The sequence below is a fragment of the Pyrus communis genome, chromosome 6, assembly GCF_963583255.1.
Source record: "Pyrus communis chromosome 6, drPyrComm1.1, whole genome shotgun sequence".
NCBI classification, from domain to species: Eukaryota; Viridiplantae; Streptophyta; class Magnoliopsida; order Rosales; family Rosaceae; genus Pyrus; species Pyrus communis.
In genome coordinates, this window is record NC_084808.1 from 13,753,082 (window position 1) to 13,891,938 (window position 138,857).

Genomic DNA, 138,857 nt, shown 5'->3' on the forward strand with positions numbered 1-138,857 from the left:
GGATTGCCTACACTATGTCATTTACATCGTTGGTAGTTCTAAGAGGGAGTTTTATCGAACTTAGGAGGAGTATTTTGTAGTATACTAACACACCCCGACCCGGAATGTTCACCTGGACTCCGAATCGAGCTATGATCGCCGACATCAGGCTAGTGATGAAGCCATAAGTGTAGTCATGTGGAAAATGTGAATAAATTTAAACCTAAAAGTGCCTAAATATAATAGTGCGCTAGTGAGCAGGAATTAACTCATTTCACACATAATGTTGGAGCATAAGTAAAGTAAAGTAAAGTAAAGTAGGATGAGAATTATACCATTGAAGCTAACCACATATACCAAGATTTGCTAAGAATCCTTGTCAACATAAAAGCTCAGCACTAAAACCTGGAGGGGCGAAAAACAAGGTTGAGTGGGCCTAAAAATAAAGTTTTATAAAAACCTTTTTGAAAACATTATAATCGCTCGTCGTAAAATAAGTATAGTTTTCAAAATATACATACTACATATAGTATGAAATACTAACTGTAGCTTGCAATATCTCAAGACTTCAATACGTCACAAATTCTTAAATAAGCATATAACTTCTAGTAATCACAATATCTTGCAGAAATAAATAAATCACATCGAGTATTCATCGACACATGCTGACACACGAGTTCATGCTGACATGAACATGACTAGGTGTAATAATGATTTACGCTCTAGTACTACAATCACTTGAAGACTGACGCTATGAGCATCACATACAAGTCCTAATTGCCTGTAGCAATCTAGGAAAGGATTGGCACCTACAATGGATCCAAAGTGAGCGTACGGTGTGATGTGAACATACACGTGAAAGACTGGCCTTGGTTCGGGCGAGTACTAACAACGGTGCAGCAATGATGAGCAAATAATGTAAATAAAATCATACCGTGGTAAATCAATAATTTATGTCAACATAATACTATTCAATAAATATTAATTATGGCCATAATTAAAATCCCACAAAAGTACACATACAGGTGCATCCCGTAGGATTTAGGATAATTTTGTAAATTCCGTCGTTTCGCTAGTTTTTATAAGCATTAGACTAATCTAGGCATACGTAAGAAATTATTTTTCAAATATATAAATGGAAACTAAATAAATATATGATATTAAAAAGCAAAGACCTATTCACAGATATTTGCGAGGTCACAGCTGTTCTAATTAGGAAAGTTGGAGTCATCGATAATAATCGCACCTAAGCATATCATTGGGGCCCGTTAGTAAAACTCAACTAAAATGACTAGATTTGGGAAAATAGAGTGCGAATTTGGAATTAGAGCATCGAAACATGCTAAGAGGGTCCTCGAAAATTTTTACACAAAGTCAACGGTCAACTCTAAAAGTCAACCAAGCAGTCCCGGCGGTTAACTACTTTAAAACTTTGAAATTTCACTAAATGGATGTTAAAAACGGACTCGGGGAGTTGAAATTAGCCTAGGAGGGTTTTCGAAAAAATTTCTAATCCGGGTCGCGGATCTGGGCTTCTTCTTTTTATTTTATTTTATTTATTTAATTGTTTATGTACTGGGTCAGGTTTGACTCGTTTGAACTTGTGGGTCGCTGGACCCAAAGAGAAGAAGACCAGAAGTCACCGGCTTCAATCAACCACAAAACTTACTAAACCTAGCCTTCCAATATATCAAATCAAAGCTCAGAGAACAAGGAATCATAATATACCTTTGGTTTCCTCGGCCAAGGCCGGAGTTGGCTGGAAAAAGGCTTGAAACCACCGGATATCCGCAAAAAAACTGGTGAATTCCCCCCCCCCCCGCACCGTTTCTGTACCAAAACCCCCACCAAAAACCTTAGAAAACTTAGAATTACATACCAACAATCCACTAAGTTTTTAGTTGTTTTCGAGACTCACTATCGTCGAAAAATTAACCCACCAAAACTAGGCTCAAGTGTATGGTGTGGGTTCGATATCGGAGCTTTGTTTTTTATTTTTTTTATTTAAATCGAGGAGGGGGACAAGGTGTGCAGGTTGGTGGTGTTGAGATCAAGTGGTGGTGGCGATCTCAACCTCACGGTCAATAAATGTTGCATTGGGAACAACGGATCTGAGAGAGAGAGTGCGGGAGAGGGAGAACTGGGAGAGATGAGAAGGATAGAGGTTTCCAAAAAGCCAGAGGAAGACACGCGGCAAGAGGGAAGTGGAAAGTTGTGAGATGTGGGCCCTGCGGCCAAAATAAATTATTAAAATATTAGAAATATCCTTCAAATAATATTATAATAATAACATAATAACAAAATATTATTAAAATAACAATGTAATAATTATGAAAAATATATAAAATATAAAATAGTAATTCTATACAAAAGTATTTTTCGAATTTGTAGTTCTGTAAAACCTCCGTCGTAGTTCCGATTTCAATTCTACTTACGCCTACGCATTCGTACTATCAAGTACTTCGAGAATACGGTAAAATAGTAGCTCGTACGCGTCACAAAATGATAGTCAACGAAAGTTAATATTCTTGCGACCAGGGTCATTTTTGTTAATTCACTCCTTTAAAAATTAATAAAATCGTAAAATTTGGGATAGGTTGTCACATATACTCACTTGACCTTAATGTAATCATTTTTTCCTTAGATCAAGAGCACTTTTCTTACTGGATTTTTGCTAACGTGACGAGGTTTTAATGAGGCCCCATATTGGGTTGGTTATACCTTGACATGTGCGTTTACCTCTGCTTGTTCATGTGACATCCCACATCGCCCAGGGGAGTGATCCTTAAATGTATATTCCCATCATTACCTAGCACGAGGCCTTTTGGGAGCTCACTGGCTTCGGGTTCCGTAGGAACTCCGAAGTTAAGCGAGAAGGGGGCTTGAGCAATCCCATAATGGGTGACCCACTGGGAAGTTGCTCGTGAGTTCCCAAAAACAAAACCGTGAGGGAATGGTAAGCCCAAAGCGGACAATATCGTGCTACGGTGGTAAGCCCAAAGCGGACAATATCGTGCTACGATGGTGGAGCGGGCCCGGGAAGTGATCCGTCCCGGGCGGGGATGTGACAATTTGGTATCAGAGCCTAACCCTGGTCGCGTGTGTGCCGACGAGGACGTCAGGCCCCTAAGGGGGGTGGATTGTGACATCCCACATCGCCCAGGGGAGTGATCCTTAAATGTATATTCCCATCATTACCTAGTACAAGGCCTTTTGGGAGCTCACTGGCTTCGGGTTCCGTAGGAACTCCGAAGTTAAGCGAGAAGGGGGCTTGAGCAATCCCATGATGGGTGACCCACTGGGAAGTTGCTCGTGAGTTCCCAAAAACAAAACCGTGAGGGAATGGTAAGCCCAAAGCGGACAATATCGTGCTACGGTGGTGGAGCAGGCTCGGGAAGTGATCCGCCCCAGGCCGGGATGTGACAATTCACCTCAACAATCAACATTACGTTAACTCACATTTTCTCCTTAGACTAGGGATTTGTCCATTGGGTTTACCGTAGCTAGGTTTTGGTAAGACTATACTTTTATATGCATCCCTACTTGTGAGACTGGTATATGCATTGCATGTGCCTGACGAAAAGACTTTATCAACTGCTTCCACATTTGCCTAAAGACCTAATACGAATACTTCTTTAGTTCTCCACATTCATGGGGGAGCATTACAAGTAGTATTATTATAGGAATGTGATTATGTAAACTAGAAATAGGAATCTTATAAGATCTAAAAGACCATTTTCAAGCATGATTGGTACTACTTGAGGACAAGTAAAGTCCATGTTGATTAGTATAAATAAAGGCACAAGACCAAGGAGAAATCAATCAAGCTAGATAGTTGAACCCCTTCTCCCATATCTTTGTCATCTTTCTCTCCTCTCTCTCTCTAAATATTATTTTACTACAATTTGACGGTCGAGATGGTGATTGTATTAAATACATGTAGTATTGTAGCAAAATTCTTATTTTGATATTAAAATCATAACAATAAGAGGATCTTTTGGATTTGTGGTGTTTCAAGGAGTAAGTATAGAATTCATTTCCTTTGAAATATTAATTTTAGAATGCTATTATGTAAAGAAACTCGCATTAAATGATGGAATAGTTGTTAAGAATTTGTAAATCAGATTTATTAGTTGTTGCTAATCTTCATACTTCTTTTTTTTTCACTTGCCCATTACTTTGTCTTTGATAATCTCCGTAGTATTCTTGGCCACTCCCCATGCGCTTGAGACGGTGCCCTTTGTTTTGTTGGTTAGGGTTTCCGCTGTTTCAGTTACCTTCTCTGTTGTCTCTTTTGCCATTTTGTTCATCTGATTTTCAAAACATACAAAAATTTGAGAAAAAATTGCTTCCTATAATCAAGTATCAACACATAAATTAACAAATCATGAAAAGATTAAACGAACAAATGAACAAATATACAAATAATAATATTGCTTTTAGACAAGGCCGGACAAAGGTAATCAACTAGGCCTACACTTCGGCCTCATATACAAAAGGTTAGCGATTTGCTTGACACCTCCACACTGATTGAGATGTAAGAATTATTTTTTGTTTTAGTTTTTCTTTAACCATGTGAGACGCTCAATTCCCACAAGTAAATTTTGCATTGAAAACTTTTTACAGTTAGAATCAATGATCCAATAATCTCTCCTTGAAATCATTGTGGTTGTACTAATTTAAGCATGATTGTGTAAATGGATATCGATTCTTACGGATTTGGCAGTCGTTTCCACTGTGTCTCTCATGAACTCACATGTTTGTCTCACTTCTTTGGCTCCATCTTTGACTGCATCTGCTGCTTCTTTCGTCTTTGCACATGCATCTGCCTCGTCATCTTCCTTCTTCGACTGTGATTTACCAAAATTTGTTAAGCAGTGGCATCTACTACTATAAATAACTATAATTTTCAAGACATGCTATGCATGTTTTGGAAGTAAGAAAAACATGTTTTAGATATACATTATTTTATTTATTTAAGGTTAAAAGGATAATATTAACATTTTCATTCATGTTCCAACCAAAAATGAAAAACATGTTTTAGATATACATTATTTTATTTATTTAAGGTTAAAAGGATAATATTAACATTTTCATTCATGTTCCAACCAAAAATTAGTTTCACATCGTTGAGGTCATACTAAACATGCCCTAAGCCCAAACACCATATCACCAATAAGTGGGTAACAAATCACAAGAATTTCTTAGATTTAATTAGCACAAAAATAAAATAAAATAAAATAATCATATTAATCTTTTAGGTGAAATGAGAAATATTTTGTTAGGTTTTTTTTTTCCCCTAAAAAAGGGGACAATTGGCCACAAGCCACGGTTATCCAACCTTTTTGGGGTTTGGAGAGGCTATGGAGGATTTTCACCATGCCTATGGCCACAGTCAAGCAAACTCACTAGCTAGGAACATCGAACATGGGACCTCCCACATTTTTTTTGTTTATTGGGGAGCTGCAGTCTAAATGTTCTATTAGGTTAAGTTATTATGTTATGTAAAGCGTTTCATTCCCTTCCATCCTCTGATCTGTGGCTTGATTTTGCTAATAGAAACTACGTGTACTGCATGCCTAGCACACATTATTATCAAAACACTAACTAAATTGTTATAAAGATAATGACTGAATGGTACTGCATATCAATCTATAGGTAGTTAATGTGTTGTCGATATTTGATCAAATGTTCATTTCAATATTACAAATATAGATCAAACAACATGAATCAAGGCGAAATATCGATTAGGTATAACAAAACTGCGTGTTTCAAATTGATATCCAGTTCCAAAAAGTCGTTTATTTCGTTATAAATAGAACACATACATATGCACACATACAAGGAATTAGAACTCACTTGCATAGGTCTTGTGGGAACAATGACAAAACCTCTAGTGCTTAGGCTGGTCATAACGCCATTATTGGTTATCGTTTTGCCCAGGAGGTATGTGGAGAGCTTTGTAATGAGCTTCATGGATGACATCGTTTGCATTGTAAAATTATTTGGTTAGGAGTTCTCATGTAGATACAATTAAAAGTTTGCTTGGTCTTGATCTGGATATTAGTTATATATTGCCACATTTGAAGTCCTAATGAACATGTTGTGTCACACAACGAGCATATTTCTCTATTTTGTGGTCCAATAATTGTCATTGTAAAAATGGACCTTCTATTCTAAACCCCCATGCAGATTTTTTAGGAGTATTGTGAGGGGAAATTACTTGAGGTGACTATTGCTCTCTATCTCTTGTTTGCATAAATATGATGCATATAAATTACATACTAGAGATATCATCTTCAAGTGCCAAGAGCGACTTTATCAAGAAGAGTCTTTTGAATAAAATTTAGATATACAGACAAAATTTTGCTCATTGAAAGAAGACAATCAAGTGATGGAATTAAATATGAACATTTCATGTTAGGATATCTAAATCGTAACATTAATTTAACGTTTTTCTTACAAGACAATATTGTAATAAAACAACTCTAATATATGAGAGAGTGATTTGAACTATGGTGCAAGAGGTGAGCACACTACTCCTAACTAACTGTCTAACTCATGTAATGCACAATAATATTATGTTTAATTATCATAAAATAGAATCATTCTTTAGTACAAAGTCACATCCACTGTCTCTTATTTTCTTATTGTTGCTTATGGTTTAGTAATCATCTCATCGGTAAACTCAAACATGATCATAAGGTGTAGACTTTGATAGATAAGCTAAAATAAGAAGATGTCAGAGTAGAATATTGGACTAGAATATATATATATATATATATAACTCCTCCCTTAAAGTAGAATTAATATGGTCATATCAAAGGAAAAGAAAAACTAAAATAAGAAGATGTTTGTTACTTTCTAAAATTTTTGTTACTTTTTATTCAAAGGAAGTTTATTTACAACAACAAAAATTATATAAGATGCCTTTTCTATGAAGATCAAATCTAGTGTACTTATTTTGTGTGTGGCCTTTCTGTGGTTTCTATCATTGATTGACATGTGTATGTTAAGTTTATGACAATAAAATTAAGGAGCTTAAACTTATTAACAAATGTCAATCAATGATAGAAGTTATAGAGAAAGACCACACACAAAATGAATGCAGAAAATTTTAACTTCTTTCCCCGTCCCTTCCAATCGCTCAATACACAAGGCAACTATTATGTTTCACAACAACAAAATTGATAAAGTGGTGGATAGCATTTTCCTCCCTTAAAATCAACTCTCGTGCAAAAGGCATTGCAATCAAGAAAATCTTCACATTTTTCCCGACACTATACTTCGGCGCTTATTGAAAAACAATTGAATTGTAATAATTAACAAGAATTTAATTTGGTGCTTAATTAAGAGAAGAAAATTGCAGGAAACTAAAGGTCAAACATATTGACTACGTGCATACGAAGTAAAAAAATAAGATGGCTATGGCTACTGCAATGATTAAGTTCTTTGTAATGAGGGAGAGATAACCACAAGCCATTTCTATTTACTTTCAATTTCAAATTTATAAAATGCTACATCCATAGCTCTGATCTGGTGATGGTATTTACAGGATTAGGGGTATATCTTAATCATGAAACATAATATTATGTTCATGCACACAATTATGCTTAATATTTTTGTATCCTCCAATTATACTAAGATTTTAATGTCAAAAGTTTCAAAACCTTAGGTGCGTCAAATCTCATCAATTTCCTTTCCATCCACAGTTTCAAAGTCAACCATGCAATTACTAAATTATAACCTTCTGGTCAGTAGATATACAAATAAACAATTACCACAACATTTTAGTGGTAGCATCTTCACTTATAACTAATGTCTAAGATTCAATTAACTTAAATAAGAAGTTTGATACCTAATTTTCATCGCTAAACACGTGAACATAATCATAAAACGAGACAACTCTGTATGTTGTTGGAAAGAAAGCATTTGGACTCACAACACAAGTGCAGAGGTTTGCAGAGAAGCAAAAGTAAACTAGAAAACTATGAACTGAGAAAGAAACGAATAGAAGAGGGAGAATGAAATGAAAGATTGTATATTGCTCAAGTGATTACAATGATTGATTTACACATGTTATATAGGCCTAGAGAACCTATCTTGCACTGTAAGAAAACAATTTTACCCATTCTAACAACTTTAACTAATTGTTACAATAGTTCTTAACTAACTACCACATCAGTAATAACTAATTGCTACATCAGCAATCTCTTAACCAACTTGTCTTGGTCAATATTCCCCCTCAATCACAGCTTGGGTTCCTCAGCTTAAGATTGTAGCAATGTTTAACAAACAAAGGTCCATGAAGTCTTTTAGTTAATATGTTAGCTGACTGATCTTAAGTGGGAATATAGTTGACCTCTAAATCACCTTGTTGAACTCTCTCTCGAACAAAGTGATAATTCGTATCAAGGTATTTAATTCAAGAATGAAAAATTGGATTAGCACTTAAGGCTATTGCGGGCATGTTATCACAATGAATAACTAGAGGAGTAGGAAGAAACAACTCCAAATCCTTAAATACATTTCTTATCTAGGCAACATTTGTTGTCGTATGAGTCAATGCCTTATAGTCAACCTTTGTAGAACTACGAGAGACATAGTTTTGCTTCTTCGATTGCCATGAAATGGTGTTGTTACCTAGAAACACAATGTATCCAATTACAAACCTCCTCGTGTTTAGGTCTGCAACCCAATCCGAGTCTAAAAAACTATTAAGAGTTGGTTATGCCACTGCAGAATAGACAATGCCATACTGTAATGTCCCTTAAAGATGTCTAAGGATTCTTTTTACTGCCCTAAATGAATATCAGTTGGTGAAGTCATAAACTGGCATACAAGTTAACCGTAAAGGCAATGTTTAGCCTAGTGAAGGTTAAATACTGCAAAGAACCAACTATGCTTCTGTAGAATGTGGGATCACTCAAAAGTATTCCTTCTATTATAAGTAAAGAGTCGTGAGGCTTGCAAGGGGTAGTAACAGGTTTACAAGACTCCATGCCTACCTTATGCATGAGATCCTTAATGTACTTTGATTGGTTCACAAAGATATCTCTATTTGACTGATACTTGATTTGAAGTCCCAAGAAATAAGTGAGCTTGCCAAGATTTTTTATGCCAAATACCTCAGATAATTCCTTAATAACCTGATGTATTTTTGTAGGATTTGAGTCTGTCAAGATGATATCATCTACATATAATAGTAGTATGATAATATCAGTGTCATCATTCTTTGTAAACAAGCTTGTATCAGACAAGGAAGTTTGAAATCCCATAGCACAAACATAGCTTGTAAACTTCGAACTCCAGGCCCTTGGTGTTTGTTTAAGTCCATAAAATGACTTAATGAGTTTGTAGACGTGATTAGGACATGTTGGATCAACAAAAACCCGTGGCTGCTTTATGTAAGCCTCTTCCTGTAAGACTCCATGTAGAAAGACATTTTTAATATCCAATTGCTTCAACTCCCAATGATTAATTGTAGCTACAACAAGGATAATTCTCACTGTTGTATGCCTTATCATTGGACTAAATGTCTCAAAGTAATCCACTCCATGTTCCTAAGAAAACCCTTGAGCTACTAACCTTGCTTTGTGCCTTGAAATGCTACCATATGGATTCTTCTTCACCTTATATACCCATTTACTTCCAACAACAGACCTATCACTAGGTTTTGGAACCAAAATCCAAGTGCCTTGTGCTCTAAGGGAATCATATTCCTTTTACATAGCATTTTGCCATTATGACATTCCTGCAGCTTTTCTAAAACTATATGGTTCTTTAGCATCAGTGGTCTCAATAACATATGAAAAACCTCCAAAAAATAGCCCATAATCATCAATCTCTAATGATAGTAATTCAGGAAATCTTGCTAGAAATGCTGCATAATTCTTCTTTTCAATTGCTCCACTTTTCAATCTTGTAATCATTGTATGCAGAGAAACTGAATGTTGCATAGGTACGTTAATCTTAGAATGTAAATGTGTTTGTGGTGATAGAGGAAGAATCACCTCTATTTATGAATTGTGGACATGCATCAAAAGTGATATGTTTGTTGTGAATTGGAGTGATGATGATGGGGGTTTGAAGTTGAAGATGAATTTTGTATATCTGATGAACTCAAACCATTATTAGTTATTAACTGTATTTCTGTATCTGGTATTGAACTTATCTTTGACTGATGCTGAGTTGCAGCACTTGATATTGCTTCTAAGTAAGTTTTATGATGCACAAAATTATTTGATAACTCCACAGAAGAAGTAACAATAGGAATCGGTAACTGTATAACAACTGGAACCTGCCTTGTATTTTGTAATACTGAGGATACTTTTGATTCTTGAATACCAGAGTTCATGTATGCAAAAATTTCTTCATCATATATAATGTGTCTAGATAATATCAGTCTTTTATTTTGTAAATCATAACAAATTGCTCATTTGTACCCTAATGCATAACCAAGAAATATGCATTGAGAAGATCTTGACTGCAATTTATTCACATTGTATAGCCTTGAAAAATGATGTATATCAATTACAAAAACTTTAAAGTTATACACCTCAAGAACTTTTCCTAAAACTAACTGATATGGAGATTTAAACTCAAATTCTTGCATGGCATTCTATTTATTAACAAGGCAACATGAGAACATGCATGATACCAAACATTTAAGGTAAATTGGCTTATGTCATCAATGCGATTGCAGTTTCCACTATACGTCTATGTTTCCTTTTAGCAATGCCATTTTGTTGGGAAGTATAGGGACAAGATTTCATATGTACAATTCCTTTATTTGCCAAAAAGATAGGAAAAGCATCTGATTTATTCAACATTGGAAATATCCACACAAATCTTAAATATTCATCAACAAATCTCATGTAAAACCCATACCATTCTATAGATTGTTTTGGAACTGGTCCTCATACGTCAGAGTGTATCTTTTCAAACAAAGAACCAGCACTACTTTGTATAATATGAAAAGACTGCCTACTCATTTTCCCTTCAATACATGAAGAACAAATAGACTGACAAGAATCTTTACTAACTAAGATGTTGGAATCCTTTAACATTGTAGCTAGCACCTCCTCAGATGGATGTCCCAGACTTTGATGCCAAACATTAGTCTTTATTTTCTTCCCCAAGAATGCAGCACACCTACTCAGCTTTGAAGCAAAAGTTTGCAAACACATTCAATGGAATGTTGAACAGCTCTCCACCATCACTCATTCCTTGATACAAAATCACCCTTGATGCTTTGTCTTGTATAAAGAAATCCATATCATTATAGATAAACCAACAATCATTGTCATTACATAATTTCTTGAAAAATAGTAAATTTCCAGTAATTTAAGGTACATATAAAATATTATTCAAAATCAAGGCATTATGAGGTGTAACAAGAGTAGTATAACCAATGTGTTTTACTTTCAGAACTTCACCATTGCCAACAATTATTTTCTCATCTCCATTGTAAGGATTAACATTGGATAGAGCATTAAGATTGACAGTCATATGATGTGTGGCCCTTGTGTCCACTATCCATGCTTCACCATTGGAGAATTCATGAACTGGAACATTCTGTGACTCAATATGAGCATGTGCAATCATTGTAGTGAGAGAGCTTGGTGGTGGATTACCTTGATATGATAAATTGTTTCTATGATAACACTCAAGTGTTATGTGGCCTCTTTTTCCACATATCTGACAAACAACAAAGCTTACTGTAAGAATAGAACCATTATCTGTCATGTGAAAACAATTGGGTGCAGTGTGTCATCTTCTTGAACAAATATGACATTCTGGTGAAACTGCAGACCTGTAGTTTGTATTCTCATTCCAATTATTTTCCTTATGAGAACCATTTCTAGAGAACTACTGAGTATTATTACCTGAGAAGCTATTGTCATAAGAAGTTTGAGAACTTTTTCCATTACCAGAGAAATTACCATTACTTCCATTGCTTGTCTTATTTCCAAATTACTAGAAAAGGATCTTGAGTTATTATAATTTCCCCCATTGTAATTGCCTCTGTGTTGTGATTGAAAAGATCTATTTCTATTCTCCATATAAACTGAACCACCTTGAAATCTAGTAAGATCCCCTTCATAGCCTCCTTGATTTCCTTGTGAATTCAAGTTCTCTCCATGCTCATACCCTTGATATCCTCCTTGAAATCTTTGGGAATTAGACCCTTCTCCATTAACATATATTGCTGCCATTGAGGTATTAAGAGATGTCAATCTTGATTTAATGCTTGCTTCAACTCCAAGAAGTTGAGCCCTGAAATCTTTTAAAGACATAGATGAGTCTTTTGCAAGAATAACAATGTGAATCACCTCAAACTCAGTAGGTAAACCAGATAAGGTAACAATAATGAAATCATTATCTGTAACTTTTTCACCAACAGATACAAGTTGATCTTTTATGCCATTAAGTCTCAAAAGAAATTTATCCACTGATTCCCCACCTTTCTGTGCAGTATGGAATTCTGTTTTCAATTGATTAATCCTTACCCTAGATATTGAAGCAAATATGTCTTGTAAGCAACTCCAGGCCTCTTAAGATGTTTTGCAACCAACCACAAGATCTATGGCATCATATGACAAAGTAGCTGTAAGAAGACTAAGGAAGGCCAAATCTTTCTTCACCCAATCTTTATAAACACCAGTGTCTGTATTGATAACAAACTTAGGAGGACAAGGAGATTCACCATTGAAGAAATCAAAAAGATCATAGCCCCTAAGCACTGATTGAAATTGGTAACTCTACTTGACAAAATTATCTTTCTGTAAGCATTTCTAGCAAACCCTCGATTCTAACAGAAGATTCGGCCATTGTAATAATATCCTAGATGCAAAATTTGATCAAGAAACTACTTATCCCAATGAACAATCTTGTGAAATCAAGAATAGCTTATCCCACCGAAAGATTAATAAATCACTAAATGGCTATCAGTCTTTCTAACAAGAAAATCAAATTACTCAATGGTAATCGGCCTATCTGAGTATACTATCAAATTTCTTCAACGAAGGAATGGCTATTGTCCTTAAAACCATCACAAACCATGGTTATCAGCCTCAAACTTTGACATATTACTACCCATTTCCTTACAGACACATTCAATCAAACAGTTTATGTGCACTTATGGAAAGTTAAGATCAAGAACCTGAAGCAACAGCAAATCTTGCCCAAACTAAGAAAAACTAGCAATTATCATACCATCAGTAAGCAATTACACAACGAAATTGGCATCGAGGATCGATCGGCTTAGATACCTTCATAACATAAGTGCAGAGGTTTGTAGAGAAGCAAAAGTAAACCAAAAAACTATGAATTGAGAAAGAAACGAAGAGAGAGAATGAAATGAAAGATTATATATTGCTCAAGTGATTACAATGAATGATTTACACTTGTTGCATAGGCCAAGAGAACCTATCTTGCACTGGAAGAAAATAGTTTTATCCATTCTAACAACTTTTAACAATTCTAACTAACTGTTGCAACAGTTCTTAACTAACTGCCACATCAGTATTAACTAATTGCCAGGTCAGCAATCTCTCAACCAGCTTGTCTTGGTCAATATGGACCTAGTATAGTTTCATATATTCCAAAGCATCCTAGTATACCAGCTCAGAGAAAAGGAATTCGTGTAGGAGCACACGAGTCATAAAACACAACCAGATTTGGTAGTACGTAACAAGAATGCCATGATATTAACTCACTTCCTTAAATTTTCTCTTCTTTTCATTCCACCTAACTATCCATTCTTCTTATCCGAAAATTTCAAGCCTCCATTCAATTTTGTTTTTTGGTTTCCTTTTTCTTTCTTGGGACCATTAACGATCCAAGAGGTCTAAACTCTTCCCCCAATTCATCATTTACTACAAACCCTAACCTTTCATTATTACCCTCAACAGCCCCCCACCTTCACACCTCTTCACCACTCGGCGGACTCCCCTATATAAACCATGCACAACCCATTCAAGGTTTTGTTCACAGAAAGCAAAACCACCAAGAGAGAGAGAGAGAGAGAGTTGCAAAAGATAGAGATGTGGCGTGTCATTTTGGTGCTTGCTTTTTCATCAGCGCTACTACATGCAACTAGTGCACGCAAGGTGCCTGGTGATGATGGTCATGGAATCACAACCGATCAGCATACAATGGTTGTGCATGCAAGTGTACCAATGGCGGAGTTACCTACTAGTCTTCGTGACAAGAAGTGCATCTTTGGCGGCGTTTGTAGGTTTGCAGGGATGAGAGGTTTTGTTGGAGTTGGCGGGGTGATGCCGGTTCTCGGTGGAATTGGTGGAGGGATTGGGAAAGTTGGTGGAATAGGAGTAGGAGGTATTGGTGGTAGTGCTGGTGGTCTCAGTGGAGTTGGCGGATTAGGCGGTGCTGATGGCGGTGGTGTTGGTGGTGCTGGCGGTGACGTTGGTGGTGGAGTTGGTGGTGCTGGCGGTGGTCTTGGTGGTGCTGGCGGTGGCGTTGGTGGTGCTACTGGCGGTGGCGTTGGTGGTGGAGTTGGTGGCCTTCTTCCACGTCCTTGATCATTTTTGGTTTAGGGTTTCATGACTTTGCATGCATGCATACATGCATGGCTAGTAGCTATCCAATTAGTAGAATGGTCTTTTTTTTTTCTAAATTAGTGGTTGGTCCTTGTTTCAAGTTTCGACTTTTTGTTATATTATCGATTTCTAGCTAGTAGTGGTGATTGTTGGTTTGTCTCTATGACATGCACCAATCTTATGGTTGTATCTGCTTTTCATTCTAGTGTTTTCTAGTTATGGTTAATGAAATTAATCTTTTTCCTTGAAATTATATATTATCTAGAATCTAGTCCATTAATTTTAAAAGGAAATCATGGTACCAACTCCAATATAATACTTCAAAATGGTTTATTTATTTATTTTTGTTATGAGCTAAATGCCAGGCAAGTGATCATTATTCTCAAAATATCAAAGAGTAATGCTATTCATACCATGTTTTTGTACCACATTTTCATACCATCTTAGTGGCATTTGAGTTGAACAAGGTACATCATTTAATTTCAATCTTTTTATTAATTAAAACACTTCAATAATCTTAGGTGAAAGAATGAGATTCCTCGTATACCATAATCATCATTTAATTAATAATATTTTTATTAACTATTGATTAACATTTTGATTAAATGCTAATTGTATACTACAATCATCATTTAATTAACAATCTTTTTATTAATTATTGATTAACATTTTGATTAAATGCTAATTAATTTAGATGATGTGGCTGTCCAACTCATCTGCCACTTAAGATGGTAAAGAAATGTGGTATAAAATTGTGGTAAGAATAACATTATTGAATATGAGTCAAAATATTGAAGTTAAGCAGTTGTACACTTCAATGTCATCTCATGTCTTGTTGGCTTTACATTAATTAATTAATTTGTGGAGGAAATTCTGATTTGAAACAAATTTAATTGATCTGGATTACTGAAGAAGGATGATAGAGATTTTTCTAGGTTCGAGTTCTAGGTCCAAAGACTCACATTTGAACTATGATTTTCCTGCGTTCGTGTTTTAGGTTCAAAGACTTGCATCTTCTCGTAGTTTAGATAAATTTAATGTAAATTATTTATTATTTTTTCGGATTTAAATTTTCCCACCTCTCCATACTTTAGAGGAATTTAGGATATATTAATATCATTTGTGAAAAAGAAAATCTGAAATTAATTGATCTCAACTCATTTGTCTAGGTCTCTTCATCTTGGCAGTGCTGCTGCCATTAATATTTATGGATCTATACTGATTTACCACCTGTACGGCTTGTTCATGCCATGCAGCAGTCTGTGTGTCTGTGTTACTGTAAACTAATGAGATCAGACCACTTTACATTAGAGTAAGATTCTCTCCTTTTTTTTTTTTTTTTCCCTTTTCTTTCCTCTCCTCTTATTTGAACGGTCACGATTAAGTCACGTCAACATTTTATATTAATTTTTTATAAAAAAAAAGGACAAAATTTGAGAATGTAAGAGGTGAGGATGGAAAGAAGAGGGAAAATAATTCTAATCCCTTTACATTTCTCTATCAAATAGTTTAAACATTGATAACTAATGATTGATGGTACTTTTCCCTTTAAAAACGTTTAAACAATAATTTAAAGTACGATAGAGAAAAATACCTAAAAAAGTACAAAGTAATTCAAATATGTAGAATTATAATAGAGAAAAAACATTTGAAGAAAATTTTAGATTCGATTCTCATTAAAGACGAATTTGAACTACATTATTGGTAACTCATTGTGAGACTTAGCCCATCTATTTAGTATAGATAATATTATTTGTTAAAAAAAATTGTGTTTTCTTTTAAAAAATGCTAGGGGAGTCACTTTGTACCACTTATTCAAAATGAAATCGGACCATTTTTGGACCTTAACTCTAATAAAACAAAAGTACAATGTAGTCTCTCAAAATATAGTCTAGCGTTATTTTTTTCGTTTTTTAAAATAAGCTCAAGGCAACTCTATGTATAACTGTAGTTAGGTTGTTATTTACATTGAATAATTTCCAAGTGAGGGTGTCTTAATTAGTTAAAAATAATGTAAACAGTCTTCCTAAACTATATTATAGATCATTCTTCAAGTGTCATTCATGAAAAAGAAAAAAAAATCAACTATGTATGAATGTTTGGTGATCATTAGAAAGGAACTGATAATTTAATCATGTGAAAGAAAGTTACAATTTGATTGATTTTTCGCTTGGCTGCTTATTAAAACCTGAAAAATGGAAAATGTTGGATACCATTTTTGGGATAGGATGTTCGGATTTTTCTATATGCGAACATCTCACTCAAAGCCAATTACCTTGATCGGGTGGTAAAAACTTCAATTACTAACATCTTCTCTCAAAGTTTTTATTTTTATTTTTTTTAATACATTGATATTTTTACACTAAGGGGAATGAGAGTTCGGCTAAGCCATACAATGGGCATCCTAATTTGATATCAAATTCTTCATCCATGAAATTCCAATCTAAGACCTCTCACTTTCAAGTGAAGAGGAATACCACTAAACCGTAGTACTAAGTAGCTTATCTCAAAGTTAATTACTTTGAATCGGGTGGTAGAAAGTTCAATTACTTCAAGTTCTACCTGATATTGTCATACATACATAGAATGGGGGAGTATGCGCTTTACGACAACCATACGAGTTCAGAAGATGCCATATGCCAGAGTGCCAAATTTCTTCCCCAACTATGTATCAGTTATTTAAACCAAATTTCATACATATCGCAAAATATGAAGAAATAGAATAGTGTTATTCACATATTTCTTTTTACTTTCCACACACTCCATATTAATTTTTGTCATTTGATCATCTTCAATTCATCTGATCGGACAGCCAAAAATTGAAATGTGTATGAAAAGTAAAAAAGAGAGTATAAATAGCACCACTCGTCTAATAAATATATGATACTTTTCTTAGAACCTTTCGGTTAACTAAGCTAATCAAAACCCCGTTTTCTGCTCTATTGTCAATATTCAAGTACGCACTTGCCTTGAATGTTCTTTTTCTAGGAAAAATGACAATGGTCCTGTAGGTTGTAACGTGCTATGAGCAGATTTCCTGCATATTGCATCGTATTAGCCATGCTAGCAGATCATGGTCATTGGTAGTGATTGACTGTAACGCCTGCCACCTCAAAAATTCAATAAACAGGGTGTCACAATTCTCAATGACCAGTTTCATTTTCTATATAAACAAACCTTCGACAGTCTATTTTTCTATATTTATATGATAATATAATTACACTAAGTCGTAGAGATAAATTAATATCGAATTTGTCATTTATAAGATTCGAACTTAAAAACTTTTACTTACAAGTAAAACGTAGTACTGCATGACAAACATACATACTATTTAAATATACAAAATCAACCATATCGCTAGCACTTTCTGAAACAAATGAGTTCGACATATAATGATAAAAACCAAAGTTAAAAAACTTGTGTTGGTAACGTGATCAATTTTGTATGTCTAAAGAATATTATGTTATTTTAAATTTGCCGCATATGGTGAGTCATGACTTCGGTTTCCATACTGCTTCCTCCTATATAGAGAGCTCATGCGTACCATGCAGGCAACGACCCAACTTTTAATTAGATCGGGTTGAGACTAATGGACATGGCTCATATACTAATGATCTATGTGACCTTTTTTTTTTTTCATAGGCTTGGCCTTCTCTGATGGCCCTCCACTGCCTCCTAATATACCAACTCCTACGCTGTCTCCTTCCATTGGCAGCGGTGGAGGACAGGGTGGTGGTGGTGGAAGCTGTGCCGGTCGAGGAAGTGAAGGCTCAGGTTATGGTTATGGCAGTGGGTATGGCCATGGAACCAATGGTGGTGGAGGAGGTGCTGGCGGAGGTGGTGGAGCTGGTAGAGCCGGTGGTACTGGCTCTGGCTTTGGAGGTGGAGCTGGTTTTGGTGGTGGCAGTCCTAGGAAATTAATTAGGCAGGAAGAGTTCACCAGGCTATTGAGATGTTATGTGTTTGGTTCTAAAGTTCTAGCTACTTGAAAGTATTGTGTGGGTGTACCGCTGTTTCTAGTTAGGCTTCTACATATGCCATAGTGAATAAAGTTATTCCAACTATATATGCAGCTTTTTCCATATATGTAATCACTCTATTTGTGTTACTACTTTTCCAAGTTGATTTCATGTGTGTACTATATTTATGAAGTTGTGTTTGTCGATTAGAGAATTCCTTTATTATAAACATCACTATTAAACATCTTTTTCTCTCTAAAAACAATCAATTTTGAACAATGACACGAAGAAATCGCGCTTCAGCATTGTTATATAAAACATATTCTAAAAAACACAAAAACAAGATATTAAGATCACAAATATATAATGAATGAAATCAATATAATACAGATGTAACTTATCTGTAGAATACAGAGAAAGGTTGGTGTTGGAGAACTCATAATTGTCTTCTACTCTCTACGATCTAAAATACCTTGTTAGTGAATAGGGGTTTAGCATTGGAATAGTGCGCGTATTGTGAAAGCATAGACAGTGCTTATATAGCTACTGTGATATCTCTCAAAAAAAACGTATTATTAAATGAGATATACTTATAATGACAATCATATATTTTATATCCTACCATTATGTGCGGGGATAAAATTGTCCAGCCCCACTCTTTCTTCTATTTACCTTCTTCTCTATTCGCCTCTCCTCACTCTCTAATTGTAGCTTCACCTTCTCTCCTCTCTCTTCAACCATTTTTCTAGGGAGAATATAAACAATCATAGCAATTGTGTCTAGCCCTTTTTTTGCAGCTACTGGGCTATACAAAACCCTTTAAAATTTAACTCCAATGGATGGTGAAAAGGACTTGCTGGTAGTAGAGGTGATGAGATTGATCCATTGGCCTCCATCTTCCAACTTCTTCAATCCTTTATCGAAGTATGCTGAGACCTAGCTAGATAATAAATAAAAAATACTGTAGAAATCAAACTCATCGGTTTGCCAAAGATGCCACCATGTGAAATGGAATTAGAGATTGCAGACAACGTAACTGAGGAATCGGCCTTGAGAGTGTGAGAGAAGGGTGGCTCGTTGGGAGAAAAGACATGCGAACGACCTTGAATGCTGGTTTGCTAACAGCGAGTTCGAGAAGAGAGAAAGTTGGCTTTAAGAATATATATAAGGAGGGAAATGTGCTGGACATTTTATCTTGACGTCTAACGGAAAGTTAACGAAAACCTCGCTTTTGAATTAAATTTACTAATAATTTTTACAACGAGGGTTTTGAATCTTAATTTGTTTACCATATGAACTATCTTCCAAACAAGACCGTTAATCCAATTTTACCCTAAACAATTAACAACAAACTCATTGATTATGAGTGGAATGAGCTGCCTCTTCTTCAACTCGGTCCCTTTAAGAATGGACCCATATACGATAAAGTCCATAAGCAAAGCCCAATTATTTAGCTTTAGTCCAACACCAAAAGGCCCATAGTCTCAATATTTTTTTATATTTAAAATAACTGATAAATACGGTCCTCCGCGCTAGCTGTTTGGCTTTTCTTTTCAAAAAGGCGGGAAACCAAAATTCAGTAGCGCAGAGAGAGAGAGAGAGAGAGAGAGAGAGAGAGATGGAAGGAGGGAGCTCAAGCAGCGAATTGCAGAGCATAGAAGACGCCATTAGATCCTCGGATGTAAGCAATTCCAGTTTTCCATTTCCCAATTTCACTGAATTCAATTTTAACCTTAGGGTTTCAATTTTCTAGTTCGTTCTCGTTTCTCTCACTCTCAGCTTTTGGTCCTGCACTGTTCATCTAGGGTTTTCATAGTAGCGTGACGAAAATTTGAACTCGATTTTTATAAAATCGTTAAATATTTTCAATTTCTTTGGGAAATATTGAATAGTTATTATTTTGTGTGCATTAATTTAAGAATTTGATGAGGTTACCTTTGTTTTTATGTTTTGAGTTCACGTTTTTACTATTTATTTAACGTGGATTGAAAATTGTGTTCTGCAGGTAGTGGAGAATCGTATTGAACTACTGGGGAAGCTTGGTGAGTTGAACATTACAGAGAAATCTGAATTGGCATCCCTTGCGAAATGTCTCACAGTATCCAATTCAATGCTCTTTACATTTTATTAATAATATGTTATTTATATCATATTTTGTTTGATGTTTAACAATTATGAAATGATTGCGATGGAGATGTAAATTTTCGTTTTAAAGGACCTTTACTTTTCAGGCACATTGCATACTCATTTGGTGACCCAAATTCAGAGAGAATCTGAGGAATGATTTTTATAATGTCCGCTGGAGGTTTTTGTTATCGATATTGCTGCATAAACATTGTTATGGGTTTATGACAAAAGCTTTGGCATGTGATCGATTACTCTTTCAATGCGTCTATGATGCCTGTATGTTTTGTTTCATGCAATGTTGTAGGACATGAAATTGCTAAGAGATACAAATGGTCATAGTTTGATTTGCAATCTTCTCATGACCAGTTCGCCATATTTTGTATTTGTTCATTGTTATTCTTAACAACAAGCTTGACATTTTGGGAGGAGTATACTTGCTTGGATGTAAGCCAGTGCATGTTAAACAAGGCTATATTACACGTGGCTATAAAACACCTAGAATCTGACATATCCAACGCTCTAGCACATTTCCTTGCCCTTGGGAGCAAGGTAATATGCCTTTTCATGCAGTGTGCTTGTATTAAAAGCAAGGGTGTACTATTCTTATTCCTCAATGGGACCAGGGTATCTAAAATACTAACTTTTTGAGGATTATTTATCTGTCAGGCTACCATATGGTGTGGTAAACACCTAAAAATGACTCTTATGTCGAGTGTGGAGTCTCAAGAGGAAGAGCACGACAATCTGTTCTTTGAGGTATAGAATAGTAGAGACTGTCAATTTTCTTTGTGCTTGCAGAAAGAAAAACATCCTTTGTCTTAACCTGAATACTAATTTGACAGATTTCTATTCTTGGAGACTTCTCCCTGGTTAAAAATGATTGGAAAATTTTGTCTTGGAATGTCTACAAGTAGCTTCCATTTTGCTCTTGAACCAAGCCATACCTTTTATTCGAGGCTGCATACGGTGTTTATTTCTTTAATGGGCTTAGTTCTGAAGTTCATTGACGCGTTGTCATGTGCAACTTTTCACTCTTTTTGTTGCTGGTATTTCCCATGACAGATGTTAGTATACACACAAGAAAATTAAGTAGCACATGCATGACCTGCTTACATCATCTGTCTGCTGCATGTCGCACCAACTGTCCTGTAAAAATTCAGTTTTCTTCTTCTTGTACTTATTTTGCAGCTGCTTCTGGATCTTCTGAGCTTCTCTGGTGTTAGTTTCTCAGCTTTGGCAAGATTTCCTGTTTCTACTGACAAGCTGTCAATGGATATTGTTGAGAAATTCTTAGTGGAACAGTTAAACTTGATTAAAGATTCAATAACAGAGATTAAGGTACTTATTAATTGCACTGTGTTTCCTGTGCTAATCTTTATGATAATTTATTCTAATATATGTACCTTAGTTTATCTACTAGAAATATGTTATGTACTAATTTGTTTTCAAAGAGGCCACGACTTCGTGACGCTACAAAACGATTAATGAAAAGGATGTCTTCAAATTTTTCTTTTTGACATTTTTGAATTGGGTATTACTTGATAAATATTTTCTTTGTGGAATGAATTTTCGTAATAGCCTAAGAAATGGTTTGCCAAATCCAATACTGCTAAGTACTTTGTGAGTCAGGAGTCAGGACTAGAGAATTTCTGATGTTTAATACAAGGAAAGAAGCTAAGATTAACATTAAGACAACAATGAAGTGCCTGGGAATTTTGACTGGGTATTAGAGTGTTGAATATATCTTATAGCTTGTGAGTTCGGCTCAAATATACCTAGGGATTCCATAAATAATTTTACATAGCTATTTTTTTTGTTTTAGAAATATCTTGTTCTTTTAGTTCCTAAACTACTTAAACTTACCTTGAATTATCCGCTCTCCATAACAGACAGAGAAACCTGTTATATTTATTCAAATGGACCCTGTGCTTTTAAAATGGGTCATACAGTATTTTGTTATCTTTGGATCTGTTTATAATTCATCCCCCACTCATATCTGACCCAGTCTTATGGTTTCTCACTAACTTGTGCAAATTGGAGGCACATTGAGCACTTGTGCACGACTGATGCATATCAAGTCTAGGGCACATTTTCAGTAACTGTTTAAATGGCAATTTGACAAATGTGGGACCAAAGTTTCATGACTAAACAATTCAAGCGCAAAAAAGTTGTGCTCGTATATTGTTATTTATGGAAAACTTGTACATATGTTGTGAGTGAGTTTGATGTTCGTCTTTGAACTTCTGATATGAGGGAGGAGAATCCTTCTTGGCTGCCTTAATTTCCTTCACTGACATGTGACTTACATGTTGGTGTAATATATATTTACGTTTTATTGAACCTAATTATTATATATTTTAGAACACTGCTCACGTCTCACATGAGCCTTTCTAACATCTAAATGCAGAGAATTGAGCAATTTGAATCTGTAGGAAAGGTCACGTTGGAGGTCATTGATGCTGTAATAAGACTATGTGGAACATATGCTCGAGTTGTAAATTGGGAGTCTTGGGAAGAAAAGCTTGAGAGGGACAAAAGTGGAACACACTTTGAAGGGGTCAGTAACATGAATCACGTTATTACTGTTATAAAGTATACAATAGAAAAATTGTGTGAGATAGGCGTTGCTGCTGCTAATAATGGAGGCAGTCTGGTAAAGGTTCTCAATTTTACATGGAAAGGTGTAGTCAGTCTACTTCAGCTTGGTAAGGGGGTATTCGCAACAAAGGTGAATGTAGCTGATATAGTTTCAAATCTAATCTCATTGGTCAATGAATCTTTAAAATGTGCAGCTGAGGCTTGGTCATCATCTTTGAATGACTCCATTTCAGTGACAGAAGCCAGGAAGACATTTCTTCCAATAAAGTTTTATCTGATTAATGCAATAAAAATATCTACCCTGTATCCGTGTCAAGCACATCTGGTACAAAGGGAGATAACAAATTGCATCCTGATGATCTCAACCTTCAAAATTTCATTGAGCAATGAAAAACTGTTAAAAACCGCTGCTGAAGTTTTCGTAGAACTCTTGGAGAAAGCATCGTTGGATTTACTATTTTCGTTACTGAATTCATCTCAAGTGAAGCAGGAGTTCAAGGTTGAGATTCTAGATTCTCTGTTCGGTAAAGGAAGCTACACAGATACTAGCTCTGGAGATATGAGTAAATTTAATAAGATAAGTTCGTTGGATGAAATCATTTCTTTATTTGGGGAAGCAATGCCTGGAGAAAGAGCCTTGTTGCTTGGTCGTGTTTCGTTATTTCTTAGTTTGTTGAAATTTTCTGTTGATCTTGAAGAAGATGTAAAACTTGGGATTACTAGAAAGCTTGGTTGGTTCTTGGATATATTAATTGATGAAGAGGTATATTCTTCCATTTTGCTTTTGCAAGTTCCCGTGTTATATGGTTCTGGAGAAACTTTGGTAGTTGCCTGGCAGCCTATGTTTTCTTCGCTTTTGAATGCATTGGAAATCTTCATGCTTGTGGTCTCTTCGACTCCTGTTTGGAGGGAGTTGGAGGCTTTCCTTCTTGAGAATATATTTCATCCTCACTTCCTTTGCTGGGAGGTTGTGATGGAACTTTGGTGCTTTATGCTGCGGTATGCTGAGCCAGGGACAGTGAGTGGCATTATTGGTAAACTCTGCTCATTACTGAAGTTAGTGGCATCTTCTGAATCAGTTCTTGTACCTGGTTCTGCTCTGCGAAAATTGGCAAGATCAATCAGCATGCTTCTTGCTTTTGGCTCACCGTCTATCGTAGACCAGGTTTACATGTCCATTGTTAGTGATGAGGGAACTCAGTCGTCACCAGTTATACGTCTAGCCTTATTCATGGAAGGATTTCCACTGAATTTACTCTCTGACAAGTTGAAAAGTATTGCAACTCAAAGAATCCTTACTGATTACTATGTCTTCATTGAAAATTTTGATGACAAATCCATGAGATCTTCTGGTTCTGGTGTTTTTGGTGCCCCTGTGTTTGCTTTGTCTGCTTCATTGGAGTCTCTGTAAGTAACAAGAAACCTTTTTACGCATTCTTGAATAACTCTACTCTTAGTTCAATAACTTTATTCTTTGGTGCATCCACTGCTTGAATAATTTCAGTGTGACAACATCACTATTCATAATTGCTTTCTTATATATTCTTTTGTGGGTGCTTTCCTTTTCTCTATCCATTTCCAAAACTGCGGCTAAATCTTTTTCTTCACTTTATTGTATACCTTTTGTATTTGCATTCATTAACCAGTATATTTAATGAAGCTTTTCCTTCTCCTGTAGCCGGATCAGTATATCCGATATCGATGTGAAGACTCTGAAGCTTTTAGTTTCCATCATTCAAAACTACATAGTGTCTTCAGACAAACTAATGAAGGACCGCTACCGTAAGCTTTTGAGTGAAACATTGGTAATCATGTCAAAAATGAAGCACCTATATGCATCTGACGAAATGGAGAAAGTAATCTTTGAGCTCGAAAACCTGTTTATTTCAGGATCTGCTGCAGCTTCTGATACACAATTGTATGAATGCAAACCAAATCTGGCTCTTTTCATGGCAGGCCTTGCTCATATGGAAATCAATGAAACTAATGAAAGTGCCAAGATCTCTACTCTCTGGGAGTTGTATCACATGTTGTTGAGTGAACGGCATTGGGCATTTATTCACTTGGCTATTACAGCATTTGGATACTTTTCTGCTCGGACTGGTTGCAATGAGCTTTGGAGATTTGTGCCGGAGACTGCAGCGCTTTCATATGATTTAGAATCTGGAAATGAGGCAACTGTGGAGAGATTCATGTCTGAGTTTAAGATATATCTCGAGAAGGAAACAGCTCTTCTTACAACGACACCTTGTTCTGACCAGCTTGGTCTGCTTGCAAGGGAGGGTCTAACTCTGAAAGAAATGTTTCAGAAGATTTCAGATACCATTGTGGATACTTCAGAACGTGACAACATGGAAATCGACTGTGAAAAGCAAACGGAGATCAATGGCGGGAAGCAAACCAATAAGAAAAGGAAACTTCCGGATGGAATTAGGAAGGGAATGGAATTGCTAGAGAGTGGTATGAAGGTTATAGTTGATGGTCTGTCCCAGTGGCAGCAAACACAATTTTGCTCCAATGAACTTCACGACAAGCTCTTGACGAGCTTTTCTCGCCTTGAAGATGAAATTTCTCAACTAGCTGGCCTGGCTGGTAGTGATTAGGTTGCATTTTCAATTTCGGGTTAATGGCCGGTTTCCGTGTGACTATTTTAATGATTTGGGTCGAATACGAACCCGAATGTGAATGTTCATTGTCAAGCAGCAGGTAAAGGAGTCGAACCTGGTGGTTTAACTCAAACCGTTGTGCATTGTGTTACAGCGGATGGAACTGAACGCTAAGGGATAGAATCTACACAAATTATAGTGCTACAAATTTCCGCATCCTCGATCTTTCCACTGTTTACCCTTCTTCGAAGCTAATATGTGTGAAGTTGAATCATTTAGTATCAAATACCGAGAGGCAAAACGAAAAATCATGAAGCTGGAGATACGTTTGATGATCATTTTTTTAAATGAAAATTTTGTTTGGTAAATACTTTTAGTTTTCAAAAAATGGAAAACTCGTTTGGTAATTACTGTTGCACCTTCCTATCCAAGGATACCCTAATTCAAACTATCAACCTATTTGTGCGAAGTGGTTTTATTTTGGTTGTTGAACGGTTATTTTATCTGATTCCAAACACTAAAAAAAATACCTTGCCAGACAAAAAAAATTTCTCGGGTCAAAATGGTTTTCGTCACCAAAGACTTTAGCCTACGGAAGTTTTTTGGAAAAGATTGGTTGCGCAAAACTCATCACTCGAAGCCTTTCCCAACGAAAACACAAATTCGTAGGGTGAAACAAGGTTTGCCCGACAAATAGATCCTTCAGGTAAACGTGCATGGGCTGACTTGACCCTACGAAATTCTCTTGCCCGACTACAAGGTTTCGTCAGCTCACACCAAATTAAATAATGTCAAACACCTTGATCCGACCAAATTAAGCTTATACGCAATTAACCGAATTGTACACCGAAAGAACAGATAAAAAGTAGCGTTAGTAGCTTTACAACTCACTTGGTGCTTCTCTGCTTCCTTTAGAGAGAGAGAGAGAGAGAGAGAGAGAGAGAGAGAGAGAGAGAGAGAGAGAGAGAGAGAGAGATGTGGTATTTCTATATTAATTTTTTTAGCTAGCTGTGGGATGTGTTTGGAGAAGAGGAGAGGAGGGTATATAAATAGAGCCTTCTCTATCAGGCTCTCTATGTTTAGAGAGAGAGGGAGAGTAACGAGACATGATTCTCATCCCCATCCGCTGACAAAATAGATAATAACTCAATGTGAGCTGGTCAGAAAGCAGCTTAATTACCAGAAAACCCGAAAGGAGAACGTCATGGGATACAAAACAAACTGGTTTCTTCAGATTACTCCTTGGGTTGGGCAACATCATATGAGATGCAACACTTGTGATCATAGTGCATGACAAACAACAATCGAGGAGGGTATTACGCGAAGGATAGTTACAACAAATCAGTAGAAATAAAGAATCAAATTGATCTATTCTTCTTACAAGGAGGTGTATTTATACAAGGAGTACAGGTAACAAAATCGGGGACAAAGTGGGAATAACAAATTACACTAATTATGCCTAGGATCCTAATTATATACAAAAGTAGGATATGCTTGTAATCTCTCAGTGGGTTTATTCAATTATGAGCTTAAAAGATTTTAAAATAGTTTACAAATTCAAGAATATTCAATTAAGATTTTAAATGAATCCATAAAAAGGCATGGGTATTCAATCAAAATTTTAAAGTAGTTCATAAAACTCCATAGAAAGCTAGATGTATTTAATCAAGATTTCAAAGTAGTTCATAAAATTTTGTGTGTGTTTAATTAGTAAATGATTTTAAAATATTTTAAAAAATTAAGGATTTTGATAGATTTAGAAGAATTTTAGAGTGTATTTTAGGCTTTAGAAAATCAGGCCTCTCCCCAAAACATTTTGAATTAACTCACAACGAGTTGGAAACTCCTCTAGAACTCCATTAAACTTTACGATTTAGAACTATTTTAAAAACCTGCAGGCGTCCTGTTTCACACGCCAAGCGCACCAGTTTCTAGCACATCTAGTTGCGTCTCCTTTTAGCATAATGTCGAAGTGCCCCTTTAGGCTACCCGAACTCATGTCACAAGATAACACAGGAGTAGTGTTAATGTTGACAGTCCAGATGAAGTCGTGCAGAAATAAGATCGAGTGAGTGCTCGGATCTACCCCTGCAACTTGACAATGAACATTCACGGTGGTGTTTTGAGCCAAGTCGTTAAAAACAGTCATCCGATAATCAGCCTTTGAGCTGCAGATGGATAGTGAGAGCAGAAGAAGGAAAAAGCCTGTCACAGGGTTCATCTTGGTTATACTATTTCAGAACCCTAGCTTGATGAAGATGCTTAATTAGATGGTTATTGGAATTATTCCATGCATTAGTCTTCTTCAAATAGAAAAGCTTTGTGAATGAAACCTATTAAGTGTTGGACGTACCTCATTAAGTGCAGGTCTTTGGACTTCCAAGGCTTCATTCATGCATTATTTATGATTATTTTCATAGTATGATTTGATGCTTGTAGCTATTGTATTGGCCATTGTATCCATGGATGGCATTTTTCTATGCATTGGTACATGCATGGTAGTGGTGAGTGAATGGTTTAGTTATCATTCTCGGGAGGTTTCTACAGGTGGCTATAAAAGGATAGGTTTTGGCCACGTTTTGGCTGAGCTCAGTTTGGATTTATGGCTAGTTTGGTATTGTTGTGCTCTTTAAAAAAAAAAACTGTGTTTTTGTTATGTTATGAGAATAAACAGTTGTACAATATAAAGTTGTTGAGTATTTGGTAAACTTTTTTTTTTTTTTCATTTTTGTTTGTGAAAGTGCTTTTAATAATAAAAAAAAATTGTATCTGAGGTATTTGGTAAACTTTTATATAAATTATTATGAATATGTTAAATGACTAAAAATAATATAGTATTTAATATGATATAATAATTGTCAAATAGAATATTGTAGGGGTATACTATAAATTTTGTAAAGCATGTGGGTATATACTTGTCATTTAAAAATTTCATTAAATGGACACTGATAATTATGCTTTGAAAAAAAAAAAACATTTTTTTTTAGAAGCATGGTAGACCCTGCTTTTGCTTTCTATGCTTTTCTATTGTCATTTTTTTAATACAAAAATCAATAAAATTATAAGGAATGTCCACGCGTACAACCAGTCTGCATACAATAAAAAAGAAGAGCTCTATAAGCACCACTAGGGATTGTTTTATCCCACACATGAAGGTTTTGAAATCTAAAATCCGCATCCGTGATCGTGTCCACCAAAAAATTTGCCTCTCTAAAGATATAGCTCCAAGAGATGTCCTCAAGAGTTTGCCAAGAGTTTAATGTCTTCTATAATGTTTTTTAATCTCCAAGGAATTGAGCACCATCCAAGTATAAAGTCAAGAGAAATTTTATTTAAACTCATGTAACATCTTTCTACACCCAATTTAAATTATAAATGTCAATTATTTTTGGTACCCTATTGCATAATTACAATCAAGTACAAAGTGAAATTAATAATAATACTAAAATTTATCAACAAACCTACACATTATAATTAAATCCTACCACCACTCCTTGTTTATCTTTCGTTCACTCGTGTTTCATCTTAACCCTTCTCTATCATCATTCACTCTCTCTCCTCAACTCCACAACCGCAACATCGTTCTTCATCACCCTCACTTTCCTTACCTCCAACACTATTCTTGCTTTCATGTTCACCACGACACAATCTTTTCGAATGCGACCGATTTACCATGACGAATTACCCGAAAACCTGAAAAATGGTTGTACAAGAATTGGATGTTCCTGCATTGGACATGTTCATATATATGCACTGCCGATCCGTACAAGGAGCCACCAATGAACGTGGTCAACACGGCTCGAGTCTCTTTGTCATGAAAACAATTGAAGAATTTGGAAACGGATTGGTGTGACCAGTTAGCTAAAGAGCTCACGGTGGGAAGGGGGGAACAAAGGACCTAGAATATGCTTTTTGACGAATATCTTTGAAGATAAAACTATTTAATTAAAGATTTTATTTTATAGATAGGTGTAAAGTTAACTTTACATTTTGAATTGGGTTTGGAAGGGTAACTTTAGACTTTTAGGTAAAATATTTGGGTCTAAAGAAATATTAATTCTTTAATTAAAAATAATTTGTATGTAGAGAATAAATTGGGTGTAGAAAGATGTTAGATGAGTTCAAATAAAATTTCCATAAAGTCAATCACAAGTTTCAAGTCTCCTTCAATCTGAATCCTCGTAAAACCCCGGCATCTAGCCGTCCAAAGAGCATCTCCCAGTGCAACACATTCTGCAACATTGGTAGAATTTTCTCCCAAGTTCCTTGCCCCAGCAAGAATAGGCCTGCCATTTTCACCCCTTACAACAAAACCAGCAGCAACATGGCTATTAATTACTGAACCATCAAAGTTTATTTTAAGGTTCCCCCTACTTGGAAGAATCCATCTGATAAATTGCTTCCCTTTACTGACTTTTGTACTATTCTTATTTGCATTCAAGTATTCTGCACCAAGTTTAGTGGCAAGAAAAATAATCCTACTTGGGTTAATAGTATTATTTTGAAACACAACACTACTCATTTCCCTCCAGATTTGCCAGCAAATAAGAAGGACAAGACTCAAGCATGAGATTTTATCATTCTTCTTAGAATCTAAGGAGTTCAACCACTCCAATGAAGTGTTGTTACTATTGTTCCTCTTAGGATTAATATAGCTAACATTGGACCAGACTTGTTGGCTACATTACAATGTATGAACAAGTGATTAATACTCTCAACATCTTCATTGCAAACAGGGCAGCAGGGATTGAGAGAGTGAATATATTTTGAGAGTCTGTTTCTAGCTTGCAATCTTCCCAGAATCAATAACCAACTAAATAACTTAACTTGTTTGGGATATTGAGTTTCCACATTTGTTTAAGTAATTTAGATTTAGTCCACAAGTAATATTATTATTGGTATCCACATTGCTGATTTAACACTGAACCTTACATTGGCATTGAAGCCCCATAACATAGAATCTTCCTACTGGGCTATAGGCAACGGTATACTACAAATTTCGTTAACAATATCTTGATCAGCGAGGTTTGAAAGTGCTATCTATGCAAGCAGTTAGTGTTAATGAAATTACTAACTTTCAGATTTTTATCTATGTTATTGATTTGTCTATCCTGCAGAAGATTAATTAGTAGGAAAGGAAAAACTAATAATATGCCTAGCATTTAAATTCCTCTTGAGAATGTTTTTGTCTGGTTTTACAATTTAGGAAAGCATCATTTCTTCTGTACTTTCTTTTGACAATATGAACCCACCAATTCTCCTCTAGGCAAGCGTTATTAAAATGATTACTCTTCCTAACACCTAAGCCTCCCATACTTTTAGGGAGACAAAACTTATCCCAAGTTATTGAATGGTTGACATGAATTTGGAGTCGAATCATGACGATGGTAATTGGGGCCGCAATTTAGGTTTTGATTAGTTGGAAAATTGGGATCTGACTTCATTTCTTTAGACGATTATCCTGAAATTCTTGAACCATTTCCATTTTGCGCGAGCAAGGCCTAAAGTTGTTCAAGAATAACATCTTGGGTTGCTTAGAAATCAGTTTGCGCGGCCTTGAATTTTTTCAGAAAATCTGTCAATCGCCAAATTGGAAACACGATACTCCATGGATCTTTAAGACGCTTGACGAGTCATACACTGAGAAAGGATTCGAGAGAATCGAAGTACTACTGGTAAAAAGGAATATCCTTAGACCAAAATACTAAGTGGCATAAGTAACTTTTTCATTGATTGAACAACTTTTACAAAAATATACCCTTCATCACTTAGAATTCCTATTTTATACAGAAAGTAACTGACTCACTAACTAAACAGCCACCCAAAATAGAATTTAATTACAATTTCTATTGATATGATGCTGACACGTGGCATCATATAAGTGACAATGACCTTGATGCACAAAGGTAGGGCTCCAATCACTCAATACCACGGTCTGGTGGTATTCCTTTTCGTTTAAAAATGAAAGATCTTAGGTTCGAATTAAATTGTCCATTGTATGACTTAACTGAACTCCCTCTTCACCTAGTGTAAAAATATTGATGTACTAAAAAAAAAGAAAACCCAATCCAAGAATTTAAACCCAAACCCAAGCCCCTATCCCATAAACACTCCCCTTATACACCTTCTCTCAATCATAAAGATCACTCTTACAAAAGAGAAGGAAACAACGCTTCTCTTAACATCCTGACTAATATACCGTCAGATTTGAGTTGTAGAACACCTCACTTGATTGATGCACAAGTGACCAAAGCCCTTCCTTTTTAATATAGGCCTCACAAGCGCTCTCTAGATACACGTTTGCCATTCCCGCATTTACTCCATTCGTTGACAAATGCATGAACAATGCGTGCATGCATTAACCGGTTTAGCTTGGAATTCTTTAGTACATACCACGCAAACCATGCAAAAATCACCATTCAAGATTCAGCCTTAACTGGATGTAGAAATTGGGACATAATTAAAAGACAACCCCAATCCTTCTCTTATTAGCATTGTATTTAGTCAATGTGTATTGACTAAGTACAATGCTAATCCTTGGAAATTTAAGGAGGGAAGTGACATCCAACATTTGCCTCTTGGGTCAAAATAATTATCATCTTGGTTTGTTTCACAAAAAAATTCTATTTAAAGGAAACTAAAGCATTTAAGCATTTCAGTAATCATCTGGTATTCAATCATCTCCATCGGTATTCAATCATCTCCATCAAGGTTCGGAAAGATTACCAACATGAACACCGTGACAGGATTTTTCCTTCTTCTGGTCTCACAATCCATCTGCAGCTCAATGGCTGACTATCGGGTGACTGTTTTTAACGACTTGGCTCAAAACATCAATCTGAATGTTCATTGTCAAGCTGCAGGCATAGATCCGAGCTCTCACTCGATCCCATTTTTGAATGACTTCATCTGGACCGTCAACATTAACACTACTCCTGGGTTATCTTGTGACATGAGTTGGTGTAGTCACTAGTAAAAAAAACACTTTGCGCGACGTAGGTACTTTCGTCGCGCAAAGTAAAAAATCGTTGCCTAAGGGTTTGCGCGACGCAACCTTCGTCGCGCATTAATCGTCGCGCAAAGTCTGAGACGCTAGGGTTTGCGCGACGGCCCACGGGGCGTGCGTCGCGCAAAGTGGGTTTGCGCGACGGCCACGGAGTGCGTCGCGCAAAGTGGGTTTGCGCGACCAACGGAGTGCGTCACGCAAACCAACTTTGCGTGACTAACGAGGTGCGTCGCGCAAACTCACTTTGCACGACGCACTTCGTTGGTCGTCGCGCAAACCCACTTTGCGTGCCTAACGGAGTACGTCGCGCAAACCCACTTTGCACTACCCACTTTGTGCGTCACGCAAACCTACTTTGCGTGACTCATGCGTACGTCGCGCAAAGTGGGTTTGCGCGACGAAGCCATACGTCGTGCAAAGTGATTGGTCGTGAAAAGTGGGGAGTAGTTTTGGTCAAACTTTTTTTTTTTTTTTTTTTTTTAATTCTTGATAAATATTGTAATTAAATTTGAAAGAATAATTAATTAACCAAGCAAAAGTATTTAATTATAAAATATATGAAAATGTACATACAAGATCCGAACAAAAAAGAAAAAACTAAAAGTGAACTAGGTTTAATACATCAAGCTATTAGGTATCAGCAGGGCGAGGTGGCTCTGAGGTCGAAGGTGGACCAAGATGAAGTGCTGGTAGTGAGATTTGAAGGCCGGACATCTGTATGGCTTGTACAAGGTCTCTCCACGCCCCGCCATATGACCTCATCTCCTCGCCCTGGGCCCTCAGCTGCTCCTTCATCTGCTCGCCCTGGGCCTTTAGGGTTGTCACTTCCTCCTTCAATGCATCTACCTCTGCGTTTGATCTGGAAGAAGAGGCACCCGTTTCACGAATCTGTGTTTTCCCCATACACCGAACAACCTTGCCACGACGACGACCTAAGTTCTGATCCAGGACATCAGTCATGATCTGAAAACCTACATCCTCAGGTATCGTGATGTCCTCGATCGGGGTCTCCGGGGGAAGCTGCGATGTTGCTTCTTGGAGAACAGAAGTGCTCTTTTCCACCATAGTAGCCTATAATAATAAAGAAAAAACATATAATATTTAATAACAAAATATAAATAATATTTGAATGATTCATACATATAAGAATAATAATAATTACATATACTTACATGAAACTGCTCAGTAATCTCCTGACCAGGTAGATATATATATATATATATATATATATATATATATAAGTGTCCCAATCTTGTCACAACTACATAAATACAGAACAACTAGATATATATATATATATATATATATATATATATATATATACATCATTACAAAACATTGGAGAAAATTTTGACCATGAGGCTTATTATGATATGGCTACGTTATTAGCCATATTTCCTTATAAATGTTATTGACTTTATATAACTGACCAAAACTTAATAAATTAGGTCACCCTGTGCATGTAGGTGGATACTCCATTTATATAGGAAAAGCCAGGGTATCACATGGCTGGTCTTAGTTGGATTTTAGAACATTGTTAGAAACTTTTCAGCCCTGAACCAAAAGTTTATACATTTTAGTTCTTAAAATTTTCCAAATAAATCATTAAAGGAATCAAAATGTTGTATGAGGTCGCCTCTAATTTTTCCAAATAATTAGTCTTTTTTCTGAAATTATGAAGATAAAAAGCAAGAAAGTAAGCAAAATCCTGATCGAAAACAGTGAGATTTCTATACCACAGACACAGAACACTTAATAAGGTAAAAACCATCAAGGAAAAATACCAGTGAAGTTGTTGCTGCTTATGCAGTCAAGGTATCGTCTGAAAAAGAAAAAGAAAACGGATGGCAAGCAATTCCAAAACCAAAGGGACACTCGTCAAAACCAAGCTATCTGTCAAAGTATCGTCTGAAAAAGTAGCGTGCTTCTCCAGTGCACAAAATTTAAATTTTCTTCCCATAATTTAAACTATAAACATCATCTTGATCTTTGGTTCTATGAAAGTGAAACAGAATATGATAAAACTATAAACATGTACCTAATGAAGCTATAAACAGAATATGATAAACATGTACCTAATGAAGCTAAAATCATCAGATCAGATACATTGCATTGACTTGACACAGGACTTAAATTGTAGAAATTACATCTGAAAATTATACATCACTGCCCAATTCTTTTTTCTTGGTGAATGCAGTATTACCCTCAATTAAACTTAAACCAAACAAACTAAACTGGAATATACCTGAAGAATATTGGATCACCAATAGCTTTTAGCATCTCTAGGCGTTCCTGAAACTCTGAAGCAGTAGCATCTTCACCATCGGTGTAAAGCCACTCTTGCACCTAAGAAAAAGACAACAGGTTAAATGGAAAACTTAGGACAGAGATATGATGAAGCTGAATTTTGGGTTGAATAAAGAAATGTCTACCTCATCTAGCTTTCCAATAAAGGATTGGCGTTCCTCGCTAGTTGAAATTTTTTCAAATTCCTCGGATGTTTCAAACTGGTATACGAAAGAATTCACGGCATAATATACAAAACAAACTACATTAATAACTTTATCAAACAACAATTGCAAGGCATAATATCACGGAAAAGCATCGTACCTAATAAAAGAGAAATGCAGACTTGCTTTAATGGGTGAAGACAAATTCCGTGATGCATAAAACTATAAACAGAATATGATAAAACTATAAACATGTACCTAATAAACATCATCTTGTACTTGTCATTGAAGGCATTTTAAGTTCATCAGCCGCCGGCCTGTTAAAAAGGTCCTTAATTAACACGGCATATGCATCCTTAATTAAAATCAGATTAATAAAAGCCAAATTCATGTTCATACACAAAACACACATACATCAACAAAATACTCAGAAATCAACTTGCAATTTGAGCCTAAACCCTAAATAACAAAAACCCATTGAAAATCAGAAACCCTTACCTTGATTTTGGGACTTGATTCGCGTCGGCTTCGAGATTTGCGTGAAGAGGAGAGAAAGAGATCTGGGGTCTACGGGAAAAGAAAGGGGACGGGATTTTGGGTTCAAGATTTGTGAAGAGGAAAGAGGGAGATAAAGAGGGATGGTTCAAGATTTCTGGGTTATGTTCGAATAGAAGGAGGAGGGTTCAGTTGGGAGGAGAGAAGGAGATCTGGGGTCTACGGGAAAAGAAAGGGGACAGGATTCTGGGTTCAAGATTTGTGAAGAGGAAAGAGGGAGATAAAGAGGGATGGTTCAAGATTTCTGGCTTATGTTCGAATAGAAGGAGGAGGGTTCAGTTGGGTTAGGTTTGAATAGAAGGAGGAGAGGGAGATAAAGAAGGGCTGTCATTTGGGTTCGAATTGAGGGAGATAAAGAGGGCAAAGTGGAAAATTTTGGAAAAATTGAAAAAAGCGCCTATTTTTCACTATTATACCGCCAAAATTATCACACCTTGCGCGACGTAGGTATTTAATTCGACGTCGCGCAAAGTTATTTTGCACGACGATCATACTAAGGCGTCACGCAAAGTATTTAATTGGAAAAAAAAAGTATTATGAAAATTACCGAAAATGTGACTTTCCTCCTTTCAAATTCAAATTTTTTTAAACATAAAGCCCACAATAATATATTTTTCTAACAAAAACCCACAATAATTTTTTTTTTCATATATATCAGTCAATCTCTTAAGTATTATAAGTACGAAATAAATAAATAAATTAAAATCTACTTAGTAAATATATATACGGTTGAACTTCATAAGAAAAGCATCGTATGAAACTAGTTTCAAAGATCCAACCGTCAAACTTGTTTCTATATGCTTCGAGATCGCATCAGCCAAAAATCGCAAAAAATAAACATGCAGAGATCAAGTAACGGGACAAAACTTTTTGACGATTATAAACGAAAAAGCACGATTTAACGGTTATTTTAACTCCAATTTTGATGATTTTTTACAGCTACACTCCTTGATCCTATATGAATACAATAAACAAATTTGATCGTCAATTTAAAATGTTTACACAAGTGGATACCACAAAATCTTATGTTATACTTGATGAAAGTATAAATAAACTCTAAATGTTAGTGAATCTAATGTTTTGATGTGATACGCATTGTACGAAACTAGTTTTAACGATCCAACCGTCAAAGTTGTTTGTATATGCTTCGAGATCGTGTACACCAAAAATTGCTAAAAACAAACATTCAGAGATCAAGTAACGAGACAAAACTTTTCGACGGTTATAAATGAAAAATCACGATTTAACGGTTATTTTAACTTTGATTTTGATGATTTTTTACAGCTACACTCATTGACCTTATATAAATACAATGAATGAATTCGATCTTCAATTTAAAATATTTACACTAGTGGATACCACAAAATCTTATGTTATACTTGATGAAAGTATAAATAAACTCTTAAGTGTTAGTGAATCTATCGTTTTGATGGGATATACAGCTTAGAAACTAATTTCAACGATCCAACCGTCAAACTTGTTTATATATGCTTCAAGATCGCATACGCCAAATATTGCAAAAAACAAACATTCTGAGATCAAGTAATAAGACAAAACTTTTCGACGGTTATAAACGAAAAATCACGATTTAACGGTTATTTTAACTCCGATTTTGATGATTTTTTACAGCTACACTCCTTGACCCTAAACAAATACAATGAATGAATTCGATCTTCTATTTAAAATATTTACACTAGTAGATACCACAAAATCTTATGTTATACTTGATGAAAGTGTAAATAAACTCTTAAGTGTTAGTGAATCTATCGTTTTGATGTGATACACATCCTACGAAACTAATTTCAACGATCCAACCGTCAAACTTGTTTATATATGCTTCGAGATCGCATACGCCAAAAATTGCAAAAAACAAACATTCAAAGATCAAGTAACGAGACAAATATATGAACGTATACATAAATTAACAAATTGGAAATGGAAGTTTAAAAGATGAGTTAGTGTTTATATGTATCTCAACTCTCAATCATGAGGAAGTAGAACTATGTGCCTTATGGTTTACAATTGAGTATTATATGATTAGTTTGAAAATTTTCTAATTTATTCAGTTTATAATTGGCCATAAATAAATAGGAGTTTATAATGTGCGTAGAAATCACTTTCCAAAAATATAACGTATGCATAAGATTCTTGTAGCGCCTTTGGTTGCTAGAGTTCAAACTTCTCCAGTCGTCATATGTATTTGTCCAATGTTCAATCCGGGTTAAGCAATTATATTTGCATTCAAATTTAAATTCGTTGGTTTTGTCCAATCAACTCTCATATCTTTTCCCACCACAACACTAACACTTGCAAATAGCAACATATATAGCAAAAATCAACAACAATGTTAGTTAGGTGATAATGTTTTAGCTCAACTTTCTGTATGTAAGCTAAAGAAGCTTCTAAGCCACACACGATTGATAATATATAATGTTACATGTTTCCTCCTTAAATTCATTTTTTCAGCATTTTTATTTAATATAAGAACACAATATTTGTATTAAGTTCATAGTTTTTATATGCATCAAATGAATGTCTATCTCATATACTATGACTACTTTCTGGTAGATAATTTCCTTAATTTTTGGTATTAACAGCATGGAAAGGATCCTAGAAATACTCATATGCTAAGAGCACTAGTAGAAACAAGGTTAGTAACACAATATTTTTCAAAGCACATTTACTAGTTAAAGTATTGTTGGAACTACCTGGTGTATAGAGAAAAAGAAAATCAACAAGATAGTTATCTCCCTTGATTTTACAATTTCAATTTCGTAAATGAATCACATGAAGGATCTACATATTATTAATTCAGTTTACATCATGTTTAAGAACAAGGGAAGGATTGCAATCGAAAAAACATAAAGAATTAATATCAATTCAAACCTGATCTGGTAGACGATTTTGAAGAGAGAGATGGAAGACGGAGGTAGCTGCTGCAACTGGGTTTGCAGTTTCTGCCTCCCAAACTAATCAAATGAAATAAAAAAAGTTGTTGACTTTGCGCGACGCAGGTGGGCATACGTCGCGCAAAGATGTTTTGCGCGACGCAGGTGGTCATACGTCGCGCAAAACATCTTTGCGCGACGTCTGCCCACTTGCGTCGCGCAAAGTCAACGAAAGAAGCGGTAAATCCTTTTTCGTTTGGCGCCAAAAGTTTGGCGACGAATGACGGCGTCGCGCAAAACTGCTTTGCGCGACGTATGTTCACCTATGTCGCGCAAAGGCGTTTTGAGCAACGCGTTCGTCGTCGCGCAAAGTGCCGTCGCGCAAAGTCTGTTTGCGCGACGTTTTGTGTTATACGTCGCGCAAACGGACTTTGCGCGACAAAATTTTCTCCGTCGCGCAAGATTCCGTCGCGCAAACATGTTTTTCTACTAGTGAGTGTAAACGGGCATTTCGACATCTTTGCTGCTAAAAGAGATGCAACTAGATGTGCTAGAAACTGGTGCGCTTGGCGTGTGAAACAGGACGGCTTGTTTCTCTTCATTGAAAGCCCATAAGAGGTTAGAGTTGCAGTTTACATGGCCACACTGAGAAAAAAATTAAGTTGAGAAATAAAGTGGATCTTCTGATTTTGTTATTTGGCTAAAATAAATCTTCCTACAAATAGATGAGTCGTTAGGCGTGTTACAAGATGTTAATGATTGATCAATACTTATTTTGAAAGGGTAATATTATACACACATCCGTTTTTACCTCCACACATACCTTGTTAATATATATTCTTTGTTTTTCTTTAATTTATTCAATAATGACTGAAAATTGAGAGGACTGCGATGTAAAAGGGGTGTATAGATAGCATCACCCATTTCGAAAAAAAAGAATCTATTTTTGACAAGGTCATCATATATGTCTTGAGATCTAGAAAATCATTAGGAAGAAACATTTTATGTTCCTTATTCAGTTATTCCTTACCTCTATGTTACATAGACTGTGTGCTTTCTACGTTGTGGCATCCATAGATATCCCTCTAAGGCTATTTCGTAATGCATTTCAATGATCAATCGAGAGTCATCTATACTTTAGAAGTTTGGGTATTTAGAAACCAATTTGCAACGACTGAAGACTAAAGAGGTCAAAATGACAGAAACGATCCCAGTTCAAATTGTTGAAATGATCAATTTTTATTATATCTTTGATTTCATCGATGTGTCTCTTATAGTTTAGAAGTTGGGATATTTAGAAACCAAATTTCAATGGCTGAAGACTAAAGAGGTCAAAATGTGGTTACATAAACGATCCAATTTCAAGTTGTTGAAATGATCAATTTTTAGTATGTCCTCGATTCATTGATGTGTCGCCTATACTTCATAAGGTGGGGTATATAGAAACCAATTTTAATTAATGAAGACTAAAGAGGTCAAAATGTGGTTACAGAAACGATTCAATTTCAAATTTTTGAAATGATCAATTTGTAGTGTGTTCTTGATATTTCACCGATGTGTCGTTAATATTTGATTGATATGTTGTTGTTATTTAATTGATATATGTCAATATTGGATCGACATGTCTTGTCTACTTGATTGATATGTTGTTGATATTTGATTTTGTGCCAAACTGAAATTTGATTTTAGATCGTTCAAACCAATTGCCCTCGCTTATATGCACGCCGGAAGTAACAAGAAAACATGACAACGGTCATTGACAGTTTAACATGTGGGTAAAAGGCCATTGACCAAAAACCCCAACTATTGTCTGTTTTTCTTGTCTTTGCGATGGAAGACTACAGTTTCACAATCCTAAGACTCATGGATGAATCTATAGAATTACTTCAGATTTAAACTATAATTCTTATATAATATGATGAGTGTAAGCACTGAAGAACAATATAAATGGGAACCATGTCGATAGACTGAACAAATTATTCAAATGTGAACTTGTCACTTATTCTAAACGTTTCATGAGCGAGCACTTAAACGTAATGAAAGTATCATAAACGTCCCCTTATACAATTCTCCCCGCATCACTGTCTGTTCCACTGATAGCAAATACCTTTAGGACCATACAAACAAGGGCCAGCTTGAAATATCGACCAAGTGCACTTGCTGCAATCATCCCTTTTGGCCTTAAAAATGTCGAACCAATGAAACTCGTTCGACCAACTAAAGCCGCAAAAGAATAATGTCGATCCCCAAACATTGGTTTTGAAATTAAACTCATAGATGACATTAGGCTTGAGTACCTGTTCACCGAGGTCATTGTCACCCGACTTACAGTGGACTGTCAGGTTCTCGTTGCTTTCCAGAACATTGGTGATCTTGAGGGATACTTCTTTTGGAGCATCAAATATTGCAGCCTTAATTGTATTTGTGTTGAGGAGAATAACCATTAACAACATATGCGGAACAAGAACCTTTCTCAGAAAATGGCTCATGTTTTTCAAGCAGGGTACGACAAGGTTTTTGTTTTGTTTGGGGGCCGGATTGCTAGGGTTGGAAGAGGGGATGCAATTCATGTGGTTACATGTCTCAACATTTTTATAGTTAATTTACGAGTACAGTTTTAGGCTGCGTAAACCATTTATAGAAATTGAAATTCAATGAGATTTAATTGATTTTCATAGGAACATTGTGAATACTGTAAATAATTAGAAATATTTTAACATTAGGAATATTGTGAATCTGGTGATTTGTGAAATATTAGGAATAAGAAGACTTTGGATTTGGTCCCTTAACGCTAATTAACATTCTTTGACTGAAACCTAAATAGTTTTGATTTTTTTATCAAAGTCCCTTAACTTTGTAAACCTCACCATATTCCTATTAATATGTATTTCCATGTATTTGACAACTTTTTGAAAATAAAAATTTTAATTTTATGGCACATAAATTAGAAACGGCTAGCCAGTAAAAGAAATAAAAATTTCAAATTTTTTCTATTGAATAAATGGATAAGAAGCAATGTAACAATATAAGTTTGTAACTATAAATGTCAAAGCAATTTATCCATAATGTTCAAAATAATTGTAAATAACATTTATGGTAATGTACCCAAAAATGAATATGGATTCATTCTATGACAACAAAAACGTGGGTACATAATATGAACAAAAAATATTGCACCCATTTATATACATGGGTAAAAAATACGAACAAATTCATAATATAAACAAAAATTATTACAATCACATAAAAATTTATCGGTACATAATGTAATAAAAAGATAGAAATGTTGTGAATTATTAGGAATATTGTGAATATTACAAGTATTGTTCTGTGGCCGGATAGCTAGGGGTTAGAAGAGGGGATGCAATTCATGTGGATACATGTCTCGTTATTTTTAAAATTAATTTACGGGTGATTTATTTTTCGGTTATAGTTTTAGGCGTATATCATTTATAGAAATTGAAATCCAATGAGATTTCAATTGATTTTGTGGAGTCCGATTTTTCTTACCCTCCACCCCTTGTATCGTTACACGTGTTTATTTAATTAATTACGGTTATATTATGAAAAAAAAAATTAAATGAACTAAAAAATAAAATTAAACATTTAACTGGTTTAGTAGAGGATATCAAAGCAATTTTGCGGTATATTCGTAGAAATGCTAATATTGTGTCTCATAGATTTGTCAAGTTGGCTTTATATTCAAATTTTTCTTTAATAAAGGATATTATCTACATTAGAGGGTGAAAGAGTGGGCTAAGTCTCACAATGACTAGCAATAATATGGTTCAAATTCCCCTTTAGCGAGAATCGAACCTAACATTAAAAGTGAAGATGAATACTACTAGACCGTAGTACTGAGTGACTTTGTATTCAGATTTTGATTCTTGTTGATCAAGGATACCCTCCTCAAAAATTATATGTTACATTTATTGGATAAGTATATAGGCTAAGTCATTATCACTACACGTGAGAAACATGTGCACGTATGGCTTACTAGATAAGATAGTATAAATAGCTTTTCCTTCTTTTATTTTCTGTGTTGTTGTAATATCAAAGACAGTGAGTGAAATATATTGTGAGATTCTTTTGACTTCTCCTTCAAGCTTCCTTCTTCAGTATATTTCTTGATTTCTATGGAATCCATCTCTACTGTTAAGATGGTATCAAGAGCCGTGTTTGCTTGCGCAATGGTACTGGTTCATTGTTTCCGCTGCTTCGACTGGTAAGAAGGTGATATTGCTTCTGGAAATTTGTTCTTTGTGTCAAAAACCCTAAAGAATTTAGTGTTCTTTTTCTGAAATTTAGTTTGAATTGAAGTGATTTGAGTTGATTGAAGGCCGATGCCGTAGTTTTCTGGTTAATCGAAGAGTTGTATGTTGATTTGATGAAAGGCCGATGCCAAATTTGTTGCGAATTTTAGTTTCTTGAAGTAATTGAAGTGATTCAAGGCCGATTGCCATTGTTGAAGTATATATGTGATTCTTGCTTTTCTGTGAGTGTATAGTGATTGTTCTTAGTAGTTGGAAATCAGATCTGCAATTCTTTTTTCATCTGGAGTTATCCACCGACTCAATTTGCATCTGGCTTTTTCTGGGTATTTTCACACAGACACAGTTTTGATTACTTCTCTCTGTTTTCATAATATGGCAAATCAAGTGAGGATTGAAAGTTTGATGGGTATGCTCACTATTAAACTGAATGATGATAATTTCATTAAATGGAGTTACCAATTTGGCTCGGTTCTTCGTGGCTATGATTTCTTTGATCATTTTACTGGTGATTCTGTGTGCCCTTCCAAGTTTGTTATCACTTCTAAATTAGGAGTTACCAATGAGATAAATGCAGCTTATAAAGAATGGGTTAAGATTGATATGGCGTTGTTAAGCCTGTTACTTGCTACACTCAGTGATGATGCTATAGAATATGTGGTAGGATGTAGGACCTCTCATGAGGCATGGACTGCTTTACAGGATAGATATATGTCCATGTCTAAAGCTAGTGTCAATCATCTCAAAGCGGAGTTACATACTATGCAGAAAGGGGGGGACACTATTGATAAATATCTGTTGAGGTTAAAGACTATTAGAGATCAATTACAGGCTGCTGGAGAGAAAGTATCAGACAATAATCTCATCATTGTTGCACTCACTGGTTTACCTTCTGATTACGATATGATTCGGATTGTTATTTTGGCTAAAGACTCACCGATTACACTTAAAGAGTTTCGGGCTCAATTAATTGGTGTAAAGAAGACACTTGAAACCAGAATGCAGTCTTTGGTTCAAAGTATGTCTGCCATGTATGTCAATGCTCAAGCTTCTAATGTTCATACTGGGGGTTCTTCCTCTCAGTTCCCTGCATCGTCCATTTCATCAGGCAGTGCTTCTAATGCACAAATTTCTCCGGTTGTTGGTTTTGGTTTTTCTGGAAGCTCACCATCTGATACAGGTTATCCTGGTAACCAATTTCAGTCCAGTGACTACTCAGGCAGTAATATGTCTGGCAGATCATTCAATGGAAACACTTTTCGACCAAGGGGAAATGGAGGATATAGGCAGAAATTTAATGGATCGAGATCTGGAAATACTTGGCAGCAGTGGTTAGGAAATACATCCAATCGGTTTGAGCCTATTCCTGAGTGCCAGATCTGCTCGAGAAAGGGTCATGTAGCAGTTACATGTCGTTTTAGGAATGATAATGGTTCAACTGTGCAAGAATGTCAAATATGTGGAAAACGGGGTTATATTGCCTTGAATTGTAGGCATAGGAGCAATTATGCCTATCAAGGAGCTCAACCATCTCCTTCCTTATCTGCCAATTTTGCTTATCAAGGTTTTTCTATGTCTCCTCGTGCTGTTGATATGGGAATGTTCACTACTCCGTCACAGTTTGTCAACCATAATCCATCTCCTCAGTTTGTGAATGTTAATCAACCTCCTTCATTCATTTCTCAATCTGTGCCATCCTCTTCTACTGGTTTTCCAGCTATGAATGCTCAAGCTTCTGCAGCTACTTCAAATGGAGAGTCTTGGATTCTTGATACCGAGGCCTCTCATCACATGACCCCATATTTAACAGTTCTTGCTCACTCTACACCATATGAAGGCACTGAGAAGATAATCGTTGGTAATGGTGAAGGTTTGGATGTACAAACTATTGGCCATGGCACTCTACAGTCTCCATCTCATATTTTACATCTTAAGAATGTCTTACATGTGCCAATGTTAAATGTTAATCTTTTATCTGTTAAGAAACTATGCAAAGACAATCATAGTTGGTTCATATGCGATGACACTCGATTTTTTGTACAGGACAAGGCAACAGGGGCAATCCTCCACCACGGCAAGAGTAGCACTAATGAATTGTTTAGAGTACCTGTGCATATTTTTCCAACACTGTTGAATAAAGGTGCCATTTCTTCTGCTTATTTGGGACATACAGTGCAATCTTCTTTGTGGCATCAGAGATGTGGTCACCCTTCAAATGCAATCTTAGCATTAACGTTGCGTAATAAAATTGCTACTGTTTCACCTCAAAAAAAAAAAAAAAAAAAAAAAATCTCATCAATTAAAGAAAGAATGGATTGAATTATCCTATTAATTTTCCTCTCTTCTCGGCTACAATGCAACCCCATTCTTAACAAGCACTTTGACTCTATTAATCAAATCTAATATGACTCAATATTTCTTTGATTGATAATTTTTAAAATTAAAATATATAAGTATTTGCTACTTAGTACTACGGTTTAGTGGTATTCTTATTCACTTGTAAATGAGATGTCTTAGGTTTGATTTTTGCCAAAAGAGAAATTGAACCACATTGTTGCTAGCCCATTGTGAGGCTAAACCCACCACCCTCTTAGTGTAGATAATATCGTTTGTTAAGTGTAGATATATGTGTGTGTGTGTAAACTTATACGTATTTATAAAAAAAGAATCCTCTAATTGATTCTTATGATTGAGACATTGATACAAAGGATAAATGGAGCATTTTTGCTCACCACCTAGATTTGAAACCCAAGACCTCTCACTTACAACCAGACTATAGTATTCAATGTCGAACAACCGATATTATCTACGCTAAGGGGTGAAGCAGTGGGCTAAGCCTTACAATGCGCTAGCCATATTGTGGCTCAAATTCGCCCATGGTGAGAATTCAATCTAAGCTATTTCACTTCCAAATGAAGAAAAATACAACTAGACCGTAGTACTAAATGACTATTAAATGCTATTTTAAATAAAAAGGATTAGAAAAACTATAATTAAATCATAAACATAAAGAAGTAAATTAAATACCAATAACCGTCTCGAGAGCTCCCTCTTCCACCCACCCAACACGAGAAATTTGGAAAACTAGCCAAATTTTGGCCCATAAACAGAATTTTAGCCAATTAATTTTTTTTAATAATTATAACCAAAATTTGACATAAAAATACTAAACATCCTAGTTGACTGAAAATTCGTAAAGATATACTCTGCAAACTCTGTTCTTTAGTCCTAAATCCTAAACGTCTTTTCCCCGATGTGCGCACAATATTTTTTCAGGAGAACAAGTATCAGTTTTGCATTTTTGGCAAAGAGAAAGACATCAAGTAGTCGTTTGATGTTTGTTGTGGATTCGAATATACAAAGTCGGGGTGTTCAAAAATGGGTAGAAGTTGTTTATTGCATGCTTGGTTGTGACAGTGAGGATTTGTATTACCATGAGGAAGCTGCAACTTGTGAAGATAGAGATAATCTCCCGGGAAACGAAATTGAAAATGAAAAAAGAATTGAAAAAAGATAAAACAAAGAAAATAAGGGAAAAAAGAGGAAGCAATTTATACCTCTTTCACACAATATGTACTATTAAATCTATAGAGTGAGAAAGAAGTTCCTAGCGTTAATTATCAATATTTTAAATAAAAACTCTATTCTTATTGGTCCGCAATTACTATGATTTTCTAAACTGGAGAGTATAATTGGAATATAATTTATTTAGGAGCTCTTAAAGTAATTTTTAGTCTTTTTAGCTAAAATTTAATTAAAAAATTGAGAGCATGACTAGAGATGCTCTAATCTAGCTAAATGCATAAGTACATATATGATATATCCAACAAATAAAAAAATTAAAGATGTCCAAACTGATATACATGTTGCTTAACTAAACGTAGTTTTCATTATTAAAAAATATAATATATATTCAGAACGGACCATCCTACTTTCTTAATAGCTCTATCAGTGACTTGGATTGTAACTTGCTGGAGGGAATTCTTTAATAGGTATATTTGGGTGAGGAACATTTCAATGGATTTAAACATAGTAATGAAAAAAAGGATCACAAAAAGTTAGGAGGAATCACAAAAAGTCTTGGTTAAAATGAGACAACTCAAATGTCAAGGTGTTAAAGTGACAATTTCAATTTCAAAAGTAGAAAACGAGTTTCATATTGAACTTGAGGGGCGTATATGTAATTAGATACAACTGTGAGACTGAGTTGTGACTTTGGAGGACCCTAAAACCCTGAAACCCTACGCTTGACAGGCTGATTCCAGACTCTTCCTCGCCCAAGTGATAAAAGTACGTACACTACACTACCCTCACAATCTCTTTCTAACAATCTCTCTAACTCTGCAACCTCGGACTTCTCAGTATGTACCGCTTTGCTTCAAGCCTGGCTTCCAAAGCTCGGTACTTTCCACCGTTTTCTGCAATCTCTGCCCTTTCTTTCTTCTGGGTTCTCTTCGTTTTCTCAATTGACCCGTTCGGTTCTACTTAAATATTAAAAGATATTTCACTCTCATTTTTTTAATGAAAAATTGCCCAAAATTTAAGTTTTACTATGCAATTTTTCTCTGTAAGAGTCATATTTTGTGCCCTTTTAATGCTAATGTTGATTTATTCTTTTTGTGTTTGCAGGGTTGCCAGGAACTGTACCAAGCAGGTGCGTTTTGGTTGCTTGCTTAAAAGGGTCTATTGGTTAAAGAAATGCGAAGCTTTCTCCCTCACAAAGAACTCTGTTTGATGTGTTCTTGTGTGTTTGGTTTGTGTTTCAGATTGGTGGTAGGCTGAGTTGGAGCAGAAACTATGCAGCCAAAGACATTAAATTCGGGGTGGAGGCCCGAGCCCTCATGCTCAGTGGTGTCGAAGAGCTTGCGGATGCTGTCAAAGTCACCATGGGACCTAAGGTTATCTACCTGATTCCACTACAACTCATTCTAGTCGGCCATTTACCTTTCACCTTATACAAAACTTTCACATTGACTTTGTATAAGTGTGCTCTATGTGCATTAGGTGTAATCCGATAATTTCATACATTTGCGTTATATTTGAATCAAAAGATTTATTTATTTATTTGTAGTTTCCTTCAACTTGACTATACAATTATATCTACTGGTGTGCTTTACTCAAATTTTGTTAAACTGAAACTGTAACTCCTTAGTATAATAAATATGGTTATGAAAGTAGGGGAATTTTCATTTTGTTCTGGTCTTTGTAAATGTGTGTGTCAATGTTAAGACTGCGATTGGAGGCTTTGACATTTTTATTGCTGTTATTAAGAAGCTATTTCACAGGACTCATGGAAAGAACTGTAATAGCCAGATGTTTGGATTAAATCTTGTTGGTAAACTACAATCAAATAATGGGAAATGGCACATTGAGAACCTAAGTGCTAAAAGGCTTTTCGATAGTTGCTTGTCTTTGTTTTCGTAGTCAGTAAGATATAGATTATACATTTGCTTCGTTTTAATTGTCTTGCTATTATTTATAGTGAAAATGAACTTGTATGTTGAGTTCTTGTATTTTCTCTTTTCTTTGAAAAAAACTGACATGGTTGCTATTTGCTGCTAAAGGGGCGTAATGTGGTTATTGAACAAAGCTTTGGGGCACCCAAAGTGACAAAAGATGGTGTAACAGTTGCAAAAAGTATAGAGTTCAAGGATAAAGTCAAGAATGTTGGTGCTAGCCTAGTGAAACAGGTTGCTAATGCTACCAATGATGTAGCGGGTGATGGTAAGTCATATGCTTGAATATGTCATTCAATCATCATTGTCTATCGATGTTTTTCTTTTGCATTTGGATTAGTTTCCATAACTGAAAATCAGGGTGGACGGTTCTTTTTTTTTTTTTTTTCTTTCTTTTGCTTGAATTAAATATTACTTAATGGATTGATATTGCCTAAATTTCTGTCTGGCTTCGTAATTACAATTTTTAATTATTCTTGCAGGTACAACTTGTGCTACAATCTTGACCAAGGCTATTTATACTGAAGGATGCAAGTCAGTTGCTGCCGGGATGAACGCAATGGACCTGCGACGTGGTATTACTTCGGCAGTTGATTCTGTGGTAACAAACTTGAAGAGCAGAGCACGAATGATCAGCACTTCTGAAGAGATAGCACAGGTATTTTGGACTTTCTTATACAGCCTTGTCTTCTCTTCCGTTAGTTCCTTTGGTTTTCGAGGATTTGAAGGTAATGTATTGTAACTTTGATAGGTTGGAACAATATCAGCGAATGGAGAGAGAGAAATTGGTGAGTTGATTGCAAAGGCCATGGAGAAGGTTGGAAAAGAGGGAGTAATCACAATCTCTGTAAGTTAACTTTAACTCTCGTGGTTATTCTCTGGCTGGTTTGTTGTCCCAGTTATATAGTCTAAGTCATGCTTAGATTGAGTCATAAGTAAAAGCCGATGATGCTGATATCTTATATTTTAGTCCCTAATGATCCCCAAGACATGTAAGCCTTAGGTTGTGTTAACGTTTGCAGGATGGGAAAACATTGTACAATGAGTTGGAAGTTGTCGAGGGGATGAAGCTAGACAGAGGCTACATATCCCCTTATTTCATCACCAACCAGAAAAATCAGAAATGCGTAAGTTTATGTTTGACTCAGCAATCACCGAGTCTTGAAATTGTCGGAGGCTGCTTGTTCAAGTTAATCCACACATCAAATCTCTTTTTTCTTGATGCTTATTAGCATCTAACTTATCATATCATGTGTATGTGCTTACAGGAATTGGAAGATCCTCTGATTCTAATCCATGAGAAGAAAATCTCAAATATTAATGCCGTGGTCAAAGTATTGGAGTTGGCTTTGAAGGTGAGCATTTCTCTGGTTTAGCTCACCAGTTTTCATTCATTTTTATTTGTTTTTTAAATATGAATGGGTTGAATAAATTTTGATGCTCCGTTCAGAAGCAAAGGCCTTTGCTGATTGTCGCAGAAGATGTAGAGAGCGATGCGCTGGCAACTCTTATTCTAAATAAGCTTCGTGCTGGTATCAAGGTTTGCTTTTAGTCCTTTTTCTCTCCTGTTTGTGCTTCTTTTTCCTTTCCTAGTTTGATTCTTCATGTAGTTATGGCAGCATTTGTTAATCTAATGTGATTTGCAACAGGTCTGTGCAATCAAAGCCCCTGGTTTTGGTGAAAATAGGAAAGCCGGTCTCCAGGATCTTGCCGTTCTCACTGGGGGTTCTGTAAGTTGCTTTTAATTGTTAGTTTTGTATCATTATGGCGTGACCCTATCAATTTCATCTCTTTTGTATTTTTATTGTGACCAGTTAATGAAAATCGCTTTTGTATTTTAGGTTATTACTGAAGAGCATGGTCTGAATCTTGACAAAGTGGAATTGGATATGCTCGGAAGTTGCAAAAAGGTCAACTTTGGTACACTTGTGCTTTATCTGCTTTGGCAGCCTAACCATGGCGTGTACTTCATTGAGAAGATGTTCTACATTTGGTTTATATCTATTTGAATTTGGATTAATGGAATTTCCTGATCAATTTTAAACTACTTTTCGTCGTGTCCAATTTTTCCTTCACTGTCCTAATATCTGGTAATATGTGGGCTAATGCTTCAGGTCACAGTTTCAAAAGATGACACTGTAATTCTTGATGGTGCTGGTGACAAGAAGGCCATTGACGAAAGATCTGAACAGGTTTGTGTTACTTCCTTGGGACTAGTTTTAGTCCAATTTTGGAACTGTTGACATAAATGGTTTGCATTTTAGTTTTGTAACAAAAGATGTAGATAATCCTTTTCGCCTTTTTAAATAGTCATCTACAACTATGCTTTCAGATATGTACTTAACCTTGATTCCCTTCTATTTCGGTGACAGATTAGGTCGGCAATTGAATTAAGCACTTCCGACTATGACAAGGAAAAGTTACAGGAGAGACTCGCAAAGCTTTCTGGTGGTGTTGCCGTTTTGAAGGTACGTGTTTAGTAAGCTTCGTAAACTCGTCTGTATTTCTTCATCCCTCTAGGGTTGTAGCCATCAATTTTTGGGTGTTCTTATAATTTCTTCCTCATTTTACCCCATTGTAAATTAATTATAGTTGTTGTTAACAATCATAATAACGATAAAAGTGAATCGACAAACGTCTATGGCCGAATTTCCTTGTATTAGTTGTAGTAAATGATACTGTAGATAAAATCGGTAGTAAACAGTAGTGAGATTTGCTTATATTGCAGATTGGAGGAGCTAGTGAAGCGGAAGTTAGTGAGAAGAAGGATAGGGTTACCGATGCCTTAAATGCCACTAAGGCTGCCGTTGAAGAGGGTATAGTACCAGGTAATTTATTTTGTCATTTTGGCCGCTTTTGTTTGATGTTGCCTATTTGTGTCGACATTCTTATAACTATCTTCCTTTTATAGGTGGTGGTGTTGCTCTTCTTTATGCATCTAAAGAGTTGGAAAAGCTCCAAACTGTTAATTTTGATCAGAAGGTTGGATTTCAAATTATTCAGAATGCTCTAAAGGTTTGTATATTCTGCTAGTTTTTAAAGTTTGGCCTTGATGATCACCATCTTATTGAGTAATGGAATTTAGTTTTTGAGTTCTACTTAAAACCCATTGCTGCATTTTGTTTGTTGTTCTAAGTCGTGTTGGTTGTGTAGGCACCTGTTCATACAATTGCTTCTAACGCGGGAGTTGAGGGAGCTGTTGTTGTTGGTAAGCTATTGGAGCAAGATAACGCTGATCTTGGCTATGATGCAGCCAAAGGTAAGAAATCCTTCGAGAATACTTTTCCGCCAATCAATTGCAGAAACTATTTTATCTTCACTGTTACTCATTTTGGTTGGTTTTGCTTTTTCCATTGCTTAACCAGGTGAATATGTTGATATGATTAAAGCTGGAATAATTGATCCATTGAAAGTAATTAGAACTGCTTTAGTGGATGCTGCAAGGTAAAGCCCTAGTAGACCTGTGTTTTAATCTTATTAGCTTAGCTACGATTCCTCATCCATTGATTTTTGTTGCCCTTTGTGCGCAGTGTGTCGTCTTTGCTCACGACTACTGAAGCTGTTGTAGTTGAGCTTCCCAGTGAAAAGGAGACCCCGGCAATGGGTGGCGGTATGGGTGGTGGCATGGGTGGAATGGATTACTGAGGGCCTCCCTTTCCCACTCATTTCACAACCCACCCTTTGACTTCACAAAATCCACTTGCAAGATGAGCAGCAGGGTGTTATAGCCATTTTAGATTTCATTAGGTTTGGTCATATGAGGCATTGCTTAGTTACTGAGAGATCAACAAGTTGAGGATACAGAGTTGGCGTTGGAACAAGAATCCCATTGTATCCAGCCATGTTTTCAAATAAAACTGTATTACTTTCCTATGCAATTTAGTATATTTTTTCTTACGATTAGGTTAGGTCAAGGGTTTGATTTCCTTCCCTCGGAACCAAAAAGAATGCTTCAGTCTGTCACAAGCCGGAATGGCGTTGGCAAACAGGAGGTTCTTGCGCGTCAATACAATAGTGACCACTGTAGTGGCTTCTCTTCATTGGAGCAAAGTTAGAATTCTGTCGTCAGCTGGCTCAGCTAAGAGGAAGGTAGAAGCACGAAATCAGAAACAAGATTGTTCATTTTGTCCTGGATATCTGTTCATATAGATAAGAAACGACATTTTACTCGGCAACCCCCACAAAGCAGATGGGTTTCTGCATGCATAACTTTTACAGGTTTTATGTTCTATGTTAATGCAAAGAGAGCTGATCTTGTAAACTTCGATCTAGAGTGCGCATCACCGAATAATTCCTAGCCAAAATATTAGGCAGAGATTCCAAATCTGTGAAAAGTTTCTCTCCTATCCGTACGGATAATTTGCACTCACTCGTATTTTCAGCATAGATTTCGGAAGGTTTGGAAAACAACGAATGTGACATTTTACAAAAGATGTGCAGTGAAACTGTGAAAGCATTGCTTTGAATTGTAAAAGAGAATCAGAGATTTGAAGTTCCTTGGATAACAGTCGTTTTATTCGATTCATTACTGCCGCCGGATTCCAAGTCAAAAAGCAAGCACACAAAAAGGCACAACAAGATTAAAAAAACTGAACCAAACTGTCCTGTGAAATGCCAAAATTATATTATATGTTGAATTCTTTGCAGATTCATTCGTTTAAGTAGGCCTAGCAAACGGATCATGTCTGTCGTGTTCATGTCATTTTCGTGTAATATCTGTTATCCTAACCGATCGTGTCGTGTCACACCCGTTATGAAAAATATATATATTTTTTTCCTTAAATTTGCACATACCACACATTGCCACATAAATATTACTTCAAAACATTAAAACATATTCGTCGTTTAAGTACTACATCTACACTCGAAAATAAGAACCTAATAAATGAACATCCATACATTACTAGTCTATTAAAAAAATATTAAATGTGCAAGGATATGCAAAATGAAAGAGTTTTTGTTTTCAAGGTTGTGAAGCCTTTCTTAAAAGTTTAAACCTTCCCAATGGAACTCAAAGCTTGCATGGTACTCCTTTTACAAAATCCTCAATTTTCATCGATCATCATGACATAAGATTTTGTGGTATCCACTAGTGTAAATATTTTAAATTGAAGATCGAATTCATTCATTGTATTCATATAGGGTCAAGAAGTGTAGCTGTAAAAAAATCATCAAAATCGGAGTTAAAATAACCGTTAAATCGTGTTTTTTCGTCGATAACCGTAAAAAAATTTTGTCTTGTTACTTGATCTCTGAATGTTTGTTTTTTGCAATTTTTTGCTGATGCGATCTGAAAGCATATACAAACAAGTTTGACGGTTGATCGTTGAAATTAGTTTCGTAGAATTCATATCCCATCAAGTTCAATGTTATATATATATATATATATATTTATTTATTTATTTATTTATTTATTTATTTATTAAGTAGATTTAAATTTATTTATTTTGTACGTATAACACTTAAGAAATTGAAAGGTATGTATATTTAAGCCGATCCAATGGTCACCAATTTTTAATATTTAATTTAATATATATATATATATATATAATTATTATAGTTTTACTTTTTAGGGGTATAAAATTGTTCAATTAATATATATAATTATTATAGTATTTTTTTAGGGTTATAAAATTATAAAATTAATATTTTGTTTATCGTTGTATCGTGTTATCCACATGTGCACCCGAACCAACCCGTTATCTTAACAGGTGCTTATCGGGTTACCCGATAACGACCCGATTCGATATTATCTCAACTTAAACACATGTTAATTTCGTATCTTGTCGTGTCGAATTATCAGATCGTGTCAGAAATTGTCAGGTCTACGTTTAAGGGTTGTTCTATAATGTTTGGAGAAAGCATCTTGACATCACATAAAAGGACATTAACAAGGGGGTTTACGGGATCAGCGGTTATGTGACTATGTCCTATCTAGCAAATTAATATGACACAGCTTTCTGCTTCTAGTGACCCCTTTTGAATTTCGATAAACCATAATCCCAAAAAATCTTGGGTCTAACTGTTTGTATATTTTATGACTATTTCTCCCGTCGTATGACATATCAGATGATAGAGATTGTTTACGCGATAGAATCTCACTATGTGCAAACTTAGACATTCACATATCTGATTTGACTAGAGCAATATACTCGTTTTTAGGTAAAGCAGTGTGCTACCCTCCTACCCGTATTTAGGTCGAATATCGCTCGAATAAAAAGAGAAAAATATTTATCTCTGCTAATTAATAAAACACTTATTGGCAACCAAAATCTTATGAAATTACGAGTTTAACCTTCTAATTAAAACAGAACATGACTAAGAAATATAGAGCAGAAATGTAATGTCACACAATCAATTTTTGTTGTTTCTTTTTCAAAGCATCACCTACATGTAATCCTAACATACCTCTAATTATAAAAATAAATAAATAAACTTCTCACTCCAACATTCTCTATCACTCTTTTCCTATTTCAAAAACAAAAATAAAAAAATTTCTCACACTTTGTGTGTGCCCAGATACTAGTATTATTTATGTGAATAGTACTTATTAGTCTTATTTCCCTGTGTAGGAGGGATGCGTGGCATGGCACACCATTCTTGTTGAGCACTGGACAGTGTCAACATTCAAAACCTCACACTGTCACACCAAATATATGGTAAAAGGTAGTTTTCTGCTCTCTACAAGTTAACTGTTGACGTTACATTATCATTAGCTAATCGAACCCTGTTGTTTACCATGAAGGAGTTGCTTCTTTTTATTGCTTGGCTTTCTTCCCATTGCCACTTTTCAGTCAATTCTTGGGTACATAATTTTATTTCCCTTCAAAACACAAGATTTTCTTTCAGAAATTGAAATGCCACATTCCCCAGCCAACTTTCAGGGTTATTTTTAAGGCAAGCGATCCCAGGCAAACATTCATGAACACTACAAACGGAATATAAGCGTGCAAAGGTAAATTTCCGTACTGGGACATCCAGAATAGTACCTTTCCTATAATAAGGGCCAGCCACAAGAGGATAGGATATGGTTTATCTGCAACCCAATTCATCAAAATATAGAAGGTTGATTCCATATCAACTCCGTCCACTAGGGGTGGGCATAAAAACCGCCAAACCGCAAAACCGCATCGAACCGTGAGAAAAAAAACCGAAAAAAACCGTGTTGACCGGAAAAGTCAACTTTGAGTGAAAAACCGAACCGAACCGTTCAAATCGGTTCCGGTTCTGGTTTCGAATGACCAAGAACCGGCCGAACCGAACCAAACCGTTTTATTAATAATAAATAAATAAATTATATATACACACACATGTCATGGTATAATAGGTTGAAAAATAGGTTGAAAAATTGTGTACAGGAGCTGCTGCTTCTTGCTTGCTCTCTGAAGTCTGAAAACTTGCAATTTGTTTCATCATTTTTTTGTTTGTTGACTGATTGACCAGTGCATATGTATTTTAGTTGTCTCTTTTTGTTGACTTGGTGCCACTACCAAAGACATTTGCATTAAAAAAGATGTGTTGTATGCAACTTTATGTAATCAGTTTTAGAAGATGTATTTGAATGCATAATGATTTGGTGTTCAAATAATTTATTATTAGGAACCGTAAACCGGCAAGAACCGAATCGGAACCGGTGTAGACCGAACCGTAATGTTCTAGTCATAAATTTAAGTAGAACCGCACCGAATCGAACCGTTAATATATTTCGGTTCCGGTTCCAATTTAGGGGTGGAACCACATCGAACCGCACCGTGCCCACCTCTACCGTCCACCACTACCATTTGAGCACTGCCTTGGTTTGGTGCCCGACATGAATCGCTTTCAGCTAACTCTATTCCATTTGCCGGCACCAGTCGTCCCTGCTCAGGTAATTTAATTCACTAATTCTTTCTTTCGTTTTTTTATTGCTGATAAAATTGGTGTATTGATGGTTAATCCTAGTTTTAATCGTCAAAAGTTTTAATCTTTTGTTTCTTTAAATTGATTATTGCATATGAGTGCTAGAGTCACTGTAGATCCCACATTTCTCCTATCTCTTATGGTTCTATATTTGGCCGTAAGCATTGATCCCGCCATTTTCACTATGGTTCTTGGATCAATGCTTACGGCCAAATACAAAGCCATGAGAGATAGGAGAAAGGTGGTATCTGCAATTACTTTGGCACTCATATGCAATAATCAATTTTGTTTCCAATTTAAGAAACAAAAGATTAAAACTTTTGAAGATTAAAACAAGGATTAACCATCAATACAACCCCAATTTTATCAACAATAAAAAACGAAAGAAAGAATTAGTGAATTAAATTACCAGAACAGGGACGACCAGTGCCGGCAAATGGAATGGAGTTGGCTAAAAGCGATTCAGGTCGGGCACCAACCAAGGCAGTGCTCAAATGGTTGTCAGCAGTGGCGGGCGGAGGTGTGTTCTGGTATTATGATTTCCATTGGAATGGAATCAACCTTCTATGTTTTGATGAATTGGGTTTCAGATAAACAATATCCTATCCTCTTGTGGCTATTCTGGATGTTCCAGTATGTAAATTTACCATTGCAAGCTTATATTCCATCTGTAGTGGGCAAAGCTATTCTGGATGTTCCAGTATGGAAATTTACCATTGCAAGCTTATATTCCATCTGGTCATGAATGTTTGGCGGTTGGGATCGCTTGCCTTAAAAATAACCTTGAAAGTCGGCTGGGGCATGTCATTTCAATTTCTGAAAGAAAATCTTGGGTGTTCTGGAAAATCCATGGACGATCCTCAGTAAGGAAAGAAAGAAAATGAGGAAGCAATCTTTTATGCCTCTTTCATACGATTTCTAATTTCGCACAACGCACGGACAAATTTTTTTTAGTACTTCTTAAGATAGGGATTCTTCTATGTACTCCTAAAACTATGGAGTCAGAAAGAAGTTCCTATCATTAATTATCAATACTGTAAATAAAAACTCCATTCTTATTGGTCCATAATTACTATGACTTCCTAAACTAGAGAGTGATTAGAAATGGTTTCCAAGACCAGTAATTTCAAATCAAAACAATTAGTACCACTGGGGCGCTAGACTTAAGATCACTGACTACAACAAGGTTCCTGTAACAAGTACTCGGCATCATCATTTGCCTTTCCGGCGAGGTTTCAATGCAGCACAATCTGTACAATACCACTTTCCTCTTGGTTTGTCCTTCAGACCAACACACCCAAAATGGAACCACTCTATCTTGCACTGTTGGTGGAAAAAAACTAAAATTAGGTAATAAAGTTGAAAAAGACTTTTAAACAAGAGAAAATATAGAAAAGGGGAAAATTGCATACATTGGGGTTCTCGCATGCAACCATCTCCCCGTAGCTAACTTGGTTGCATAAACAGTACGTGGGTTCATTTGGATCCACTGGTATATCTAAATCCATAGCAGTAGGATTGACAGATGCAGTTGCTGCTGCTGCTGCGGCTGTTGCTAGTCTTGTTCTGGAAGGAATAAAAAGCATCACTAGGTTCCAGAGAGAACAAAATGAGAACATATATACTTCACATTTCATGCCAACGAAACATTCCCAAAACATGAAGGCAGGAAAGTAGTTTCAAAACCCCGCAGTTAACAGTAAAAAGAGCTCTAGTGTCGAGCATCTATAACTCAAACATGGATGCTTTCTAGAAGTGCTTAATTTTAGCTAAGAGGAAGGTAGAAGCATGAAATCAGAAAATCAACTCAAAAGAATATAATAAATGAAACATTAAGAATAGGTAGATACTTCTTACGCCCTCCTCTACCGCCTTCACTACTCTTTCCAGATTTTGCACCACTATCGGGATTTGGAGCAGGCAAGGCACTTGCGGCAGCACTATCTCTTTCTGCCATAAACCAATTCACCAAACAAAATTAGGGAAAATAAATGCCTAAGGAAGAAATAATTATGTCCTCATATGGCAATCTTAACTGTAAAATAAAAGACGAACCGTATAGTATAAACTGCAAAATTCAAAGACTCGACAAGGTGGAAAAATAATAACAGTAGAGTACCACGCAGCTCTTCCTCAAAAGTTTTCAAGTACTGATCAAGTTGTTGTATGTGTGTATCCACCTGAATATTATTACAGAATTTCAAATAAATATTCAGAGAAATATAAAATAAAATAAAAAAAACTCTAAAATCTGGAAAACAACCAAGTGCAGTATGTATATGGCAAGATGCAGCTCCATGTACCAGATCATATGCCCGTACAGCCAAAAGAACCTTTTCGTCTGCAATCCCAACACTGTGCTTCTGCTCATCAAGAGCCTCATCTGAGAATCTAACAAGGGAAGTATCAGGTGTAATATTCCCAGACTTAATTTCACGCTTTATGTCCTCAATTTCTTGTTCGCAGCGTTGTTCATTTTGTCTCTGGATATCTGTTCATATACATAAGAAACAGCATTTTACTTGACAACCCCCACAAAGCATTTTACTTTGACAGGTTTCCATATTCTATATTAATGAAAAGAATACACCAATAAAAGTAAAATATGAAAAATTCGGGAGACAATTCTATTAGAAGTTATCGTCAACCAGAAAGTACGCCAGAGCATACCTTGTAAACTTTGATCTAGAGTGCGCATCACCGAATAATTCTTAGCCAAAATATTAGGCAGAGATTCCAAATCTGTGAAAGTGAAAACAGAAAATGAGGGAGAGATATCTATGAAAAGTTTCTCTCCTATCTGTACAGATAATTTGCACTCACTCATATTTTCAGCATAGATTTCAGAGGGTTTGGAAAACAACGAATGAGACATTTTATGAAGATGTGCAGTGAAAGCATTACTTTGAATTGTAAAAGAGAACCAGAGATTTGAAGTTCCTTGGATAACAGTCGTGTTATTCGATTCATTACTGCCTCCGGATTCCAAGTCTTTCGGAGGAAATTTCTTGATGCTGTATGTTTAGATAGAGGAAGAGTGCGGTTTAAGACTGTTATTCACGTTAATTTGATGTGTTGGTTTGTTTTCGTTAATTTGGGTTTCTGAACATTTTCTTCAACCTCCAAACCAAGTTTTTGTTTCCCACAAAAGATTAAAACCTTGAAATTAAACAAAAATAAACCATTTTATCTCACACAAAAATTGAAGCCCAATTCACTTAATTGATACAGAAAATAATTATCTGACAAAGTAATATAATTGATTGGTTCTCAATTGCATAAAATCAAATTGAAGCTGAAATTCAAAGAGAGTTATGTTGAGACAGTAAAATGAGAGAGAGAGAGAGAGAGATTACTGGCGTTGAATTCTTCAAGGAAAGACATGGTGATGAAATTGAGGCAAATGGGTACGAAAGTTCTGGTTATAGCTCCAAAACCCGAACCCTAATAGACTGATTGCAGTTGTTTTCCCCCTCTCTGTGAACCCTAATATTACGGAAGAAGATGGCGATGGCGCGTACCGAGAGCAAGTTTGCAAAGTTTCTAATACTATGATTTGACGAAAAAAAAATAATAATAATACAACCAATGATAATTGACCCACCAAAATAATAATAATAATAATAATAATAAGAAAGTGTTACTAGAACTGTAAAATTTTAATTTTGTACCTTGTTTTTTTTTTTTTAAATATAAAATATTTAAAGTGTAAAATGAAGATTTTAGAGTGTTAATAAAATTTTTCTAATAATAATAATGTTTTGTTAGGCTAAGTTCACATTCCTAGCTAAAAAAGATGAAGAAGGATTTTGAGCTAAAAAATAAGGATTGAGTTTGGTGTATAAATGAGGATAGACGTATGGTTTATATGGACAGAAAAAGAAAGGATGAGGTTCTGTAAAATGTCACGTGGTACTACGCGATTGGTTGAAAATTTTGGCTAAATTATTGTAAACAAATAGTGACACATAGCGTGTCGGGATTGGTTGAAAATCTTATTGAAATCTTGGCTAAATTATTGTAAACAGATAGTGACACGTGGCCTATCGGGATTGGTTGAAAATCTTATCGGAAATCTATCCACAAAATAATACTTTCGGATAAGAACACTTAGCGTGACAAGATTGGTTAAAAATCATATCCGAAATTAAAACTAATTTTTTTATTATTTTATTAAAAAAATAATAATATTTTAAATGGGTTGAGTGCCAGTGCATTTTGTAAGGGTGGAGATGCATTTGTGTCAGCTCATTTTTTTAGACTTTGTGCGAGCACATTTTTTAGGGGTGGAGATGCATTTGGCTAATTACTATTCATTGAGGTCAATCGCTGTTCATTAAGTAGATTAAATGGGCTGGGTGCCGGTGCATTTTTTAGAGGTGGAGTTGCTCTTAGTATAAATAATATCGTTTTTTTTTTTTTTTGAAAAAAGTACTTATCAAATACTTTTTACAGGAGCCCTAGAAAAAAATGTTACCAATAAAGATGCAAGCACAAGTGCTTTTCAGACCTATGCTAGTAAGAGGATTTGAGTTTTAAACACGAGGTATGTTATTTAGACGGAAAAACAGACATTCTTTGAATTTGTTTAGTTTTAATTACCTATAGACTCGAATTGGTTTTTCTTTTTACTAACGACTGGCATACATTTGCTTAGAATTTACAAAATCCTCAAAACTTGTAGTGTTTTTCCACAATGGAAAGTGATCAACCATGTTACAAATGGAAAGTAACTAGCTTTTGGACGACTTATAACAAAAAAGGTAACCGGTTCGACTACAAAAGTAGAATCTCTGTTCCAAAAAATAAAAAATAAAAACAATAAAAAGTAGTTCAAACATTCGGTAGAACAACCATCCTGTTTATACATTTTTCTTTCTCCCACCATTAACCTTATAAGGGTTATTTTCACACTACATAAATAAATGGAAAAGGGAGATGTCGAGAAAAGAATTCGAGTCGGGGCAACTGAAATACAGAAATACGCTTTGTATTTATTAACAGTAGTGTCTTCCTACGGACCTATCATAGCAAAACTCAGCTCTACTTGCTCTTCACGTATACATACTTTGCGGGATGATCCCCGAGTATGTGTGTATAGCAAGCGTCTAATTTTTCTTCTATCCGTTGAATCCATGTGTACTCTATCAACAAGCTGGCTCAAAACTCGTAATTCAAACCAAAGAAGCGTAAGCAGTTATGACGCCATTTTTATCTGTATTTGCCGATGGACGTGTACCAGAAACTCAACATAGGAGGGGCCATTCGGACTCTGGTCTTCGACCATATATGAGAAAAACAATGTTCCTACGGGGAAAGATAATTCAATACCTAATGAAAAACTATAAATAATATATAAACCATCTACTTCGTAAGAGACAAGTTGTAGGGATAGTAGTTGTCTCGTTCATTACCTGATGGATCTCCTTTCTTGCATAATTTTAAGCTGCACAAAAATAAGACAAATTAGAAATCATCACTATTTTAGATGAAAACATCAAAACCTGAATACAAACGCTGCAACTTATTTATTCATCACAAACAAGGAATCACTAATGAAAAATAATCAGTCGTACCGAAGGTAGGAACATCTCTGGCGCCGTATTTCATTTACCACATCATTCAGCTTCTTCGATAATGGATTATCATACCGCTGTAACACAAACTGCGCGAAAGAGTCCAAGAGAATGAAGTCAACTCATGCACCCTCATTTATCAAAATCTCAAAGATCATATACAATTTACATTTTAAATATGAAGACAATAAATAGTGATGAATAATGAATTAAGCCTCGTTATAAAAAGGTGAAATAAGCATCCAGCCCTCTCATTCTAGTGAACCAAAACAGGTCCCAAGAGAAAAAGTTGGCAATTGTAATTTACAATTATGTCGGGCAGAAGATAAGAAACCAAAAAGTAAGGCTACCTGAGTAGGAAGTTCATCAGCAGAGGCGATTCCAAACAGTTGTTGCAAAATTCTAGAATCTACCAAGTTCCCAATATATATTAAACAGTCCTCGCCATTCTCGAGAAGATAAATTCCCTCGTCACTCACATGTTCGCTAGAAAGCGGAATCACCAGAGGAATTAGAGACTCATCACCCTCCTGTTCATTGATGGAAGCTACCAGTGATTATGAAATGCATACCTCAAAGAGTTGAACAAGAAGCTAAATGACGCACCTTTTTTGATTCTAAGTCATGAATAGCCACCATTCTGGGGTACACCAATGGAACTGCCAAAGGAACAGAAAGGGAAGAAACATGATTGATCCAGAAGGACCGCTCATCTATTTTTCCATCAGTTCGTAGCCCCGTACTTTTGATTAATGCTGAAAAACAAACACGAGCATCAAATGTATCAATATATGTACAAAATCTCTAAGAAGCTAAGTGATGATTCTGTGCAATATATTTCCACAATGGAAGAGGCATGCCTTTCCCTTGGGATTTTATCAATCAGAACAGAGCCTTTATCATATCTATTAATAAATAAGCAGAAATAATATACCAAGGGTGTATAGAGGCAGGAGCTTCAGTGCCTCCGGAAGAATAAGCTGTCCAGAAGATGATACAGTAGCACAAAATTTACGATATGAAAGCAGACTACTGATGCACAGATTTGTCACTTGTTCCCGTACACGCAAGAGGGGACTTGAAGGGATTTCGTTTGCCGCTATAGACAATATTTAAACAGGACTTATTGTCAGAATTCATCCAAATTCAATTAGACAGAATGTACTAACAAACTGCAATCGTAATAAATAATATGTTGGCAGGATGCAGAAAGTGAAAAGGAACGCAAAGAAAGAGAATTATACATCTGCATTTCAAACTACCAGATGTGAATAATTAAAGAGAAGTTAAAGACAATGTTTTCATAATAAAATTCACAAATTTAAGTGCCTGGGCTTAATTGAGAAAACAATAATTACAACAGGGAAAATGAGCATAAAGAAAGAAAGCAACAAAGAAGAACAGCATATAATTTAATACCTTGCTTCATGAAACATGTAAACTGAGCGTCCAAATCAGCAGCACGGAACAGATTACTTAGCATACTTGTGCATGGCAGAGATAAAGTCGCAACTCGAATTCTCCGTTGGCCATACACAGATGTGTATAAAACGGCACACTGGATAACAAAAATACTATAATTAATTTATAATGAAGCATATAAAAGAAAAAAGAAAAATATATATATATATATATATATATATATGACTAAACAATGAAACATGCAGCTGCAGAGATAGGTGTCGTCATCAGATTAGTAGTAAAGATTCAAGAAAAAGATCAAAAGATATATTCACAGCTACTGCATTTGGTAGGGGAAAGCAGAAAAATTAAAATTTACCTGGAAACCACATTCTGAGCCATCCTGTAATTTATCATCATGTTTTAAGGTCACCATAATAGTTTTGTCACAGTCAATCTGCATGACAGAAGGGATTGGTCATGATTTATATAAGAGCCACTGTCACTCTTTTCAAGGCATAATGAAAAAGGCAAAGAAAGGAGATATGTAGAGAGAGGCTGAGGAAAATGAAAACCAGAAAACTGAAAACTAGACAAAGGAGCAATGATTGAGCATCAAGACTAATTTTCTTTCAGATTGAAAAAATCTTGATTTTACTACCATTGTCGGTCAACACAACCAGGGGTTAGGGGATTTTAACTTCCATGGAAAATATATGATAAGTAAGAAAAAAACACAGTCTGACGTGTTGGTAGTAAGGGATTTTGTAGAATATGTACAAACCCCAGGTAGGTCAACATCCGTAGGAATACGTTTGCAAAAGCTTCCATGGTACTCTTGAACTTGGATACCCTGAAAATGATGAAAACAAACTTATCCTGCTAGAATAATCTATTGAGAGAACGATAACCAGTCATCAGCTAAAACAGGAGAATGAGGCTGTTCAATGAAACTTACCTGGCTGCATCTTACACGCATCACCGCCTCAAAACCTTGAGGCCTTGTGACATTCCATCTAAGATCGTTGTAGAGCTTTGCAGGATCAGAGACAGCTGAGAAGGGATAATAATAGTAAACCTGAAATGATAACCCAAATAGTTAGACTACCATGTGTAAATGATCTATAGTTACAAGTGGCAGATGCTTCTCAAATCTGACAACACAGATTTATTTTAGATGGTGGATATGTAGATTAGAAATAAGAAAAAATGACAAAATTTCATAAGAGAAAACCCTCAACCAAAATGACAAGAAGTCGAAATTTCATGCCATATGTATGGGAAGTAACAGAAGCAAATTCATTAGTACCTGCCCTCCAGTTGTTCTTGGGATGACAGAGATAGAAGCAATGTCTATGTATGACTGGGTAGTGATAAATAAGTCGACACAAACCTGGAACATTTTTTGCAAAAAAAAAAAAAAAAAAAAAAAAAAAAAGTAATCACCCAAATAAATTATGCTTAACAACTTGTTAATTACCACTAATAATCTCAGTCAGTATAGAAGTGTCATCAATATGTTAACTGACCATTAAGGGGAAATAATTAGTAAAAGACTTACCTGATATTCAGCAAATTCAACTGCCATTGTCTTTAAAGTTTTGTCAGCTGGTTGGAGTAATTTATGGGGCTCCTGAAATGCAGTTAAAGTTTAAACAAACAAAACATAATACCAAGACTACCAAGACAATTAAAAGAATCGACTGCTCAATAGAGAGTATAATTCAATGGATGATAGTTATGGCCACATAGCATTATGCAAATCATCTTTAACAAAGTATACAAAGACCTGATATGTCAATTTCATTTGTAATAATTATCCAAGTGCATCTGCATGTCCACCTAATTTTCCAAATCTTGGGGTTCAAAAATTCGAGAAAAGCTGTATTTCATATTCATTGAATATCTGTCCTCAAAAAGTTCTTATAGGCGGGAACAAAATCCAATGAAAGTAAGACCTAGACATGAGGGCTTCCTGATTTAATATGTCAACATGAATTACAAAAATAATTTTTGTAAATAATCATTTAGTATTTTCTCATCTTTTGAGATACATAACTATGAATTATCTTTTCCTATTCAGATTAATGTAACATATATTTCGAATGAGAGATAATGGAGCAAGAATTGTGGTTTTCTTTGTCCTTTCTGTAGAGTGGGTTTTGCCTTATAGCTGTAAATGAGCATTTCAGATTTCACTAAAGAAATAACTGTGTCCTAAAAGAAAATACCAGCACGGACATTCATAAGGAAATAAGCATTTGGTTATTGGGCTTTTCATAACCATGAGTTCAATTCCTTAATAATTTCATTTTGTGACCTCAAGGATGTAATGAGCTTTTTTCTTAATAGTAACTGGGTCACAGGACCACTGATCTAAACCACCCAAATGGTGTACAATAACAAATCTAGAGGGTATTCGTACCTTATCAGCTGAAGATATATTAGCTCTTCCTTCAGCTTCTCTAGCAGAGAGCGCTCCAATTCCAGTTGATGCCAACACTGCAGACAACATAAACATTACTACACTCAGATGCCAATAAATCAGGTATATCCTGTAAAAGAAAAAGAAGATGCAAATGCGAAAATGGACATGCATACAAATTCTATAGTAGATTTCACACACAAAAAAAAGGTCTATAAAAGATATACAGGATGCCAACCAAAAAAAGGTATACAGGACAAATAATGATAATAGTAAATATCTTTGTCATTTAGCTGGAATTCAAGTTGACTGATAGCATGAAATGAACAAGTTATCCCAAAGAAAAAGCTTACATGATCACTAGGAACATCAACAACTTTGAAATATATGTTCTAGGTTAATTTTCTGATTCCTGACTAGATATGTTGTTTATCTTTACAAAATAAGAACAAGGTAATAATAGTGACTGAAACTACACGAAACAAAAATGCATTTTCCAAAATTTCTCTTGCGAAACTACTAATGTTTATGCGATTCTCCACTGTCTCTTAAGATCCTTTAACAGATCTCAGTCCTTTGTTTTGTCTATGATATGAAGCAACTGCAGCCTCAAGCATGTTGTTTTTCATTCTTTGCTTGCAATAATATATGAACGTGTTTATAAAGGAAAAGGAAACCACAAAGGATGCACCATAAGTAGATATATGGATATGAGCTTGCCTGACTGAAACACCAAAAGTTTCCCTCCAGTACTCTTAATTGCCAAGAAAGCAGCCTAGGCAAGGAAGAAAACAAAAATGAACAATGAGGCAATGAATTTAAACATCAATACGTATATAAAAAAATACGTGCAAATCATAGAGTATTAATTATTCTGTTGCTAGACTAGACCATCAAGATGAATGCAGCACGGCAGATTAATGTCTTAGGTCTAGTGTTCAATGACCAGCAGAAAAGAGAATTGTCATTTTTAACACTAATGGCAGGTTTAACAGCTCAAATAATGGGTTCACTGTGCGTGTTGGTCTGACAACTATTGAAATCCAAAGACTCCAATCTAAGTTTTGACTGATATCTATCTAAGGGTGTTTAGACAGGAAGTAAAGCAATTGATAGCCAAACCAGTCAGGATACCACATATGACACCAGCTCCAATAATCTCTCCTCAAAGCTCATCATGCATTATCACTTATAAATTGGCATGTTCACCACAAAATGAGGAACAATAAGAAAGTTGATCAGTATTTGGCAAGAACAAAACTTTGATCCAGTCAGCTAGGTCATGGAAGCATCTACGCCAAAAGTTTATTTGATTACTTGTATTTAATAAATATTATTCCAAAAATCTCTTAGACTTTGCATGCAAAAGAATGAGTATAGATTAATTATCTGGAATATTTTAGCCCATCATATTAATTCTTACAAGTATATTATTTGCCTTGGGTTATTCAACTATTAAAGCATCAAATATCTTCTTGCCTTTCTCATTATACTCAGCTTCAGACAAGGAACCTACAAAGAACTAGATGAACAAAAATGACATGTACAATCCACTCATAGTAGTTGGTATAGAGCTTCATAGTATCAACGTCAAGCATATTATGCATAGCACATCTATTCATCGCATGTTTCATGAATTCATATCCATTTGCACCTGAAGTTCTGTATTTAAAAATGAAATAGCAAACCGCAACCACCATAAAAGTTCAGTACACACAACAGTGTCACACGATACGACATACCTTGATTGCTGCACCAAAGGCTGATTCAGCAATTTTACTGTTTTGAAACATGGTTGGAATACTTTCCAACAATTGCTCCAAATGTTGGCGGCACTAAGAATCCACAACAAAAGAAAAACTAAATTTAATAAGAGGCATGTAGAAATTTAATAATTAAGATGCCAGACTGACATATGGCTGATTGTTGTTAAATCAGCAGTTCAAAGACTGCACAACTACTCAATACATTTCACAAAAGGGAAAAAATAACAGCTGCTGACCTCAGAAAGCTGGACAACTACATCAGTCTCCAGAGGAGTGTAAACATCTTGCACATCAGGAACAATAAGCATCAAAGGCTGCAAACATATATTGGACCACAGTGTGAGACCTTTTAAAAATAATTGTTTGGGAAAAAAATAGAAGCCAGGGCCATAAAAATTAATGGTTATTTAGCCAAATCTTGTAAAACAAAAGGAAAATAATTCATACAATTAAACTCAGATGGTTAGAAAAATAAAAATAAAAAAGGAAAACAATTTGGCTACAAATCATAAATGGAAAAATTAGAGTGACGATTGAAACTGGTACTAGTAGCAAAAATTATCCACCGTTTCATCTACTCACTGGAATTTTAAAAGGCATGTTCCCAGATCTGTATACCTAGAACTTGTCATCAACTTTCTATAGGTATAAGAAAAATTGATTCTAATAGAAAGAATTCTAACTCTGCAGAATATGAAAGGTGTAAAGCAACACATCATTTATTGTAAAGAAAGGCAAATCTATAGTTTTCTCATCAATCTTCTTCCACTCTGATTTCACTACCTGTAATTTCACCACGTTTCAATTTGCTCCTTGAGCACCTTTCATCCTACCAAATCTTTGGTTTTATAGTATGTGCTTCTGTTGATGCATGGTTCACTTTGATTAAAAATCTATTAGTTCGTAACTTTGTACACATCCTGGTCCTTTCACTATTATCACCTATAAATATCGGCACTCTGAGATGACACTGGCATTAAGCATAATATTCACTCAACAAAGAAGGAACACACACACACACACACACACACACAAATCCCCAAAATAATCAAATTCATTCACTGAAAAAAAACACCGTTTGGATCATTTCCTATAGTCTATTCATGAATGCAACAATCTCTTTTCACCCAACCTGTCTAAAAGAATAAAACCAACATCAAGGTCCTCCACCTCTTTGGTATAAATTTCTATTTCCAAGTATCACCTATAGTACATAGTATTTCCAAGTATCACCTATAGTACATAGCATATGTGGACATTCCAAGTTACAAAATCATTTACTCATCACAAAGGCAACATGTTGAAAACAAAGGCATCAAAAGTCACATTTAATTTTATACACAGAGAAGTAAGAAGCACGCAGATTTTTATGCAAATAATTTGTAGAATTCACAGTAGACTGCATATGTATCAGAGTTCATTCTATGCTCTTCAACTTTAATAACTGATTTTATATATAAAAAAAAATAAATGCATTACCAAAACAAAAAGAGAAATAAAAATTATATTGACCTGCTGCAATGCACGTTTCAAATTGTAAAAATGGATCGTTGAGTCAAATGTTGCAATTCCCACCATTGTCCGAGGACCTTCCTGCAATAATAAATACATCAACACCCGACTCATCCAAAATTCTGGCTAACATTGTTTCATTGAAAGTATAACCAATTACTGCAGGCCTTGGGAAAATGAATTGAGCAACTAGCATGCATTCACAATTTCACTTGCACACAAACATTCTCATAAAAATATAAAAACATGCATGCATGCACACAGATACGTACATCTTGTCAAAACAGGGCTGAGGTCATAAAGAATGAAAATGTGCAAGTAAATGAGGACGCAAATGAACTCTAGCTAATATTTAATCATCACCATTATATCCTTTGTCTTTTCCATAGTCTAACGAGATTGGTTGGTCACATGAATTCTCGTCAATATTAGGAACATATTAGTAAATAGCTATTGAGGTAAACTCATATTTTTGCTTATTAGTGCAACAGCCTGTCAATCAAAATGCTATTTAAGTAAACAAAGAAACAATATGATTCCAAACTCAAGGCCAACAAAAGCTACCAGGGAGGATATCTCTTTGGAGCTTCTAACAAAAACAGACATGAGATACTTAAATGCAGTGCTCACAGTGAACTCTTGTATGACTTTACCACACAGGTTTAGTCTTATCCTTTCAGAATTTCCAAAGAGATTAGGAGAAAACAAGAACCAGTTATGAGATTTAATCATGAAAGTTCAAGAACAGCGAATCCTGCAAACCTTCTCACAAGTTACAAGCACTATGTGATTGCAGCTGGTGAACAATAAGAGCAGAGCAAATAGGCAGGAAAAGTTGAAGATTTCCCATTCTAAAGTTAGAAATGATTCATGTTTTCCACCAGACTCATCAATGTATTTGCTCAATTCAGCCTTAATCCTAGATGTCGGGTTTGGCATCATGGATCGTATCTAAAACATCATCCGTGTATGACACACAAAATCAGGAAAACTTTCTATCGTCCTGATGCATCTCTTTCTTCGCATTTGTTATTCGTAATGCTTAGACATAAATACAATGAACTTCACTGCATGGGTCCCTTCTTTCAAAAAGAAAAAAAATCATTTAAATAACACAGCACAATCACATGCTGTAAGGAAAGTAAAACAGGAACATTATGCATATAGACAAAATAACTCACCGGAAGATCAGCAATAACTTGACTGATTGCACTGCAAGCTGCAGCAGTTGCACCAGTTTGAATGGCATTCATGGATACATCAATGAGGAAGAAGTACACAGCTGGCATGGGATCACGGACCTGTGTTACAAAGCCAAATAATTAAAGAACTGCAACTCTAGTTGGGAACTCTAGTCAATAATGCAAAATTAGTTCAGTCGTTTAAAATCCATTACCAAAAAAAAAAAATGGGAACAAGCTCTTCTATTGGGGTTAAAAAGACATTTTAAACAGCTGATACTGTCAACGAGGAGTCAATAGAGAAAAACTTCTGTTATGAACAAAACCCTGTATAAATGATGAAAAACAGTGTGTGCGCATGTGAGAGAGAGACGGTGAAAGAGTGGATTTTTTTTGGACTTCAAAAAGTCCATGAATGTGTTGGAAATATACACAACCATTATTAGCAAGTGCCAACCATGCCAGGAAGGTCTTGCATACTTTTGTTAAAATAGAAAATAAAGGAGGTATTTCCAAACGTGGTGATCTTACTTAAGTTATAATTGCAGATCTCATAATCAACTAACCATGTATTCTTTTGAAGCAACAAATTCAACTGTTCCTCTACATAGCTCAGGCCTCTCATCAGCATCTCTACGTCTACCATCTGGACCAAGATTGCAGTGGTAGTCACGCGGAGTCTCATCAGTAAATCCTGCAGAAGAAATAGCATACATTGTAGGATCACTGCTTTTGCATAAATAGACATTGAGCAGATAGATTACACCTTAATCCACAGACCACAGTAGAGACCTTCAAGAGAGGAATGGTATATTACATACTCTCAGCCCTACTAAAATATTCAGAAACTTGAAAAGATGAAATAGAAAAACAAAACATGAAAAAAATAACAGGACCACTTTGAAGAAGAAAAGCAAACAAAAGCATTGCTTTGAAAAAGTTTTGAGATCCCAAATGAACTGAAAGAAAAGATCACACACAACACCAAACAGAGAGAAATCTTCCTCACCACAAAGATTACAGATGAATTTCCTGCCCTGGTCAATGAACTTCATAAAAGGGTTTATGTAGCCTTTGCAACGAGAGCATCGAACGGGACCACTTTCACCAAAATCCACAACCTAAAACAAAAAAATTCATTACTACAATTATAGTTCGATGAAAATTCTGATTGTTTAATTGATCAAAGTTTTGGTCATTTATAATTATAGAGAACATTGTGCTTTTAGTGGAGGAAAAAGAATTGTGGAAGGTTTGTGCATTAGCTTATCCTCTTTTTCAGGTAGAAAGAAATACTAGAATTTACAAAAGTAAATTGGGAGACGAGACAGATTTATTGTGAGAAGGGTGTTTTGGGCATCTTTGTGGGTTATGAACAATAATATTCTCCCTTTTTTTTCAGATAGAAAGAAATACTAGAATTTACAAAAGTAAATTGGGAAACAAGGCAGATTTATTGTGAGAAGAGTATTTTGGGTTTCTTCGTGGGTCTAAATTTGTACGGAATAGTGGATCTCAATATGTACGGAAATTCCATTTCACTCTCCATTGTAGACAAGGGAACTGCATTTTCTGTGTAATTGAAAGTGATTAGAAGGATACGACAGCTTTTTTTTTTTTTTTTTTTTTTTTTGTTGGTGGACTAATTGTTCATTTCCATAGAATGATGTTGAATCTTACTAATTCTATTCTCATAATCTGTTTCTTATTAGAACAGAAATGAATTCGTGATTCACAAAGTGATTGATAAATTATCATATTGTTAGAAGAAACAACTAAGTTGTCTATTGTCTGATTTGGAAATCCAGAGCTTCCTCTGAGGTGAAGTTGCTCAGGTTAAGATGAATGCTAATGATATGGTTCAAAGGAGATCACTCATCTGTTTATCCCCTCGTTGGTGCATTTTGTGCAAGGAAAATTATGAGCTGGTGGATCACACCTTCCTCAACTGCCCTGTGATGATGTGTCTTTGGTTCAAGCTGTATAAGAAGGCTGATCTAATTTGGGTTATTCCAAGGCCAGCTTCTCTTTCCATGCGAGAGCTACATGATTTTTTTCAAGGGCAAAAAGGCTAGATTGTGTGGGGCTGCATCGTTCTTACTGTGCTCGGGGTGGTCTGATGTGAAGAAAATAGGGTATTTGAAGATTTGTTGGAGTGGGATTGAGTTTTTAAGGAATTTGACGATCATATAGGCTAGAGTTGACCAGAGTTTACACATACTTCTTTTTACTAACATTGGGCTAGACCGGCAGGTGCAGTGCTACTTCTGCTTGGGTTTTAAGCTTTTATGGTTTCATTTTCTTCTCTATTCCCAGTGGTTCTTTTGACCACTTATGTTGCTCTATGTTGCTTTATTTCCTAGTTTGCATCCAAATAATCTCTTTCTCAAAAAAAAAAAAAATATATATATATATATATATGGAAAAGAGAAATCATTAAGTACTTGGATTGGTTCCTCATTTGGATGAGGAAGGGCAAAAGGTTCAACCAACAAAGCTAACAGCATCCCTGATGTTGTTAAAAGATCACCAGTGCATGGTATCTGGTAAATTGACAAAAACATAATAACATTACTAAACTTTTATTAAAGTAGAAACGAACACAATAACAAATAGCCAATTCATGAAAGTTAAACCCAAACCTGATTGATGGTGCACCTCATGTATCGTGGACTGCAATTCCCAGTGTCTCTGACAATATAATCAGTTGTAGCAGGCTTCAAAATAATAAAGAAATCAGAAGAACGCAAGGGATAAACAATATCCAGTTTTTTCACCATGCTTAAACATACTTTGCAGCATAAATATGTGCAATGAAAATAAAGTGAAATTACATACCCAGAAAGAGAAGAGAGTACAGAAGTAAAAACGTATTAAGGATACACAGCTAAAGCAAATATTGTAATCAAACTCTTTTAAGTTTATGGATATATAAATACCGGAGGTGGATTTGCCTGATTGCCCTGACGAGTTTCATGAATGAGCACCGACGAACTTGGTATAGGCCGAGGAATTTGAGTGGGATCAATCTTGGATGAACCAGCCAAAGGTGTACCAGTTTGACCAGCAGGTGAGATAGTAGTCATGGACTGATTTGGTAACGGTGGGGGTGGCATTCCAAACATTCTAGGTGGTTGAGCAGAACCCGGAAAATGTGAAGGTGGAGGCACCTACCGACATTCAGAAAATTTCAGAAATCAAATCAAAGTAAGAAGAAACGAATTCATGCATTCATCCTTTTTTCCTCCATCAAAACGCTAAGTTCCACCATATTTGCATAAGCATTGGTGGAAAGAAAAGAAATTGATAATTGCATTTTCCTAATAAATTAAATGAAAAACAAAAGAGAAGAAAACAATAGTACACAAGGTTATACATTAAAACACCATGCTTGAACATACTAAATCATAATGTTTTAGAAATAACAATACAGGAAAATAACTAATCATTTTAAAAGGATTGTGATTGTACTTTTGTTATATACAAGCTGTCAACAAAAAACTTGAAAGCATCCACTAGAAAGAGTGCTTTTACTTAAATCGAGGGCCGAGCAGAGGATAATGAAGATAAGCGTCCACAGTGGTTAGTGTGTGTTGATTTGCTCACACTTATCAGCAAGTTCATTTTTTTTCTTTGGTCGGCTACAACGCGATAATATATATCATGTGTACTGAAGGAGGAAAGACATCTATCTAGTTTCAGTTAACTTATATTGGTTTATGTTGTTCTTGCACGGAAACAAGTTTCAACCTTCAATCACTACTCATAAAATAGATAATAATTGCCATTACGCCTTGGCGCTTTTTCGGTATGCAATATACCTTCGCTTTATACAGTAAGTGTCCAATTCTATCAGTAATATAAATCACTCACCTGTCCTTGTTGCACTTGCCACGTCTGTGAGCCATAGGGAGAACCTGGAGGTGGTGGCCGCAATGGTTGAGGTGCTGCTGGAAATGGCGGTGCTGCTGAAAATGGTGGTGGCTGCTGAACAGTAGGACCTGGTGGGCCACTAACTGCTGGACCACCCAGCACAGAGTGCATGGTTGGAGTTCGTGGAGGACCCGTTGGTGGTGCCCGTGCCACTGCTGGTGGATGCCCAACAGGTGGTTGAGGTGCATTTCCACTCGGAGGGAAACGAGGCCCACCCGGCATAGCCCCGGAACCAAACATTGGCGGCCCATTACTCATCATTCTACCTGGTGCAGTCGTAGGCGGCATGCTCTGAGGACCTGGCCTAGGATATGCCAGCGCTGGCGTCGAAACTGGACCAATTGGCGTTGGCGCAGAAGCAGGAGCTACCCCACCCACAGGAGGAAATGACCCAGGAGGCGGTCGAGACGGAAAAGATGAAGGCTGGCCAACGGGCGGCCCGGAGGGTCTTACCGGGGTGGTGGCAGGGGATAATGTTGGTTGCGGGGCCCCCGATCGCGGTGCTGGTGCTGTAGGTCTTGCAAATGCAGCCGGGGGAGGGCCGGGCCGTGAAAAAGGAGGTGGTGCAGCAGCAGGAGGGGCTGATGAAGGAAAAGGCGGCGGTTGGCCGAAAGGGGATGGTCTAGGAGGGGCAGAATTAGGCATGGAAGGCGGCCGATTAAGATTCAAATTCTGCATATTATCGGCTAATGGATCAGGGCGGGGCTGCATTCCGGATCGCACGATCCCAAACGGAGAGGAATCGCGATCTGGATCGTCTGTCTTGGCGACACGACTTCCGTCACCGATTGGACCCAAACGGAGAGATCTCGCGACGGACCTTGAGTTGAGCAGTTCAGCGGCTTCAGTCAGGGAAGGTTTGTTTTCTCTGCGCCTCTACGACGGCTGACGGGAAGGAAGGAAACAGATATCTGTTTGATGTATGTTTCTTTTTCTCATAATAATATTATAATTAGATACTACAATATTTTATTCTTTTATGATTTTATTATCTACAACGCAAGAAATCATGTTCAATTTATTATTATAACTAAAGGCGCTAGGCATAAAACACACAAAATTTCTCTCTTGCCATACTTTCTCTTTTCCTCACTAAAATAGGTCACAACACGTTATCACCGCGCTTCTAACGCTACACTAAGAAACTAAAAGATATTTTACTACAAACATGGTCACAAGATTCATCATCACTATCCATGTTCTTCTAAAAAACAGTCTAAAATCATCCATAAATACCTCGCTTAACATAGAAAAATCATCCATAAATACCTCGACAATTCGCTTGACCAAGCCCAAAAATATGTTCATCATGCAGCATTGGAAAGTTGTTAGTGCATTACATAACACAAATGGCATCCTCTTATATGTAAGCTTACCAAAAGGGCATGTAAGGGTTGTCTTCTCTTAATCCTCAGGTGCAATTGGAATCTGATTATACCCTGAATAACCATATAAGAAAGAGTAGAAAGCACCACCAGCCAAATCAACGGAAAGTGATATGCTTTGATACATGTGTTGGGCTTTCTGTAATCAACGCACATACGCCACCCAATTGCCAACCATGTAGGCAAAAGTGCGTTGTTGTCACTTTTCACAATTATATACCAGTACGCCTAGGCACCACCTGAGTATGACTAACCCACTTGCTATTAAATATAGGATAGATAATACCACCATCCAAAGGTTTCATAACTTCATTCCACGCCACCTTCTTCATTATCAGCTTTAATCGATGTTGAGTATCAATAGTGAGATTGACACCCTCCTCCAACAAGATTTGGTGCATGTAAATAGCTAGGCTAATTCCTTTGATGTCGGCAATGGTCCATCTTATTGCATCTTGATGCTTTCTCAAGATTCGCAACAATTTTGAAGCTATGATGACTGGTAGCGTTGTTTTAGTTCCCAAATACGCATATCTCAAGTGCTCAGGTAGTGGCTTCAGCTCCAATTTGGTGGCTGTGATTTTGATGGTTGCAATGGCTCTTTAGACTCCGCCAAACTCTCATAAACATGTCTCCATATAAACAATTGAATTGACAAGCTATCCATGGCAGTCACGTACTCCAAGGCTTCTTCATCTCTGGTTTCTTTAGTCTTGAACCCTTGTAACATGTTCAGCAGTGGATCAAGGGACAAATGAGACACAACATCAAGATGAATAATCTCATCTAAAACATCAACTTTCATATAGTCTTGCTGATTGACAAGCCTTTTGGTTGCTTCAAATAAACTGAAAACCACAAACTAGTTCTGAACTCTAAAAGTCAAGGTCCCAGCTTCCACATCAATTAAAGAAAGCAATCACCATGAAAGGTCATCCCAAAATGATAGGAGTCTCCATGTCCTTGTCAATGTCCAACACCATAAAATTCATTGGAAGATAGATATTATCAACTTTGATAATGAGATCTTCAATGATGCATCTAGGATAAATGATAGAATGATTTGCTAATCAAAGAATAATCGATGTAGGTTTGAGCTCTCCTTGTCCTAGCCTTTGCAAAGCAAAATACGGCATAAATTAAAGCTAGCACCTAGATCAATTAAAGCACGTTTAAAATCAGAATTTTCAAAAGTGCAAGAAATAGTAAAACTCCTCATATCCTTTTTCTTTAGTGGCAATTTATACAATAAAATTGCACAGCATTGCTCAGTGAGAACCACTTTCTTAAAATCCACAAGCATTTTCTTGTTAGTGCACATATCCTTTAAAAAATTTGCATAAGATGGCATGTTCTTTTATTGCATCGAACAATGGAAGATTAATCTGAACTCTAGCCAATGTCTGCATGAAATCCCTCAATTCCTAATCTTTAGCTTTATGCTTCAAATGCTTGGAATACGACATCAAGGACACGTAAACACGTTCAAGAGCAACAATACGTTTAGCTGGGGCCTGTTTAACTGTTGGTCTTAAGCTATATGCTGTTTTTTCTTCATTTTTTTCCTCCCATCAATACTTTTCTCATTACATAATGCCCTAACTGCACTACATTCGTCATACCCTCTAGAATTAAGGATAATTTAACTATGAATTTTTTTTCCCTCTCAATCATCTAGTTAACCAACTGCCCAACCTATTTCTTTAAATTCTTTATGGACGCGTGTATATTCTGCATTTCTTATTTATTGTGAACAATTTACGACCTCGTAGATTCAACCAATTTTTTAAGTCCAATCTCCCATGCAACTTTGGCTGGTGCGGCAGGTTATTATACTAGCTGTTGAGGGTATGGCTTTGCTTGCTTATTCCTAACCCACTTGAAATTTGGGCAATCTCTCCATCCTTGGTTATAGAAATTTGAGAATGGGTCATTCTGCAGTCATTGATAATTATTCATTTCCTTCACTAACTCAGATAAACATCCTTATGCGTGCAACCCAATAGATAGGCATGCTGCAGATTATACAAGTTATTGCCGCATGTGGTGGCTGCTGTATAAGTGTACTAATTTGCTGGAAAATCATGTTCAATTTTTTCGTCAAATTTCTTTTCCAATTTCTCCACCTATACAAACACTTTGGAGATCCCATGAACATCTCAAAAATACCCATTTAGTGTCAATTTAGCTATCCATTATTGAGATTCAGCTGCCATATTCTCAAATAAGTCAAATTGTTCCCTAGCTTGTGTGGACATAAACGCCGCTCTGGATGGTGCATTAACATCATTTTTGGTAGTTGAATTTAGTCTATTAAAGAATAGATTCATTCGTATGTCTCCATCAGTGTCGATGTGGAGACACTTTGTGAATAACTCCTTGTACCGCTTCCATGCCTTATGAAACTCTTCATGTGGTTTCTGAGCAAATGACAAAATTTCTCCCTTCATAGCAAGAGTCTTGGAAGCCGGATAGAGCTTGCTTAGGATTTTTTCATTCAACTGCTCCCAGGAAGTAATGCTGCCAAATGGAAGTGTGAAAAACCATGTCTTCGCCTTTTCCTTTAGAGTTTAACGAAAAAGATGATGTTGATTGATTCGGCTGAAAATCCATTAACCAAAATGTTCTTGCATCCCATAAAAAAAAATTCAGTGATATGCATGTTAAGATCCTCATGAGATAACCCCTGAAAAATAGGCAAAATTTCCAACATGTGATGCCTTATCTCAAACGAATTACCTTCCTCATCTTCTAGATAAACAATGCAACTTGGTAGGTCATTAGCATGGGCTGCTAAAGACTCGTTTAGTTTTCTCCCCTTACTCCCAACTCCCCTATTTTCTTTCTTAGTTTCTCAACTTTCTGGTTCTCCTCCTTCCCACCTTCTGAATTGACTGTGTCAACATCATAGCAGCCACCACATGTCATCACTCCTCACCATCTTCTCCTGACTCTCAGACGAAGATGCCTTGTTGCTGATCGGTGAAGACAGTGGGCGTAAAGCTCCAGATCGGATAAGACCGTGGGTTCAATGATTTATATGATTGTTTTTCTTTAAAAAAAGGTTTTGGGATTTGAAAGCCATTTATATGATTTGTTAATTTGTATGCATGTCAACCTTTTTTAGTCAAGGAGATGCTGGAAATCCCAAAACATTTTTCAAAGCAAAACAGTCATAATGTTATTGCTTTGAGAACCATGTGTCATTCAAATCTTATTTCAGTTTATCCTAATGCTACTGCTTCTGATTTGAGTATCAGGGTTGTCAAAGGAAGAAGATGAAATAAAAATGTAAAATTGAACCCATGGACCCGGCCCGAATCGGCCAATTTCAAAACGGGCCAGTTGAGGTTCGGTTCCAAATTTAGAAATAGCATTACTTAGCTCAGGCCACCCCATTACATTTTTAAATAGGTCCAGTCTGGTTCTTTCAAATTTAGGCCCGACCCGGCCTGTGCCCACCCCTTTACATATTCATGCTAAAGCTCGTGGCCTCACTAATATGATTTTTACCACTTGCAAAAGTAGGGATAAAAAAAAAACACTTAAAAATACTTACAAGAGAACAAGGTAGTTGAAGTTAGGTTGCCCATGCAAGGTTGTTTCCCCATGGATTAAATGAATAATTTGTATTTAAACTAATTCTTAATTAACTATTTAAAACAAGATTTTAGAAAAAGATTGATTTTATGATCTCAAAAAATAAAACGAATTTAATAAAAACAATTAAATAAATTGGCAAAGTAAAGAAAACAAAAGAAAATGATTTTGAAAATCAATTTAAGCACTAAGGTTCCGCCGTCACCTTAACAATCCTATGTAATTTTAACAATTACATATTAAGTACACATGCAACTTTGAATGTTAGGTTTTCCTAATGCATATTCTCGCCGTGATATTCAAGCAAGAACGTATATCTAACATGCAATAAGTCTGTGATATTTAGATCAAATGTAAACATGCAGGACTCATTAAATTTTGTGAAAACCCAACCATGCAACCCTTAAGAGTGTGATATTTGCCTTAGGTGAAATTACAATTATTAACCATAAGAAGCAATACTCAATCCTCCGATGATATTTCGATCGAATTGCATCCGATTACTTATCTAAACATTCTAATGGTAGCTAAGCATTAAGACATAGAGACAGTTTAAACACGGTAATTAATAATTCAAAGTATGCATGCATGCATAATACCATAAGCAATTGCATAAATACTACATATTCATGCTAAGGCTCGTGGTCTCGCCCTAGTAAAAGAAAATTAGTTATGAATGACCATAAAATAAAAGGAATTTTATTGAAATTAGAAGAAAAAAAATAGAAAACACCTTGAAAATAAACTTGAATTGTCAAAAGCTCTCTAAATCGAGTTCTCCAAAATAGTGCATCAAAACCCTAATAGCTTAGTAGCCTTATTTATACTATTGGAAAATAAAATTCTTCCTAGAAAATGTCTTCTAAAAACTAGGAAATATAATAGAATAAAATAACTAGGAATTACATTCCTATTCTAACTTTGGGAAATTTGCCCAGCCATAAAGAATCCCATGTTTCTGGATATTCAGAGCTCCAAAACAGGCCCAAATGACTTGGATTAAAGATTGAGATGTTCCGAACATAATTGCAGAAGGCTTTGAAGCCAAAAGACATCATCTTGGATGCTAAAAGGCCCAAATAAGCCTAAAACATCACTTTGACAGCACTGCACGTTGCTTCTTTATTTCTTCGCCATAAATTAATCGCTCAGTAGAAAAATCTAATATTTTGATAGGAACAAGTTGAGAGATTTGGGAATCCTACAAGATCCAGTCGTTCTTTTTTCTCTAACAGATGTTCAGAACTTCATCTAGGTTCAAATCATACTGAGAGGCCCACTAGAGATAAAAAATTGTTGAAGAAAGAATAAGATGTTTCCTTTGTCCCTTCTAGGCGATTGCGTAAAGCCCGCGGTAGCAATAGAACTGGAGAAAATATATAGAAAACACAGTTCTTTTCTATTATATTAGCATTTTCATTAGTATTAGTTAGTGATCTCGGCTCAGTGAGTCATAAACCGAAAATAAAAAAGGATAGGTGCAGAGACTCAATGAAAGCTATTCTAACAAATGGAGTTGGCTGCATTGTGTTAATAAAGGAATCCTTCCATCGAAACTTTAGAAATGATGAAGGATAAACCTATATACATATGTATAGTATTCAATACTATCTCAAAATGATTAATGACGACCCAAATCTGTATTTTTTTATATCACAAACATCCTCCAATTGGAATCACTCCAAAATTAATCCGTTTGTTCACTTTTTGCTCAAGAGAAAGTCGAATATCCTATATTGAAAATATAATTCAAAGTATCAAAATTTTACTAAAATAACCAATAAATTATAACTAAGAATGGGGTAAAATATGTAGTATAATATCGACTCATGACTCACCATAGCAAAAGAAGGTTATGCATATTCATAATTAAAAACAAAGAAAATGTCATTAAGAAGAAAAAGAAGGACAACACCTCATAACAAAATATCAGTCTTTAGAAACCTAGCCGAGTTGTCTCTTCAAAATCCGTGGTGTGTAGAGAATCCCTAATGGCTGGCCAAAGCTATTTATATTACCACAAATCCTTCCTAAAAAGGGTCTTCTAAAAACTACGAAACAAAATAAATTAAGATAGACTAGGAAACAATCTCCTATACTAATGTGTAGAATCTGCCACGTTCAAACCAACTCCAAAACTAGCTCAAGAGGAATCTGCCACGTTCAAACCAACTCCAAAACTAGCTCAAGAGGTCTTGTTTTTAAAACTTAAGTCGTTCTGAACATCTTTGTAGAAAGGCCTATTGTCAAAACATGTCATCTTGGACACCAAAAAGTCCAACTAAGTTTGAAACATCACTTTGGCAGCTTTGCGGTCATTTATTTATTCACCATAAATCAACGCCCTGTCATTAAAATATGAAACTTTGATATGAAAAAATTGAAAAACTTTCGAACATTCATCAATTGGAATCACTCCAAAATTAATTTATTTGATCACTTTTTGCTCAGGAGAAAGTCACATGTCCTACATTAGAAATATAAATCATAGTATCAAGATCCTACAAAAATAAATACCAAAATATATTAAGAATAGGGTACAATACATAATATAAAATCAACTCATCATTAGCCTTAATTTCTGTTTGAGAATAAATTAAGTTTATTTTTTCGAAAAAAGTAAGTCCTTTAATTCATTTACAATTGAAAAATTCATCTTACTATTAGATTCAAAGTTATTTTATCCAACTTTTTGTCAAATTAAGTAAAGTGACTTGCACGTGATACACTCTAGCGGGTGACACCATCCTTGTTGGAGAATTGAATCCCACATTAGGCATATGACAAAAAGATATACAATTAATATATGGGAGATTCCACCCTTCAATTCTTCTAGACCTTTTGTGATAAAAACCCAACACCTATTAATAAGTGGTTAAGTTAGAATCAAACCGATGATGTAGTTTGGCCTATGATGGGCATGAAATTTTTTTATGGTATCAAAGCAAGTTATTCTCTCGACATGCCTTGGCTTGAGTCACAAGGCTCAAATCTACTTCCTTAAGTTGGGGTTTCAATAATGTGCACTAGCTCCAACTTAAGGTATTGAATGATTGGGCCTTCAAAAAGATTTACGTTGGATTCAATGATTAAATATTGATTGGGCACTCGAAAAGATTGGCTTTGGTTCTAATGATTATATATTAATTGGGCATTCGAAAAGATTGGTGTTGACTCTAATGACTGAATACTGACTCGGTTTTCGAAAAGATTCTTAGCTCTAGTGTATTGACTTGGCTTGTTCCCCATCTGAAAAATGGTTTCCTGTGGGACCGCATGTGAGGAGGCTTGTTGATGAATAGAATTCCACATTGAACATATGACAACAAAATATACAATTAATATATGGAAGGTTCTACCCCTAATAACGCTAAAGTTTTTTGTGATAAAACACAATACTATTACTAGGGATTAAATTGAAATAATACCGGTGATATTGTGATGGATTATGCTAGGCCCTTACATAGTCCTATAATGTTGCATATAAGCTGTGACTCTAAATGGTAATCTACTCTCCAAAATTAACTGCATGCACTATCTTTTCAGAAAAATTAAGCTCTTAAACTCATAAAAAACTGTCAATCGTTTGTCGCTTGTATTAACTTAACTACATATATTTAATATGTACCAGCATCTCGACAGTCAGATGATGATTACATTAAATATATATATATATATATATATTTATATAAATTTAGTCTAACTATCAAATGATAGTTACATTAAATACATGTAAGTAGTCAATTCGTCGATAATATGTCCCTTAGACACACAAAGACGTATGGTTTAGGACGTGTGGTATTATGGCACATTATTGAAGTCCTGTAACACAAAGTTCACTTCAAGACTTCAAGTAGTAAAATAGAATGAAATAAAAAAACAAAGCTCATAATTTACTTTGTATTTTTACAGATAAAAAAGAGAAAATAAAAAAAAGAAGCAAAGCTGCTCCGCCGCTTCAGACAACGGTCACTAAAGGTGCGTAGTGGGTTTGGACCCACACGCTCTAGAAACCAGGACTAACATAAAGAGTAGAAAGTTGGGCAATCAAATGGCCTAACCAACCTTGTGTCATGACGTCCCTTGTCTTTTCCAAACATCTTCAATCTTTTTTTCCATCAAAATTCAAAGGCCACCCTTCTCGCTCTTCAATCTTTCTTCCATTTTTCATGACACTTTCATCTCAATACTCAACTCACCACATTCACACACATACAAAACATTTCTTAATTACCTATTTTGCATATATGTACAGAGGAAGATTCAAATTCGGATGCATAAAGAGGAGTACGTTGCTCGAACTAACTTGGCTAAATTTAAATATGCTATAGTTAAAACTCTTAAAAGCATCGGTTTAAAGAAAAATGTCCTTCAACTAGAGTGTTATTACACTAATTTAATTTATTAAGCATCGAACAATATCAATTTTTAGAAGGTCTAAACTAATTAAGTATTATAGGTTATGATAACCTTCTTGTTTTACCTCGTCGACCAAAGATTCTCTCATGTCACTAATTCATTATGTGATATTCATTTATTGTAGTAGTACACTTTTAAATACGTAGCAAGCAGTTAATGAACAATAACACTACTAAAACTAATTCTTGGTTGCATGAGATTAGAGAATCTCTCATCATTGACACGTTTTTGAGGGTTGGGAGGATTGTTTATCAATATTTCGAATTGGGTTTTCTTTTTCCTAGTTAAATATTGTTGCTTGAAAAGTGTAGGAGATGAGGTTGCAAATGATGTAGCTGTATAGGGTTCATCCCTGCTGTTAACTAATTTTGAATGCATGCTTCGTATCAATTGTCAAAAAGTGAGCAGACAAAAAGGCACAACAAAATTAAAAAATATATATATACCAAATGTGTCCTGAAATGCCAAAATTATATTATATGTTGAATTCTTTGCTGATTCATTCGTTCAAGGGTGTTTTTCTATAATGTTTGGAGAAGGCATCTTGACATCACATAAAAGGACATTGACAAAGGGTTTACGGCATTAGCAAATTAATATGATACAGCTGTCTGCTTCTAGTGACCCATTTTGAATTTCGATAAACCGAAAAATCTTGGGTCTAATTGGTTGTACATTCTTTGTCTACTTCTCTCATCATATGATATATCAGATGACAGAGATAGAAAGCGCTTATACAACCATTTACATGATAGAATCTCTTTATATGCAAACTTTGAGAGTCGCATATCTAAATTGACTAAAGCAGTATACTTCCTTTCCCCGTAATCTAGGTTACAAAGTTGCAGTGTGCATGGTTGGCAACCTACTTAATTCTTAGTTTTCTTTCCTAGAAGTGATAAGTGAGCTTGACACTTCATTTGCATAATACTTATTAATCTTCATTCTTGTTCAAACTATATAAGTGAGCTCGAATAAAAAATAGTCAATTTGCTAAAGCAGTGTGTTACCCCTCCTACTCCTAGTTTAGATTTAACTTTAGAATATCGCTCGAATAAAAAGAGAAAAATATTCAAATTACTTATGTGAATAGTACTTATTAGTCCCTTTTTTTTTTCTTCTCTATATAGGAGTTGTAAGTCAGCTTGACACTCCATTCTTGATGAGTTGACACTCAAAACCTCACACTGCACTCCAAATATATGGTAAAGTTCAGTTTCGTGCTCTCTACAAGTTAACTGCTTATGTTTTCACAGTTTTGTGCTCTCTACAAGTTAGCTGTTTATGTTTTCACAGTTTGTGCTCTCCACAAGTTAACTGTTTATGTTTTCACATTATCCTTTGCGAACCGTTGTTTACCATGAAGGAATTGCTCCTATTTATTGCTTGGTTTTCTTCTCATTTCCACTTTTCAGTCCATTCTTGGGTACATAATTTGATTTCCTGATAAGGATATCACCTGAAAAGGTATCATTCAATGTTTCAGTCATTGTTTGCGGATATTATTATCAATATGGGAGTTTTGTTTTCAGTTTGCTGGATATTTTGAATTATTTTGCGCTCATCTGTTATAAATGTTTAATTGGGAGTGGTTTAAGTTTTTCGGCTTCAGTTTCATCTGATTGTCGTGTGCATGAAATGGACTAAATTAGACGTGATACAATATATATCCGATGATTTTAGTTTGATCTGTTGATCTTTGATTTACTGCAAATACAATTTGATGGATGAACTTTTCCCAAACCAAAACCAGTCTGCATTTATCTAAAACCTGCATTTTCGTTCTATTGTTGCACATTGATCGGTTTCTTATCGTTTTATTTTCAGCTACATTACCCTCTGTAAGCTGCATCTCTAGTCCAAGAACAATGTGAAAGGCAATTGAATATGAAGTGACATTTTTGTGCCCTTAACTGCAGAATGAATGTATCTGCTGAAGGAGTTGAAGCTGTGGCAGAGGTTGTTCCTTGGGAAGAAGTATCTGAGTCATTGGAGCAAAAGAGGATTGATTATTTAGCAGCAAAGAAAAAATCACTGCGAGCCCGTTATATATATGGCGTAATCTTCTTATTTACAAATCTTTGTGCTTGGTTTATTCGTGACTATGGGCAAAGGGTTCTGCCTCAGCTCCATTGTATGTAACAGTTCTCCCTTCTCAAAATATTTGGTTTTACTTCTAACTTAATTTTGGTCCCCACCATTATAAAACGTTAAGCAGATCAAAAGCTCATAGTCCTACGTTAATTTCGATTACTCGCCTTATGAATTCTGAGCTATATTCATTGCGATCTTTATCTGATACAATATCCCAAAAACATGTTCTTTCTCACATAACCAACATTTAAAAACTGAAATTTCTTATCCTGCCATACATTAATGGAGGTGGTTTACACATAATTGGGGAATAGAAAAGGTATATGTGGTGATGTTTTCTGTGTGTTTGCTTCTTAAATTTCTATTGCAGATTTTAAATCTTGTGGAATTCGCGGAAGTGATTGTTTCCATACGCTGGGAGTTCTTCGCGTGAGTTTAGGAAGCTGTGTATCTTTCTTCTAGGCCTATGAGTGCTTTTCTGTTACAGAAGAACCTTATTACATATGTTGATTGTTGAGTCATAAGATTCTGATGGCAGGATTGATATCTGTTATCATATAATGGATAAGGAAATAGCTTATACCAATAAATTGTTACTGTATATTTCATCTTTGTTTTCGGCCACGAATTTTCCTATCTATAATTCTCTGCCCTTAAAGATCAAGCATCCTTAACATCGAATTCAGATTTTTTTCTTTCTAATGTTCCTCACTGCATCTAAAACAAGAAAACTAAGTGAAGCTCGCAATGTATGGCATTCTGGATGGTGGGGATTCAAGTTTTGCATATTGTTTGTGTCAATGGTGGTTCCACTCTTCATCCCTCCACAGTTCATTCAATTATACGGTACATTTATTTGAGGCTCAATCAGAAACACTTCATGGCATATATATTTTTTCGCCTTTCTTGATCTTCGGTATTTTATGCAATAGCTGAGAAACAACATGACTTACTTGACCCATCTGGTTTTAGAATATAGGAGAAGAATCTGTTTCAATGGTTATTTTTTGCAATCACGCCAGATTTATGCAAGTAGATACTATGCTTAAGAAAGAAAATAACATAATCTGTGCCGAATAACAGAATATACTTTATATGGGTTCTGTCACCAACAAATCTAACACTTTCCTTCAAATGAAACACCTATGACCTATCTCATCCTCCATTCTTGATACATCTTAAAAAATAATTTCTAAAAATTAACAAACTTTTCCTATTTTCTTACAGGTGAATTTGCTCGTGTCGGTGCAGGGTAACATTTCTGATTTTGATTCTACACATGCTTGAACTGCTTGCTGTTAAGCCATATTTAAAACTTTTCAAATCTATATTGGAGATGGAGAGTGGTTTTAGAAATCTGTAGTGCCGTGTAACTAAATGTGTAGAAAACCAAAAATCTAAAACTAATGAACAAATCTTATGCAGTGTTACAATAGAAATAGTTCCTGTTAGATCTTAGAAAGACATTGTTTCAACCCCTTGTTAAGATAAAGGTGCAGCATGGATTGCAGAAAATTTTATGGCTAACATATGGTTTGTACTCTTCATGACAGGATATTTCTCGTTCTTCAACTTATAAGTGTGATCCAGTTTATTACATGGTGGAATAAGTACTGGATGCCTGATGAGCAAAAGAAGCACAGGTATGGCTTCTTATTAACAAGGACTCGATGATGCTTCCATTCCGTGTGATATACAAATTCATTGTTGGTACTGTACTTCTCAGATGAACTTGGTCACAGTGTATTTCTAGCTCCTTTAGTCCAAGCTCACGTCCCTGCACAATTTTCTGTTACATACCCTTCAATATCCATGACATCTTTTAGTGCAGCACAAAGTATCCACATATTGATGTATGTTAGTTAAATTGGCAATATTTTACTTTATCTTTTTATTTCTTCTGTTGGTCATAAGTTCACTTGATAGATCTTCTCTTATACTCTACAGCTGCTCCCTTGGGTTAGTCATGTCTACACTGTTTTACATTGCTTCAATGGGTGGAATCGCATTCATGTACTCATCATACGGGATGAAATTATCGTGCGCTCTCAACATCTTTTTCATCACATGGACTGTGATTCTACTTGTCGTGATGATGGTGATATCACTACATTCGAAGGTATACATTTCTCTTCGCAACACTTCTATCTGATGTATATCTTCATTTTAGTATTTGTCTTTTGTTCAAAGATCGCATCCTTACTCGAGTTAAGAAGAGATTCTCTGTGTTTGCTTAAAAACAGGTTAACAAAGGTCTTTTATCTTCCGGAATTATGGCTTCATATCTTGTTTTCCTATGTTGGTCGGCCATCAGAAGGTTAGGACTTCAATCCATGTTTCAAGTATTCAGATTCAGCTAAACTTTCTATGAGATGTTTTCTCACCGTTCTTAACTCCTCGTGCTTATTGTGTATCGGTTATATTCTCCGGTAGTAAATTTATGCCATGAATTATTTAACTTTCGTCTAAATCAAGATATTTCATGTTTCATTCAACTTAAAAAATTAGTTATTGTGCTGATCTTAATACATGGATTTTCAGTGAACCTGCAAATGAGGAATGCAACAATCAAAAACAAGGGAATGGTCACGATTGGACTACTGTACTAGTAAGAGTTGATTAGTTCTTTTTTTTTTCTTTTTGTTTTTTGGTTGCCTCTTTCAACTGGTTCCGAGTTCTCACTTTGTAGATCATTAAATCGGGCTTGGATATTCTAGTATTCCACCGATGAGTTTAACAATCACACACACCAAATTTACTCAGTATCAATTTCAACAGCAGTAATATGGTTGTGTTACGCTGTCCTTCGAGCAGGGCTTCCTGATCGCGATATGTTCTATTGTCATGGCGACTTTTTCAACTGGCATAGATTCGCAGTCATTTCAGGTGAATATTTTGTCTTTGTGTGTTGCAAGCATAAATTATACTAACCTTATTGGTTGCTCAGACAATGGCAGAGAAAGTATTAAAGAGAGCAAAGTTTGAACTATTCAACATTGTTTCTTACTGCTAAAACTTAAAAGTTACCAAGATGTTCAATCCTGTTATTTAGCAGAAAACTAAAACCTACTTCTCGTGCTATCCAGTTTTACAAAGATCAAGTTCGAGAGGACGACGACATCCCTTACAAGTACGGATTTTTCCACCTAACATTTTCCTTGGGGTGCATGTATTTTGCGATGTTGTTCATCAGTTGGAACCTCAGTAACTCTGCTAAGAAGTAAGGAATCATCTATCATTCACAGATGACTTTATTTGGGAGATCTCCATTTCGTATGATATCGATATGTTTAACTAACACTCTGGAAAAAACATTCAGGTGGAGCATCGATGTCGGATGGACTAGTACATGGGTAAAAATCGTCAACGAATGGTTTGCAGCTTCAGTATTCTGTAAGTAACTCCGTATGTATGATTTCTTAGTTGGATTGCTTCTGTACACGTAAATCGGTTTATTTTTGTGCATACCATCATCTTTCTGGGTTTTTAAATTAAATTTTAATGCAGTATGGACGTTGATTTCGCCGGCGGTGAGGCAATCGAAAGTCATGGATCGTGAAGAGGCTGTGCAGGAGATTGATAACTCAGACGTGCCATGATTTTGATTATGTAATCTTCATTTGTTACATGGCCATTATTCTTTCTGTATCTGTTATACTTCAAACAAGTCACCAAAGACAAAGGGACGAATAAGCCATTAATATTCCTCTTTTTTTTTTTTTTTTTTTTTTTGAAGCAAATTTTGAAGTCAATCCTACTTCAGTATTGCTATAACGGCAGTCAATTCCAATAAAAAGAGAATTGTATTTCTTGAAACTACTGTTGTATAACCCAGGTCCTTAGTATTTGAGTTGATTTTCATACTCTTTTTAACTTAGGACACCCCCCTATTTATCTATAACCATTTGATTGAATAAACTAAGGAAGGCCTGAGGCTGAGCCTAAAAAACGTCAAACAACTAAAAGATAATAGCCTATCTAGAGCCCGACCTTGATGTCATACTCGATAATTTTTTTATCACATTAGTAGCTAACATTTCAATCACGGAGTGTTTCGTTGTGTTACTCATATTATCACTACAATCAATATAAACATCATCAATAATATTGTTACAAAAATCGATCCTTTGGTGCCTTAAAAGGATAAGTTTTTTTTTGTACGAACAACATGCACAAAGAAATTTATGGTGCCTTAAAAGGGTATTGTCAAATGCCTATAAAATTAAAACAACATAACCAAGTCATTTATTTTATTTTATATAAAAGTCAAATTTTCTCATTATTCTATGATAATTTGTTTGGTTGTACCCAATGCACTGGACACATCGCCCACTCCCTATCCTATCAACCACTAATTGCATAATTTGCATATGATTTTTAGCTTAAAGCAACTTCAGCGTTGCAAAGGCCCCTTAGGGTAAGTCACTATTGAATAGCCTCCAATGACTAGTAATTGTCTTTAATGAACAGTAACTGCTTTTTACATCTCCATCCTTATAATGAATAGCCATGACAATATGCAATAAAATATTCGTATTTTTAATTTTATAAAATATTGCAAAATAATTTAATTTGTAATTTCAGATAAGATTTGTAATCGTTCTCGTTGCGTCACGTGTCATTATCCGAGAAGATAATTTTTTATGATAGATTTCAATAAGATATTTATCCAATACCGTCGTGCCACGTGTTGTTATTTTTTCAGAATCATTGAGGATAGATTTTCGATAAGATTTTTAACCAATCACGTTGCGCCACATGTCACAATCTGTTTACAATCTTTGAGGATAGATTTCGATTAGATTTTTAATGAATGATGACATGCCACGTGGCATTATCTACAATCTAATCCTTTCTTTTTCCTCCATATAACCCACCATCCATCCTAAGAAATCACAAACCAAAATCAAAATCTCTATCATTCTTCATAGTTTCTGTTTCTTTTTTACAATGTCTTCTTCAAGGATGTTGTGGGAAATCAATGAGGAAGAGAAAGAATTGTTTAAGCAAGGGGAAGAAATGTTCAATCTCCAGGTGGGTGAAAATGTGATGGAAGAGGAAGAGGATGAGGAACGTAGAAGGAGAGATGATGAAGCAAGAAGCCAAAGAGCCTCACAATCCCGTCAAGTCATCCAAGCTGTGGCTCAGATCTCCAGGCCCAACCGTTCGGCAAATCTTGATAAAACCAGGCAACGACGAGGTACGAATCTCTTGGACGATTATTTTGTCTGTAACAGTGCATTCCCTGATACGTACTTTATACGTCGTTTTAGAATGGAACGACATTTGTTCAACAAAATCATGATTGCTGTTTGCAACCATGATTCTTACTTTGTGCAAAAGAATGATGCTTTTGGTGTTATGGGTCTCATTCCAGAGCAAAAAATTACTACTGCCTTACGGAAGCTTCCATATGGAGCATTTGTAGACCAAATGGATAAGACAACGAGGATAGGGAAAGCAACCATTCTTGAGTCCCTGATGAGGTTTTTCTCCGCAATCGAATCTATCTACATCATAAAGTACCTTCGGAGACCTACTGAGATGGACTTGCAAAGGCTTCTGAATAAGGCCAAGATGTAGGTTTTCCTGGGATGATTGGAAGCATCGCCTGTATGCACTAGACCTGGAAAAACTGTCTAAGTGCATGGCAATGAGCTTATGGGGACAGAAAAGGAGCAAAAAGTATCATTTTGGAGGTGGTGGCATCATTTGATACATGGATTTGGCACCTTTTTTTTTGGTGTTTCGGGGGCTCAATATGACCTCAATGTCCTTACCCAATACATAGTGTTCAACGATGTTTTGCAAGGAAAAACACCAAGAGTCACATACTGTGTCATCGGACGTAAGTACCACAGGCCATACTAGCTAGCAGACGACATTTACCCAAGGTGGTCATCGTTTGTCAAACCAACGCCACGTCCGGGAAGTGCAAAGGAAAAACACTTTGCAAGCTATCAAGAGGGGTGTAGGAAGGATGTGGAGCGTTATTTTGGTATTCTCCAAGCTCGTTAGGCGATTGTCAGGGGTGCTACCAGAATGTTTGATTTAGAGTCGCTTCGATCCATCATGATGGCATGCATTATTCTTCACAACATGATTGAGGAAGATGAGTACGATTATGATGCCGTTGATGAATATGAGCCATACACGATGAACAATTCCAGAACACAATATATTGTGCTCATGACGCCACCGAAGAACCCGTGCAACACGAGCCATTACAAAGGGATGGACGTTACAATAAAAGGCTCATTCAACGATATATTGCACTTTAGGACCCATATATGCACAATGCCTGGCAAATTGACTTGATAAAGCACCAGTGGGAATTAAAACAAGCTGAAGAAACTTAAGTTCATTTAATGTGTTTGTTTTTATTTGGTGTGTTTATTTAATTTTATTTGGTGTGTTTTTTAAGTTCATTAGTGAGTTTTTTTTTTTTTTTTTAATTTTTAAATTTTAAATTTTTTATTTGGTGTGTTTTTAATTTTATTTGGTATGTTTATGTAATTTTATTTGGTGTGTTTATGTACTTTGAATAAAGATTCTCTTAGTTTAAATAAATTACCAAATTAAATAAATACACTTTTAGCTTAAATAAATTACCAAATTAAATAAATATACTCTTAGTTTAAATAAAGTACTAAATTCAATAAATTGGAACCAACATAAAGTACTCTATTCAATAAATAACAAATTACAACCCAAAGTGATTGGAAAATTATGGGCTCTGATTAAAAACAAATTCCCTAGTCCCTCGTGAATGGAAAATCATCACCTAATCAATTTGTGGGGCTAGTATCATCTCCTTTTGTGATGCTAGGACCATCTCCTCTTGCTCTCGCTTCCCTTGCACGCCTCATTCGCACCACGTCTGCTTTCTCCAAATTCCAAAAATATTTAGAATTCGGTGACTTCCCCTCTACGGGCTCCTTCATAATGTCATGATCTTGTTGAGCCATTCTTTCTTCTTTAAGCTCTTCCCTTTCTTGCCTAAGTAGCTCTCTTTCTTTCTCATTAGCTTGAAATAATCTCTTAGCAACTGTAGCTTTTGCCTCCTCTCTAACCTTACAGCCTCAAATTTAAACCATTTCCCGCGCCAAAGTCAATTCACCTTGGCAAGCAAGTTCTTCCATATATTTTCCATAATCATTCTTGGAAGCACTCCTTTTTCTTTTTGAAGCCTTCTTACCTGGAGGCCTAATTGGATATCGGGTCGACCTCGACGCTTGTTCAAGGGGTGTTTCTGGCATTTCTTCTGTTTCAGTTTCATGAAGCGAGTCATGAACGGGCGTAGAGTGTAGAGGGGTGTTGCTCATGACAACTTCTGGACCGACAAGCACAACTCTGAATTTAGGACAATCTTTGACAATATTCCAACATTCCCACCGGGTGAATGATTTGTTTTTGTTTTTGGTTTTGGCATTATACCAAGTTTGTGCTTGAAGTGTCTACACAATGCGGGAGAAGAAATAATTATAATCAAAGTAGCTAATCTAAATTTTGGTATAGTATAAACAAATAAATAATATATTGTTACCTGATCCACTAAATTTTCCCCATTTCGAAGATTAGAACTAGTTTGTGCCAAGGCGTCTCTCCAAAGACTAAACGATTGATTGAGTATTCTCCAATGACTGGACATCAATTCTTTGGTTCTTTTCCTACCAATTTTCTCAAGATAATTGGTATGAATATGACTCCACATCTCTCGCAACTACATCTCATTACCCGTAATCGGATCATGAGTAACTTCACCTCAGCTAGAACACAACATAACATCTTCAATAAGCGTCCAATTCGTACCTGCATCATTAGTCATTTTGTTGGAAGCCAATTGGATTGAAACTTTGAGAGAAAGATTGGAATATGGTTGAAAGTATTTGAGAAAATCTGAAATTGTGGTTGAAACTTTGAGAAAATATGAAATTTCGATTGAAACTTTGAGAGAAAGATTGGAATGTGGTTGAAAATATTTGAGAAAATATGAAATTGTGATGTAAGGTAGAAGATAATGAGAAGGTATTTATAGAAAAGTAAAATCAATTTTTTTTAATTTTTAAAATTTTTTTTCAGATTTTTTATTATTAATTTTTAATATTTTTTTTATTACCTTAATTAATTTCTGTCGTTGGATTAAAAAAAATTTAAAATCCAACCCTCCAGAATGTGCCACATGGCACAATGGTAACTTTTCAAATTTTTTTAATGTTAATTTTTTTTTAATTTATAAAGGTGAATAATGTAGACCATTGATCTCAAATCCAACGGCTGATATTTAGGAAGGATTTACCGTAGGAATTCCAATCGTCCATAACAAGTAACCATTGAAATCCAACAGACGAGAAAAAGCCACATGGCCACCAACGGTAACATTCTGCCATCTGCAGTGCGGGCCCTAGGCTTCTGAAATGTTGTTGGGGCGCGCCCCTAAGTGTGAGTGTTATGCACGCGCCTGACGCAAAAATAATAAAACAGTGGCTGACGCCACCCTGACATCAGCATTGCATCACTTGGCCTTTAGGCTCTCAGGCCACCGATTCGAGCTGGGCCTCTCACTCGGGCCCCTCTGCCTACCCAATCACCCTCTGGGCTGGAGCTTGTAGCCCTAACTATTGGGTTGGTGAAGTCACTGGTCCATCGGGTTAATTGTCCTGGTGGAGTTGCTCTTAAATAATTGTTGTCAAGAAGTCCTAAAACAAAATGATGCACGTTTAAACTAGGGGTGGGCAAACGGGCCCTGGGCCCATGGGTAGAGGTGGGTAATAGCGATTCAGAACGAGTACGGGGTAGGTCCATATTGTTTTATATACAAAACGGGGCGGGGCGGGTCGAGTCCAAGTAAACAAGGAGGCGAGGTGAACCCAGTATTCTGAAAACACAGGCTCTCGGGCCAAACCGTATCCAATAAACAGACCCAGCCCAGTGCCGTGCCACTCTAATCTCACACACACTCTCAAATCTTACACTCAAATCTGACCATGTCACTTTCTTGAAGACTCTCCCAGACTCTCCTCAGTCCTCCCTCTTGATTATTCTCTCCCATTCTTAGTCTCTTAGTCTCCCTCTGTCGAACTCTTATCCCTCTCGATTCTCAGTCTCTCAATCTCTCTCTGTTGAACTTGAGGGGTCGAACAACTTGAAACGACGAATCAGTCATCTCCTCCGTCTGACTCAGATTTGCATGGAAGCTGAGCTTTGCTGACGGTTGCACGGCAAAGATGATCAAGAAGGACGAAGACAAGACTACCTCCCTTGACGACATCATGGAGAAGGAGATCGGTGTCTTCCATTGGTGCTATATCTCTGGTTTGTTTCTTGATTTCAAGGTGTTTATGGGGGATTCTAAGTAATTAAAAAAAGGGATCCAAAGAAGGAATTTCTTATTGTTTTCTAATGCATGCAATCACTGCTTGGAGCTAAAGCTGTGGTAAATTATTCAATTTTGGATTTTGATCAATTGGGTTATATTGTAATGCAATCTTAGGAAATTAGTCATTTGGGATTTTGGGTTGTCTAAAATTCATATATATTTTTTTAAATTAAAGTTTGTTGCTTTGAAGGTTTTTCTTAAGGAGATCAATTGGGTGTGTAAACTATGATTGAATTTTGAGATTTTTGGTGAATGGTTGTACTAAGAAATTTGATAGGGAAGGAATTGAAAATGTACCCGTGACGCCCCGAGGAACTGGCCCGTTTCAAACGGGTCAGATTAGGTGTTATACCCACCCCTGCTTATAAGGATAATTCTGTAATTCTCCCTAAAAATTTATAGAATTATGACTTTAGTCCTCATTTTTGTCATACAATCAAGATCTGAAAATTTAAATTAGTACTCTATCCCTAGGCTGCCACGTGGCAGCACCTTAACCCACTTCCTTTTTTTCTCTTTTGTCCCCCTCCCTGCTGTGTCCCACCTTTCTCCTTTCTTCTTTCTTCTTTTTCCTTTCTCTTGTTTTGTTTTGTTTGCACCTTTTCCTCTCTCTCTCTCTCTTTCGAAAACTCTCCCATTTCTCTCCCTCTTCTTCCCCGTGAAAGACACACACACACACACACAGTTTCACCAGCTTAGGGAGAGTCACCATAATCGCCATTCAACTGCATATATCTCTCTCTCTTTCTCCCTTGGTCACGGCGCCAGGAGGATACGAACACCTCCGGCGAGTTTTGTGATTTTTCCGGTTGGGTAAGCATCGTTTCTTCCTTTTTAGTCAAGTTAGATGTTGGTTAAATGTGGTTACTGAGTTGGGTTCATGAATTTTCAAGGTTTTGGAGAGTTTTTGGCACAGGTGAAGGCTCACCTAAATTTTTCTGGCGAGTGTGTGTTTTCCGAGGGAATTTCCGGCCACCACAGGCCGTTTCACGGCGAACCCAAGGTATAAAACTACTCCTCTCATCTAGTGCTTCATTTTGGTACCTAGATCGGGGTCTAGGTTGTAGGTTTGGCGTCGGCCGGAGCTATGAAAGCTCCGGTGTTCTTCTCCGGGCACCCAGGTCTTCGGGCCATCTCCCACACCCACGGGCCTTAGGCCTGATTTGGGTCTTTGGCCCAATACCCTAACCCTTTCTTTTTTTATTTTTAGTTTATTTCTTTTAAAAACCCAAAAGGCCTTAGGGCCTGTTAGCCCAAAACCCATCACCCTTTCTGTTGTGGGCCTTTGGGCCGTATGGGTTCAAGCCCAACCTAACCCACCTAAAAACCTAAACCCAATTACCCAAAGCCCAAAACCCTAACCCAAAACCCAGTGACCCGTTGACCCATGGACCCGTTGACCCGTTGACTCTGACATGTTGACTTTGACCCGTTGACCGTTGACTTTTTGGGTTTTCGTGCGGGACCCTCCTAGGCTAGTTTCGACGTTCTAAACCCATTTCCGATGGCCGTTTTCTCAAATTCAATCGTTTGAGTAGAGTTTGACTGAAAGTACTCAATTATGTGTTTAGGTGCGATTTTTAGCGGTGATTCCGTTATTCCTATTTGGTACGGCTTGCACCTTCGGTGTACAGTGAGTGGACCCCTTCTAAAAATGCATGTTTTGATAGTAGAAATGCATACATGAAAAGCATGATTTGATGATTATGTTTTATGAAACGTTTTACGAGATAACATGCTTACTGAGGCTAGTTTGAATTATTACTATTTTTCCTATAACCCATGTTCTTATAGAATATCTGATGGATGACGATATGATATTTAGAACATGTTTAGAACACTTCTTTATAGTATAGATGATGGATGACTTTATACTATGAAGTTGATTTTCAATATATGTATGTTCACTGGTTTTGTACTTACCTAGTGGTCCTTTCCGCTACGGGACGTAGGGATAGATTTGGTCCGTCCCGGGCAACGGTTTGGTGTTGGCATAGGGCCTGGAGTGTGTTTTCCTCTGACTGTCTGCTCAGAGACGGGGAGCCGGCAAGGGGCCTGAAGTGCATTTTCCTCTGACTGTCTGCTTAGAGACAGGGAGCCGGCATGGGGCCTGAAGTGTTATATCGGACATTCACTAGTGATTACTATTTTATGCGATTTATGATTTGAGACATTGCACGACATGCTAGATTTCGGAAAACCTATGTTTCTCATTATACTTGTGTTTTTATAAAACCTGGGGGTTAGTACGTTGATAACTGTTTTACTATTACTGTATATATAAACTTGGTCCACTCACCTTTGTTTTGCGCCCCCTTCAGGACCTAGGAACGAGGATTACGACTTGAGCTACAAGGCGTTCCCCTACCAGTGATTTGTGTCGTATTCGCTTCGCTTCACCATATATTGTAATAGCACTTCTTGACCTTAGTTCTGCTTGTACTCTGTATTAGATTTATGCTCTGGACATGCTGTGTGTTTACCTAATTTCAATATTTAGAAGTTGAACTTTTATTTGTGTTTTTAGCCTTTATTGCTTACTTTAGTGTATTTTCTTAGTTTTTGTTTAAATTAAATGGCTTTCGTCACCCTTTGGGTGTCGGCCAGCACGTGACCATCTCGATGTCCCTAGGACCTCGGGGTCGGGGCGTGTCATTAGGTCTGGTTCTTATTTCAATTTTTGCAGGATCCGCCCCGCCTCACCCCGTTGTATTTTCAAGCAGGTCTAGTCCGGTCCCTCCAATTTTGGGCCCAGCCCAGTCTGTGCCCACCCCTAGTTTAAACAACTCCATCTCACAAATCCCGTTTCTTCATTCTATATAAAAGTAGAAGCCATTTCCCAAACTCAACAATCACAAAAGCACTTTCCCTTCTCCTTCAAAATCCTCAAAACCCCTTCAAACTACAATAAAAAAAACACTTCGACTCTTCAACATGTTTAACCACTCTTTTTTTTCCATTTTGGTCACATTGCTAATTGCCTCAGTGGTCAAGGCAGCGGTTGACCTAGTCCAAGCCGGTGGCCATGAGCCAATCCTTGAGATGTACATGCATGACATCTTGGGAGGCAGTAGCCCCACAGCTAGGCCCATCACTGGTCTACTTGGCAACATCTACGGCGGCCAAGTGCCATTTGCCAGGCCCATTGGCTTCCTGCCGCCACAAGGCGGGGTAGCCATTCCCAATGCTAATGGAGATATTCCAACCGTCAACGATGTTAATGAGATTCCACTTGGCACCGGCTTAGCTGGTACAACATTCTCTGGAAAACAAAGTGATTAGGCTCCTCAGACTCCATTAAGTCTAAACGGTTTGAGCCTGGGATTTGGAACCATCACTGTCATCGATGATATTTTGACGACATCACCTGAGCTGGGCTCGCAAACGATCGGAAAGGTCCAGGGCGTCTACGTGGCCAGCTCGGCTGACGGGTCGACGCAGATGATGGCATTCACAGCCATGATTGAAGGAGGTGAGTATGGGGACAGCTTGAACTTCTATGGGATATTCAAAATTGGGAGCCCCATGTCACACTTGTTTGTGACTAGAGGGACTGGGAAGTTCAAGACTGCAAGTGGGTTTGCTGAAGTCAGGTCCTTCATACCTCCTGGCCAACATGTAACTGATGCGGCTGAGACTTTGCTCAGGATCATCGTTCATCTGAGTTACTGAGAATTTGATGGTGTGGAGATTTTAACTACAAAGTTTGATTTGATTTTATTTGATTTTACTGTTGGTTAATGCTCAAGTTTTTCAAAATTGAATTTGTATTTCAATTTTAGTTTTGTTATTCATATATACAAGAACAAAATTCCCGTCTTTCATTTGGTCAGTTTCTTCGAATTATCGAAAACTATTGCAGTTGTGTTTCTGTGTTTTGGATCTTTAAGTCCAAGCTCATCTGTGGAAAAAGAACTATGACAAAGGCCGTGTTATATGTATACAGAAATGAACAAACTAAAAATTACTGGAAAGTCAAGGCTTTTTCGATATTGTATTTACACCAAACTGTGCCTTCTTACAAATCAAGCTTGAATGAATTGCTCCATTTTCTTGCAATCCAAGAAACTCCTATGAAGAAAATAGAAAGACAATTGAAACGAATCCAAGTGCACGAACCAAACGCGACAATTGAGAAAATGAAGAGAACCCTGATAGGATCGATGGGAAGAGAGCCTTGGAAGCGAAAGCAGGCATTGAGATTTCAAAGAGAAGAGAGGTTGTTGAACTTAGGTAGGGACCAAATGTACGAGGAGCAAGATTTAAGGAGCCCCCAACAGCCAGAGGTATTAAGAAACACATAGCACTTGAAAGTTTTTGCCTGAGAATGACAGACAACTTTCATCGCTTTTAACTCATAGAAAGGCGAAAGCTGACTTAACATGTTGGTTGACAATCCAATCCAAGGTGAGTAAAACCCATATATCTAGTAAAAATTCGAAGCAAGCAATGCTATTCCTAGTGTTGTGTTCTGTACAAGGATAAGAATATATGTGCCTTGGTGGAGAGTGAATGCTTTTTACTGAGCATATATAAGACTTGTTTCGTTCCTATAACATCAAGTTCATTTTACAAACCAATTTGAAAGATGACCATGGAAAACAAAATTAGGCTTGGACCTTGGACTTTGTTCAGTTGTGATAAGATGGGCCTCAGACTTTAATTAAATATTAAATTCAATAATTAATTTATTAAACTAATTTTGGATTTAGTTTAATCTTTTTTATTTTCAACATACTCATCCTTTCGGATGAAGTCTGAAAATGTCTAAAAAGGTATGAGGAAAAGACGAAGCCACACACACCTTTTATTGAACAGTCGCCTACCAAATTCATACATGTTGCAAACAGGTATATTTTTACTATATATACATGCATTTGCATATCAATCAAACACACATAAATCATTCTTCCTACGAATTATACCAAATTCTATCTGTCTGAGAGAACCAGAATGACATTCGCCAGAAGTCAAGTCTTTTGGTGCTGGGATCTTGACTTAGATCGTTGAATCCTGGTGAAACTTATGTCAATCAAACTACAAGCACAAAGTAGGGACAAAATTTTGTTTCAAAGATATTACAGCACACAAGCCTCGATCATTACTTTATCTATTTAATATTAGTTCATTTATTTATACTTTGTCAATATACTTAGTTGCCATTTATTTGTTTATAAGCATATTCAATTTTATTTCTTCATACATACACATATATTTGTCATTGATTGTTGATATTGTCCAACACTACATTGGCTTAGTCTTAGCATTGGAATTAACTGGGGCTGGACGTAGTTGTCCAACTTGATTGTGTTTTATTTGGAAAGCATGATTAACGCACGTGCTTATAAAGAACTGGACTATTCCTCATATTCTTAATGGTTTTACGATTCAAAATACACTTCCTGTCATTCCATGTGTGCTTAGAATATTACATTGTTATGTCGGGGTTTAGGCCAAGTGGCGAAGGACGGTGGGTACTAGGTTAGGAATAGGATAGGTCAATTGCTTGCTTACTCTAATGTAACCGGAAAAAAAAAAAATCACTGAATATTTTTATTTGTTTTCAAGATACATCTATGACATCATATTCATTCGATATCTAAGTTATTGGAGCCCAAATAGTGAAAGATGGTGAGTAATATATTAGAATTAAAGATAGGCCAAATAATTGATTCCTTGAATGTAACAAAGAAAAAAAAAACCTCAATATTTCTTTTCTGCAAGCCAAAAAAACCCAAAATTTCAGCACACAGGTTTTGCCAAATATAGCCAAAAAGGTTGTTGTGAGCCAGAGTTCGAAAAAATAGATTTTCTTTGAAACCAAAACGAGAAAAATATCCATTGTTACAGCTTACAAGTCTAAAAAGCAGTTCTAACGAACGAGAAAATTCATGGCACAAAAGATTGGAGATTACTGTCATCTGCAACGATGATCAGTTCATTTGAGTACAGATAAATGTTATGAGGAACCAATGATACAACAAACCCACTTCTCTTTGTGGTCGGTGACCACAACTAATTCACCTTTAAGAAAAATTCAAATTATTCGTACAAATAAAATAATCCAACAGCTTCACCTCCCGAGTTTCGAGCAGTCTCAACTACTTCATGGTGACATCCTCCTCTATATCAAGACCAACACTTGCTGCCAACCATCGTACTCCCGCACGAAAACTTCAGCATTCGATTCTAAATACAGCAGATACCAAAGTTTCAGAATGTTCAAGCAGACATTTTCGTCTATTTTCACTGTACTGCTGATTGCAAATATGCAGATAGCAATACTAGTTGTGGCTGCAGTTGAACCTGCAGCTGTGGGCAGCGAACCAGTTCTGGAAATATACATGCATGACATCCTTGGAGGGAGTAGCCCTACGGCTAGGCCAATCACTGGCTTGCTAGGCAATATATACAGCAGTGAAGTGCCCTTTGCAAAGCCGATAGGGTTCCTTCCTCCAGATGGTGCTGTGGCTATTCCTAATGCCAACGGTGCCATTCCAACTGTGAATGGAGCCAATGGTCTCCCACTAGGAACCGGCTTATCTGGTACATCCTTCGCCGGAAATCCTAATGGTGAAAAGAATGGCAATACAGCTACCCAACTGGCACCAGACGGGTTGGGACTAGGCTTTGGGACAGTCACCGTTATTGATGACATACTGACCTCTAGTCCCGAATTGGGTTCACAGACAATTGGGAAAGCTCAAGGAGTCTATGTGGCAAGCTCTGCGGATGGATCAAGTCAGCTGATGGCATTTACGGCTATGATGGAAGGAGGGGAGTACAATGATAACCTCAACTTCTTCGGAGTGTACAAGATTGGGAGTAGCAAGTCACAACTGTCAGTGACTGGCGGGACGGGCAAGTTCAAGAATGCCAATGGAATTGCAGAGTTGAAACCACTGATTCCTCCAGGTCAACGAGCAACAGATGGTGCAGAAACATTGCTAAGGATTACCGTTCACTTGAAGTACTGAGGATGTCTGGTCCGTTGTGCGGATTTGAATGTGATATATAGTGTCTGTGATTGTATTAGCTACAGTTGTATGTGGAGTATCTCTAAATTGTAATCTAGTCTTTAACTGTTGTTCTCAAGTATGGCAATGCAGCAATGCCTAATGAAAGGAATCTATTTCAAGTGATCATCCTACCGCTGAAGGCAAGGAACAAACTCAAACAGAGAAGGTCGTCGACACTTTGTAGATCATTAAGTCGGGCTTGGATATTCTAGTATTCTACCGATGAGTTTAACAATGACAGGAACCAAATTTACTCAGTATCAATCTCAACAGCAGTAATATGTTGTGTTACGCTGTCCTTCGTGCAGGGCTTCCTGATTGTGATATGTTCTATCGTCATGGTGACTTTTTCAACTGGAATAGATTCAGAATCATGTCGGATTAATACTTTCTCTCCGTGTGTTGCAAGCATAAAGTATACTAACCTTGTGTGGTTGCCAAGAAAATGGCAGAGAAAGTATTAAAGAGAGCAAAATTTGAAATATTCAACATTGTTTCTTACTGGCTGCTAAAACTTAAAAGTGACCAAGATTTTCAATCCTGTTATTTAGCAGAAAACTAAACCTACTTCTCATGCCATCTAGTTTTGCAAAGATCAAGTTTGAGGGGATGCCGATATCCCTTACAAGTACGGCTTTTTCCACCTAACATTTTCCTTGGGGTGCATGTGTTTTGCAATGTTGTTCAGCAGATGGAACCTCAATTACTCAGCTAAGAAGTAAGGAATCATCTATCATTCACAGATGATTTTATTTGGGAAATCTCCGTTTTGTATGATTTCGATATATTTAATTAACACTCTGGAAAAACATTCATGTGGAGCATTGATGTCGGATGGACTAGTACATGAGTAAAAATCATCAAAGAATGGTTTGAAGCTTCAGTATTCTGTAAGGAACTCCGCATATACGATTTCTTAGTTAGATTGCTTCTGTACATGTAAATCGGTTTATTTTTGTGCATACCATTATCTTTCTTGGTTTTTCTTTTAAATTTTATGCAGTATGGACGTTGATTTCGCCGGCGGTGAGGCAGTCGAAAGTGATGGATCGTGAAGAGGCTGTGCAGGAGATTGATAACTCAGATGTGCCATGATTGATTGATTATGTAATCTCCATTTGTTACATGGCCATTATTCTTTCTGTATCAATTATTCTTCAAACAAGTCACCAAATATACAGAGACGAATAAGCCATTAGTTTCCTTTATTTTTCGGGAAAACCCGAGAGTCAATAACACTCCAGCAATGCTATAACGGCTGTCAATTCCGATAGAAAAAAATTGTACTCCTTGAAACTGCTGTTGTATAACGGAAGTCCTTTATGAATTAGTATTTATTTGCATCAATAGCCATTATAAATAGATTCAACCAAAAAATAGGCTCAGGTACATGATACTATCATTACCGCCTGAGCAATTAGACATCCAACCCGTAATCGCAACGACCCAATTGCAAAACCAGAGCTCTACCAACTGAGCTCTTTATAAATAGAGAAGTGATAGGTTGGAGACGGTTGTCCTGAATGCGGATGGCACCCGGTATGAGTATATGGAGCTGAGGAAGGATTAATGTCTGCCCAGAAGAAAGTGGAAATTCATTATTCATCTTTGTTGTATTTAGACTACAATGTGTTTGGCATATTGTGAAAAGCAAGTTACAAAATTATACATTTCTTATAAGATTATAAATTAATCAGTTATGCCAAATTTGTACTAACATGAAAACAATTGCATGTCACGTATTTGCAATTTTTCAATGGGCATGCCATCCATTTATTCAAGGACATACTGTTCATGTCGATAAATATTTTTGTTATTTACTGGTACAAAGGACGGCCTGAGTCCAAAAGAACAACAAACAAATAAAAGATAATAGCCCTATCAAGAGGCCGACCCTTCATGTCATCCTCGATAAGTTTTTTATGACATTAGTATAGCTAACATTTCATTATCAAAATGTTTCATCATGTTACCCAATATTATCAACACAATCAATATCAACATTAATATTATTGTTCCAAAATCCATCCTTTGGTGCCTTAAAAGGAGAAGTTTTTTTTTTGCACGAGCAACATGCACATAGATTTTTTATGGTGCCTTAAAAGGGTACGTCAAATGGCCATAAAATTAATATAACATATCCAAGTCAAAAGAAATTTGTTATAAGAAGTCAAATTTTATTTCAATAGTCTATGACAATTGGTTTGGTTGTACCCAATGCACAGTGGACACATCTCCCACTGCTATCCTATCAACCACTAATTGCATAATTTGCGTATAATTTTTAGCTTAAATAAAAGACCTAATTTCTGTCTAAAAGTCCTACAACAAGATGCACATTTAAACGACTCCATCTCACTAATCCCATTTCTCCATTCTATATAAAAGCAGAAGCCATTTCCCAGACTCAACACTCACAAAAGCGCTTTCCCTTCTTCAAAATCCTCCAAACCCCATCAAAATACAAGAAAAAAACACTTCCAACTCTTCAACATGTTCAACCAATCACTTCTTTCGATTTTGATCACATTACTAATTGCCTCACTGGTCAAGGCAGCAGTTGACCCAGTCCAAGCCAGTGGCCATGAGCCAATCCTTGAGATGTACATGCATGACATCTTGGGAGGCAGCAGCCCCACAGCTAGGCCCATCACCGGTCTACTTGGCAACATCTACGGCGGCCAAGTGCCCTTTGCCAAGCCTATAGGCTTCCTGCCGCCACAAGGCGGGGTAGCCATTCCCAATGCTAATGGAGCCATTCCAACTGTCAACGGCATTAATGGGATTCCACTTGACACCGGCTTAGCTGGTACAACATTCTCTGGAAAACAAAGTGGTCAAGTTCCTCAGACTCCATTGAGTGCAGACGGTTTGAGCCTGGGATTTGGAACTATCACTGTCATCGATGATATTTTGACGACATCACCTGAGCTGGGATCGCAAACGATTGGAAAGGCCCAGGGCGTCTACGTGGCCAGCTCAGTTGACGGGTCGACGCAGATGATGGCGTTCACAGCCATGATTGAAGGAGGTGAGTATGGGGACACCTTGAACTTTTATGGGATATTCAAAATTGGGATCTCCATGTCACACTTGTCTGTGACTGGAGGGACTGGCAAGTTCAGGAGTGCAAGTGGGTTTGCTGAGGTCAGGTCCCTCATACCTCCTGGCCAACATGTCATTGATGGGGCTGAGACTTTGCTCAGGATCATCGTCCATTTGAGTTACTGAGAATTTGATGTTGTGTAGATTTACTTCAAAGTTTGATTTGATTTGATTTTACCGCTGGTTAATGCTGAAGTTTTTCAAATTTGAATTTGAATTTGTATTTCAATTCTAACTTTGTTATTCATATATAAAAGCACAAATTAGTCAGTTTCTTCGAATTATCGAAAACTATTGCAGTTGTGTTTTGGATCTTTAAGTCCAAGCTCATCAGTGGAACAAGAACAATGACAAAGGCCGTGTAAGTATCAATGTGTTAAAAGCGTCAGGTGTGGACTAGGCGTACGAGGGATAGCCCAGCCTAAGCGTGAAGCGAAGCCTCACGGGACCTAAATTTTTTAATATATACACTGAGCGTACACATATATTATATTAAAAAAGAAGAAGATTACTAATCAATAATCACTCTGAGCAAGAGGTATGAGGCAGTTAAAACTCTACCCAAAATTTGGGTTTGGGAGTAAAAAAAGAAAAAAAAATAAAAAATAAAAAATATCCCCTGAGGTGCGCCTACGCGGCTTCAGCGGCGCCTTCTGCCCACTCCCTCAAAACAGAGATGGCAACCTTCACACCCAGCCTCAGAGGACGTCTAGGCGAGCCTTTTAAAACATTGGTAAGTATACAAAAGTGAACAAACTAAAGATTTGTTCTGCAACAGCACATACTGAAATAGTAGGTTAGAAGCGGCAAGAAAATTATACGCAAAAAAGAGAGAAGAACGAACAAGGGAAACATGGTTGATTTCAATTTTCTTTCAGGATGTGGTCATCTGTTAGCCATAGGTATTGAATTTTAGGTTGAAAGGCCCCAGTACCTGCCCAAGTCCTATGACAATTGTCGGACAATAGCCACCAAGTGACCGAGACCTTGGCGGACATACCATATGTACGTAACACATAATTGCTACCGTGTACAGTTGAAATGCTTCTTCATAGCAGCCTAATGGCTAATGTGGCCTTCATCAAACCATCGTCTTGGACACTCTTTGTTGGTCCAACCATATGCTCTTCGCAGAATGCAAGTTATGCAACTAAACTTGCAGGTATGCAAGACAATGGTTTGATCAATGTGACGAGAATCATTGGTTAACTCAGAGACGTATGTTTTGGATTTCTATTATATAGTGTGGATTTGGAAGACACGTACAACCGTGTTTCAACGAGCCCAGCTGAGGGGACCAGAATACACTCGTAATGACTGATCCTCCATCTTCAATAACCGGAAGGAAGAGATACTAAAACCTCATGGAGACACTCACTCAGAGAGTGCAAACTAACGAGAAATGCTCCAACAAAAACGCCCCTCACCTTATTTTTCAACTTTCTGTGGCTGCTGAAGTGCTTTCACTTCTATTGTATCTATAGTAGTCTATCAGTTGTACTGGGAATTTGTCAAGGGAACGGGGAGGCTTTTCGAATCAAAGTTCTGTGCCCTTTCAGAAAGGAAAAAAAAACCCAAACCTTCCACCATGCCTTTCAAGGATTAAATGAATGAAAAAATGAATCTAAACGAATAAATGATTAAAATTACAAGACCGCATTGAACATGAACCATCATAAGTACCTACGGAAGAAAATAGAAAGACAAATGAAGCAAATCCAAGGGAACCAAAAGGGACAATTGAGAAAATCAAGAGAACCCTTGATAGGATCAATGGGAAGAGAGCCTTGGAAGCGAAAGCAGGCACTGAGATTTCAAAGAGGAGAGATTGTTGAACTTAGGTGGGGACCAAATGTACGAGGAACCAGATTTAAGGAGTCCCCAACAGCCAGAGGCAGAGGCATTAAGAAACACATAGCACAGGAAAGTTTTTGCCAGAAAATGACAGACAACTTTCATCGCTTTTAACTCGCCGAAAGGCGAAAGCTCACTTAACACGTTGGCTGACATTCCTATCCAAAGTGAGTAAAACCCATATCTAGCCAAATTTGAAACAAGCAGTGCTGTCCAAGTGTTGTGTTGTGTTGTGTTCTGTGTAAGGATAAGAATATTTGTGCCTTGGTGGAGAGTGATTGCTTTTTATCGAGCATGGATAAAACTTGTTTCCTTCCTTCAGTGGCTTAGGCTTAGCATTGGAATTAGCTGGAGCTCGACGTAGTTGTCCAACTTGACTTGTGTTTTGTTTGGTAAAACGTGATGAACACATGCGCTTATAAAGAATTGGACTACTCGTATTCTTAATGGGTTTTATGGTTCAAACTACACTCCCTGTCATTCCTTTAGTGCTTAGAATATTACATTGTTGTTTCGGGGTTTAGCCCAAGTGGTGAAGAACGGTGGGTAATAGTTTAAGATTGGGATAGGTCAATTGTTCGTTTACTCTAATGTAACCGAAAAACAGAGGAGTCATTGAATATTTTTATTTGTTTTCAAGATACATCCATATCGTCATATTCGTTCGATATCAAAGTCATTGGATTAGCCCAAGTAGTGAAAGATGGTGGGTAATATTTTAGAATTAAAATAGGCCAAATAATCGATTTTCCCGAATGTAACAGAGAAAAAAATAACTCTATATTTATTTTTTTTTTTCAAGCAAAAAAAAATCCAAAATTTCAGCACATAGGTTTTGCCAAATATAGTCAGAAACGTTGTTGTGAGCCAGATTTCGAAGCGAGATTTTCTTTGCAACCAAACCGAAAACGAGAGATTATTCATTGTTACAGCTTACTAGTACAAAAAGCAGTTCAAACGAACGAGAAAAATCATGGCACAAAAGATTGGAGATTATTGTCATCAGCAAAGATGATCAATTCATATAATTGGACTACTCCTCGTATTTTTTATATGTTTTATGGTTCAAATTACACTCCAGGTCATTCCATGAGTGCTTAGAATGTTACATTGTTGTGTTGGGGTTAAGTCGAAGTAGCGAAGGACGGTGGGGAAAAAGGTTAGGATTAGGATAGGTCAATTATTTGGTTTACCTAATATAACCGAAAAAAGAAAAATCACTGGATATTTTTATTTGTTTTCAACATACTTCCATGAAGTCATATTCATTTGATATCAAAGTCATTGGATTCACGGCATTAGCCTAAGTAGCGAAAGATGGTGGATAAAATATTAGAATTAAGATAGGTAAAATAATTGATTTCCTCCAATATTTCTTTTACTTTCAAGCCAAAAAACTCAAAATTTCAACACAGGTTTTGCCAAATATAATTAGAAACGTTGTTGTGAGCCAAATTCCGAAATTTCTTTGAAGCCGAAAATGAGAAAAATATCCATTGTTACAGCTTAAAAGTACAAAAAGCAGTTCATTTAAGATGATCAGTTCATTTAAGTACAGAGAAATGTTATGAGGAACCAATGAAACAACAAACCCACTTCTCTTTGTGATCTGTGACCACAACTAATTCACCTGTAACCGAAATTCATATTATTCGTACCAATAAGATAATCGAACAACTTCACCTCCTGAGTTTGGAGCAGACTCAACCACTCCATGTGACAACCTCCTCTATATCAAGACCAACACATGTTGCCAACCATCGTACTTCCGCACGAAAACTTCAGCGTTCGATCCTTAATCCAGCAGATACCAAAGTTTCAGGATGTTCAAGCAGACATTTTCGTCTATTTTCACCGTACTGCTGATTGCGAACATGCAGACCGCAATACCACTTGTGGCTGCAGTTGAACCTGCAGCTGTTGGCAGCGAACCAGTTCTGGAAATATACATGCATGACATTCTTGGAGGGAGCATCCCTACTGCTAGGCCAGTCACTGGCTTGCTAGGCAATATATACAGCAGTGAAGTGCCCTTTGCAAAGCCGATAGGGTTCCTTCCTCCAGATGGTGCTGTGGCTATTCCTAATGCCAACGGTGCTATTCCTACTGTGAATGGCGCCAATGGTCTCCCACTAGGAACCGGCTTATCTGGTACATCCTTTGCCGGAAATCCTAATGGTGAAACGAATGGCAATACAGCTACCCAACTGGCACCAGACGGGTTGGGACTAGGCTTTGGGACAGTCACCGTTATTGATGACATACTGACCTCTAGTCCCGAATTGGGTTCACAGACAATTGGGAAAGCTCAAGGAGTCTATGTGGCAAGCTCTGCCGATGGATCAAGTCAGCTGATGGCATTTACGGCTATGATGGAAGGAGGGGAGTACAATGATAACCTCAACTTCTTCGGAGTGTACAAGATTGGGAGTAGCAAGTCGCAACTGTCAGTGACTGGAGGGACAGGCAAATTCAAGAATGCCAATGGAATTGCAGAGTTGAAACCACTGATTCCTCCAGGTCAACGAGCAACAGATGGTGCAGAAACATTGCTGAGGATTACCATTCACTTGAAGTACTGAGGATGTCTGGTCCGTTGTGTGGATTTGAATGTGATATATAGTGTCTGTGATTGTATTAGCTACAGGTGTATGTTGAGTATCTCTAAATTGTAATCTTGTGTTTAACTGTTGTTGCAAAGTATGGCAATGAGGCAATGCCTAATGAAAGGGACCTATTTCCAGTGATCTTCCTACCACTGAAGGCAAGGAACAAAATCAAACAAAGAAGGACCCCAAAACTCTAATCTGTGATTCTGAAACAGGACACACATCATCATGAAAAAACTGAAGCACAAAAAACAAACTGCAGTCTACGGGAAAATATGATGCCACAATAGCTGGCAACTCCAACAGAAAGGAAGAATAAGGAAACCCGCTAAAATCTACAGAAACAGATGCCCAAAATGCTGACCAGAACATAACAAAATCCCAATGATCTTCTGCATTAACCCCTTTGTAATCCTCAAAATTCTCTTACTATGCTCCATCCAAATTACCAAAAAGATTGCTCACTCCAGACAACTCTTACTACATTCCCAAAGCCTCGAGCTGAATGCTCAACAACTCAAAACATCCCTTTGGAATCACCCAGCATGCATTGATTTCCTTAAATAGCTCCCAACACTAATGTAAGGATCAAGGACGGTGGAGATTCACTTGATCCTCAGATTCGTCTTACATATCATGCAAGATGTGTTACCATTGATCATGTTCACTAATAAAATGCATATTAAGTCTAACATATCAATTTAGACCTGTAATTTCTTTCCCTGATCATTAACTTGATTTACTTTTCCTATTCTGGTATTGTTCATGTCTTCACATGCATGAGTTGATTAATTCCTAGGTTAAAGGACAAGCTGCAGTCACAACTTACTCTAAACTAATATTTGGGCATGGAAACATAGTTACGGTCCTCAATGGTGAATCCAGAGAGATGATGACACAAGCATGAAGATACTCTATGATATAAACATCCGAAAAAAGTTACACTCTCCAGTTGATCTTACAAAACAAGAAGACTACTAGCCGGTTCTGTAAATCCTACTGGACCGGACTGGACCAGGTTTGCTAGAGTAAACATAAAAAGAATAAATTCTCAATAAATTCTCTGCTCACATATGAGATAGAATACAGAAAAAGTGAAGAATTTTTAGTGCTGATGGTCAGTAACTAACTAGTGAATAAACAAACTATGGCCCTTCAAGAAGGCCTCACTGCCACAAACAGGCTTAGTCGTCTTATCCTCAAAGAGAATATCCCTGTAGAACCAAATCCTCTATGAAACCTATATAACGGGAGTTGGGAAAAGCATAGCAGCTTACAACTTGTATGGATCACCAATATTTTCTTTTTCTGTCTTTGAAGTTTGAAATTTCAAGCTGTTTCTTTATATCACAAGGAAAGGTTTAAAATACAACGAAAAAAGTTCAAAAGCAAAACAAAGCTCGGTTTCAAATACTTTACAAGGAAATGCTTCCAATTACTATAGTATTTTCCAGTAAATGATTCAGGAACTTTATCTTCAAAAACAAAGTATCATTTGTTATTCGTCATTCATGTAATTGCTTAATATGTGTGAACTCTAAACAAAAATAGGTCTAATGGTAATCAACATACCACACATACAGCTCTAAATCTTTCATGACAAGCTGCCGATTTTAACATGAGAAAGCACGCATACTTCATCGAGCCTGTAGAGTGAATCTATCAAGTGCATCCGCAACGAAGCTGGACCATTTGCCAGTTTCATTCCCACCTCGCTCGCAATCCCAAATATCGATAATGCAGAAGCTGTAGCTTCCAAAACATGCGATTGATCAACAGCAACAAAGGCAGCAATCAGGGCAGTGACTGAACATCCGGTTGCCGTGATCTTTGTCAACATGGCAACCCCATTACGAGCACCAACAACTCTCTTCCCATCTGTAACAATGTCGACAGCTCCAGAAACCGCAACTAAGGCACCACTGGATTGAGCCAGTGATTTTGCTGATTCCATTGCATCTGTTGATTCATGGGAACTGTCTGCCCCCTAAAAACAACAAATTTGAAATATGGTATTAACAAAGGTTTAATATGCAATACAAAATGTCAAGATTATTTTAGTATGCAAGGGGAACACAACAACCTTATCTTTGGCAGCCCATAAAAGCCAAAACTTTGGCTTGACTTCAAATTAAATACCTAATTTTTCGCTAACATGAGCGTAGCCAAGTTCACTGCAGTATTATGGACCCAAGTTCGAATATTTTTTGACGTAATTTAAATTAGATTAGAACGTTGGTCTAAACAAAAAAACAAAAACAAAAAAAATAAAAAATCCTAGAATCCAAGCAAAAATCAAAATAAGTTTTTAACTCATTGTTTTTTTTTTAACAAACAAATTAGCTATTAATAATATGATTCAAATTCGTTTTTTACAAGAATCAAAGCTAAAACCTCTCATTTACAAATGAAGAATTAAGTAGCTCAACTCATTGTGCAAAATTTGGTACCGAAAATGAATGTCTGAAATTAAAAATTAATCGAACATTTTGTGATCAAGCAGAGAACAATTACCTTGGTAGGTCCCACAGAAGCATTGGCGAGGGCGATAATCTCGGACGCATTTCCCCTAATAACAGTAGGCTTAAGCTCCACAAGCTCCAAACAAGCCTTCAACCGGAAACCTGAGGCGCCGGCGGCAACTGGGTCGAGAACCCAAGGCTTGCCGGAGTTGTGCGCCAGTTCAGCGGCGACCTTCATGGCCGGTAACCAGTCGGCGGAAAGCGTGCCCACGTTGATGCAGAGCGCGTGGACCTGAGGCGTGAAGTCGGGGAGTTCTTCTATGGAGTGGAGCATGGCGGGTGATGCACCCGCGGACAAGAGAGTGTTGGCCATCAGATCCATTGACACGTAGTTGGTGATGCACTGGATGAGCGGTGATTTGGCTCGAACTGAAGATAGTAGGGCCCACGCTTTCTGGGCCCACACGATTGCCTCTGGTTCTTCTTCTTCTGGCTTGAAGTTGGACTTGCTCTCCATGATTTCTCTTTTGCTTTGCCGCGAGCTGTTTCGGATGTTTGGGGGGTTTTTACCAGGAGAAAGTAATGAACTCTAATTTTTCTAATTGCATTTTTGGCCCTCATGTTTGGTGTGATTTTAAAATATGCCAATAGTTTCAATATGTTTCAAATTGCACCTTATTTTTTTAAAATCTTATCAAACAAGAAAATACCAAGTACCAAAACTAATAAAATTATGCGAGTTTCTGGTCAAATAGAACCGAACCACACTAATTACGGTTTGATTCAGTTTATTAGTCCAACTGTTCAAGATTACACTTTTAGTGTTAACCACTTAGGTCTCATTTGGCACGTTGTATTAAACACCGGATAAGATTAATAGTACGATAGCAGTTGTTTGGTGCTTTCTCGTACTAAATAAGCACCCACTTAATTATACCATCTATCAAATTTAGTATTGCTGACACCGGACAATTAATACAACCCAAAAGCTTGGCATTAGTAGTCTGGGACACTAACCAAAAACACGGTTGCTTCCCCTCTTCGGTTTCACGGATCTGCTCCTTGGTGAATTTGCTCCATCTTCACGAGTTCTCCACCTCGACCGCCACTCCTCTACAATCGGTCGCTGAGCAATTTCCCATTTCGTCCGTCGCTTCCTATTCTGTCACGTTTCAGTCTTCGATGTCGAAGCACGACGACATAGATGAAGAGGTAGTTGAGATCAAGAAGCCCGATTGATCATCAACATCAATAGACTTAGCAGCTCAATCATCTTTTGCTGCTGACAGCGTAAGATCCAGCTCTGACGACTTTAGTTAACTCGGACCATGCCACAAATTGATTTCTTTTCTTCATCAATTTAGTTGGTGAATCGATGTGGATTTTGGGTGATTGAAGAAATGAGGAAGTGGATTCGTATGGGAGGGTGGAATTTGAAGCGTGGGCAAGATGGAGAAGAAGGGAAGATAGGTTGGGAAAGAGACCTGGATTTTTCACCTTCCTTTTCTTTAATTTTTTTTTTTAATTTTGTCTTAATGATAGTTTAGTTACTTCTTCTTTTTCTTTCTTCTGTTTTTCTCCCCTTTTTTTCATTTTAACAACAATTATTATGTGATTGTTGCAGTCCTATTAGATTAGGAATGTGATTGTGCAAATCCTATCATATCTGGAATATCCTTGTAGGATTCTACCATATCTCTTAGACTAGATATTATCCTATTAGAGTTGTAATCCTATTAAGGTAAGGATTTAACCTATCCTCCTACTATAAATAAAGGCACAATAGGGTGAGATAACATACACCTCACAATTACATATCTCTCTTCTCTCTCTATGCCACACCCCTCTCTCTTTCTGGCCTCCATAATTGTTCAGTAAATTATGCCTACAACACGTTATCAGTACGTTATTAACGCTGCGCTAAAGAGAGTTTATTCTTCAATCAAGGGAGTATTACGTTTTAATAATTCTTTTATGATTAATTTATTATTTCATTGAATTGATCTACATCCTATTGATTCAATTTAAATTTTTTTTTTGTTGAACGTGATACAACGTATTGGAGATGCAAATCCGGCTTTCAGAGTAGGATCTTCTATATATTCAAAGGCTCAGTTGTTTTCTGCCAATTAGGTTCTTTTAAAATAAATTAAGATATTTGAAACGACCATGAAGCAAGAAAACATTCCCCATGATGCATAAACCCCTTACATTTATATTTTCCTTTCGATATATATTTTTTATATGTTCATATACTTGTCAATATATATATATATATATATATACGTTCATGCATTACGTAATTATGAATTTACTATGTGGAATTTGAGAGTCAAAGAATTGAAAGAAATTAGAAGCAATTAGGGTTTTTCAAACCCTAGGAATTTCGAAAAGAAAAAAAAAGGGAAATTTAAATTTAGGAAATTTGCGGCTGAGCTGCGACTTGGAGCGGTACTGCCACATCAACCTGACACCAAGCCGAGCCTACAGCTTGAGGCTTAGGTGCTGGAATGACGTTTTATTAACGTCCCCGTGAAGTAGCAGCCCTTTAGGCTTTGCTGCGTTCATAAACAAAGCCTTCGGCTTGGGTTTTGAAATTTAATGGCTCGCAGCCCTCTAACCCACATACTAGCATGTGCTGGGCTTGTCCAACGTCTTCAGCCCACCAGCCAACAAGCACAGCTTGCTAGGTTTATCTCGCGCACCAACCCATCAGCCAGTCACTAAATGGGCTTCCTTCTACAATTGGCCCACGTTCCAACTGCAAGGCTTCGACTTGCTTTACACGCTGGGTTTCTGCTTCCTGGCCCAACCTTGAAACCAACACCGTTGGGTTTCCTTCACACCTGGGCCCGTCTCTTCCCTTCAGCCCAAACTTGCATCAAGCCTGCAGTTTGCCCTGCAGTGGACTGGGCTGTCTTGCAGCCGTGTTGTGACTACCTGTCCCAAATGTTACGATTTTATTAGTTTTAGAAGAGTGAATTGACGAATATGCCCTAGAGGTGAGATGGTTAACTTTGTTGACCATCATTTTATGATGTGTACACGTTGCTATTTTAGCGTATTCTCGAAATACTCGATAGTACAAACGGGTAGGCGCAATTAGAATAGAAATCGGAGTTACGGTTAAAATTTTATAGAACTACGAATTCGAAAGTTATTTTTGAAGAAATTACTATTTTAATTATCTTATACTATTTTATATTTCTAAATTATTATTTTAGGATTGGACTTTTTATTATATTATATTAATTTATATTTAGCTGTGGGACCCATAATCACACCAAGTTTCATCTCCCCTCTCTTCCACGTGGCACTCTCATTACTCTCTCTGGAATCCTCCCGCACTCATTTCTCTCAGTTCTCTCTCAATTCGCTCCTTGTTAACTTTCTCATTTACCATTTCCTCTGCAAACAACAACGAGGCACCACCTTGCCTCGCCAACTCCAGCATTCATTCCCACATTTCCCATGAGCCAGTGCCACCATTGCCTCCTTCTTCCTTGTCTCGATCCTAGAATAAAAGTGTAGAACCTTGACAGTGACAGAGGTTACTAACCTGTGTTCCTCTGACAAACCTACAACAGATTCTCGACGATTCTAACTAAAGTAAGCTTTGAAATGGACGGCAATCATCTTAGATCATTGTTTTTTACATGATCCTTGTTTTATTTGAGAGAAATGTCGAAGTTTTGGAGCATATCAGTTTGGGAGAAACTCTCCCCAGTTTTTCGGTGACCTGAAGCCTTGCAGGTGCTTTCCCAGCCACTTTCCAACCACGGCTGTGAGCTAAAATGGTATAAATCGAATCTCCTTCCTCCTAGCTTTATTTTGGCACTTAAATGGTGAAGTTTGGTTGAGAATGGAGCTCGGCTGGAGCTCTGGAAAACAAGCCCAATTCCGGCAGGTGCAACCTGAGGGTCCAATGGGCTTGACCTGTTTAAAAAAAAAAAAAAAAAAAAAAAAAAAAGGGAAAGAACGGGGCTTCAGCCCAAACTCGGCCCAAACCATAAACCCAACCCTTTGGGCCTTTGTCCTAGGGCGACCCATTTCTAAATGGGCTTAGAATATTCTTGAGATTGACTTTTCTGAAATTTTTTTAGGAACCTTCCTAGGCTAATTTCGACACCTCGAGTCTGTTTTTGATATCCATTTAGTGGAATTCCAAATTTTTAATGTAGTTGACCACCGAGGCGATTACTATCAGAGACTCCGGCTATCCTAGTTCGAACTGCTGCGACTTCGCAAGTAACGTGAGTGGGTATTTTCTTTATATATATATATATATATATATATATATATATATATATATATATATATATGTTGGTTAGTTTCCATATATACATTTATTAAGAAGTTCTCTACGTGATTGCCATGATTAAATTAATGTTTATAAGGAATGCTGTATTGTTGGGAAATGATGAAATAATCCTATGAGATGCACATGTAAGCTTACTATAAGGGGATGCCTTAATCATAATTATGATCATGAATAATATGTTATTGATTTGAATTGTGGAATTGTGGTGGGATGATTATATTTAAGTTATTGCTCATCATTACTGCACCGGTGTTAGTACTCGCCCGGGCCAGGGCCAAGCTTCACGTGTATGTTCACATCGTATTGCACGCTCACCTTGGATCCATTATAGGTGCCAGTCCTTTCGTACAGGTTGCAATAGGCAACTCCGACTCGTATGTGATGCGCCTAGTGCCAGTTTTCATGAGATTGTAGTACTATATCATATATCATTATTACACCTAGTCTTGTTCATGTTAGAATATCCTTGCATGAACTCGTGTGTCAGCATATGTTGATGAGCATTCGATGTGATATGTTTATTTAGGTGAGAATATGTGATTAAGGATGTCATGTACTTATTTACGAAAGTTGTGACGTATGGCATCCTTGAAATATTGCTGGTTATGGTAAGCAATTTTATACTATACGTAGTATGTATATTTTGGAAACTATACTTGTCTTACGGCAAGGGATTACAATGTTTTCAGAAAGGTTTTTATATAACTTTATTTTAGGCCCATCACCTTTGTTTTTCGCCCCTCCAGGTTTAGTAGTTGAGCTTTCGTAACGATGAGGATTCTTGGCAAATCTCGGTATAGGTGGATACCTTTGAGGGTATAATCCTTATCCTATCTTACTTACTTTACTTATACTCTGACATCACGTGTGATATGGGTTCATTCCTGCTCACCAGCGCATTCTTATACTTAGGCACTTTTAGGTTTAAATTTATTTACATTTTCCACGTCACTACACCTTATGGCTTCATCACCTTCCATGTGTAAGTCAGCACAGCTCGATTCAGAGTCCTAGTGGACATTCTGGGTCGGGGTGTGTCACGTGTACTTAAGCCCAAAGGCCTGCAACTTTTATTTTTTGTAGGTCCGTGTAATGCAACCAGCCTACATGTGCTAGACAACATCTTTTTTTTCGATCCGATGCCATATTTTGACATCCCCCGCTTCTTAATCATACCTATTTAATTTTTGGGATATTTGGTTAACACTAATCAAGCTATAATTTTATTGTCGCTTAGCCCAAAGCTAAATTCAAGGTAATATGACCTGAATGTCATTCTTTTGCTCCTACGATCAAACCTGGATGGTTACGTTGTATTGAATTAATTAAAGTGACCAGTAGTGCATTAATCTGACAAGACATCCAAAATTATTAGCCTGAAGCCCATTTTTGGACATTAACGATTCTTCTTTTCTTTGAACTACTGACTCCCTTTCGTAGTCCCGAAGCACTCACACTTGAGTTCCTGAAGCTACCTAAATCTACTACACTTAGTTATATATTTTATTTTGTGTTCTTATAGGTACCTCCATTTTATGAACCATAAGTTCATAACTAAACTCGAACCTGTAGTTTCAAATTTAATGCCTTTGAAACCCGAAGTTTTCATAAAACAATACACCCATGAAAACCCGACATTTTTCATGTAAACCATGTCTTAGAACTAGAATGTTCTCACTTTGATGCTTATGGATATCTTATTTCCATAGCACCAATCACAATATTGTTCCCTCCATTTAGTGGATTATTGAACCGTAACAAGTTTGATTTCATTGATTTGGATGTTTCTTGACTGAAACCACTTTGTGTGGGTATAAGACGTGAATCTCCACTTGACTATAAAGAAGCTAAGTAAGCATTGAAGCCAACAATGGCATGGAAGAGCTAAATAAGCCTCTGCTATGATCTTCACTCGAAGACTTGTGCCTGAAGCATTACAAACGGAAATAACTACCGAACAAGGATTTTATGGCTCTTTGGCTTACTCTACGAACCGTTTAATCATGAAAGACATTGCCTGAAGCACACTATGATTACATCCATGAATGAGTACAATTCTGAAGTTTATAAATCCGATTGAATTTTGACTAGAGAATATTTTTCTAGTCCTTCCATGTTTCTAACTCGCTCCTGAAGTAGTAGTGTAAAGAACGAACGTTTACCAAAATTCTCATATTTGATTACTATCATAAATGTGAGAAAACGGTATAAACTCAGCTTCGACTGGAGTCTACTGAATGGTTGTGCCCTGCTTCAGCAGGGATGCACCGAAGGTAATGCTCTGCTTCGGTAGAGGTGCACCAAACGATATTGCTCTGCTTCAGCAGAGGCCTACCAAACAAACCCCTTCAGCTTTGGCAGGAGCTTATCGAACCCAAGTTTGGGTCTATCTTTCTCACAATCCAATTTTAAGGTTCTTTGTACAACATATGGTAGAATCAGGGCCTGGCAAAGTGTGGCATCACATACGAAGCTTGATCCTTGGTACCTAAGACCTAAAACTTCAAGAATAAGGGATAATATTCCCGAACCTCAACCCTATAGAATCTACTTCCGTCTCTATGGAATAGATCATTGGTTATGCACCTATTCGTGCCTCTACCAATGTTGTTGAGGAGTACCATTCTCGTAATTGGTATGTGAAACTAATTTTGCTCCATTGAACATTGTTGGAAGAGCAGAATTTTGACGTGGATGGCCATGTTGGCCAAATGCCCTTAGTAACTTTGGTTTGCTTTGTGAACATTTTTTGTGTGTTCTTGGGCTCAAGTTTGGTGTTTTGTTTTAGTTATGGATAATCTTATCAATATTGTCCTCGAATATAAGTTAATTGAATCATGTTTCTTGTATACATGTGACCGAATTCAATTAAACACGTGATTAGGTACAAACGTGGGAAAGTTAGTTGTTTGGATGAATGCGATACTATGCACACTAACTTTATACCTAAATCACCTCTCTAGCAACGATTTCAGGTCTATCCAACCTGATTAAGAGCATTAGCGCGCTCCTCGTTGTATGAATGGTACTAAATTACCCTTTAAAAGACCTTATATTCTCCCTGTTCTAGAAGAACATCGTTGAGTCTTAAGGATATTCGAGATGACAATAATCATGAATGAAACAACTAAAGAAAATAGAGTTAAATATCATTGCACCACCTCAAAATATGAGCCTGAAGCTTTATTTTAGGGCCAATAAGCTATTTCCCAACTGGGAACACGCCACATGTGGCCGGTCTGGAGCCTGGTGATTGAGCAGTTTACTTGCCTTGGCACGATCTTTTGGGACACTTAGGTCGAACAATGATGCGATGCCGCATCTCCTTACTCGAATTAAGGATCATGTGCTTATAAGCACACTTTGCCAAGCCTGCTTGTTAGGGAAATTGATTTTTTAAATCATCCCTAGTAAAGATACGAAACGACTCTTTTTTCACAATGGATCCAGGGGAATCTATATGGACTAATCCAACCAAAATGTGGACCATATAAATACCTATGGTTTTGGTTAATGAATCGACAAACTGGTCATATGTTTGTCCACACACATTGCTGCTAAACCTCCTGGCCGATTTTAAGGGTTCACCACTCTACTTATCCCATAAAGTCTGGAAGACTGGATAATGCCAGAGAGTTTATATTGAAGGTTTTCAATAAGTATTGCACGTCTTTTGGGTTTATAATTGAACATCGAATTCCCATGTTCACTCCAAAACAATCTTGCAAAGTGATCATAAAGCGCAATTTAAATGATCGCCCAGACCTTGATGAACGCACCAAGCTTTCAGTTTCTACCTAGGCCTATGCAATCTTGTATGCAGCTATGTTGGTCCACCTTGAGGCCCATTGCCACCCAACTTATTCGACGTTACAATTGGTTCTTGGGTACGAACTTAACGTTACGTACTTACGCATTTAGGTGTGCATTCCATGTGCCAAGTTGCGTCGCCATAATGTACCAATATGGGTCATCAAAAAAGGATGTGAATCTTTGTCGATTATGATTTTTCTTCGTATTAGTTCTCTTAAAGCCCTTGCATTTTTCGATTATCACTTCAATGAGATAATCTTCTCATCGTTAGGGGGAGATAAGAATATCAACGTTCCTGTAGAACACAGCAAATTTGCGTGAACGTTACCCACCATGTCTCATCTCAATCCCCGTACTGCACAAATGTGATAAGCAAGTACGATGAATTCTAGCTTTCAGAATGTTGCTCTAGATGCATTTCTTTGATCTAGCTAAAGCGACGAGATCATATACCAGCTGCAAACATGCATGCAAGGATAGAAGTACTTAACGGACGTCGAGTCAACATCCCTAAAGGATGTACCGCCTATAGTGGATGGTTTGGCTGCCCCTGTTAGACGATCTGGTACACCGACGGATAACTAATCAATTTATCTCGGTTTGAAGCATGACAAATCACTTAGTTTATAAAATTCACTTCCCTAAAAGAGAAAGGTTACGGCACATAATGAATCCATACTCGATCGCTGTCTTAAATCATTTTCATCTCATGAGATTAATCCGATTACTCCCGAGACTTGAAGTTCTTGGTCCAATATACTAGTTTGGATGAGATAATGGAATTGGAATGAGATTATCATCGATGATGTTTTCACTTATATGGTAGCTACTAACATAAATGAAAAGTGACAATATCGAACCGTGTTTCGTTGATTAGTGACAACGTAGAACTGATTGGACAACCAAAATTACAATCCAGGTTTTAATTCCTTACCAAAGTGTGTTTGGACCTATCATTCCTACACTGTCCAAGGTAACCCTGTTGTGTTACAAGTGGGAAAGGAAACGTAATGAGATTAATGAAATAGTACGACATGATGGACGTCTTACGGCTTAAGGTTTCTCTCAAACACCCTGTGATTGATTGCAACGATATGAAATATGGTTAGTGTTTCTCCATGGGGATATTGATACCGAGATTTACATGTAACTTCCCGAAGAATTACATGGACTAGTTCAAATAGTTCCAAAACCATGAAACATCCTCCCAACTCGTTTTGAGGCGTTCACTTATAGATTGAAGCAATCCAGCGAATGTGGTATAGTCAGTCAAGGATATGAATGAATGTCCTTGCATGTTAAATTATGAAGTCTTATTCTAAATTGCTAGAGTTATAGTTTATGTTCATGACATGAACACTAAGACTTTAAAAATGCTTGAGAAAACTGGCTCACACCTAACAACGGAATTTGAGATGTAGGATCTTGGGAAAACTTGTTTATGCCTTGACCTGAAGTTAAAGGATTGTTCTGACAGTACTTTGGTCTACCAGTCAAACTACACCCCAAATGTGTTACCTTTGAGTATACCTATGATTTTCCAACGCTACATGCAAATGAGACCCTTAAAGAGGTTATGGAATATGAAGTTCCATATGTAAGTTCAACTTTGCATTTTGTTGTACTTAGCTCATTGCATTAGATAAGACATCTCATTCATTGTTGATCTATTGGTAAAGATGCAGTATCGCGCCTACACACATCCACTGAATTAGTATTAAAGATGTTTTTCCGCTACCCTGAAAAGTACTACGGATTTGGGCTAATCCCAACGCATCCCGAACAGATATGATCCTCTTTGATCCTCTGAATGATGTTTTCCTTGTTTGTTAGGCTGACGCTGGTTACTTATTAAACCTGCATAAGGCACATGCATCAACCTGATCAAGACATGATACATCAACGAAGTCAACACCAAGAAATATTGTGTCTACATCACATCAACAAAGCATTAGGAGATCGAAGTCATGCAAGCCAATCCTAGACAACCTTGTCGACCTCTACACGACGTCATTGTTGAAGTCAACCTTCTAGAAGCTTGTCCGAGGAATTGGTATGCTTAACTATTCATATGCAATGCTTGTAGTTCTCATTTGGAAGTTCTGTCAAACTCAAGAGGAGTATCCAGAAGTATACTCACTTGACCTTAAAGTACTCTTTTTCCCTACACTTAGGAAGATTTTTCCCACTGGGTTTTTGTTACCTGACCAAGTTTTGACGAGGCACCCATCCTGGGTTGGTCATACCCTTGTGAGCTTTTCTATTTACGTCCAGAAGACGCATAATTTTGACTTAAAGCAACTTCTCACTTTTCTCCTTAGTCTATGGGTTTTTATTGCACCTTGGGTTTTACAATAACGAGGTTTTGTGAGTTTTACATTTTATGCATTCTTCCATTGATTTGAGACTCACATTCGCTCATTGTGTCGATGACTTCATCAACTGTACTTACTTCATCACTGAAGACATGATGCGCCATTTGTTTAAGTATTTACACACTCAAGGGGGAATGTTGCAATCCTATTAGATTAGGAATGTGATTGTGTAAATCCTATCATATCTGGGATATCCAGGTGGGATTCTACCATATCTGTTAGACTAGATATTATCCTATTAGAGTTGTAATCCTATTAGGGTAAAAATTTAACCTATCCTACTACTATAAATAAAGGCACAATGGGGTGAGATAACAAACACCTCACAATTGCACATCTCTCTCTTCTCTCTCTATTATGCCGCACCCCCTCTCTCTTTCTAGCCTTAATAATTGTTCAATAAATTATGCCTACAACAGTGATTTAAAAAAAAAAATTATTATAGTCCGACATATTATTTGATGGACTAATTAATCTAACACAACACCAAACGCCCAACTAATTTAGTCAATGCTATCCTACTTAAAATATTTAATAAAAAGGTAACAATAGAGAGACTAGAATCTTAAACCCAATTTGTAAATCAAATGATGTGTTACCAATAGGAACTAAGCACGTTAATTAATGCTAAAGTAATAATCCAATCATCAGCAACCACATCATTTGTTTTAAAACATTTAGTCTCTCTAGCATCATCCTTAATAAAAATGAGGTTTATTAGGAGAGGGAGCTAGGCGAAGGCAATTCGATAAAGAGCGGATTGGACAAGGGGATGTGTGTGGGCATTAGGGTAACTAGACGGGAAGGTGTAAGGGGTAATAGGTATTAGAGGATCGATTGAAGGAGAACAATTTGTAATAATATGGGCTTATCGTCATGGTGATGTTTCGTGCCAATAACACAAGAATATGTAAAAAACAACTAACACATATCCTTATATATACTCTTGCCATGCAAGTCCTTCTCCAAGACAAAAATATGAGGATACCCTTTTGGTGAAAAAAAAAAAAAAAGGATTTGCACTCTTTTTAGCTTCTCACGCACACCTCTTTATTTTGTAGTCATTAAATTGAGTAAATATAACAAAAACAGCAAACATAACAAAATAACAAAAAACTGAAGCAATCTTCACGAATAAATATATTAAAATGAGTAAGTAGTGTGTAGCGCGCCGTGATTAAGAAAAGGTGTTTCGCATGTGCAGAAACGCATGTAGGAAGACTAGTTCCTAGTAATAGCTCACAAAATTAGATTTATATTGAATTTACCATTTGGCTTCAAACAATTTGAAAATCTTAGGGAGGTAGGTTAGAAAACTAAAACCTCTTAACCAATATAAAAATCACTTTAAACTTTAAAAGTGTTAAATTTAGTTAGCCCAAAATTAAAATTGCGAGCAAACAGTGTTTAAAATATCCATGAAATTCGATATTTCCATCGAAATATTCGAAAAATCAAGGATTGATATGGAAAGCAGAGGTGAAATACAAACTTCACCCTATATTGACGAGATATCGAAAAACTAATATATATCGACGATATTTACCGATTGACTACAGAAGTTTTGCCACAACTCATTGTAATTTTCAAACTTTTTATTTCTTTTGAGAAATTTTTCTCTAATTTTCGACTAAATCCGAATGAGTTGATTGTAAAACGTGAGTCAATGTTTAGGGAGAAAAAGGAATGTAAATAGGGTAAATACTAGGAATCCTTTATTAGGTAGGATATTGTCTATACCCTTTATTATTTGTTTCCTTATAAAACAAGGATTGTATATGTATATATTTCAAAGAAGTAGTACAAGAAAGTTAACCTCGTAAAATTCTATTTGGCACCAGAGCCTTGTTGCTGTAACCCTAGAAACTATAAACCCTATTTGTTCTTCCGCTGCTGTGCTTGTCTGACGTGGTCCTGCGCTACCTTGGGCAAAAACTAGTTGGACTGTGACTGTTGGAAGTATTGCAGCACCTTTTTTTTTTTGTTGTTGTGCCTATTGAAATTGCAGCAGTTTTTGTCTTATTACTGCTGCCGTAAGTTGTGCTCATCAACATCATGGGAGTCGTAAGTTTCTTTCCTATTTGTAAGTTGAGATGGCGAATCAAGGAGAGTTTCTTTCCTGTTTGTAAGTTGAGATAGCGAATCAAGGAGACGACTCTACTTTAAAGTTGGAAGGTGGTTCCCGCAAACTAACCAACAATACGGTATTGAGTCCCGTAACCATTCAGAATGATGCATCTGTTGTACCGAACACTGTGAAGTTGAATGGATCAAATTACCCTCTTTGGTCCAAGGTATTGGAGATGCATATTGCTGGATGTGGTAGAAAGGGCTTCGTGATAGGGAGTACCAAGGAACCTGCTGAGGATAGTGCTGAGTATGAGCCATAGGAGACAAGGAATGCAATAGTAAATGGGTGGTTGATCAATTCCATGGAACCTGCTATCATGGTATTTTTTATTCACATGTGTACTGCTAAAGAAGTTTAGGAGGAGGTGGCTCGGACCTATTATGATGGTTCAGATATCTCTTAAATTTATAAATTGAAGGTTAAGTCGTTCAGGCTTCGTCAAGAGGGTCGGCTTGTTGGTGTGTATTACACTAACCTTAAGTCCGTTTGGCAAAAGCTAGATCAACGAAGACCAATTAAGATGGAATGTGCTGCCGATCTCAAGACACTTCGAGAAGAAATTCAAATTGTTCATGTGTATGCCTTTTTGGCGAGTTTGGATGACATTTTTAATAAAGTACGTAGTGATATTCTCTGTACTCAACCATTACCATCTGTCGTGGAAGTGTTTTTTGTTGTTAGGCGTGAAGCACAACAACATGCCACTATGATGAGTGAGAGTAACAACCAAGGGGGGCTGCCGTCCATGGCCATGGTCTCTCGGCCACCAGCAACTTCTCGTCTCAACAATTCTTCTAGTTAATCTTTCAATTCTTGTCCCTTTACCCGAGAAAACAAAGATGATTTGAAGTGTACTTTCTATGGTCAAACCCGCCATACTGAAGATACATGTTTTACTAAGCATGGGGTACCTGATTGGTTTCCAAAATTTAAGAAAAAATTGCGTACCAAGGAATACGGAGCAGCCGGGTCTAGTGGAGGCCGTGTCTCCCTTATCGTAGCTACACCAATAGCCCAGGAGGTCGGGGCTAGCTCAGGTGATCGTAGTCAAACTTTGTTGACTCGTACTACTCCTGTTGATTCGTCCTCCAATACAGGTACTATGGGGCGTGTTCTCTTAGCCTCCGAAAGTGAGCAACATACAGGTTGGATTCTTGATTTTGGTGCAACCGATCATATGACATATGATAAAAATATGTTTCAATATATGACAATGTATCACAGGAAAAGCATAACAACTGCCAATGATACTCTTGTACCCGTGTGTGGCGCGAGCAGTATGCAACTCTCCTCATCTCTCCCATTATATCGTTGCTTATTCGTTCCGTCTTTGTCCCATCATTTATTATCAATACCACAAGTTACTGAACAATTCGATTGTGTTGTTCTAATGTATCCATCCTTTTGTCTACTTCAGGATATTCAGACCAAGGAGATAATTGGGAGTGGCACTAAGAGAGAGGGGTTGTACTATGTGGATGATGCCGTTCCTGGCATGGCTAATGCAGTTCGAGCATCACATGATAGTAATTTGCAAAAAGTATGTTTATTGCATCATCGGTTAGGGCATGCATCTTTTGGCTATTTACGTCATATGTTGCCTAGTCTATTTAGTAGAATAAACAAATCAGACTTACATTTTGAAGTATGTATTCTTGCTAAAAGCCATCATACTTCGTTTCCTCCTAGTTTGAATAAAAGGTCCTTGCTGTTTGAACTTGTGCACTCTGATGTTTGGAGGCATTTTCCAGTTGTTTCCCCTTCTGGTATTAAATGGTTTGTTACGTTTGTTGATGATTGTACTCGTATAACTTGGCTATATGTGTTGAAAAATAAAAGTGATGGTGGTATGGTTTTTCGCTCTTTCTCTCAGATGATTTAGACACAATATTCATCTGTGATTAAAGTACTTCGTTTTGACAATGGTGATGAGTAATTATTTTTGAGTTGTCAGAGTTTCTTCATGATCGAGGCATCCTCCATGAAATGACTTATCCTAATACCCTACAACAAAATGGGGTTGCTAAACGAAAAAACCGCCACATCCTAGAAACAGCTCGTGCTTTTCTGATTGAAGCCTCTATTCCTAAGGTTTTTTGGCCTGATGCAGTCACTTATGCTGTATATGTGATTAAATGTATGCCATCTCGATATCTGGATTTTCAAACACCTCTTTAAGTCCTCACTCAACATGCTCCAGTGGTGTCGACTTATACTCTCATTCCTCAAGTATTTGGGTGTGTGGCTTATGTGCATATTTAGAAACTTCATCGCATAAAGTTGGATCTGTGTGCCCTCCGGTGTGTGTTTGTGGGTTTCTCATCTCACCAAAAAGGCTATAATGTTGTCACCCTGAGACTCGGCGTATGTATGTAACCATGGATGTGACCTTTTCTGAATTAGAGTTTTTTTATCATTCCATGCATTTATCTTCAGATCACCAGGGGAGAACCTTATTGGTGATCCGGAGTGGTTGGATCTAGAGGGAGACACCATTTCAAATAATACTAGCACCGAACCTGCCACTGAATCGGTTTCTGCCGAGAATACTAATGTTGAAGTTCATGCTAAGCATCAGGAGGTTCCTGCCGAGGAACTTAATACCCAGGAGACTGTTGAATTGGCTTCTGAACAGCCAAGACAGAGCTTTGCCGAGCCCAGTACACAGTTGCAGCAGCCACATGCAAAATCTACTCATGTGCCCCTCTCTCTCTAGCTCCAAAGTGCCGCCCAATGCATCTTCTCTGAATATACCTGAGGTAAGTACCATGGATGATTATGTAATTAATCCAAGTGATAATGTAAATGCATATAGGTTGTCACCAAGACAAAATTGAGGTGTGCTACCTGAGAGGTTTTCTCCAAAAGGGAAGGTGAAGTATCCAATAGCCAACTATGTCTCATGTAGTGGTTTTGCACCAAAACGCCAAACCTTGGTGAACAATATGGAGTCAGTTCAAATACCAACTCGAGTGGAGGAAGCTCTAAATGATCCAAAGTGGGCAAAAGCAATGGAAGATGAAATGTTGGCGTTGCAAAAAAATAATACCTGGGAGGTGTCGTGTTTACCCAAAAGAAAAAAGACAGTTGGATGCTGGTGGGTGTTTACAATTAAATACAAAGCCGATGGATCGATAGATAGGTACAAAGTAAGGTTGGTAGCTAAAGGATACACTCAAACATATGGTGTAGATTACCAAAAAACTTTCTCTCCAATTGCCAAGATAAATACGGTACGTGTTCTGATTTCTTTAGCTGTAAATATGGATTGGCCATTAAAACAGTTTGATGTGAAAAATGCTTTTCTCCATGGAAATTTGGAGGAATAAGTATATATGGATTTTCCTCCTGGGTATAGTGCTTATGGGAATACCGGAGTATGTCAGTTGCATAAGTCACTCTATGGACTTAAGCAATCACCTCGTGCGTGGTTTGACAGGTTTACCCAAGTTATGAAAAAGAATGGGTATCGTTAGAGTCATTCTAATCACACATTGTTTGTTAAACGAAGACAAGGTAAAGTGATAGCTCTAATCATCTATGTAGATGACATGATTATCACTGGAGATGATCATGATGAGATTTTGAAGTTACAAAATAATCTGGCAGTCAAGTTCAAAATGAAAAACCTAGGAGACTTAAAGTATTTTCTTGGGGTTGAAGTTGCTCGCTCTTCAAAAAGTATTTTCTTATCTCAACGTAAGTATGTTCTGGATTTATTAAAAGAAACTGATATGCTGGGTGTAAGCTAGTAGACACTCATATTGTTGAAAAGTATCATCTGTGTTTGGATCCAAATCAGAAGTCAGTTGATAAAAGGAGATATCAAAGACTTGTAGGAAGACTAATTTATTTGGCTCATACACGTCTAGATATCGCCTATGGTGTAAGTGTAGTAAGTTAGTTTATGAATTCACTAAGTGTGGATCATATGGCTGCTGTTATGCGTATCCTAGAATATTTGAAATCTGCGCCAAGAAAAAGAGTTCTGTATGGGAAGCACGGGCATTTGACGATTGAGGGGTTCACATATGCTGATTGGGCAGGAAATGTCAGTGATAGAAGATCTACTTCTAGGTATTTTACTTTCGTAGGAGGAAATTTGGTTACATGGCGAAGTGAAAAACAGAAGGTGGTATCACGGTCTTCAGCTGAGGCTGAGTATAGGGGCATGGCCCACAACATTTGTGAAATTCTTTGGCTTCGAAAACTTCTTAAGGGTCTTGGGTTCAAGCCAAATGAGACCATGAAACTATATTGTGATAACAAGTCAGCAAGAGATATAGCTGATAATTCGGTGCAGCATGATAGGACAAAACATATGGAGGTTGATCCACATTTCATTAAAGAGAAGCTCGAGAAGAAGATTGTGTCTATACCGTTTGTGAAATCGGAGGAGCAACTTGCAGATGTTCTTACTCATGCGATGTGTAGTCTAAAGTTTGATAACTCACTTGTCAAGTTGGGCATGTGTGACATCTATGCACCAACATGAGGGGGAGTGTAAAACGTGAGTCAATGTTTAGGGAGAAAAAGGAATGTAAATAGGGTAAATACTAGGAATCCTTTATTAGGTAGGATATTGTCTATACCCTTTATTATTTGTTTCCCGTAAAATTTTATTTTGATATACCCACCCCTTATAAATTTTTATAATTTTCATCAAAGACAAACAATATCAATATATCTATAACTTTGCATAAAGATATTTTCACCTGTATGCATATTTCAAATTAAAAAAAAAGAGGAAAAAAATAGGGAGTCTTAGTAAAAAGGGTCTAACACTATTCATTCTTAATCAAAATGACATTTTGTGTATGAAATGTCTATAACAGGTCAAGTTCTTTTCTTTATTTACTCTTCTGCCATTATTTCTTTAATGTAACAGGGTCCACAATGATGTTGACATTTTTGTCTAATCAAAATACATATTTTGCATGATATTATTTAACTTATGCTAATTTGCTGCCAGTTCTTCATGCTTCCATCATGTTGTCAATGTTATACAGCTCTTCTTCTGTCAAATTGTTCTAGTACTATTCATCGACTTCTGCTAGCTCTGCATCTCTTTCTCTATCTTCTTTTTATCTTGTAATACATATCTTCTGTTTCTCCTTTGAAATTTTGAGGCTTCTAGTATGGCTGATGACGAGCTTTTGACTTGTTGTAAATATACATTTCTTCTTCTTCTGCTACTAATATCATAGCATACCTAAAATTTTCAAACTCGTCTAAGGCTAACATTTGGATCCCTCAAAATCTTAAAATATTTTTGTATGAAGGAGCCCACCTGTGTGAGGAGATAGGGGATAGTTTAAAGGACTCTTCATTAATCATGGCTATATGCCTAACTTTCTCCTTATGTATATGTACATACCAATATGGAAAACTACTAATAAAAACTTATGCAAATTTCTTTCCACTTTTCTAGATAATCTTCTGCTAGTTTTATAAACTTTTTAGGAAATAATTCTAATTGGGAAATATAGTTGATGAATATTTTATCAAGATAGCCAAACTCTAATAGTAAGGCTGGGGTAACTTCTACTACATTATGCTTTTTCTTATGCTCATAACTAAAATATCATGGTCTAAAATCTCTCATGTTAATTCTGGCCACAACTATGCTAACTTCTGGTTTACAAATACAACTCTCTGTACTATCACAAAGACATTGTGGATACATTTTTGTAATAATATCCATCCTTGTTTTTGGATCAAAGATGGACTGATACAAAGCACATTGTAATTGTAATTGTAACTTTTTCATGAACTGTGATGCACTGCTCAAGATCTTATTTTGCATATTTGGTGGCATTATTCTTAATTTTTCTTTTGAAATTTTTTCTAATAGGATAACATCTATTATTAAGTCTAAAGCTATATTCCTAAGAAAACTTTCATATCTTTCTTGTTTTTCTTTGTCATTCAGATGTTGATGCTGCTCATTATTTTGATGCTGCTCCATTTTAATGTCTTCTTCTAAGAGCTCAATCTTAATCTCTTCTATGGGCTCATTAGCCTCTTGTTCTATGGGTTCAATAACCTTTTTTTCTTTATTCTTATGTTGATCAATTTTCAAGCCTATTTTCTATTGGAAGTATGCCCACAAAGCTACTCATTTGATGTAATAGCTTTTGGAATACTTATTGTGTTAAACTATTATATGTTTAATGAAGGGAAAATCTTATTGTTAATCACTATTTATTGTATTATGTGTTTAAACAATAAGGGAATCCAAGGAATGTATTTAATCTAAGAGAGAAGTGATCTAAGTAAGTTAGATTAACGAGACATTTCTCTTATGTTCATTCCTAAAACATTCCTGACCATAGGATTGCCAATTAGGCATTGACAATCTACTAAGGTTAGTATGTGTTATGTTAACTCAAGTGTGAGTATGACTAGTCTCAAATCATTTAATGTTGGACACTGAGAGAAACATATAGGTGCTCAAAAGGTAATCAAGTACACTGAACCACAATCAAAAGAGAGTTCGAACATACATGTCATGTAAGAACTCGTAAGTTGCAATACGCAAAGTAGTCATTTGACCTGAGGCATCATAGATGTCTAATGGTTAGGTCCTTGATCTTTAATCATGTCAAAGGCATTCCATCGAGAGTGTCCACTATATTATTGGGATCAAGTTATCTAGTCATGTAGGTATATGAATGCACAACAAGGGATCTCTAACCTTCCATGGTAGAAAGAGAATACTCTGAGATATGATTCAGGAGTCTTTGGCCAAAGCATACGAATATGACTAGGAAGTTTGTTCCAAATCATATTCAATTGAATTATATAGAGAAGTATCACATTGGATAGTAGACATGAAACAAACTATCACTCAAACAATGTGATTAAGAGTATTGTATTAGAGAATGACCGTATTGCATTGTAATTGTAACTGGATAGGTTCTCCAACCACTTATACTTAGCTTGGGTAGCCATAACATACTGCTAGGTGTCACTCATGGTTTGTGGAAGCCCTGAAAATTAGCAAACACTAATCTTCATCAAAGGGAGAATTGAAATGTAGTTTCAATTCACAATCGATAGTTAAGAGTAACAATTGCTCATTGCCTCGCTAATTGGAACCTAATTGATAGTACACCAAGTAAGGATGAAAATGAAGAAATATAAATGAGATGGATAAGCAATTAAATAGTCTAATTGAGAATGGTCAAGATTAATTAATTAGTTAATTAATTCTATGAAAGGTTCGTATGGGCTTTTAAGTTAGTTTCAGGTTTCGGGGCCCAAAAGGGCTAGGCCCATTGAGTTTAGGTTGTGTGACAACTAAAACTAAATGGAAATTAACCCAAAAACAAAGTCAAAACGGGCCAAGGGTGAGTGGTAGCAAACTTGGGTTAATTGCAAGTTTGCCACTCACATGTGAGGTGGTATAAAGGCAATTTTGTAGCCATTCTCTCATTAGGGTTTTCTTGAGTCAAAGAAAAAAATACTTTTTCTCTCTTTTTCTCTACAGAGGTTGGCCACTTAGGGAAGGGATAGCTAGCAATCTTTCTTCCTCTAAGTCATCCATTTTCATCTTCACAGCTCATCCTTGGTGTGAAGACTTAGAGACACCAAACCTTTGGTGTTCTTGGAGATCATTTCCTCACATCCTCAAGGAGAAAATGAGTATCAAAAGGAAGAAAATCACAAGGAAAATCTAAGGAGCTATGAGGTGACTTGAATGCCCTCCACTTGGGTGAATCCCTTGTGTAAACAAGGATGAGCTTCAAGGGTAATGAATCTCAAAATCCTTCCTTCTCTTTAATGTTGTTAAAGAGTCTTGTGGTTTACCATTTACTAGGCTTTGAAAGTCATGGGTTTTAGAATTATTTTTTAGGGTTTTAGAATTGTTTTTTAATGCATGCCTACTTTAAAGTGTTATTAGTTTGCTTATGTGTTCAAATGTTCTCACATGTTCTTAGCTAGGACCAAAAATTTCCTTCATTTTCAACTCTCTGTTCAAGGTGTCGCTTGCCTTTTGCTGCATTCTAATATATTGGAGTTCTTGGTTCATTTTGGTAAACTCACTAAGTAATGACTCATGGTCTCTAAAAATGACTTGAAGGTTATGCTCAAGGGAATAAATATGACGCTAGCTTTGATGGAAATTAAAATTAAAATTTTCAAACTCTTGTTCTAAGGTTCTAATTAGTTTTTCGTGACCTAACCTCTTGCTTGGCTGTTTGATTTGGATATTCCAAAAATTATCTAAGAGAACCTGCTGCCTATCAGAGAGTTTTGCTACCCTTGACCTATACCTCAGAGTTGGATTTCTGATTCCTTCAACAAGAGTGCCATTAAAGTTAAAAGTAGGTACTGGTGGTGATTCTAGTCTGCTTATACTATTTTGGAGTCCATTGAATGATGGAGGTCCATGGTGCATCATTATGTTATTGAAAGGTGCTTTTCTACCTTGTGGTCTTATGCTATTTGAGGATGATGGTATATGATATTCCATTCATGTTCAACGAATTAATCTTGATAAGATATCAGCTAATGTATTGTCACTACCTTTTATACGTTCAAAAATTGGTTTAAAACCATTTCCTATAATTGAATCAATAAAATTAACTCATCTTCGGGCTGCTTATTTATTAGCATGTATCTTGTTATAATGACAAACTATATTTTGACAATCTGTTCTAATCGTAAATACTACATTATGAAAAAATAAAGAGAATGCTTCAAGTGAGTTAATTATTCCTAAAATTTTTAAATCTGTTAATGATAGTCTTGATTATACATCACTAAATTTTCTTGATGAATATCTACAAACTTGTTCCTCAGACTTTGGTGACTCATTATGCTTTTTCTGTTATAGTATACATGCCCATCCTAATGATGAAGCGTCTGTTTCAACTATTTTATAACTATCATCTAATGGTAATGTTAATGGCTTAAGTTGAGTAATTTCTTCTTTTATATTTTTGAACTAATTTAATAACTTCACTATTAAAATATTTTTTATCATGTTTTGTTAGTTTTACTATGTAATACTGCTAATTTTATTCCTAAATCAGGGATAAAATTTCTTGCATAATTTAACAATCCTAAAAATACTTGTAACTATTTTTTATCTTCTAACTTATATGGAAATTCTAAGACTTTTTTAGCTATATGACCTAGTAATTGTATTGTACCTAACTTGATATACATTCCTAAAAACTCTATATCTTGCTTTTCTAATGCTATTTTATTTTTGCTAATCACAATTCCATTATTAATAAATTCTTGTAAAACTATCTCTAATTGCTTCCTATGTTCATTTCTATGTTTACTATGTACTAAAATATCATCTACATAAACACTACAAAAATTATCATATTTCTTAAAAATTTGATCTGTCTTTATTTGAAAGATTGATGGAGCATTTTTAAGTCCAAATGACATAACAAGCCACTCAAAATGTCATTCTGGACAAGTAAAAGATGTCCACTCAATTAATTCTTCTACTAATCATATTTGCCAAAATCCTGATTTACAATCAAATTTACTAAAATATTTACTCTTTTGAATTTTATTTATAAGCTCATCCTTATTTGGCAACTTATAACTATCTTCATATGTATTATCATTTAATCTCTTGTAATTATAAACTATTATAGCCTTACCTCTCTTTAGCTCTGAATATTTTCTCACAACAAATGCTATTGATCTATGTCTAGACTTGGAGGGTCTAATTACTTTAAATTTAACAACTCTTTTATTTGCTGCTCAAACTCTTGTTTATCTAATAAACTACAATGCATATCAGTTGTCTTAATGGTTAAATCTGGATTAATTATATCTAATTTTGCTAATATTTTATTTTTACTCCAATGTAAATGTGGATCTTCTCCTATAATTCTAGTTTGTTCTGCTAATTGTAATAATTCTTCTAAACTCTTTAGTCTATCTAATTGTAATATTTTTATAGGAGTTCCTTCTTCTAAAATCGAATATTCATGTTCAAATATTTCTTCATCAAACTCTTCTATATTATTATGATCATCATTTTCTTTTAAATTTTCTAAATAATGACTATCTTGGCCACTAGACTCTTTTATACTTATACTTTTGTATACTTCTACAGTATTACTTTGATCAGTTATTGTAATGCCTCTTTTGAAAAATGTTATGTAGGGATTCATAAATAAAAAACATGGCAAACTTTTCAAAAAATTTAAACCTAAAATGAATGGGTATGATCCTACTGGTGAAACAAATGTTAATGGTAAATTAAATTGTTGTTTTTCTACTTTAATAGACTCATTATTAATACAATGTGTTAAATAAACTTGTTTCTCATCAAACTGTGTTATTCTCACTGGTTTTGCTAATTTTTGTCTATATTGTTCTGGTACTAACTCTTCTCTTATGACACTCTTTGTGCTTCCTGTATCTATCATAGTTGTTGTTTGTATTTTGTGTTCTTTTGCTATTTTTATTTCACAATTTATGGTAATTAAAGAACTATTTTTTTTGTTTTTCTATACTATAAACAATATTTCCTAATATTTCAGTACTTTCTTGTGATTCTGTTGAATTAATTTCTAATAAGGAAGTGTTATTGGCACTCCAAAAATCTCATTCTACACTCCTCACAAGTGTATTTTTCTTTCCTAATATAGAAAGTTTGGAGTGTAGAATGAGATTTTTAGAGTGCTAATAATAATGCCCTTTCTAATAATCTATTACTATAACACTTTTCACACAATATTGAATATGTATTATAATATTTATTTGCGACTAACTTGCTACACTTATGACATTTTTTTGGCCAACCTAAATTTATATATTTATACTCTTCTTTATGTTGTTCTTCTATGAATGCACACATATATTCTTCTAAATCACTATTTGAACAACTTGAATCTTCCGAGTCTGAATCTATCATATTTATACTTTCTATACTATAAATACTCTCATTATCACTTAAATTATCTAAACTATATATTGACTGTATATCCTCATCCTCTTCTAATTTAAATAACTCCATCAAATGTACTTTATCTCTCGGTTGTTTTCCTAATTTTGGACATTTAGTTCTAATATGCCCAACTTTTTCACATAAATAACATTTACAACTACTCTTATCTTTTGGTACTTTATATTTTATAATCCAAGGTCTGCCACTTCGTTTCCTAAATTGTTTTGGAATATATTTTCTCTTCCTATATGTTCTTGAATATCTTGTACTAAAATTGTTATGTTGTATGTATGGTTTATATGACTTATATTTCTTTTTGTATATTTTCTTATGCTTATTTTCTTATGACAATCATACTGTTATAGTAAATCTATATTTTTACAGCTCATTAAAATTGTTTCCTAATTTGTCTCTTAACTTTTATTTGACTACACTTTTGTCTAAGTATATCATATACATGTTGAATTCTAGATCCTAGTGCAATATCATTTTTCTTTGGGTGCTTTTGCCATTCATTCCAAATATTTTCTCCTATTGGTCCTTTTATTTTTGTCATATAGGTGTCTAATAAATTAATATCACTAATTCTACCTGTTCTTCTTAAATATTTAAAAAATCTGTAGTATACTCAGCTATATACTATAAATCACAAATTTGTAATTATTCTAAATTTCTAATTGCTCTTATTTGTTCTTATTCTGTCACATCCCGGCCCGGGCCCTCACCACATCCCAGGCTCAACTTCATCGTAGCACAATATTGTCCGCTTTGGGCCCCTACCACACCCTCACGGTTTTGTTTCTGAGAACTCACACAAGAACTTCCCAATGGATCACTCATCCTAGGAATGCTCTCACCCGAACTCACTTAATTTCGACGTTCTGATGAACTTCGAAGCTAGTGAGCTCCCAAAAGGCCTCGTTCTAGGTACAAATGGGAATATCCATATAAGGCTTATAGGATCCACTCCCTTGGACGATGTGGGATGTTACAATCCACCCCCTTAGGGGCCCGATATCCCTGTAGGCATACTTTCGACCAAGGATACCAAATTGTCACATCCCGGCCTGGGCCCCCACCACATCTCGGGCTTGACTTCACCATTGCACGATATTGTCCACTTTGGGCCCCTACCACACCCTCATGGTTTTGTTTCTGGGAACTCACACGAGAACTTCCTAGCGGATCACCCATCCTGTGAATGCTCTCACCCGAACTTGCTTAATTTCAAAGTTCCGACGAACTCCAAAGCTAGTGAGCTCCCAAAAGGCCTCTTTCTAGGTAGAGATGGGAATGTACATATAAGGCTTACAGGATCCACTCCCTTGGACGATGTGGGATGTTACATGTTCGCTTCTGTCATCTAACCTATTATGATCTAAAAATTCTTGTTTAATCAAAGTAACAAAACCATCAATATTAAAATGCGTTTTAGCTCCCTGATGTTGTTCTGGATTTTGAACTTTCCATGAATGGAAATAATAAAAAACCAAACCATCTAAAGTATGCTCAAAATAATCTAACATATTTTGTGAATTACTAAAATCTAACATTAATGTTGTATGTACGCAACATTTTTCTCATCTCTCAATTGTTCTCTCTTGTGGATCTACACTATCTAAGTTTAATATATTACCTGCTATATTAATTTGTTCTAATCCTCTTAAATATGGAATTCTATTTTTTTTAGGTGGTTTCATTATACTTTCTTCTTTGTAATCTACACTTGTTTGTTCATTATATTGCTCATTTGTTGGTCTAAAAAATTGTTGATTAGTTCTGCTTATGTATCCTGGATTTTCTACTCCTGATGTACTACTTTCTTCTGCTGGATTACATTCTACTTTCCAATTCTAATAAATTATTATATTCTTTTGATCCTAAAATATGTTCTACTCCTATTTCTAAAATTAATTTTTTCATCTCTTCCTATGAAATTATATGTAGTCCTAAATCATATGTCTTATATTTTTCTAAGTATTGTTCTTCATCTAAATGATCAATATCTTCTATAAGCTTATCTACAATATGATAAAAAAAAAAAAAAAAATCAACTAAATTAATATTTAAATTATCAAAAGCCATATGAATACTCTCATTTTCAATCTCACTCTCATCCTCTTCTATATTTTCTAGTTGCTTGTAATTACTAAACCTAATTGTTGTTTTACCTGTACTAGTTTCATATATTTGTACTCTATCTGGTTATCTATCTTTTGTTACTTGTAAATTAGGTAATGTCCACTGAGTTCCTTCTAAAAAGTTATTATCTATGGGTTTTGCTTCTATCATATTTATATGCTTACTACCAAATATTTAAACTAAATTTTGAAATTCTAAATTAAACTTATGATCATATTTATCAGACACTTTTTCAATATCCATTAAATTAATACACAAATTTTTATACTCTCCTTTAATATTATAATATTTTGTTCTTATGCTCACTTTAATATATTTACTAAATTCGTTTATTGTCATAACATAATTTGGAATACATCCTATGACTGCTAAGTTTGAACTTAAATCTACTTCAGTTGTTGCTATTGCTGCTTGTTGGTGATTATTTCATCTATTATCATATATGTATACTAAAGCTTTTATGCCTACTTGTGCTCTGATTAATCCTGCTATTCCAATTAATATTGTTCATATGTAATATGATTGAAATGTGATTTTTTTTAAATGGATAACTGCTTCTTTACTAAGTAAATTAAGTGTAACTTCTTTATCAATACAACTAACTTCATGTTGACTGATGCTACTTACAATTCTACTTCTATTTTCAAATAATTGGTACAAATTATATTTATTTTTCTATGTTTTCTCAAATCATCTTCTAATAAATTCTTGTGCTTCCTCATCATTTGGGTAGATATCTTCGGCTTTAACTATTTCTTTTCCTTTTCTCCTAAAAAGTTCCATTTTCTGTTATCAAAATGATTTATTTTAGGTTTTCTAACATGATTATTGGTACTTAAAGTTAAATTTTCTAATTTTTTCTAACAAAGATGGTGGAAGTGATGAAGATGTGTTATGTAAAACTTGGTTTATTTCTACTATTTGTTCTTCAACTTGATCTAGTTTTTAGCCAAACTTAAAACTAATTGAATAATTAAATTATTTTGCCTAATGAGAATATTAATACTAGCTACTTGTGTTGAAAAATCTGTTAAATGTATTGGTCATTTATTTAACTTACTAATTTC

The 138,857-nt window shown here is 36.3% G+C and overlaps 10 protein-coding genes, 1 long non-coding RNA gene and 2 pseudogenes across 14 annotated transcripts; 8 read left to right on the plus strand and 5 right to left on the minus strand.

The window, feature by feature from the left end:
• Positions 1 to 3,734: 3,734 nt before the first annotated feature.
• On the minus strand, positions 3,735 to 5,995 carry LOC137736623 (uncharacterized protein ECU03_1610). Its single transcript, XM_068475861.1, has 3 exons — positions 5,839 to 5,995; positions 4,695 to 4,829; positions 3,735 to 4,289 (listed from the first exon to the last, which is right to left on the minus strand). The coding sequence occupies exons 1-3, from the start codon at positions 5,971 to 5,973 to the stop codon at positions 4,143 to 4,145; spliced, it is 417 nt and encodes a 138-aa protein (XP_068331962.1). The 5' UTR covers positions 5,974 to 5,995; the 3' UTR covers positions 3,735 to 4,142.
• Positions 5,996 to 14,027: 8,032 nt separating this feature from the next.
• LOC137736081 (glycine-rich cell wall structural protein-like) lies at positions 14,028 to 14,525 on the plus strand. Its single transcript, XM_068475419.1, has one exon. It carries the CDS (start codon positions 14,028 to 14,030, stop codon positions 14,523 to 14,525), a length of 498 nt encoding a protein of 165 aa, XP_068331520.1.
• Positions 14,526 to 21,684: 7,159 nt separating this feature from the next.
• LOC137736083 (uncharacterized) lies at positions 21,685 to 25,830 on the plus strand. Its single transcript, XM_068475420.1, has 4 exons — positions 21,685 to 21,693; positions 21,818 to 21,967; positions 23,037 to 24,634; positions 24,906 to 25,830. The coding sequence occupies exons 1-4, from the start codon at positions 21,685 to 21,687 to the stop codon at positions 25,828 to 25,830; spliced, it is 2,682 nt and encodes an 893-aa protein (XP_068331521.1).
• Positions 25,831 to 33,359: 7,529 nt separating this feature from the next.
• On the minus strand, positions 33,360 to 36,198 carry LOC137738239 (uncharacterized). The gene is made up of 5 exons (XR_011068875.1): positions 35,788 to 36,198; positions 35,548 to 35,606; positions 35,272 to 35,387; positions 35,085 to 35,185; positions 33,360 to 33,910 (listed from the first exon to the last, which is right to left on the minus strand). It is a non-coding gene; the product is annotated as an uncharacterized lncRNA (long non-coding RNA).
• Positions 36,199 to 47,266: 11,068 nt separating this feature from the next.
• Positions 47,267 to 52,626, plus strand: LOC137737201 (chaperonin CPN60-2, mitochondrial). The gene is made up of 18 exons (XM_068476611.1): positions 47,267 to 47,404; positions 47,633 to 47,657; positions 47,770 to 47,901; positions 48,568 to 48,727; positions 48,942 to 49,117; positions 49,211 to 49,306; positions 49,482 to 49,586; positions 49,728 to 49,814; positions 49,910 to 49,999; positions 50,109 to 50,189; positions 50,301 to 50,369; positions 50,574 to 50,651; positions 50,832 to 50,927; positions 51,188 to 51,287; positions 51,371 to 51,474; positions 51,613 to 51,718; positions 51,825 to 51,903; positions 51,990 to 52,626. Exons 1-18 carry the CDS (start codon positions 47,367 to 47,369, stop codon positions 52,102 to 52,104), a joined length of 1,737 nt encoding a protein of 578 aa, XP_068332712.1. The 5' UTR covers positions 47,267 to 47,366; the 3' UTR covers positions 52,105 to 52,626.
• Positions 52,627 to 57,239: 4,613 nt separating this feature from the next.
• On the minus strand, positions 57,240 to 59,923 carry LOC137737804 (PHD finger protein ING1). 3 transcript variants are annotated; one of them, XM_068477362.1, is made up of 7 exons: positions 59,715 to 59,923; positions 59,029 to 59,100; positions 58,662 to 58,849; positions 58,478 to 58,538; positions 58,209 to 58,308; positions 57,771 to 57,924; positions 57,240 to 57,681 (listed from the first exon to the last, which is right to left on the minus strand). In XM_068477362.1, the coding sequence occupies exons 1-7, from the start codon at positions 59,740 to 59,742 to the stop codon at positions 57,571 to 57,573; spliced, it is 714 nt and encodes a 237-aa protein (XP_068333463.1). In that variant the 5' UTR covers positions 59,743 to 59,923; the 3' UTR covers positions 57,240 to 57,570. The 3 variants fall into 3 exon arrangements, with proteins under 3 accessions (XP_068333463.1, XP_068333464.1, XP_068333465.1); XM_068477363.1 differs by lacking the exon at positions 59,715 to 59,923 and adding an exon at positions 59,263 to 59,664; XM_068477364.1 differs by lacking the exon at positions 59,029 to 59,100.
• A 1,229-nt stretch (positions 59,924 to 61,152) lies between these two features.
• LOC137737419 (protein transport protein SEC24 C-like) lies at positions 61,153 to 75,106 on the minus strand. Its single transcript, XM_068476880.1, has 24 exons — positions 74,093 to 75,106; positions 73,159 to 73,389; positions 72,862 to 72,936; positions 72,664 to 72,762; positions 71,229 to 71,340; positions 70,786 to 70,913; positions 70,220 to 70,339; positions 69,039 to 69,119; positions 67,763 to 67,840; positions 67,503 to 67,595; positions 66,481 to 66,535; positions 65,761 to 65,837; positions 64,897 to 64,968; positions 64,645 to 64,728; positions 64,294 to 64,413; positions 64,120 to 64,188; positions 63,715 to 63,792; positions 63,354 to 63,492; positions 62,869 to 63,033; positions 62,541 to 62,689; positions 62,285 to 62,464; positions 61,935 to 62,023; positions 61,773 to 61,804; positions 61,153 to 61,665 (listed from the first exon to the last, which is right to left on the minus strand). Exons 1-24 carry the CDS (start codon positions 74,861 to 74,863, stop codon positions 61,556 to 61,558), a joined length of 3,207 nt encoding a protein of 1,068 aa, XP_068332981.1. The 5' UTR covers positions 74,864 to 75,106; the 3' UTR covers positions 61,153 to 61,555.
• A 10,484-nt stretch (positions 75,107 to 85,590) lies between these two features.
• LOC137736485 (uncharacterized) lies at positions 85,591 to 88,874 on the plus strand. Its single transcript, XM_068475749.1, has 10 exons — positions 85,591 to 85,690; positions 86,021 to 86,097; positions 86,337 to 86,496; positions 86,878 to 86,902; positions 87,204 to 87,293; positions 87,598 to 87,769; positions 87,894 to 87,967; positions 88,192 to 88,258; positions 88,465 to 88,536; positions 88,737 to 88,874. The coding sequence occupies exons 3-10, from the start codon at positions 86,352 to 86,354 to the stop codon at positions 88,872 to 88,874; spliced, it is 783 nt and encodes a 260-aa protein (XP_068331850.1). The 5' UTR covers positions 85,591 to 85,690; positions 86,021 to 86,097; positions 86,337 to 86,351.
• Positions 88,875 to 97,963: 9,089 nt separating this feature from the next.
• On the plus strand, positions 97,964 to 98,701 carry LOC137736579 (dirigent protein 18-like; annotated as a pseudogene).
• A 2,546-nt stretch (positions 98,702 to 101,247) lies between these two features.
• LOC137736554 (dirigent protein 16-like) lies at positions 101,248 to 102,006 on the plus strand. The gene has a single exon (XM_068475809.1). It carries the CDS (start codon positions 101,248 to 101,250, stop codon positions 102,004 to 102,006), a length of 759 nt encoding a protein of 252 aa, XP_068331910.1.
• Positions 102,007 to 104,485: 2,479 nt separating this feature from the next.
• Positions 104,486 to 105,279, plus strand: LOC137736552 (dirigent protein 18-like). The gene has a single exon (XM_068475807.1). It carries the CDS (start codon positions 104,542 to 104,544, stop codon positions 105,277 to 105,279), a length of 738 nt encoding a protein of 245 aa, XP_068331908.1. The 5' UTR covers positions 104,486 to 104,541.
• Positions 105,280 to 108,754: 3,475 nt separating this feature from the next.
• LOC137736513 (dirigent protein 16-like) lies at positions 108,755 to 109,589 on the plus strand (annotated as a pseudogene).
• Positions 109,590 to 110,903: 1,314 nt separating this feature from the next.
• On the minus strand, positions 110,904 to 112,639 carry LOC137738003 (hydroxyethylthiazole kinase-like). Of its 2 annotated transcripts, XM_068477599.1 has the most exons (3): positions 112,131 to 112,639; positions 111,189 to 111,603; positions 110,904 to 111,091 (listed from the first exon to the last, which is right to left on the minus strand). In XM_068477599.1, the coding sequence occupies exons 1-2, from the start codon at positions 112,593 to 112,595 to the stop codon at positions 111,211 to 111,213; spliced, it is 858 nt and encodes a 285-aa protein (XP_068333700.1). In that variant the 5' UTR covers positions 112,596 to 112,639; the 3' UTR covers positions 110,904 to 111,091; positions 111,189 to 111,210. The 2 variants fall into 2 exon arrangements, with proteins under 2 accessions (XP_068333700.1, XP_068333699.1); XM_068477598.1 differs by having other exon boundaries at positions 110,904 to 111,603.
• Positions 112,640 to 138,857: the final 26,218 nt, after the last annotated feature.

Coding starts and splice junctions, on each gene's coding strand:
- LOC137737804 (XM_068477362.1), bottom strand. CDS start 59,742: ATGTCTTTCCTTGAAGAATTCAACGCCA. Junction 59,101..59,714: donor CCTTGAAGAATTCAACGCCA/GTAATCTCTCTC, acceptor TCACTTTCACAG/ATTTGGAATCTCTGCCTAAT. Junction 58,850..59,028: donor TCTAGATCAAAGTTTACAAG/GTATGCTCTGGC, acceptor GTATATGAACAG/ATATCCAGAGACAAAATGAA.
- LOC137736485 (XM_068475749.1), top strand. CDS start 86,352: ATGTTCCTCACTGCATCTAAAACAAGAAAACTAAGTGAAGCTCGCAAT. Junction 87,770..87,893: donor TGATATCACTACATTCGAAG/GTATACATTTCT, acceptor GCTTAAAAACAG/GTTAACAAAGGTCTTTTATC. Junction 88,537..88,736: donor TAGATTCGCAGTCATTTCAG/GTGAATATTTTG, acceptor CGTGCTATCCAG/TTTTACAAAGATCAAGTTCG.
- LOC137737419 (XM_068476880.1), bottom strand. CDS start 74,863: ATGCAGCCCCGCCCTGATCCATTAGCCGATAATATGCAGAATTTGAAT. Junction 62,690..62,868: donor CCTGCCTCTATACACCCTTG/GTATATTATTTC, acceptor TTTGTTTTTCAG/CATTAATCAAAAGTACGGGG. Junction 61,666..61,772: donor CAAGAAAGGAGATCCATCAG/GTAATGAACGAG, acceptor CTTTCCCCGTAG/GAACATTGTTTTTCTCATAT.
- LOC137736623 (XM_068475861.1), bottom strand. CDS start 5,973: ATGCAAACGATGTCATCCATGAAGCTCATTACAAAGCTCTCCACATAC. Junction 4,830..5,838: donor TTCCCACAAGACCTATGCAA/GTGAGTTCTAAT, acceptor GGTAAATCACAG/TCGAAGAAGGAAGATGACGA. Junction 4,290..4,694: donor TGGAAACGACTGCCAAATCC/GTAAGAATCGAT, acceptor TTTGAAAATCAG/ATGAACAAAATGGCAAAAGA.
- LOC137736552 (XM_068475807.1), top strand. CDS start 104,542: ATGTTCAACCAATCACTTCTTTCGATTTTGATCACATTACTAATTGCC.
- LOC137738003 (XM_068477599.1), bottom strand. CDS start 112,595: ATGGAGAGCAAGTCCAACTTCAAGCCAGAAGAAGAAGAACCAGAGGCA. Junction 111,604..112,130: donor CTTCTGTGGGACCTACCAAG/GTAATTGTTCTC, acceptor TGTTGTTTTTAG/GGGGCAGACAGTTCCCATGA.
- LOC137736081 (XM_068475419.1), top strand. CDS start 14,028: ATGTGGCGTGTCATTTTGGTGCTTGCTTTTTCATCAGCGCTACTACAT.
- LOC137737201 (XM_068476611.1), top strand. CDS start 47,367: ATGTACCGCTTTGCTTCAAGCCTGGCTTCCAAAGCTCG. Junction 50,190..50,300: donor CCGTTCTCACTGGGGGTTCT/GTAAGTTGCTTT, acceptor TTTGTATTTTAG/GTTATTACTGAAGAGCATGG. Junction 51,475..51,612: donor TTATTCAGAATGCTCTAAAG/GTTTGTATATTC, acceptor TTGGTTGTGTAG/GCACCTGTTCATACAATTGC.
- LOC137736083 (XM_068475420.1), top strand. Junction 21,968..23,036: donor ATTCAATAACAGAGATTAAG/GTACTTATTAAT, acceptor ATCTAAATGCAG/AGAATTGAGCAATTTGAATC. Junction 24,635..24,905: donor TCTGCTTCATTGGAGTCTCT/GTAAGTAACAAG, acceptor CTTCTCCTGTAG/CCGGATCAGTATATCCGATA.
- LOC137736554 (XM_068475809.1), top strand. CDS start 101,248: ATGTTCAAGCAGACATTTTCGTCTATTTTCACTGTACTGCTGATTGCA.